Below are 106,554 nucleotides of genomic sequence, written 5' to 3' on the forward strand. Positions count from 1 at the left end.
TTTTGCTAAGAACAAAAGGTAATAAGTTAAATGAATTAGAAGAAACACCAGTTTGGCCAAAATTTTAAATTTTGACACCTCCTCCCCCCCTAACTCAGAGAGTTCTTGACCTATCTTGTTAGAAAATTGTGTCTGAATTACTATCTAATAGAACTTGGTACAAATTTCATCCCGATCGGAAGACATCGATTTCAAACATGAAATCCCCCATATTTATTATAATCTGTGAAGAAATTTGAGATTTTTTTATTATTTAAATAGTTTAAGGACGTCAAAATAACCATGCTGTCATTTGTTGCATATCTGTAAGTCTGCTTTTACACACAGCAAGTTTACTTGAAGCAAGTCTCTTCGATTCCCTTTTAAACTTGCTCGACTGTTTACACACAGCAAGTCTGTGTTCAATTTTGTATGTCAAAACCTAATAGACGCCATAGTAAAAATGAGAAAACAAAAGAGAATTGAAGAGACTTGCCAGTACAAGCAAGTTTGTACCCCTCTTCTTTCTTCTTGCCTCTCTCTCCTATAAACTCTAGACTTGCGCAAGAAAACTTGCCCTGTGTAAAAGCAGACTAATCAATTTTTTTAAATTTCTTTAAAAATCTTGAAAAAATTAAGCTACACATTTCAAAACTTTGAATTTGATTATTTTTCACGACATGTCGGCTTGAGAATTAGGAAAATAGTTTTTACATATTAGTTTGCAGTTTATTAGATATAAAATAATGTTATTAGAAACTAATTTTGACGAATATTACGAATGATATTGGCCAAAAACAAAATAAATTCAAGGTAAAAATTAAAAATTTCAAAATTGAAACTAAAACATCTTTTAAAGTCCAATAACTTAGAGGCCTCCTGTACGATTTCTTTATACATAATTTTGCAATCGGACCAGTAGTTTAGAAGAGACTTATTTATTATCAATTTTCTTTCGGGCCGTATTGGAACAGACTTATCAAGTTGAACTTTCGTGAAGGAGACAAATGAAAATATATTCATAAAAACATAACTCTGTTCATTTTATCTGTTATTTATTCTCATTTAATTATTGAACATTATTGTGTAAACAACAAAGTTTTTTTGCCAACGAATCGTCTTATGCGAGACGTTTTGCTTTACTTTTATAATTTGAAAAATATCGCCACTGGAGCACACCATAGCTTATGGTGAATGTGTTGCATCGATTTCAACGTGTGAGAGATGGTCTGTGCGGTTCAGGTAATTTTGACACGGAAGACAAAAATCGCCCAGGCCAGCCAAAAAGGAGTTACTCCATGAAGATTTTTCATAAACTCAACAAGAGCTTGCAAAATCATTGGGAGCTACTCAAGCAGCAATTGAATTGAAGCCGAAAGACTTTGAAAGACGATTTTGCATGTCCAAAATGATGCATGAACGCTTATAAAAGAAAATCATTTTTGCACCGAATAATTACTTGCGATGAAAAATGGATCCTATACAATAACCCGAAGCGTAAGAGAAAGTATGTGAAGCTCGTCGAACCAGTCGAATCGACAGCAAAGTCAAATATCCATGGCGCTAAGGTAATTCTCTGTATTTGGTGATAGCAAAAGGGTCCTATCTATTATGAGCTGCTGAAATCTGACCAGACCATCACAGGGAACCTGTATCGAATGCAACTGCTTCGTTTGAAGCGAGCATTGGCCGAAAAATGCCCTGAATATGGGGCCAGAAATGTAACCGTAATATTCCATTATGACAACGCTCGGCCATATGTTGCAATACCTTTTAAAACCAATTTAAAATGAAGTGGTTGCGAAGTCTTGCCTCCCCCGCTTTATAGTTCAAACCGTGCACCGTCCGACTACTATTTTTTTCGATCGAAGCAGAACGCACTTTTTGCTATACACTTCACTTTGGAACAAAGTGTTCGAAATTGGCTTGATTCCTTCTTTGCTTCAAAAGATGTGCTGTTCTTTTGGCTGGGAATCCATATGTTGCCAGACAGATGGGAAAATGCAATACCTAACAATGGCCAATCCTTTGAATAAATTTATATTGTACAAATGTTTCCAAATAAAGGCTACAAATTTCAAAACATCCCTCATTTTTAAGTCATACTCCCAATTTCTATATTCATGAACATTTTGGTATTAAAATTTAGCAATATTGGTTCATGCAAAGTTGAGATACAAAAAACAAGATTACCCAGAAAAAACTGGTTATTTTGAAGGAAACCTATTTAATAAATTCTAGTGATTTGATAAGTAAGTGCAGGATCAAATGGGCAAATAAAAAAATGGACAAATTTTACATAGAACTTTTTTCTTCGTATAGCGACGATATTTTTCACACGCGTTAACGACATCCAACAACTCCAATTTTTTGCAGAACATGTATTTCCAGGAATAGAAATAATTATAGATTCTATCATATGCCAACATCAAACAACTCCAATTTCATTTGAACTGAAAATATTGTGAAGATTTCCTCTTTATTTTGCATAGTCGTCGAATAATACAGTCTTAATGATCAAATTTTGAGGTTTGTGTAACAAAAATTGTTTGCTACAACCGAATCAAAAAATCTAAAAGAAAGCTATTACCAATAAATTGGTTGCCAAAAGCTTTAATTTGCTATAAATGTTTATAATAAATAGCTAAAAATAGCGTTACAAAATCACTGACCAAAGGGTTAGCCATCGAATAAATCCATTGAGTGCTGAACTATTATATTAAGAACATTCAGAAGAAAATTTTTAGAATTTTCCCAAAATTTTAAAGCATTAAAAAGAAAATCATTCCCAATATTTTATAAATAAATTTTACTATAGTTTTTTTAAAACTTTTACATTTTTTATATTGTATTAAAATGAGTCATGTTCTTTGTTGTTTGAAATGTTGACACTAATTGTTCACACTATACATTTAATTGTAAAAATGTGTAAATAAGTTTAGAACGTTTTTTTAAATATTTCCATGAATATTTTATTAATTTCTATGGTGTTGGAAATATTTATAAATTTTGGCTTTCAATTAATTGCACAATTTTTATTATTTTTCTTTATTTTTTTTATATTAAAATCATTCTTTTGGAAAATCTTACTTCATTATACATATATTCATATTTAAACATGTTTTATAAAAACGTTTTTATTTATTTTCAAAAATCTTTATGTTAATACGATTTTTCATTATTTTTTTTTTTTTGTTGTTCAGTTTTAAATTTTTTTACAATTTGAATACTAAATTTCGAAATCGCAGTGGTTTTGGGTGGTATGACGACGACGACAACATGTAGTAATAATCAGAGAAAAAAACGCGTTTAAGATTGCGGAACGTCTTGCAAAGACTAATGAACGTATCTGGTGCTTAAAATCAAGGGCTCTGCAATTTACATGCCTTTGTTGCAAGACACCACCACCGTTCGTTCGTTTGTTCATACAACAACACTATTGTATCTATACTCTTGGGAAAGTACACATACAGCAATACAATTCAAACGTATGTATACGAATACAATATTATTATAAGTATTTCTATAAGATACAATACAATACAACGCAACACTTAAGTTTTATTTTTTGTTTAATTTTTTTTTTTTGCTTTTAAGTTTCTTAAAAAGATTGTTTTTAGAGGCGAAACGAAAACTTGCACTTTATTTACAGTCAAAGCAATCAAGCTAAAAATCAAACGACCGCACAGGCGAACCAACGAACGAACGTACAAACGACACAACGTGTATTTAAACTAACAAGCGAGCGTTCTAAAATAATCTACAACCGTACGACCACACCGTCAGCGTTAAACAGAGAAGAGTGAATTTGGTTTTAGCCTGGCTTATAAAACAAACTGAAACTAAACTTATTCATATTATAAACATTTTCATGAGACTGAGGTCGATCGACCTGAGCGACCGTAGCCAGTATGTGTTGCATGCATCTCAATGTTGTTAGCCAGTCAACTCTTTACCCCCAACACCACTCACTACCACCATCGCAACAAGAACAACAACAACAGCAACTTTCAGATACTCTCATTTGTGAAACGAACTTATTTTCCCACACATTTGGTGTTGCCACATAGAGGCAAGATTTGTTTAATTTGTTTAGGGATCATAGAAGCCAAAAACTCCTCGACGAAAGGTATTTATTATATTGTGTACACAGAGAAAAGAGATTCGTGATAGCAACCGAATTTGTTGCCAATCGAATGATTCTGTCTTAGTGACCGAATTTTACAGTTGTGGCTACAATATTTTGGAAGGGGCAACTAAAGTTTGGTTGCCTCAACTGAAATTCTTCTTTATCAACTGACTTTCTGTTGTTAGAACTGAGAAATTCTATGTGTGCAACCGAATCATTCGGTTGCTATCACGAATCTGTTTTCTCTGTGTATAAAAAAATGTAAGAAAGCTATGTATGTATGTCTGTGCCGAATGTTCTATGCGCTTCAGCAAATTGTTTTCAATCTTTATCTTAAAGTAATAAAGATTGAAAACAATTTTGTTATACACCAAAAATGAGCTATTTTCTCAAATTTTTAGCTTTTATTTTGAAACATTTCAACAATATTATTTTTTTAAAAGTATTGGTCATTATTAGCTATGACCTATTCCCATCTTTCTGACAACATATGGATTCCGAGCCAAAAGGACTGATCATCTTTTGAGGCCATGAACGTATCAAGCCAATATCGGATACTCCATTCCAAAGTGAAGTGTATCCCAGAGAGATCATTCTGGATCGATCGAAACAAATAGTAGTAGGACGAGGGACGTTCTGGACTATAAAGCCGGTGTGGCAAAACTTCCGAAATACATCATTCTAAATACGTTTTAACAGGTATTGCAAAATATAGCCGAGCGTTGTCATGATGGAATATTACGGATACATGTCTGGCCCCATATTCGGGACGTTTTTTGGCCAATGCTCGCTTCAAACGACACAGGTTCCCTGTTATCGTCTGATCAGATTTCCGGTGCTTATAATAAATAGGATCATTCTGCTCCCACCAAATATAGAGCATTACCTTAGCGACATGGTAATTTGGCTTTTGCATCGATTCGGACTTCACATACGATTTCTTACATTCGAGTTATCCATTTTTCATCGCAAGTAATGATTCGGTGCTAAATCGTCTTTCAAGGTCTCTCGGCTTCAATTCGTATGGTACCCAATTTCCCTGCTTTTGAATTAATACTGCTGCTCGCAAACGTTTTGAAATAACTGATTAGTAACTCCCAATGATTTTGCAAGCTCTTGTTGAGTTTTACAAACAATCTTCATGGAGTAATGCCTCCAATTCTTAGTCTTCAAACTTTTTTGGCTGACCTGGGTTATCATTGTCTTCCGTGTCAATATCACCACTTGTGAAGCACACAAATCATCTGTAGCACATTGAAACCGATGAAACACATACGCCATAAGCTTCTTTTTTCCAATTAAATAAGTAAAGCAAAACTTCATATGACTCTTTGGAAAATGGTAACTTAGTTCATAAGTTCTTAGTATACTTCTATTGTGAATTACTCCAACGATAACAATTTTATAGCCAACCATATAAAAACGAAAGATCCACCACTTACATGAGGTTATTCATTCTACATACTATTAAGACACTTTATCTCCCTGATAAAGCAGAATATATCCTGCAAACATCAATATCTGACAATACAATATGCATTACAGTTTCTAGATCCTCTTCTTTGTGGTCTCATCTTCTAGTCCTGAGCAGGATTTTCTCCACAATAACTCTGAGGTGATATATGATATACTTATTTGTGATATATTGTTTGTTAACACAGTCACCATTCTTCTGGCAACTCTAATTTACTTGATCATTAAAGCTCTCTGTTTGAAACTTAACTCTAAATTGCTCTCTCTCCCACGTTCTCTATTACTGAGTTGAAACAACCTTTTTCAAAAAAATTAAGATCAACAAGAGTTTTGGGAACCCTCTTGTGATCATTAAAGCGTGACTGACAACAGTACCAGTACTTTTTCCTGTTAGTTGCTACTATTTTTCTAAAAGGGAAATCCGCTGTAAGTTTCAAAAAGTAAAAAACAAAAAAACTAAAACAAACACATTAATGCGTATGTACATTCATTGAAACAATCTCAACATTTTAGCGGGCGAAAAAAAAACACAAACAGCAATGCATTGCATTAGAATCAATTAAAAATATTTATTAATGACAGCAAATTTATTAGACTTTTTAAATTTGTTTTACTATATCGTCACTTAAGTTTTGCAAATTAACGTAACATCATTTTAAAAATCTTACGAGGTGAAAGACAATAAACCATTTCACAGATATATGTAAATTTAGTTTCTACTATGGTTTCTCCTATTAATTATAAGAAGCCTATTTATATGTAAATTTGGTACTTTTCTGAAGTATTTTCCTAATTACTTAATTTTGGTGTTATTTTATTTTGCATATGAGGTGACGAATAGGCATATCTTAATAACCAAATAGGTTAACTTCAAAAAACATAAAATTGAAAATGAAATCAAGATTGGCTAATGAATCAAAATGGCAATGGTATGATCATTAGTATTATTTCGTTAATAAGCTTATTTTGGCAACGATATTTCATTGATAACCATGTTCAAAATTGTTAATAAAATTTAAAAAATTAAAAAGAAAGGTGGCATTTTATTGGATGTATGACTTAAAAATGAGGGATTTCCAATATCTTTCGCGTATCTTTTGAACGTGGTATTTGTTTTTAATTATTAATACGTAATTTTTAAGAATAAATATCTGTCATTTATTCTCATTTATTTATTGAAAAGTTTACAAAACAGTTCCAACGTGCGAGAGTTGGTTTGTTGGTTCAGAAGTGGTGATTTTGAGACAAAGATCGCCCAGGCCATCCAAAAAAGTTTGAAGACCAAGAATTGGAGGCATTACTCCATGAAGATTGTTGTAAAATTCAACAAGAGCTTGCCAAATCATTTGAAGCTACTCAAGCAACAATTTCAAAATGTTTGCTGGCACCAGGATTCATCCAAAAGCAGGGAAATTGGCGAAATTATGTTTGAACGCTATAAAAGAAAATTAATTTTGCACCGATGAAAAATGGATCCATTATAATAACCCGAAGCGTAAGAGATCATATATAAAGGCCGACCAACCAGCCGAATCGATACCAAAGCCAAATATCCATGACGCTAAGGTAATTCTTTGTATTTGGTGGGAGCAAAAGGGTCCTATCTGTTACGAGCTGGTGAAATCTAACCAGACCATCACAGGGAACTTGTACCGAATACAACTGATTCATTTGAAGTGAGCATTGGCCGAAAAAAACCCAGAGTATGCGCCCAGATATGAAACTGTAATATTCCAATACCTGTTAAAAACTATTTATAATGAAGTGGATGTTAGATTTAGACCCGTCTGGCTACTATTTCTTTCGATCGATGCAGAACTCTCTCTGGGAAACGCTTTACTTCAGAACAGAGTATCCGGATTCGTTCTTGGCATCAAAAGATGAGCAGTTCTTTTGGCTCGGAATCCATATGTTGTCAGAAAGATGGGAAAAGATCACAAATAACAATGGCCAATACTTTGAACAAAAATTTATTTTACAAATGTTTCAAAATAAAATTTCAAAACTTGAAAAAATCTCGCATTTTTAAGTCATACACTTAATATTTATATAGATAATTAGTAGACAATCGAGATAATTTTGGAAAATTAATTTAAAAAAAGTTTTTCAAATAAAATTATGGTTAACGATATCTCGTAAACGATGTGTTTTTGAGTAGTTTTGTATTTACATGTGTTCGTAGTTGAATGGGGTTTAGTAGCTGGCCCGCCAAAGTTTATAAAAAATATAAAAAATTCCGTCCTATACCTTTTCAGCTCGACTAACGTTACTTCTAAGCAACTGTTACCGAAATAACTGCAAATGCCGTTTCCGATATAATCGTAAATACATACCGCTTTCGCTATTCTATACACAATTTTAAGTTATGAAAATAATTGAGTTTAATGTAATTTACAAAATGCCTTGCCTTATTATTAATTTCTGTAAACTTTATTAATCATTTAAGTCTGACCGAAATTAACGTTCTCATTAAAATACCGTTACCGCTAAATTATCGTCACCGATTTTTATATGAAAAACCTACAATCCTAAAATCGGCTGTAGATCCTTAAATAGTAAAAATAACGAAAATCTGTGATCAACTCTATTTTCCACCAAAAATCGATTTTTATATTAAAAACCTAAAATCGGCCGTAGATCCGTAAATAGTGGCCCAATCGTAAAAATAATGATAGTCTGTGATCACCTCTATTTTCCACCAAAAATCGGTTTTTATATGAAAGATCTAAAATCGGCTGTAAATCAAAACGGTTAAATGGTAACGGTAACGCCAATTTGAGATATTTTCATATTGGCGTTAACCATTTAACCATTTTGAATAGGTAGCCAACCTTGGAGTTAATCACTTTGGCAAATGAGGGATCCATACGAAAATATTGTGTAGTGAGAAAGCTTAAAGCTGACTACACAATATTCAACCATATTTACATAGGCTGACAGACAGACAGAAAGACCGACTGACTCACTCTCTTTTATATAAATTTCCATACGTGCAAAGTTAAATTTCATTAGTCATAGTCGTTCAATAAACTTGAAATTGTTTATTTATTTGTTTATATTTATTGTTTTTGTTTTTATATGAGTATGTAGTTGCAAAATTATGTTTATCACTTCTGTTTTCATACATAAATCATTACATACATACAGTTTTATGTACAAAAACATTTGAAATAATAAATAACACACATCCATATGTACGTATTGATATTTATTTTTTTCTTTCCACTTATATACAACAATTCTTAACTAAAAATAAAAAAAAAAACAAACAAACAAGTTTGAACAAATGAACAGAATAATAAAGAACGCCTCGTATTTACACATTGAAAACCGTTCTCCAATTGGTGGAGCTGCTCTAAACAAACAACAACAATAACATACAAAAGGTGTCCATGTGTGTGTTCAGTGCGTTTGATTGTATTTGTTTATTATATTGAATATTCATATTCAGGTTTTACGTGGATGAGAGTGTGCTCCACAAACCACCCAAACGAATTAAAGCAGAGAGAAGTAGTAAATGGTCAAGATGAAGATTAATAAAAAGTGTGTATGTAATAATGTACTCTCTAAAACCAAAGAAAACGAACGCACTTTTGATGGCGAAGAAATTTGAGAACCAAATATTAAGTGCTCCAAAAAAAAATATTTTAGAATTTTTAGCGTAACTCCCAACGAGATCGTTATTTTCATAGTTAAATCACATTCTGATTATAATAAAAATTATCCGATAATATTAAACAGGATCTTATGTGTCACAGACCAAAAAATACCCTTTCTACATACTACCGTTACTTGTAAATGACCGCGATACCGGAAAAATGGAAAAATAATGGTAGATAATAGAGGTGATCACAGATTATCATTATTTTTACGATTGGGCCACTATTTAAGGATCTACAGCCGATTTTAGGTTTTTCATATAAAAATCGATTATCATCACTATCTACAGCGGAGTTTTGGTGGAAAATATAGGTGATCACAGATTATCATTATTTTTACAATTGGGCCACTATTTAAGGATCTACAGCCGATTTTAGGTTTTTCATATACAAATCGATTACTATTTAAGGATCTACAGCGGAGTTTTGGTGGAAAATAGAGGTGATCACATATTATCATTATTTTCTGGATTGGGCCACTATTTAAGGATCTACAGCCGATTTTATGTTTTTCAATAATCGATTATCATCACTATCTACAGCGGAGTTTTGGTGGAAAAAAGAGGTGATCACAGATTTTTATTATTTTTACGATTGGGCCACTATTTAAGGATCTACAGCCGATTTTAGGTTTTTCATATAAAAATCAATTATCATCACTATTTAAGGATCTACAGCGGAGTTTTGGTGGAAAATAGAGTTGCTCACAGATTTTCATTATTTTTACGATTGGGCCACTATTTAAGGATCTACTGCCAATTTTTGGTGGAAAATATAGGTGATCACAGATTATCATTATTTTTACGATTGGGCCACTATTTAAGGATCTACAGCCGATTTTAGGTTTTTCATATAAAAAATCAATTTTTGGTGGAAAACATAGGTGATCACAGATTATCATTATTTTTACGATTGGGCCACTATTTAAGGATCTACAGCCAGTTTTAGGTTTTTCATATAAAAATCAATTTTTGGTTGAAAATATAGGTGATCACAGATTATCATTATTATCTCGATTGGACCACTATTTAAGGATCTACAGCCGATTTTAGGTTTTTCATACAAAAATCGATTTTTATTGAAAAAAATAGTTGATCACAGATTTTCATTATTTTTACGATTGGGCCACTATTTAAGGATCTACTGCCAATTTTTGGTGGAAAATATAGGTGATCACAGATTATCATTATTTTTACCATTGGGCCACTATTTAAGGATCTACAGCCGATTTTAGGTTTTTCAAATAAATTGTTGGTGGAAAATATAGGTGATCACAGATTATCATTATTTTCTCGATTTACAGATCTACAGCCGATTTTAGGTTTTTCATACAAAAATCTATTTTTGGTGAAAAATATAGGTGATCACAGATTTTCATTATTTTTACGATTGGGCCACTATTTAAGGATCTACTGCCAATTTTTGGTGGAAAATATAGGTGATCACAGATTTTCATTATTTTTACGATTGGGCCACTATTTAAGGATCTACTGCCAATTTTTGGTGGAAAATATAGGTGATCACAGATTATCATTATTTTTACGATTGGGCCACTATTTAAGGATCTACAGCCGATTTTAGGTTTTTCATATAAAAATCAATTTCATCACTATTTAAGGAGTTTTGGTGGAAAATATAGGTGATCACAGATTATCATTATTTTTACGATTGGGCCACTATTTAAGGATCTACAGCCGATTTTAGGTTTTTCATATAGAAATCGATTTTTGGTGGAAAATACAGGTGATCACAGATTTTTATTATTTTTATTTTATTTAAGGATCTACAGCCGATTTTAGGTTTTTCATACAATAGATTTTTGGTGGAAAATAGAGGTGATCACAGATTTTTATTATTTTTAGGATTGGGCCACTATTTAAGGATCTACAGACGATTTTAGGTTTTTCATATAAAAATCAATTTTTCGATATGTATATTTTCGTTATTTTTACTATTTGAAATATAAGTGATCACAGATTGAGCATATTTTCCCTAAAAGCGCGATTAAATGACGATTTAAGATATTTGAGTTTACTAAAAGATGATTTTTAATATAATTCATACTTGAATTCCTAATAAAATGTACTTTTCCGTTTTAATCCGATTTTTGTACTTTGTAGTCTCTATAGAGACCATATATATATATATTGAAATGGTATTGAAATCACATCTGTTTTTACAAAAAAGAAAACTTTGACGATTAAATTCAATTAATTTTTGGAATATAAATTAAAGAAGCGTAACTAAAAAACCATGCAGTAATTTCTTAAAACAAAGGTAATGATAGGATTTGTTTCCAAGAAATATTAGTTGAATCAGAAATCCCCAAAAAGATACTTTTTGATTTTTAGAAATGTTATTATTAATGTTATGTTTAGTTTGTAAACATTCATTTTAGTTAAGACCAAGCTAATTATGATTTACAACAAATCATAAAATGTTGGTAATCATTACCAATCCTTAAATCAGTTAACAGTGTTTGTCTTTAATATAAACAAAATGAAACATACATACTTACATGTGTATATCCACATTTTGGGTATTCCCAAATGAAAACAATCCACACAATCATAATTAAGCGTCATCAGATAAAAAATATTGGCCGCCACTTTGTTTATGAATGTTTAAAAACATACTCCAACATCTGAACGTGGAACCAGCCAACGGATAACAAATTGAACTAAGAGAATTTTGTTTATACATATTCGTATTTCTAACTTGAGCCAAGTTTTAAGCAGCATTAAGACAATTTGTTGTATTTATTAAACGTTCACCATGCAAATGAACGAATAACGTTAAAATAAAGTAAATTTTATCGTATCGTATGGAAAAAAGCCTTGTGGCTTTAAAATCAACAAAAAGGAAACAGTCATATTCCAACGATTGAACTCCAAATGCTTAAAAACTGCCAGCCAACCAGCCAAACTTACTCACAATTATACCCCCAACAACTAAACAATTCATATTGCTCATGTGTGTGGATTTATTCTTATAAATATTTTGGATTTGGATTAAGATTGAAAACTTTAAGAGCTGGTACAAATTTGAATGTCTGAATGTGTAAAATCTGCTGTTGGTCTTTTTTTATTATGTATTTTGTAGTGTAATTTAAGTTGGTTATGAGCATACTTAGAAGCTTAAATGTACGAAATACATAAATGATCTTGCCAGTCAATTGCAATCGTATTAACTTCAAATAAAAATCTTGGCGCACGCGGCTAACAACAAACATTTAGCAAACATTTTGCTTTTTTTTGTTGGTATTTTTGCGCTTGCCAATCCCGTAGGAAGAAGAAAAGCTGTAAATATTTTGTTAGAGGTCAGTTAATCCATGTATGTTTGTAGCCGAATATCATACATAAATACGTACATATATAGGAAGAGGTTGGTCCCTGGCGTCATATCAATGGGTATCGAACGCTCTAAAAAAAAATTGATGGGCGTGTGACATTGCTGCCTCTATCTTTGAGCTTTTGAGGATGTTTAAACAAATTATTATTGATAAGAATTTGTTTTTCTTCATTTATTCTTTCTTTCTTTTTAGTTCGCTGAAGGTCTTCAAGCGACAAATGATACACTGGAAATAAATAAAAATAATTCAGGTTTCATTTGGAGCTTCAGAAGATTTCTTTTAAGATTAGAACAATCTAAATAAATCTACTGTGCAACAGAAAATTTCTGACTCAATGATTCCAAGGATTTTACAAATTTATTTCGTATTTTATTTTTATGTGCTATTTAAGTTCTATATAAGTCCATTTTTCCAAAAAAAAATTACTATAAGTGTAATAAGGACTATTTGCATATTTTTTGAAATTTATGTATAACTAGCCATTCTGTAGATTGGAATGGCTAGTGGTGTTTTTTTTTTGAATTCTCAAAATTGATGGCAAGGATACGTAACCAAAACACCAGGGTATCAAACACGATTTAAGTACGTCCCTAGTCGACCTATATCTTCATATAGGAAGCTGGAACGCTTAAAAGACTTAACGATAGGAGTTTTAATTGATACTCCACCAGTAACGAAGAGTTTTAATGGTCTCCACCAGGTTGTTGCAAACGACGTAAAACAGGAACCGTTATACGAAGCCACGTGTCAGAGTGAGACGCAAAATTGTCGAAGGCAAAAAAACTAAAACGGGCCTGATTGCACTTAAGAAATAATTGCAATGACGCGCGAGTTGTTAATCAACCCAGACCTACTTTACGACAGTAATAGTGCTGTCTTATTAAATCTCATGTTATTTTGACACTGACAGGTTTATTCTATTCAAAATAAGTCGCTTTACATTTGAACAACGTTGGAAACTATTTTCAAAGTGAGTACTGTATTGCCCAAACTGTGCTTTTGTTGAAAAGAAGTTTTAACCGAAATGAAGATCCCACCGTGAATACTGTACGTAAGTTTCGTATTCGTGAGACTAACTTACCAGTCGTATTCGTGACTGATTTTCGGAAGTGGGCCTTATACGGTAGCTATTACTAATTATGGGCCGATCATCATGAAATTAGGTCGTGTAATTTGTGTCTATATGAAAGTTATTTATGATGAATTTTTAAGAAATTTATGCACTTTAAAGAGATTTTCGGAAGCGTGCCTTATATGGGTGCTATGACTAATTATGGACCGATCATAATAAAATTTGGTGACTCAGAAAGTGATTCTAAGCCGATCGGTATACTTTAAGGTGGGTATTAGACTAATATTTTTGGGCGTTACAAACACCTGCACAAACGCATTATACCCTCCCCACTATGGTGGTGTAGGGTATAAAAATTGTGATCAATCACGAAATTGGAATTGTTAATCCATTATATATGCATATCGCATCAGAAGACTTTAATATTGGGTGTATGAATTAAAAATGCGTGAATTTTTCAAATTCTTAGCTTTTATTTTGAAACATGTTGATTTTTTCGAATTTTTTTTTATTGTTGCTAAATTAAACCGTTTTTTTTGCTTTTCTGAAAACTTTGTTAAAACCCACATAGTACTAATATTCAAAACAGGGACGATTTGTACAATATAAATTTATTCAAAGTGTTGGCCATTGTTAGCTATGACCTTTTCATAGCTTTCTGGCAACACATGGATTTCGCGCCAAAAGAACTACAAATAGTAGTCGGACGGGGCACGGTCTGGACTATAAAGCGGTTGAGGGAAAACTTTACAACCACTTAATTTTAAATACTTTTTAACAGATATTGCAACATGTGGCCTAGCGTTGTCATGATGCAATATTACGGTTTCATATCTGGTCGTTTTTCGGCCAATGCTCGCTTCAAACGAATCAGCTGCGTTCGGTACAGTTTCCCTGTGATGGTCTGGTCCGGCTAGTTGGCCGGGCTTCACATAAGATCTCTTACGCTACGGTTTATCGTAATGGATCCATTTTTTTCTTTTATAGCGTTCAAGCTTCATTTCGGACATGCGAAATCGTCTTACAAGGTCTCTCCGCTTCAATTCATATGGTACCCAAATTGCTGCTTGAGTAGATCCCAATGATTTTGCAAGCTCTTGTTGAGTTTGAGAACCATCTTCATGGAGTAATGCCTCCAATTTTTGGTCTTCAAACTTTTGTGGCTGGCCTGGGCAATCTTTGTCTTACATGTCAAAATCACCACTTCTGAACCGCACTAACCATATCTCGTACGTTGAATTCGATGGAAAACATTCACCATAAGCATCGGTGAGCAATCGATGTGCTTCAGCGGCACTTTTAAAGCAAAACTTCCCGCATATGATGCTTTGATGTCATAAAATTTGACATTTTCGAAGCAAAAAAAGCTTTTGTTTCAACATAATATACAATAACTAAAATTCTCTCAGTGTATATCAATAAATCTTATTGCAAAAGGTGCAGTCGGTTAAGTCTTATCAAAGATGAAGCTGGATGGCTGGTTTGGATCTGCCTCTTGTTCGCTGTATGTGTGAGTGAAGAATACTCGCTTATAGGAACCACAACCAAAAATAAATAAAAAATCAAAAAGAATGAGTGGAGTGGAGTTCATAGCACAAAGTCAGTCATCATACAAATCTGTAGAATATCCCTATTATGTAAGTTCTAAGACACATGGTTGGTATGTCTGTTATGTATGTATTGTATGAATGTATCTCTTCAATTTTTTTGTTGGAATTTTTGCAGTTGTTCTTGTTGATTTGTAAGATTGTTTTGGACATCTTCATGATTTGTTTCGTTGTTATTTGTTGTTGGTTTCTCGTACTGCGGTAGGTTGATAACAATTCTAAAATTTGTTTGTACAAATTGTTTGTTCGAGATACATGCATTAGCAGGCTGGAGTGGGAGTACGATTGGGATTTGATTTTATCCGAAAGGTGTTAGTCAGTATAAAAATGCAACAACCGTTATTAGTACAATGAAAAATAATGGCTTTTCTGCGATTAAAATCTGCGATTCCAACGTTGTTGATAAACCAAACCTTTTTATTTTTTTATTTTTTCTAGAAATATGTACATTTTTATCTTACATAATTGCCCGAAGCAAAGGATCTCGCTCTCTGATCGAAATTAATAGTTCTGACTTCGCTAAGTATTGAAGTACAAGGGTGAATTTTTTACTTGAAGATCAAAGTCCAATTAATTATCTAAATCTAAAAAAAAAATCTTATCTTACGTTAACTCAATTGGATGGTATTAGGTACTATTTTAAACTTCGTAGTATTACTCAAACAGTGAGTAATTGAAAGATTAATCCAACAATATTGGGCGGTTAAACTAGAAAATAAAACAAACTAATCGAGAACTCAAAAACAAGATTCAAAGATTAATTTAATTACTGATCTTCAAGTCAAAACCCTAAGTAAGACATTTAGAGACGAGACGCTTTAACATAATCTTTCATTTACACATACGGAAACAAGTAATAAAGTATAGTCGGTCAAGACCGACAATATAATGCCCTAAACCGAGAAGATGATTATATGGAAGCTATGAAGGTGTCATGTCTTCTGTATATATGAAACTTATTTGTGTTGAATTTTATTAGAATACCAAAATTTTTAAGAAATCTATACTCGTTAAAATAATTTTCGGAAGTGGGCCTTATCGATCGCCGCAAACTTTGGTGGTGCGAGTTTGGCTTATATAAAACTAATTTGTGCTGAATATCTAAATAACTAAGATACATATTTATGAGAGCTTAACTATTTTCAGATAGGGCAATCGTATGGTGGCTAGTAGAAATAGCCACCAAATCCAAATTCAATAGACTTTGTCATTGGGGCAATAAAAAAGCTTGTACCAAATTTCATCGAATTACCATTAATATTGCGACCTGTATTTTGATTACAAGGCTTACATGGATGGACGTACGGAAAAAAATTTACTTTTTATCAATTTTTATTTTTAAGGTTTTTTTATTGCCTACTATAAAAACCATAAAAATAAAAGTCAATTTTATGACTCTTTCTGAAATTTGAGCACTTCAAAAATGTTTTTTTTTTTAAATGTCGCAGTGGATTTTTTTTCCTCATTCCAAATCGATGGCACAATATCGATAAATTTTTGTCCATACATCATTATTAATGCATTAAACACATTCAAGACAACAGGCTACACGACTACACGAACACAAATTCTGCTGGTTACAGTTGTAGTCGTGTGGCAGCTACTGAATTATTTTAAAGACGACAGCTACAAAGTAAACAGCTGATTAATAATACAGTGGTGCCACTTTAATAAAAAATAACCGTACAAAATTCCAAAGTAATTAAGACTGAAACAATTATTTTGAGTAGAAATATATATATGGTTATAATTAATTATGTACCTGTTATTAATTTATTTCAATATGGTTATCAGAAACTTCTCTTAATTAAGTAAAAAAATATATTTTTTTAAGCACTAATTTGATTTACATTTTTTTATTATATTAGCAACACTATTTCTGTTTTGTAGTTGACAAAAATAGAAATTAGCCTAGTTCGGCTACATCGGCATGAGTAGTCGTGTGGCCGTGTAGCTCTGCTGTCGTTAAAATAATCGTCTCCATATAAACGTGTGCATTTTATTTTTGACAGATTGAAGTTGGTAGCCTGCTGTCTTGAATGTGTTTAATGCATAAGTTGTTCGAAAAGTAATTTATGTTTCGGTGAACAATATTCATATTTATAATTGCGATGAAAATATAAACGTTGAAATTATATTAAAACACAAATTATATGTTTACGACAACAATTTATTGTTACAAAGAATATAGTATAGTTGTCGTAACCATGTCGAACCATGTTCTTTCTCTGCGTGTGCATACATTTTTCATGTTACCATGTAAAAAATCTATAAAAATGTGTTTTTTGACGAAAATTAGTTTTTTGTTTAAAACGCTTTTTTATGAAAATCTTGTTTTTAATTTTTACGAAAGGCTATGCGCTAAAAAAATTGTTGGTGTTCGTAAAAAAATTTTTTGGTGAAAAATAATTTTTTTTTATATTTGTGAAATAAAATTTGGCGAAAAAAATTAAATTGACTTAAAAAATGATTTTTCCCGAAATTGCTGAATTTCCAAAGTATTATATACGTCAATAAAAAGGTCTTTAAAATGCCGTGGTATTTTGCTTACACATACATATTTGCATTATCGCACACCCAGTTAATAGTGACACAACTTAAAATTTTAATATTTCAAAAATCTCAAAAAATTTTATAGCAATTGAAACATAATAACTGTTTTTTTAACAACAGTATACAAAATACACTGATATTTTTTTATAGGTATCGACAAATCGACAATTTAACCGATTTTCTCTCAGAATCATCTGGTAGCTTTGGGTTGCATAAGCAAACTAATGAAATGCGGCCACATCGATAACAATATCCAGAGTCTTTTAAAAAAACGTTGTACAACACTATTTTTATATGGATTCGCAACAACCCGTTTTCATGTTTTCTTACCCTATGTCTATACCAGATATATTTTTTTATCTTGATAAAATTAAGAGCAAATTATCGTATATAGTACCCATTTATTCGTATTATTGTTTTGTAGAATTACAAACACAAATTTGTTCAAGTTCTTTTGTGTGGGAAATACTTGTGTATGTCTTCACAGTTTTTTTGTAATTTTTAAAATTGGTGGTCATATTATGATGTCAGACAATGTGTCGATGTTCATGTGCGTTGTTCTCTATGTAATTTTTTAAAATGGCAGTATTTTCTTTGAAAATTACATTTTATGTCAGTCATCGACATGAGTTGTCCACTCCAGACAAATTGATGTCTTGTCAATATTGTCAATGAACTTGACAGTAACAACACACTAAAGCTGGCCACACACGGTTGATTTGTGAGTAGCTCTTTGAAATATTTATTATTAGATATCCATATTGTCCGAAACCGGGCTTTTAATTAAATTTTTGAATTTGGCGGGTTTTCGGTACTCTAGATTAAAGGCTTTAAAATTTATTCACCATTAATAGCGCTTCTGATTCTAAAATTAATGGTTCAGAGTTATTACAGTAATAAAAGTCGTAAACGCAAAAATATCATGCAAAACAACTTTTCTGAAAAATATAGAAATCGACTTTTTAGTCGGAAAAATATTGAAAAGGGTCGAGTAAAAACATTGTTTTTATTTTTAATGTTAGTTGTAAATATTTTACAAATTGCGTTTTTCTCAATAATAGCTCTAGTAACCATATATTTTTCCCAAATAGCAAAGTTGAATATTTAAAAATGTTAAAATATCGATAATACGAAATTTCGATTCCTTATTTAGAAAAATTATACAAATGTCAGGACTTACAAGAATTACAAATACATATTAAAATATCACATCAGCATTGAATTGGTAATAAGTGAAAAAAATTACGTGTTTCGAAAAACACCACTGTTTCAAATGACAGTAGAATTGTGTAAACCCAGCGATTTCCATCATAGTCTTGGCAACCCTGTTGCTACCAATATACAACTCTGTAACGCGTTTCTTTTCTTTGTAACATTATAGTTTGCAAAAAAAAGTTATTTCGTGTAGTCGCACTTTCTAAAGAACGCAGATATAAAGCCGCATTATTCGCAATTAAAAGCAATAAATAAAGAAAATAATAAACTAAATTCATTCCATTCGTAGTTTTTGTGAAAATATTTTGTGTGTATCGACAGTAAAAATGGATCTTGGCGGTCCGCAAGTATTAACAAACATTTTATCCCCTGAAGAATTGGTGCAGACACCACAAGGGGTGCAAGATAAATTGAAAAAATATTTAGACGAATTTTTTGATGAATATTATAAAGATAAAGCAGCGGCTAATCGACTACGTAAGTAATTTATTAACGAAAACTATTAATATTTATAGTTACGGCATAGAATTGTAAATTTATTACCGGTTAAATGAAAAGATGAGACAGCTTTGCTGTGTTAACCTGTATTATATTTTTCTTTCTTTTAATGGCGGCGTCTGTCAATCGTTTGTTTGGCAGCGCAGCATTGAAAACAAAAAACAACAACAAAATTGTATTTTTGTTTGAGAAAAAAATGTTGTAGACATTTTTATGTCAAACAAAAAATGTGCGCCAAAAGAAATGGACAAATATTACAAATGATGAAATTAAAAAAAATAAACTACTAAATAATAATAAAGGTATTTACAGACGACAATACTGAGTATTAACATTTGTAAAAAAACTTCTGTATCATAATACAATTTCATCTTCCAAGTCACAGAGAAATATTCATAGAGACGATACACTCCGTCTTGTCGTACAAAAACAAATCATTTGTCTGAAACAAAATACATGCATTGTCTAACATGCGTTTTGTTGTTGCAAGTTAGGTTTTTGACAATTACCTCGCGTCTCTAAGGTCCAAGGCATAGATAAACTATAACTCTCGCAAGAACAAATTACAGGTTAGTCAAAGTATTTTGATGTATCATACATGATTTGTGTTATTTTTGTTTTGCAAAACGGAGTGTTTCGTCTCTGTTTTCATTAATTTTTTATATATGGAGTTTGACATTCGAAACCAGTCTTTCATTGTAGAGAATGTAAAATTCGCCACCGACTCCACCTGATATATAAATTCGACTTGGTCCAAGGTGTATTCATTAACCCTCATATTCATAATCAGTGTTAAAAACTGATTATGAATTTATGTATAATTCAAAAATATGTACGATCGGTATTGATCAGCTTTTTAAAACAATACAAAAACTTATATGTATCGGCAAATAGAAGAAAATATAAAAAATAAGCCGAATTTGCAGTAAAACATCAATAAACAACAAAAAAAATAAAAAAATTTGAATACTAACATGTAAAACAAGAAATGTAATTTTTAAAAATGACTTGACAAACTGGATGGATTCAATATTTTAAATTTGAAAAGTAATAATACACCGTATTGTCGTCTGTAAATAACTTAAAAGTATAAATAATACCTTAACTTATGATTTTCTTTCTTTAAATTACTGTAGATGATTATGAGCTTAAAGCCGACGAGTTACAAGCTCAAATACAGGACTATGAATTAAAGTTACAAAACTACAACCAAAATGTTACTGAACTTCGTAGCCAGTTGGATACGGTGTCCAATGAACGCAAACAATTACTGGAAACAACTAGTTCCTATGAAAGAGAATTGTCCTCCTTGCGCAATGAAAAGAAGGCCATAGCAGATGATCGTGACCACTTGTTGAAAGTGATCGAAAGACAAAATAGCGAATTGGAACGCTTGCAACAGGATCTGAAAGCCTATCAACAACAGCTCAAAGCGGCCATTACTGCCAAATGTGAAGCTTTAGCTCGAGTAGATGAAATCGAGAGCAAAGAGGTGTCATTGGATTTCAAAGAACGACGCATGGAACAGGAACGCGATATGTTGCACAAACAAATTCAAACACTGTCACAGGATCTTAATCGCAATATTTCCGAATTGCAGAACATCAGACGGGAGAATACCATGAACACTATGCAGTTGGAAGCACGTTTGACCGAGAAGACCGAAGAAGTCAAGATCATACAAGTTCAGTGCAATCAATACAAGGAGACTATCGAGCGCTTATCACAAAATATCCAAGAACTGTCCACTAAAATGCTGGGTCAAAGTGAAGAGGCTCAAAAAATGATGGATTTCTATAAGAAGGAATTAGATGCCAAAACCAAGTTATCCGATCTATACAAGAGCAATTGCGAGGACACCGATGTCGAACGTAACGAATTGTCAGCTGCTCTAGCAGATCTCAAGAGAATGTTGGCCGAAGCCAGTGACCAATATGGTGAACTGGAGACCACATTCAAGGCCACCCAACTGAAACACGAGCAAGATTTGGAAGAAAGAAACAAAGTTATAGAATCGCTTAAAGATGAAGTAAAACATGCCAATGAATTGCTAAAGGAACTACAAGATGAAAGCGTAGAAAGTGCTATATCTAAATTAGCACCCACCGCTGCAGTTGCTTCACGCTTGATACGCTCCGACATGTCTCTTACCGAACTCTACTCGTTGTATGTTAAAGCCACCGAAGAATCGGAAATGCAGAAACGTGAATTGGCCAGATTAAACCTTCAGTTGAAAACAATTCTAAGTGAGCTCAATGAAAATGCCCCCATGGTTAAGAAACAGGAGTTGGAATACGAAAAACTCTTGGAAACCAACAATATACTGGCCCATCAACGTGACGAATTGTTGTCTAAGAAATCCGATATGGAAGAGTTGTTAGTGGACGCCCACGCAAAAATGAGCCACGTGGAAAGAGAAAACAAGAAGCTCAAACATTCACAAACTGATCTCAGCCGCCAAGTATGTTACTTGCTCAAAGAAATAGAACAATTGCGCATAGGCTTATCCACCGACGGAGCCAATTGTAGTTCTTCACAATGGGGTAACATTACCACCACAGACGAGGTCATATCTAAGAAACTGGTAACGTTCAATAACATTACAGAACTGCAAGAAAACAATCAAAAACTGTTACTGCTCGTTAGAGATCTCAGTACGAAACTTGAAGAAGCAGAGGCTCTCAAGCAAGAAATCGACGAGGCTTCTTATCAAGAGAAGCTAGAGAACTACGCCAGTAAATTCCAAAGTATGCAAGACACTCTGAATCAACAAAACAACACGGTAGCCACTTTGGTTTCCAAATGCGAACGTTACAAGAAATTGTACTTTGAGTTGCAAAAGAAACTCAACAAACAATCCTCGCCAGACGAACTAAGCGACATGGAAGATGACACCATGGGTGGCGATGAAAACGAAACTATAAACATGACTGCTCAATCACCGGCCGCCAAGAATGCCAAATCCAAAGAATATGAAAAGCGTATACGTGACTTGGAACAGCAATTACAAGATGTCAGAGATAACTACAAGACCCTCAAAGAGCAGTATGAATATTATTCGCATGAAAAGAAGAACAATGAAAAGATCCTCAACGAGCAGTTCGATTCAATGCGCACCGAGGTCAGAGAACTCACTTCCACCAATTGCAAGTTGGTGTCCACTCTGGAATACACCAAAGAACAAATCAAGTTGCAACAAAAGAATATACAGACTTATAAACAGCAGATACAGGCTCTAGAAGATCGCAATAAGAACTACGAGAATACCATTGTTAAACATGAACAATCAGTTCTCTATCTTAAAGACGAAATCATGAAGTCACAACGTAACCAATCTGCCGCCGAATCAGAATCCAATCGTTTAAGACATGAAAATCGCATACTCAAGGACACTGTTGGACGTTTGCAATCAGAAAAGGAAGCCTTTAATCGTGAACAACAGAGTCAGTCGTTATTGCTCAATAACTTGGAACTGATCAAATCCAATTTGGAGAGATCTGAAATGGAAGGCAAGGCCAGACTTGAACAGCGTTTGGATGAAACTGTGCGTGAGTTGTCAGCTCAAAGAAGAAGATTCCAGGAGGAAGAAGATCGTTTCCGTGAAACCACCAATGACTTGAAGCGACAAGCAGATTCGGCCAAAAAACTAATGGAAGATGAAAAGACTCAAGCGGACAAACTGCGTCTAGAACTGATCAGTATGCGCGAGGAAATTCAAACCAAGGCTCTACAAATAGATGAACTCAGCAAGAAACTTCAAGAAAGTCTTACACCTTCCAAGAACGACAACCCCATTGTGTTGGCGAACAAAAAAGCTAGAGAATTTGAAGTCAAATATGAGGAAGCGAAAATCGAAATTGAATCCCTCATGGCAAATTTGGCCAAGGCAAAAGAGCACGCCGATCAATACTACAAAATGTCTCAAAGTGCCGAAACAGAAATTAAAAATCTGGATGAAGTTCACACAGCGTTTGTAGAAAAAGCTGAAGCCGAATTGAAGGAACTGCGCACTTCGGAAATGAACCTTAAAAATCGCATTTCCGAACTGGAAGCCGATCTGCAATTGGCCACGGTAATAGAAGCACCCGTTGCCAATAATGCCCCGGCCGAACAAATTAGAAAGCTGCAAGAAGAACTTAAGGATGCTCTGCAAAAAGTCAGCGAATGTAATCGCAATTTACGCACTCTAAGAGCCGAAAATATCACGCTATCAGAAAACTTGAATAGTGTCGAGTCTAAATATGCCAATGAAATGATTTTCCACTCAGCTGATATACAGGAATTGGGCAAGGTTAAGCAAGAGTTGGTCAAGGTAAACAAATCCACACAAATACAAAGTTTTTAAATAATTAAATATTTTGTATTCTCCCCAATTTTTTTTAGATACAAAGCCAAATTAACGAACTTACCATGGACCGAGATAGTGCCAGGTCGGCTTTAGAAGAAGTCAAGCGCTCACAAGAAGAAAATATCGCCCTGTTGCGCAAAGAAAAGGAAGAGTTCGAGAAACGCGTTGAAGATCTCAACTCTTTGAATTCCAACCTCCATGATCAAATAGAGGCTCTTTCCTCCAAACTGACCACCATGAGCCAATCAGTTACCCCAGCTGCAAATCCCAATGATTCTGCAATGGACACTTCAAGTACCGATTTAAGCCGCACCATGTTGGACGCCGAAGCTGAAAATAAAAGCAATGGACAACTATTACAAATCATAAAGTTCTTGCGTAAAGAAAAAGATTTAACGGTGGCTAAAATGGACATACTGAAGGCAGAAACCACAAGACTCTCATCCGAGTTCACAATCTTACAGAAGAAAAACGAGGAGTTACAAGACTTCCTTAATCGCGAGCGTTCGAAGACCGATACTAATCTTATATCAGCCTCAAAACATGAGGAAATTTTACGTAAAATCGAAACGCTAAATGCAGTCACCGACAGCAATCGCGTTTTACGTGAAGAACGCAATGCGCTTACCCAACGTGTTAAGGACTTGAATGATCGCATTAGCGCCCTAGAGGATGAACTATTCCCATTACAAACGCAAAATCGTGATCTCAACACCAAGATAGACGAACTTAACTCTGAAAATAATTCATTGCGTACTGAGGCCATGAGATGGCGTCAAAGAGCAAATGTCTTAGTGGAGAAGAGTAACAAGAATCCCGAGGAATTCAAGCGTTTGCAAACAGAACGTGAGAACTTGGCCAAAATGCTGACGGCCGAGAAAGAACAAATGAAGTCGCTTAACGAAGAACTACAGGGTGTTAAGGGTGAAAAGTCACGCCTGGAAGCTGAACTGGCGTCATTGGAGAGACAGGTACATGTAATGACAGAAGATAAGAAGAGTTTGAACGCCGATATCGCTACTATGAAGCAAACCAATTCACGTCTTATGCAAGAGGTCATGGAGTTGAAGAACAAGCTGTTGGCCAAGGAAGAAGCCGTACAAAAGATCACCGAAGACCTGGAGTCTAAGGAACAGTTGCTGCAAGATTCCAAAAATAAGGAGATTCAAATACGCAAGATCGCCAAGCGTTACAAGGATTCTTATTTGGAGCTATTGAACAAAACACCAGCTTCTACGGCGGGCGGCGGTGATGCTGCTAACAACACAGCCGGCCAAGATGGCATCGAATTGGGTGGGGCGGCCACTAACAATCCTGAAGCAACCACAAAGGCCGAGTTGGAGCAACAACGTAGCACAATTGAAAGTCTAAACGGCGTAATACGCACCATGCAAGAGGAAAATGAAAAGGTACGCAAAGACTACGAAGGTCTCAAAGCTTCGGTGGAAATCGATGAACGCACTAAGACTCTTTTGCGTGAGGCTAAAACCCACATTGTCAGCTTGACCGAGTCACGCAACATTGTCAGCAGTGAATTGGCGTCCACAAAGAATAAATTGCTGCAAAATTCTGAAGCTCATGAAACGGCCATAAATGAAATAAAATCACAATATGATGACACTTTGGCCCGCCTGGAACGTGAACTGCTGGAGCAAAACAATCGTAACAAGGAAGATGTACAACGTTTGACCAGAGAAAACGAATCACTTATAATGCGCATCAATCAGTTGAACCGCCAATTGGGTTTGCAACAGTCTGCCAAACCCTCAACTTCATCAGTGGCCTCTGAAAAGGGTTCCATATCGGATTCTTCGCCACGAACTGCAAATGTTAAACCCATGTCGGGTACAGCTTCAGTCCAACAATCGGCCACTGTTACACCCTGGCGTGGTGGAGAAACACCTTTGGCCAGCATTAGGCCAATATCGGTGCAAAATGCTCGCACCGCCGCCATTCTCCCCACCAGCCAACAAAGTTCTTCGACTGGCAGTAATGTAGTGGCTGGGACATCGACATCTTCCTCATCCACTTCGTCCACTTCAACGCCATCGAGCACTCCCTCTTCAGCAGCGGGCAGCAGCAATACTGCATTAGTACCACCACAACAACAGGTACACACCACTGGCAGTGCTTCATTAGAAACCATGTCTTCATCGCCTACATCATCTCACACTGACTATATGCCATCGACAAGCAGTTCAGCTTCTGTAGCTGTTGCCGCCGTACCACCCATGGGTTCGGCTTCAGCTGCTGAAAGTTCCCAAGAGGCCGAAAGTATTCAGCAACCACAACAAAATGAACCACAGGCCCATGTTAGCGGTGGTAGTGGCAATCAGGCACAGGTAGTGGCTTTGGTTTCGCCCAGAGTTGAAGGTTCTGCACAGTCGGCACCCTCCGTCAATGTGCAACTAATACAGGATCCCAATAATCCTCAGCCCAGCACTTCGGGATCCACTGGTTGCTCATCTCACATTGCAGTCAGCAGTCACAATCGACACACACCATCCAGCAGCAATGTTACAACCACCCAAGCCGGTTCATCGGCTGGACACAAACGTCCCAGAGAATTGGAGGGAGACTCCTCTACGACTGCGGATGATTCGGATAAATCATCCACTAAACACCCCAAACGTATGAGAGCTCCCATGCATAGCGCTGAAGCAGCTGTAATGACTGCTGGTGTTTCCGACTCGGGCATTGACGTAGACCAAGTACCAACCTCATCTCAACGCGATCAAGAAGATGATGTTGTCGTCTTAGACTCCGAAGATGATGGCATGGCAGAAGCCGAGGCCGACGAAGGTGGTCCAACCGATGGAGATGGTGAACACGAAGTTTACGAAGACTACGATCAGGATCAGGACATGGATGAAAATGAATGCCCCGAAGTGAATGAGAGCAACTTGCGCCACGAAGTTGGAGAAGCCGACAACAATGAAGTAGATGTCGATGAAGATTTAGAAAATCACGGACAATGCTCGTCAGCCGGAGCGGCTGGTCAAGCAGATAATGATCCTTATGCGACTGGTGCCAGTACTAGTGCTGCAGCGGCTGCTGCTATGGCCAAGGCTCACAGTCAACAGGACAACAATCAACAAAGTCAGGCCATCAGCAGTGGCAGCGGAGAATCTCCGCAAAGAAAACAGGCCAACTCTTTGACCAGACAGCAGAAGGCAACTCTAATGAAATTGCAGCAGGGTGCAGATGTAACAGAGACTTCCGAAATGAGTGGAGCTCGCCGATCAGACAGGTTTGTTAAATTTTATTTTATAAAACCTAAAATGCAGTTAAAATGTTTTTAAATTTTTAACCAACAGCACGGAAATCGTTAGTTCACCCCAAGACTCTAAATTTGTTTATGGCACTGATAGTGCATCCTCAAATACGGCACAACAATCCGGTGAACCATCTGCCGAGGATGGACAAGAAAATCAGGATTCTAATGCTGATGAAGGAGGAGAAGCAGCCGCAGGCGGTGAATTTATGTCAGAAGATTACGAAAAAAAGAAAACTGCTGAAGCGACATCGGAGGATAATCAAAAGGACAACATTGAAGAAGCAGTAGAGGGCGATGATGATTTTAATGAAGAAGATGCTGGTGATTCAGTAGAAGCTTCCGAGAATATTGACAGTGAAAGTAAGTTAAATGGAATGAATATAATACAATGAAATATTTTATTAACACAATCCCTTTTCCTGCATAGGCCACCACAGTAGTGGAGCAACACAATCAGAAATACAAGATGAACAACAAAATCAAATTGAAGCCACATCCGAAGACAACGAGGGTGCCGACGGCGTTTCTTCAGAGGGAGAAAAGCAAGCTGTCGAAGAAGTAGAGGTAAATTTGTTATAATCTTTGATTTTTTAGTTGATACCATATATTAATTATTTTTTCTGAAATTCCTTTAGGAGGAGGGCCGTGAAGCAGAGGCCTCAACTTCACCATCTATAACCACCCGTTCTAAGGCAACAAAAGGTACACCCTCAAATAGAAGGCAAAATAGAGGTGGTTTCCAGCGTGGCAGCAATCGTCCCACTCCCATAGTCTGGCAAGGTGAGAAGAAGCTAGAATTTAAATTTTAGAAAAATGTTTAACAAATATTTTATTTTTTATTCACTAGACTCTCCCGGCAATTCACGTAATTCTAACAACCAACCGGGTAGCCCAGCTCGTGGTTTTGGAAATCATAGAGGTCAACGTGCTAGGCGCATGCGACGACCAGGCGGTGGCAATTTTTCCAATAGAATTTAATTTTTTTCAAACTTAATTTAAACATTGGTTTTCTTTAATTATTTTTTTTTCTACATTTTATCGTCAAATATTTTTTGTAAATTGTTTGAAGTGATTTATTTTTTTGCTCTAGTTTAGTTATTATTTGTAAGCGACCCAACATTCATAAATATCCTGGCCCACCCTTTTTTTTGTTTGTAACAAAAGGGTTTTCTTTCTTTCATCTTTTGACCTGATAATATTTTTTCCATTGATCTTTTAACATTTGCATTGATATAATCGATCGCTTGTTTTAACTACTTTTTGTCGTGCGTATCCGTATCCATATTGAATACATACTTAAATTGAACTAACACACACATACTATACCGTCACTTAAGATTCATTTCATTTTTATAATTATAGTATATAATTAGTTTTACTCTTCATATAATAAACTATATACATAATTAATTATAAATAAATAATAAAAAAAAATACATCAAAATATTCACCTAAAAATACATACAATATTTCAAAATACATACATACTTATTGCAGTGTTTTATTTTAAAGTGGTTTGAAAATAAATATAGATCAAGTTATGATGCCGTTGTTGAAGTTTTTTACTGTCGCCAATAATGCCGAATACTATTGACAATCCTTAGGTCTGATTATAAAACAATCCAAGGTTTAATTTGAGGTGGGTTAACTCTAATGTAAACATTTTCTTATTATAAAATTTAAACGATTCCTATAATTTGCGGAGATCTATAAAGTTCAAAAACATAAGTATCGATATTGAGCAAATATAAAAGGAATAACCAAATTTGCATTTTAAAAAATTTGGTTTTTCTCTTGGTTGTTTGTGAAAAACATGGTTAAAAACTGTATATTTTCCTTTACCACGTGTAGTAAGCGTATGTATAAGCTAGTCATTTCGTTTGTAATTTCTAGAATAACCATTTGCTATTCTGTGATTTCGTAACTTTTGAAAGCCCCAGATATCTGAAAGATAGTGGTAGTGAAAATCAGAAAAAACGATCGAGTTTAAAAAAAAAAATATTTTTTGCCTAACAAAATTTATTAATTCCACCCACGACTACATAGTTCTAGAACGCGTACTAAAGACAGTACTCCGAATAGATTCTACTGAAGCATTATTGAGCCATCCTCATAACAGTTCTAGAATCTATGATTTTTACGTGCAAAATACCAAACAAATCTTTAGAACGGCACATGGGTTCGTTTTGTTATAACCTTAATTTGAGGTTCTAAGAAGACATATTATGTTAGCTTAGTTTGTAAACGTGCTAAATCCTTTTTTATAAATTTTACAGGAGACACAAAAACTTTCTAAAGTGAGTGGTATAAAAATATCATTCCGTTTCTAATTTCCATTTTTCATTTCATTCATAAAGTATACAATATCGCACTCGTTCAACAATACTGTATTAACTAAACTTTTTCAAATTTCACTTTTTTGTAAGAAATCAACTAACACCATTAATATCTATCTACTGTAAAAATTTCAACGTATTCCGATTATTCTTTCATCTCGAAAGAATAATTCGTAATAGTGTAGTGAGTATGTTTATATCAACAAAAAGGTATTATTTTGAGTTAAACAAAAGTGGTTGGGAATACAAAGTACGTCGTATATTTTCATAAAAAATTTATTATGTGCGTATTTTGAATAATCAAATTGTTTTATTTAAAATTGGTTGTATTTGAGTTGATACTGTTTTGTTGATAAAATAATAGAAAACAAAATATCGAGAAGTTTTAGAAAAATTGATTTATTTTGCAATAGGTAATTGCAAAAATTTTAAAGAAAAACAATGTAAATACATATATTTTCAAATGCAATTTGCTTACTATCATGTATTCGGAATTTCAAATTCTCTTAAAATGTAGCCACAAACAGTTTTTTGTATCTCCTGAACACTTAAAAGTTTTTGAGTTAATTCAGTATTGTTGAACGAGTGCGATATATAGTTACCTTAATATAGAAAGGTCCTAACTCTGTTTTTTGTTTGTAAGCCCAGATTTTCGTTTATTTCGATAAATGGTCATATTTACCCAAAAAATCGCGATTTAAAAAAAATTAGTTAGGGCCTTTCTATATTAAGGTAACAATATATCTTTTATAAATAATTAGTAATTTACATTACATAATGGTTTTAAGTTTAATTAAGCATTTCTGGATTTTTACTGGTTCAAATTATTCTAGGCAGAATAGTATTCCTGGGGTATTAAGTTTCTCAAATCTTGAAAACTGTTCAATTTATTTGGTATTGAATATGAACAAGGATATGATTTAGTTCAAATAAAAAAAGACGAAATATATTTTATACATTTGCCAAAATTTGCAAGATATAAAAGTGAACTTTGGATTCTTCTTAATCTGAGGTTTATATTTAGAGGTATTTAGTAGAGAAAAAAGTCAATAAAATTGCAAAAAAATATTTTTTTTATTTCTGAAATTTATATTACACTAGGAAATTTACTACTTTTTTGGCCAAAATTCAAAATTAAAGTTTTTCTTTAATATAACAAATTAAACAAATGTTAAGAATTTAACATTTATTTAGATTTAATAAATCTGGAAAATTAAAGTGAAAACTAATTATATCATTTGCAGGACATAATACCATAACAGTTCTCTGTATCAATCTATTATCTTCCGAAACTAATTTATTTCAGCTGCATACATTTCCTTTTTTCTAAAAGCAAAACCATTTATTTATTTATTCACAGTAATAAAATAAAAGCCATTTTTTCCATCTTCCAAATTCAGATTTTTTTACTATATGGCGAGAGAAACATACCGAAGCGTCACCTGAAATCCAAAAGTGCGTAACAATCAAGGCACACGTCTGCACAAATTTTTAGAAATAACAATTTTAGTGAAGAAAGAAAATCATATTTGTAACCACAATACTTTAAATTTTATTATGTTTTTTGTCTCTCCTACAAAATTTAAAAAAGTGTTGATATGCCCTTTTGCATTTTAGGTGACGATATATAAGTTTGTCATTCCATTTGTAATTTCTACATTTTCGTTATAGATAGCGACTTTCGTAGCCCTCAAATAACTTGCATACATGATTCAAACATCAATATATCCGCTATGTCCCGGTTCGGCCCACAAATGGCTGATATATAAACAAAAAACTGACTACGTCTATTTTTCACCTACAATTTTTTTTACCAACATTTTGTTTTTCTAATTTCTTTTATACCAAAAATTGTTTCACCAAATCATCAAAGTAGTTTTTAATATTTATCTTAAAAAGTCCAATTATGAAAAAATCCCCCGAGAGTATTTTTCCCTTTTCCTATTCAATGTTAAAAAAAGGGAAAAAACTCCGGGGGAATTTTTTTCATAATTGCTTTGAAAACTTTTTGAAACGAACAAAATATGTGACAGACCTGAATATTTAGAGGTGTACTAACGAATATTTTGATCATTTCATTCGAGTTGTAGGCTGAAGGCTTTTGAAATCCGGCCTCCTGTTTGGCTTAAAGGCAATACTATTAAAACGTGGAACGTCGATTCCTTTACTAAATTAAAACCTGAGAGGTTGCAATTAACATTTTGCCAAAAATCTGAATAAACTAAAAAAAAAAAAATTGTCATCAGTGGAGTTCTGGTTTGCTGAATATTCTGCTATCAAAGATAAATGGTATTGAATATCGAATATTTATTCGATATATGAAAAATATTTCTTTGTTAAAATATTATTGAACAAATCAAGATCAGCTTGAATTTGATTATGATTTGGCGCATCTTTTGTGGTAATTTTTCTTCATTTCATTTCTCCTTTTTATAATCAATGGGACCGTATAAGTATATTCGTTATAACCGTGTTCGACTGTACATATATTACAAAATCAAAATGGGAGCCCGCGAAGCCAAAAAGATTATCTCGTGTAGGATCGTTTTTTTTTAATTTTAAGAGGCCATTTTAAGTCCCAATTTTTTAAAAACATTTGTAACAAGTCAAATGCCGATCTAATAATTGTTTGTATTACATATTTCCGAACTCCTTTGCAAACAAATGCTTGTGGTGCACGGACCTGCAAATTTCTTGAAAACTAAGCCAGTAAAAGCCTATCAACAATAAAGTCCCATCTACTGATATTCCTCCTTAAAAATAATTAAACAAAATTTAATTTTAAATTTTTTTTAGTTTTTTTTAAAGGATTTTTTTGTATTTGTTTAAAGATTAAAGAATGTGTAAAAACAAATTAAAAACTTTGTTTTATCATAAATGGGTTTTAAAACTAAAACACAAACATCTTAAGATCTTGGACGTTCCTTCTTTTCCTTGTACAAAGCCAACAATGAAACGTTAGCGACCTTGACAACCTTGAAACGTACACCGGGAATATCACCGACGGCGTGACCCTTACGACCGAAACCAGCAACCAAAACTTCATCGTTTTCTTCAATGTAGTTCAAGCTACCATCCCGAGGTACGAAAGCGGTGATCTTCTTGCCGTTCTTGATCAGTTGTACTCTCACGCACTTACGGATAGCAGAGTTAGGCTGTTTGGCTTCAACACCACTGCAAATAAACAAAACAGATACAAAATTAATTAAAACCCTTACTCGTTTATGACAATTGTTATAAAAAAAAAAAAAAAATCAAGTTTTTTTCACTAGAGTTTTGATGAATTGCGCTGCTTGTTAACTCACAGTATACTCCTGTGATTTGATTTTCGAAAGAAATAAAACAAAAACACAAAAATATACTGCGAGTCACAACCAAGAGCTCAGCCCGGCTTTTTAGTTTACACTTTACACACACACTTTTTGGTTCTATTCCATAAACGGTAAATAACAACAAAAACAGAGATACTTACACTTTCTCAAGTACGATACCCTTGGCATGGGAAGCACCACCGAAGGGATTGGCCTTCCATCTTGTACCCAAATGAGCCTTCTTGTAGTCTTTGTCAGCCCAACGTTGATCACGACGGTGGTTGACGTGCTTTCTGGCAGTGCGAAGACCTCTTGGTTTACCTATAAAATAAAACAACAGACGTGACGACACAATTAGAAAAAAAACATGACAACAAACAATTAACAACAAATACACAGAAAAATTACTTAAGCATCTTACAATATGTCACTTAAATACTCCTCCATTATTCCAAGCATTTACACTACATGCACTTAATAATTTCAAAATACAAAATATTTAATTCAAACTAATCCATTTTTAACATAAATTTCACATTTATCTGACTGATGTCTTAGATATTTAATGCTTTTTACTCTACACATTTTACTCACGAAACTAGAATGCGGCTTTTTTTCATCCCATACGAGACATTCATAGACAGTCGTCGTACGAAGGGCAAAGTTTTCAGCATACATTTTACAGATAGAAATTTAACAAATTTCTTTAATTATATTTAATTCACATAGTTTAAACACTGTTTACAACATTTTCACTTATTGTTTGATGCATTTTTGTAATTTTCCCGTAAAAATTAAATAATTTTCGTAACTCACCCATAATTTCCAAACTTTCTCAAGCAATGGCGGAAATAAAAGAACGAGATAGAGCCAGCATTATAGCCATCTCTGTCGCAGCGTAGTATAAAAGACGTAAATTTTACAACTGTGCAATACAGGGTTGTATTTTCTGGTTGGGAATTTATGTAAAGGGACATTTTTATGCATGAAATGTTGCCACATAGTTGGTCATTATGTATGCTTATTGTGAATGTTTTTTAAATTTAGTAATACATAAAAAAAAATTATTTGCTTTAATATTAAATTCTATAGCAAATTACTTTACTTTAAAAAATATTTATATTTTATACGATAAATGAAGGGTTTTACAAAATAAAAACATACAAATATCTCTTATAATAATTATCCAATCACAGAGATGTAGATATAATTTAAAATAATGAGCATTAGAAAATTATTAATGAATATCGTCTATACATTTTATGTATATCAGTTTTTTAAGGAAGTATATATATTATATATACATAATACATGTTTTGGCATTATAGTAAAAAAATGTTTAGGAATTAGGAACTTCAATTAATATTCATTATTAGACTGTGAATAGCCAATACATTTATGAAGCTTATTTTGCTAGTTTTTTACTATCACATTCTTACCACATAGGATTTTGACAACTCAGTTAGGTCTTTGAGAGGAGAGTTTCCGATCTATGTATATTTATCTATTGAGAAATGGCCAGAGGCGCCTTTTTTACATATAGTAAAACACTAACTAAAATTGTAGGAAGACGACCGAGAGGAAGAAAAGAAATAACATGTTTGAAAAACATTCAAGAATGGGCAAGTCACCAAGACGAAAGAAGTCTTCTGAGGAAAGCCAAAAACAGACAACTCTCTATAAATGAATAATAAAAAACAAAAATATTAAACAAAAAATTTTACTTTATAATAATTGGCAAATAATGATGAAGAGAGAAATTGAAAATTTTATATTTTTGATTTGAAATCGATTAGTTTTGTATTATGCAAACAAATATTTTTAAATTAAAAATAAATAAAATGTTTAGTAATACACAAATCCATGAATATGGCAGCACAATTTCCTACTAACAACCATATTAAAGTTACACTGAGAAAAAAACTACCAGTATAATTTTAAATTGTATTTTTGATAAGAGTTAATTAAGTTATAAAATCTTTGAAAGCTTTGTTGTTCTTCCAGAACATGAGTTGAGTATGAAAAACATTGTCATATCACAAGAAAATTAATATTTAATAACTTTAAATACACAAATTTTATTATTTGTGCCCGTAGTTGCTGACAGAAATTTACTTTAAAGAGATTAGTGTTTATCAACAGAACATAAGTACGTACATAAACGTTAGTTTTGAAAAACAAAAATTCAGCAGCAGAACAAATGATAATGAACAAAAACCACTTCACTACAAGTTTGCCAAGATTTGTGAAAATGTGTACTTAAGATTTATTAATTTTTTTTTATAACAAACTTTAAGATTATACAGAAAAGACAAAATATATTATAAAATCTTTTGTTTTAAATCTGTAAATGGTAAAATATGAACTTGTCACATGTTACAGCATAATAATATGAAACAATAAACTAATTGCAAAGGTTTTTTTATGCAAAAATTACTAGTTACGTGTAACGACTATAATAACTCATTGATTGCAAGGACTTACAGGAGCCGTTATCAATGGAATGTAACGGAATGTTAGTTTAGTTATTACTTTACGAAAAGGAATCTGGTGACGACTGGTTTTGTAAATTTCTCACTGTCGAATTTTAAAAAAAAAATTATTTTATTATTAGAATTCGTTATTTTTATTAATTAATTCAGTATAATATTATTTGTGAAATATGCATTCTTTATTATTTTGAACCAGTTTTCGTAGCCCCAATATGCTGAATTTTGGCTCGAAATTATGTTCGGAAGTTTTTGAAAGCTGTTAATTTCTAAGTCATGAGGATTCTTAAAAAAAAATATTTTAATTTGAGTCCAATTTTTACATTTTGCAAATTCGAACTTAAAAATTTTGAAAAAATAAGAATTTTCTTGAATTTTTTAGTATTTTCAATGCAGTTTCAGAATATATGCTTTTAAAGATATGTTCGAAAATTGGATTTTAAATTCGAAATATTCCAGACACTTTAAAAAGAAGAAAAAAATCTATATAAAACATGCTAAGTCCAGCAAAAAAATTGAATATGCTATTTAAATCTTCTTTTTCAATACTATTTGCTATAATACTTTGAAGATTAACATTTTTCGATGTAATTACTATAGTATGGTTACACAATTCACTGTAAAATAAAAAAAAAAAATAAAATTTTGAAGACATAATAATAAAAAACAAATTTAGAGTTATTTTGAGTTATTTTCCTTTACAGCAATGAAATAAGACTGTTTTTTTGTTATGTATTTAAATAATATAAAATAATAAAACAAATTTGTAAAATAATAAAACGAGATGTTAAAATTTATTATAAGAAAATGTGCTAAGTCTAGCCAAAAAACACAAAATCATAAATATGAAAAGAGCTAAGTCCCTAAAAATGGCTTCAGTTTCTAAAGTCATTTCAATTATTTTATTTTTTCAACTGATACTTAAAGCCAAGAGATCATAGGAGAGAACTGCGTTTACAGATCTAAAGAATATTGAAAGCAAAAAAGGATAGAACGTTTTTTGTCTCTCCTATAAAATTCAAAAAATGGGACTTGTCACGTTTGCGTACTAAGCTAACGATATGACTTTACTGACTTTACTGGGTGACTGATTGATTCAACAACGAACAGCCCAAACGATTTTTGGAAATTCGAACGTTTAGGAGGTAAATTTACTAACCTTATATCTTCTAAATTAATATATTCTAAATTAATATATATACATACATACATATATAGATACAAACAAAAATTTTATCAACATAAAAAATCGCAAAATTAAAATGAAAATGTCCAAATGACTCAAAAGCTATGTGTTTGCATGTGATGGTTGATAGAATTCATGATATACATATTTTATTAAATTATTCGAATAATATTTTTTACTCGTTATGAGTGCGAATAATAGAGAAAATTGTAAAAATGAATCAATCACTCAAATACATAATTATATTATAATAGAAAATAATGACCTTTTATTTTAAGAAATTTTAATTTGGAAATATAAAATCTGATACATATAACAGAGATTTAAATGCTTTTGAATTGATTTTAAACAAGGTTGACTACCGTTACCGGAATAACTGTAATTACCGTTACCGCTAAAATACCGCTACCTCTAAATACCCTTTTTACCGCTTTTCTTTAAATAATTTTAAATTATGAAAATACAAATTTTTCATTTAAATAATTGAGTTTATTGAATATGTATATGGAACTCTCAAACCGAAAAAAATTGGTAAAAACAAAAAATCTGATTTTTTTTTAAGTTAAAATGGAATTTTTCACACAAAAAAAATTTAAATTTACAACAAAGCTAATCCCAAAAAAAAAAAAATAATTTCATGAAACATCAAAAAAAGATTTCAAAAAACACATTATTTGGAAATAAAAATAATATTTAGAAATAGTACAATAAATGTATGTACATAAATTAATAACTATGTATTTATTTGTGAGATCATACATAAAAAAGGGGCCCATCCCCAGGGTTCCCAGATTTTGTTAGTGTCTGATCGCATATTGGGATTGTTTTGAGAAAATCTGAAAACACTGCCTTTCTTACAGTTCAAGGCGGGCAAATAAAGATCGAGTATTTACATTTTCTAAAGAAATGTAAAGAAGTTACATACAAAATTTGTAAATCTTATTAACTTTTACTGTAAATACAACGAATTATTAGGCCAAGATGCTTTCAGCCAATATGTATTAAGTAGGGTGGTCAATTATTCGAGTTTTAATTTAATCGAATAAAAGTTTATAATATTTTTCGATGATTTTTTTTTTAAATTTGCTCGATTATTTCAATAAATAACGTTTAGAAATTATTATTCGAATAATTTAATAAAATATATTTAAAACCAGAACAATTTCAATAATAAAGGAAAATATGCACACAAATAAGCAGAAAAATCGAAATTAAAAATTAATATTTAAGAAAAAATAAATGTTATTTAAAAAATTGTTTGGCAAAAAATAATTTTGCCCTCAACAGATAGACAATGGCTTCAAATGTAATATTTCCTTTAAATATACATATGTATGCAAAGTTCAGTAAAAATTTATTTTTAAGCAAAAACATAATCACAAGCTTTTAGTTTTTAAGTTAATTTTCATAATGTTCTGATCTTGGTGTGTTAACCCAAAGAAAGCCATTTCTAATAAAATTTCCAAAGCAACCAACTTGGAATAACATTATAAACCGTTAGTTATAGATATTTTTCTCCAAATTTTTGTTTATGTAAACAATTTTTATACCCTTCACCTTCGTGAGAAGGGTTTGTCATTCCGTTTGTAATTTCCACAATATAATTTTCCGAACCTATAAAGTATATATATATATTCTGGATCCTTATAGATAGCGGAGTCGATTAAGCCATGTCCGTATGTATGTCTGTTGAAATCAACTTTCCGAAGCCCCCAAATAACTTACATACACGATTCATACATCAAATATCCGGAATTCTTCCGGACCGGTTTTTAAAATCGAGAAAATCGGTCCACAAATGGCTATAAATGGATATATGGAAAAAACCAGGACAACCTCGATTTTTGACCTACAGTGAGCCTCAAAAGTGAGTATACACCAAAAATTATTTTATTTTTTTTAAGATAATGAAAATTCTAAAATTTATCCATCGATTAAAATTTTAATCTTTAATTGTTGGAGATTGCTTTGAAAATAGATTCGGTTGCGAAAAAAATGATCTTAAAAAATTCACTGGTGGCTGTGTGTATATCTGGATTACAAAGACAATTAATATGGATATCTAATGATAGATATTTGGTCCTACAATGGGTCAAAAACGGAAAAATATTTTGAACCCTAATTTTTTTTTCACCAACATTTTTTTCGCTAAATATTAAAAAAAATTCAAAAAACAAAAATTTTTTTTTCAAATTTAAAAAAAAAATTAAAAAAATAGTTTTTTCCAAAAAATGAAAAAACAACTGGAAAAAAATAAATTTTGTTTACCTAAAACTTTTTATTTTGAAGTATAATTTTGTGAAGGGTATATAAGATTCGGCTGTTTGTTTTTTTTTTAATTTTAACTAGAAAATAAATTTATTCGTGTAGTCGATTATTCGACAATTACTGATTGAATAATTTTGTACTCTGAAATGAAAATTGTTATTCATTCTAATAAAAAATACATACAACCTTAGTACTAAGAGAGATTTAAAAAAAATTCCAAGTTTTTGATTCATAAAAATTTTACCAAAACGGAAGAAACAACATTTAACACCAAAATAATTAATAAATAAACACACAGACATAATAAAAAAAGAAGACTAAGATGAGAAATGAAATAAACAAAAATAAAAAAGTCAAGAGAATTTACTGCTAGAAAATCTACCAGCAACAAAAAGTAACACAAACTGAATAAAATACAAATACTACAAGTACATCATAGTATGTATTTCTAGAGAAATGAACAAACACAGTACGAATTAATCTTGTGAATACAACAAAAACAACTAAATACCAAAAAAAGAATGAAGAAACAAACTAACCCGACCGACCAACCAACACGACGTATGTGGAAAATTTTTCGCTCAACATTTGCATGTGGCTTATACGCACACAGTCAGCAAATACTGCGAGCGAGCAAGCGAATCTACCAACCAACCAACCAACCAGCCCATCCATCCGTCCGTCTATCCGTCTACAATTAAGTCAAACACTTTGGACAGAGAATAAGCTAAATACACAAGACTCTCGCATAGCTAAATAGCTCTACTAATGAGTCATACAATAGAAAGAAGCAAATGAAAAGAGAAAATACATATTTTTACACACGACTCCCCAATATGTAATGAATTGTAATGGAGTTGTATGTAACTGAGCTTTAAAATTGGACGCATTGTGACCCTTTTTACAAGCCAAAGAGCACTGAATGATGTCTTAGTTAAAACGCATGTGTGCCTGTTTTACTTATGTTTCTGAAATACAATAATTTTGTAATGTACCAGAGAAAACAAGCAAAAGAAATGACATCTAAAAAATAAATACAAATCCATACGTACTCACAATGTATGTATTGTTGTCCTCCACATACGATAATTATAATCACACTTTGGCGCCCATTATCTCGTGGGTAATCATCGCATTATAAATACTCGTACTCGTACTATATTGAGAGGCCCTTTGAATTATTTGCCATTCATTGACTTTTCTTCGCCACAATTCAGTTTTGTCTGTTTGTCCGTCCGTCCGTCCGTCCGTCTGTCTTTATGATTCTTTGTTTTTGTGTTTTCTGTATTTACTCGTATTCCATACATCAAGTCATCGATATAGTTCTTTTTTTTTGTTTAAATGAATACATGTGTCTACATGTGTAGCCTTTAACGCACAGTGTTTTAGAGACAAAAAATTTTAAGAAAACTGATATGTTTGTTAACATTTCATTATTAAGTAACAGTATGTTAAAAAAAATTAAAAGAATTAATTTAACTTTTAACTGTTATTATGGTTAAAATGGTCACCGAAAAAAAAGTACGTAAAAAAAATATAAATATTGTCTCAAAAAAATAGCAAAAGATCTGAAAGTTCATCGTCACACTGTTTCCAAAGCCATTAAACAGTATAAGGAAGTCTTCAACATTGAAAGGAAACCTGGATCAGGAAGAAAAAAAGGTCTAACAGATATTGGTAAGGCAAAAGAAGGCGAACAATCTTTCGAAGAGCACAGAACACTTTTATCAGAAAAGCAGCTCGTAAAGTTAAATGCTCTGATTCTTTTGTGCGCAGAGCCAAAGTTAATGCTGGATTGAAGTCGTATAAGGTTCAGAAAGTTTCAGATCACAATGCGGTAAAGAAATTAGAAGCAAAAGAATGAACGAAAACATTGAGTTAAAATTTTATATAAAAATACACTTGTGTGATGGATTATGACACTTATGGACTAACTTATTTTCACAACATTCGGGTCAAGATTTTTATGTGTCAGATTCAAGAATAATACCTGACAAAAAAACAAACAAAATTCCCCAAGAAGTTTCTTGTGTGACAAGCCAGTTGCAGTTGTGGCAAAGGAAGCCAATCATTTGTGACACCAGGCATGATAAACACAGAAATATACATATATTAAGGAGTGTTTCCAAAAACGGCTTTTACATTTCATAAAACAGCACAGAGAGCCTTCATACTTCTGGACCGATTTGGCATCATGCCACTATTTTCTGAATTTTCTGAAATATAATTGGAATATTCTGAAATTCAATTAGAAAATTCTGAAATTCAATTTGAATTTTCTGAAGAAAAAAATGAGAAATTTCTGAAATCCAATTGGAAATGGTGTAGTGTTATTGATTATTATTGTTATTGATCTTAAATTTGATTTTAAATTGAAAAATAGTATTTTTTCGAATAAAAAATATATTTTTTCCTCGATTATTCGAATGGCCACCCTTTTCAACACATTTGCTGTCTCCAAACCCACTGTAATTAACGTAAAATTAACGCTGTTTCAATATAAAGTGTTTGTGCGTTTTAGAATTGTTTCCATTTTCTGGTGCGCTGGGTTGCATACGCGTACAATATTGTCGTTGTTGTAGTATTTCTGATTGTTTTTGTATTCGTTGCGACTTTTACTGTTCGCATTTTATGCTGTTCAAAATTGTTGCTTCTGTGAGTTCGCTCATTGCTCTTTTCACAATTTCCGCCGCTAGAATCTGCTAAACCGGCCCGATTGTCAGTTAGTCATCTGGCCTATAAGTTACACTGACTGTCTCTCTGTTTTTTAGTCATGCAGTCATTAAGTCGGTCGGTCCGCTAGTCATTCGGTCGGAAAACGTAAAAACCTTCTTAACAGCAAACAACCAATATAGCCAGTCAGCCAGCCAAACAACCAACAATCTACATCTACTTAGCTAGTATCTGCTAGTTAGCAAGCAAGCAGCAGCACCAACACTCTTCAGTCATTTTTAGGCAGTCACAAGGAACGGTTGGTTGTTGGGATTGTTTTTCAAATTTAAATCCACAGTTTGTAAATCAACTTGAGGCCGTAAACAACATCGGTCGGTATATTTATTATCAAGCACTTTTGCTTGCTTGCTCTCACTCTCTCTCCCTCTATACGTTTAACGAAAAAGAAATATCTACATATATACAATATTTATATTTATGTATATAAAAATAAAAAAAAAGAAACTAAATATTAAAAAAAAAAATAAATAAAAAACGCGGTCTATAATCGCTTTAGCTGGTATCGCATGCTCGATTTAAAGTTATGGTGTTGTTGTTGTTGTTTACAGACATACGATATAAACTAAAGATTTTTATAATTCTTTCGAAAGATTAAACAAATAATTTATGGTCGGGCTTTGAGATAACTCTATAACTGTTAAATATATGAGATTAAAAAAAAAAAACGGCGACAACTTTCGCTTTTCAATTTCGCTGCCACTTCTTTAATGAAATTTGTTTTTTTTTAATTTTCCTAATTTTACACCATTTCTCTAATGGAATTTGAAATAGAAAATTTTGAATGGATTCTTCTCGAATATTTATTTTGTTTTAAAATTTGAAAACAAACATGAATGACCTCGAAACTTTGTTAAAACCACAAACATGTTTTCTGTTTTTTTGTTATGTTTTTGTTTAACAAATATTGAAGTTTAAAATAAATTTAAAATTTATTTGAAAGAGAAGTTTTAATAGTTCTATAATTTCTTACTTATTAAAAAAAGAGAGAAATGGTGTAGTGGTATTTAAATATATATATTTTTTTGGTATTTTGTGTGTGAGTTTTTTTGTTGTTCTCATTAGAAGTGGAGTACGTCGAGGCGTTAGGCGCTTTTGGAATTAAATCTCACGCGTTTTTTTCCTGTCGTTTCGTATGTGTTTTCAATGCGGTTGATGTCAACGTTTGGGTCGTACAAAAAATGCGTTGCGTTAAAACGGGGGAAAAATAGTTGATAAAAATAAAACAGATAAATTATAAAAATAAAGAAAATAAAATAAAAAAATATATATAAAATATATATATACGTGTATATGTTTAATATTGAATAAAACACAAACAAAAAAAAATAAAATCTACATAAATACATATAAAAGTGAACAAGATTCAAATTTAAATAAAAAAAAGACTTATTTTTTATGCATAGATTATCTATTTTTTTTATATAATTCTTTCTTTTTTTTTTGTTGTATGTATTTGTTTTAAGAACAAATTTAAAAACAATACTTGTTTAGCACACATTAATATAAAAAAATACATATTAAACATATTTGTTTTCTAATTTACTTATACATTAATAAATTATTAAAAATCATTTCTTTAAGAATCCACAAAACTTAAAAATAAATAAACAAATACTCGTACATATAGAAAAAAGAAAGAACTACTAGCTAACAAATAAACTGAAAAACTTTTTTAAAAGATTCTAACCGAAAGTAAGAGGATTTTCTACCGTCCACGAAACTCACAGTTTAAGCGCCAGAGTTTCAAAATATTTCATTCAAAATTACGCTCAAATAAAGGTAAGTCGTGTTTAAGTTATAAAGAAATACAATATAAGGAGTGCCCATGAAAAAAATGGTACTTTTAGGTTTATCGTAATAAAACTGAAACTATAAAGTGTTTTATATTTATTCTATTATAAACAACAGTTATGTTCTATTAACTTCAAAGCTCTTAATAAATCTCTAAAATTTTGAAAGATGGGAGGTATATTGATTTTGTTTTTCTGTTTGTAACACATCAACATATTTGTCGCAGACTCACATTACTATATAAAGAGTGAGCCAAAATACTTGTAATAAGTTAAATAAAACTTAAGCCGTTAAATATAAAAATTCTCAAAAATACGTAAATTTATTCAAATATTACTCGGTATTTATATCTTTATCCACTTTTTCCGGAAATCCTTCCATTATAGTTACCATTTTGGAAGCGTTGGTCCACTAACGCTTAAAATTTGACATGTTCTGGGATACCTTTCCTGTGTTCTTTAATTATTTTTTTTACAACAACCTTTCCACAGGCCGAAGTTCTGGACAGTTGGGTGGATTTTTTGAATATCACTCAAGGGCCATTTTTCCATAGTGGCATGATGCCAAATCGGGCCAAAAATATGAAGGCACTCTATGCTGTTTTAAGAAATGTTTTTGTAGACACTCTCTAATATATATTTCAGTGTTTATCGTGCCTGATGCCACAAATGATTGGTTTCTTTTGCCATTTACTAGCTGCTTTTCTGATAGAAGTGTTCGGTGTTCTTCGAAAGAGTTGTTCGACTTATTTTTCCTTACCAATATCTGTTAGATATTTTTTTCTTCCTGATGCAGGGTTCTTTCAATGTTCAAATCAACCAATAAATCACTCTATCAGTTTTGATCATAAATGATTCAAGTCCCCATAGAAGGCACATCCGAATATAACACTTTTATTTGTTTTTATATATTTTTTTTTAGCAAAATCAGAATTGCAAACATTGTTTCGATCTCCTACACAATTTCAACTGACACTTAAGTTCTTTTCAGATGTTTCCGTTCATGCAATCACAACCCACTTAATAACTTGTTAACCGAATAGAAAGTGACGTTATTGGCCCAGATACAATTATTATTTCAGACTATTAAAATTCTAAAAATCTTCTTTATAGGTCTCTTGATAACCAGTTTGGAAATATTCTGGACCCGATCAAAAAGAAATATGGGTTTAAAAAAGATTACATCTCCACTTCTTCAACTTTCTTAGGTTTCAAAATATACATACTTTCTATAACTCCAAGGTGTTCTGCTCACTAAATCTCATTACATTTTCCAACTCCAAGAAAAAAGAAAGAAACAATATATTCGGACACACCCTGCTTGTCATCTAAAATTATCAAAACTATATTTTAAGCTTTTTACCAATTTTCGAAAAACTAAGCATTCAATTAGAATAAGATTTAGTAGCATTACCTTTCTGACAGTAGTGTTTCTGTCACTTGTGTGTAAACAATGTTATAAACCTAAATGTATGCACCATTTTTTTCCTGTGCACTCCTTATTTTTATACATAAAATATAATAAACTTTTCATTTCTGCCTGTTGTCTAATTCTAGTGAGTTAACTTCTTTTGTTTTTATTATTTTTGCCTCTTTCTTGTTTGGCTTTTTACTGTGCTGTTTAAGTGGTAAAACCGGCGATACTTGAACTCAGTCAGATGCTTTAAAAGCAACAAAAAAAAAAGAACAACAACAACAAAACATTGTAATTATAAAGGGTGTAAACTATGTTTACACTGTTTCCGTAATGTTTAAAGAGTTGCGGGGACGGTGGGGGGAGTAGACATTTAAATTAGCTTAACCCTTTTTGGCATATTTGCAAACATGCTTGCTTGGTCATACGGGTATTAGGTTTCCTCATAAAATCAATGAAAAATAAACATAATTTTGTCTATGTTTTCTCTAAAACATACCAGCAAGCAAACTTGGAATGCCTTTAAGTTTGTAACTATTTAAAAGTTTAAATCCATTAAGTGATTTCTGTCATTTGTTTTTTTTTATTGATAACACTGTGTAACGGGAAACATTCACGGCTACGTGACTAAATTTAGGCGGTAGGCCTGATTGAAAACATTAGCACACTATCTAATTTATTTATTTTTATATTTATTTATATTACACATGATATTCTAACTTAAATAATTTACTGAGCAGAGTAACGAAGACTTTAAGCCCTTTGTAGTGAAACAGACCAGAGAATCGAACCCGCAACCCTCAAACTGATAGGCTAGGACAATACCAACAAGCCTACCGAAGCACAAACTATCTAATTATTAAGTAATAAATTTAAATAAATTTTATAATTATGTTAAAAAACAGAGATTCGAATAAATTAATTCAAGATAAAAAACACGGAAATCATGATTTTTTACCAATATCTCGATTCCTAACTCATTTACATAGATAATATGGATATCAAATGAAAGACTTTCAAAGACTTATCTAACGATATATAGGTATAACGCTATAAAATACGACTGTAGTACAGACTATGGATCAATTGCGGTTTCATGTCTGGCCGAATATTCTGCTCGCTTCAAACGTATCAGTTGCGTTCGGTACAGGTTCTCTGTGATGGTCTGGTCACATTTCACAATAGGTTCACAATTATGGTTGAGACCAACCATATTATGGTTGAGACCAACCATATTATGGTTGAGACCAACCATATTATGGTTGAGACAACCATATTATAGTTGAAACGAACCATATTATGGTTAGGACCAACCATATTATGGTTGGTCCTAACCATAATATGGTTGGTCCTAACCATAATATGGTTGGTCCTAACCATAATATGGTTGGTCCTAACCATAATATGGTTGGTCTCAACTATAATATGGTTGGTCTCAACTATAATATGGTTGGTCTCAACTATAATATGGTTGGTCTCAACTATAATATGGTTGGTCTCAACCATAATTGTGAACCTATTGTGAAATCTGACCATATTATGATTGAGACTTAATTTAATTTAAGTTTTCTCTTTGCTGTTTTATTTAGGAGGTTTCAGAATATACAAACAAAAAATAATAATATCAATGGTAATTTGAATTCAATGGTTTTTGGGAAAACTCAATTTGGGACAATAATTAGGTTCTGTTATTCTCTGTGATGAAAAAATTCATACATATTTCGAAAATCAAACCTATGTGAGATAACATTAACTCTGCTTAAATATAATTTAATTCAATTCTTTGTTTTTGATGTTGCCAGCATTGCTTTACAGTATTTTATATGTGGCAATGTTGTACGAAATGCATATTTATGCCAACTCAATATTACAAAACAGTCAAACATTATTGAATTGAACTTGCAAATATGTTAATTTCGCTAACAAATATTATTAAAGTAATTATGTTTTAAGTGAAATTAATAATAAAAACATTATTTAATAATTAAAATTGGTTATTGGCAGTTTTTTTATGATAAAGTTATTTTAATTATAGCATGCACTCTACTTTTTGAAAGTAGATTGAAAATGTTTTTTTTAGTAACAAAATTATGAATAAACTAAAGTCAACTGGCGCCAAAAAGTAATAGTTTTTGCTTGTGGAAAATTAACAAATAACATTAATATTTATTAGTAGTTTAGCATTAAATTCTATTTTAAAAACAAAAAATTAAATTGTTTAAAACCCCCAATAAAAAAAAAACTTCTGATTAAACTCTAATCAAATGTGATAAAACCAAAACTCATTTACTCATGTTGCTAAGAAAAAAACCCAACAGCTAATTTCAAAACATGTAATCTATTTCTTTTTATAGATGGAGTGTTAACATTATCTTAACAGAAATTTAAGCTTTTAAAACTTAAGTTTCATAAAATTTTCTAAAGATTTATGACAGGCCACGAAAAATTATTTTATAAATCAGATTTAAGTTAAACAAAATTGGTTTATAACTACAATTGGTGGATAGATAAACTAAACTATTTTAAATAGCGTATTAGATAAAATTTCAACAAAAAACATATTTGTCTTTTCATTATCTAGATTCTAGAACATAAACTGCCAAAAAAAAATATGAAATAAAAAACTTAATTATTTTATTAGGTACTACTTGTCAGTTTGTTTGTTTAATAAACAATGAACAAATATTCATGGTTATTTTTAATAATGTTTAAATATTTTTATATTTTATTTTATTTCATAAAAATTGTTTCAAGTTGTCAACTTAGTATCTGAGAGTAACTTTTGGGGTTAGCACGTTTTTTTTCCAGTTGTCTTCAATTTAATACTTTATTGTATTTTATACTGGTAAGAGTTTTTATCATCATTATTAATCGTATTAGAATTTTAAGAAAACAATTTATATTAAGTAATACTTGTTGAATTTTTACTATAAACACTTGGAGAACAAAACAATATAATGCAATATTTATTTAGAATTAAATGTTTTGTTTAATATTCATAAAAATGCTAATGATAAGACATTTCCCTAGCAATTTAAATTTATTTAATATTTAATCTCACAAACTGTATTAATGTGGGCCAAGGGAGTCACGTCAATATTATAAAAAAAAATGTTAAACTAATAATTTGAATTAAATGTAATTCAAATATTTAATACTTAAAACTTAATTAATTGCTTAATGTCTTGCCTATAATTAAAAACCTATGAAAATATTTTGGCAAACACTTGAACTTCTAAATTAAACACTACTATTGTGAATCATAATTTCATTTCAAATCCATTGTTTTAGTAAAAAAAAAAAGAAAATAAACCCCCTGACCTTGTGAAACTAATTTAATAAATCTGAGAAAATGTTTAAAATATTAACTACATAATGTTAAAAGAGTTTAAAAGTTTAAAGGTGGCCAAGTAGAAAAAACTTAAATTATTTTTTAAAATCTAAACATATTTACATACCTACCTATGTAGGTACTTAAGTAGTTTGTAAAAAACACGTTTAACACAAAAAAAGTCGCCTAAACAATAAGAGGTATTGAAGAAGTATTTCATTCATTGAGGCGCATGAATAAACTTTTTTTTTAGCTTTTAAATGCATAAGTATCTCTATCTATCTATACATAGCGTAGATGTTTTTGCTGTTTTATGGCTGACATTCAATACACACTTGATGCTTTTATTCTGGTTTGTAGTAAGTATCCCATACATAACTTACTAAAAACAACAACAACAAAAACAGCGGCTAAAATGTTTAAACTCACACCTCATGCATTAAACACATTGAAGACAGCAGGCTTCACGACTTCACGAACACAAATGCTGCTGGCTGAAGTTGCAGCCGTGCGGCAGCCGGTGAATTCTTTTAAAGACGACAGCTTCAAAGTAAACAGCTGATTTATAATTCAGTGATGTCACTTTAATTTTTTATTTTAATAAAAAATAACCGTACAAAATTCCAAAGTAATTAAACGTTAAACAATTATTTTGAGTAAATATATATATGTGGTAATAATTTATGTACCTGTTATTAATTCATTTCAATATGGTTATCAGAAACTTCTCTTAATTAAGTAAAAAAAAATATATTTTTTTAAGCACTAATTTGATTTACATTTTTTATTATATTAGCAACACTATTTCTGTTTTGAAGTTGACAAAAATAGAAATTAGCCTAATTGGGCAGCAGCAGCAAACGAAGTCGTGTCGTCGTGAAGTTGTGCTGTCGTCAAAAGAATCGTCTTCATATAAACGTGTGTATTCTATTTTTGACAGATTGAAGTCGGAAGCCTGCTGTCTTCAATGTGTTTAATGCATCAAGATCAATGAAAAAGATCTTCCAGACTTTTATGCAACAGCAGAGCTGGTTACTCTTGTGCTCTTAAATCCAAAACCTTAATACTCATAAGTTGAAATAAATTAAAGCCGGTTATATTTATTTGAAATTGACTACAACAACTACAGCAATAACAGTCGTACAAGTGAAACCCGGCCAAACATTATTACCAAATACCAACCAACCACATTTGATCATGGTAAGAAATAATCATTACTGATTATTAAGAATCATGTGAAAAAGCCTACCACATTTACTATATTTATGCAGGTTTAGAGTATTTTAGTTTAAGAGTAAAGAACTAATGCTCTTAAAAAAACAACTTTTTAGCTCATATAAAGAGAAATACAGCTTAACTTGAAAACTATTTAATAAATATTTACGATTTTCCTTAAAAAAACCGGCAGCTCTGACTGCAGTATACTGCTGCAAATACGAGGGATAAAACACAGGTTTTTGGATACAAAATTATTTTATATCTCCTTTGAGCACTATGCACTTTGTCCAACGATTCTCAAATTTGTTTATCTCTTCCAAAAAATAAGATTTGTTACGGTCATCAAAATAGGTATTTTTTGTGAGATGATTTTATTGTTGGAGTGAAATCTCTTTAAGCCGAAACATTTCTTCATGTGTGGAAACAAGAAATAGTCACTCAAGGCTAAATCCGGAGAATAGGGCGGAAGAGGGACAACATCTCGTAGCTTAATTCATGGATTTTTGCCATGGAAACTGCACTTGTGTACACCATTGCATTGTCCTGGTAAAAAAGATATTTTTTCTTGGTCAACTCCTACAAAATTGAAAACACTGAGCCATGTGAGATGCCTATCTTTCGCACTTTCAATCTCCGATTGGCCAACAAAATGTCGTGAATTTTTTAATTGTTTCGGGAGTAGAGACCACAACGAAATTCAGTAAACCACTGTTTTAACATTGAAATTGATGGTGCAGCGTTCCAATAGTATTTATTAGGCTTAGTCTTTATTTGAGTGATTCACGAAATTCACTTTTTTCCAATTTCTCCTCAAGTCACGAGGTAGTCCTTTTTTACAGGAGTCAACTGACAAATGCCTGTTGACAGGAGCAGTGTTGCCCTTTCAGTTAAGAGCCGGGAAATTTAAAAAGTCGCGGACTTTTTGACTTACTCTTGTATGTATAAAATAAATACATTTTATTGGGTGTATGACTAAAATATTCAAAGTATTGGCCATTGTTAGCTATGATCTTCTCCCATCTTTCTGGCAACAAATGGATTCCGAGCCAAAAAAAAAACAACTCATCTTTTGAGGCCAAGAACGAATCAAGCCCATATCGGATACTCTGTTCCAAAGTGAAGCATATCCCAGAGAGAGCGTTCTGAATCGATCGAAAGAAATAGTAGTGAGACAAAAATTTCATGTTTGGCCGCATATTCTGGTCGTTTTTCGGCAAATACTCGCTTCAAACGATTCAATAACGTTCGGTGCAGGTTCCCTGTGATGGTCTGGCCAGATTTCTGCAGCTCATAATATATAGGATCCTTTTGCTCCCACCAAATACAGAGAATTACCTTAACACCATGGATATTTGGCTTTGTTGTCGATTCGGCTGGTTGTCCGGGCTTCACATAAGATCTCTTACGCTTCGGGTTATTGTAATGGAAACATTTTTCATCGCAATAAATAATTCGATTCAAAAATGATTTTCTATTGAAGCGTTCAAGCATAATTTCGGACATGAAAAATAGTCCAAATTCCCTACTTTTGGATGAATCCTGCTGCTCGCAAATGTATTGAAATTGCTGGTTCATGGAGTAATCCATGTTCCAATCCATGTTCTTCAAAACTTTTATCATCCAATGAATTTAAGGCTTTTGGACTTTTTTATATAGAAGAGAGTTGGTTGGTTGAATAGTCTGTTTTAATAAATTACGATTCTGATTTTTATCAAAAAATTGCTTGGTAAAAACTAATTTTTCCTTTTAAAAAAAGTATTCGCTAATTTAAAAGCGATTCGTCAGGGGTTAACGATATTTAATCATCTTAATTTTTGGTAGAATGTGATGAAACAGAAATGGATAGTAGACCAATATCAAATGATTCAGAGGTAGATGACAGTGTTTAAAAAAAATTCAGTTAATTGTATGAATTTGTTCTTTTTCATTTTATTTATCATTTCTTAATAGGAAATGTTCAGTTCACAATTGCTCCCACATACAAATCCATATATGCAATAAAAACTTTTATATTTTTTTATTAATTCAATTAGAAAATTTGTTAAAAAAAAAAATAGTAAGAAGAGTTGTCAAATACATGTCCAATATTTTATTACCCATGTTTGCTCAAAATACCCAATATTTTATGGTTTTTAAAATTTATTATAGAAAAGTAAAACTTACTCTTTAATAGTACTGAAGATTAGGTCTATTTTAAGTATTTGTTTTTTATTTATGTGCTGAAAGTCTGGTTAGTAGTAGTTATGTATTGGACAGAAATATACAATAAAAAAAAACAGATCTGAAAAAGAAGATATCAGACAGACGGACAGACAGATCAGGAGGTAGTTAAACAACATGCGCATTTTATAAAGTCATTGCTAACAATGATTTTATGGGTTTTCTTGTGCCAGTAGGAATTGTTGTGCTGTAGTTTTCTTTTCGATTTGCACTGTGGTTTAAAACAAAGAAAATTATACAAATTAACATTCACATTCAAGTGGTAAGAAACATTATTGAGGAATTCCACAGGTTTTTTTAAATTTATTTTATATTTTTATAAGAAATTGTTATTTTTTCTTTTTATTTTTATATTTTGCTTGACCACTGTAGCATGTTGTTGTTTAATAGAGTTAAAAATGTTTGGAATTTTTCTTATTTTTTTTCTGTTGTTGTTTAAGTTAAGACGATGAACCATACTGCAGAACTGTTTAATCATTCAATTCACATGTACATCCATGTCTTTATTTCTTTTTTTTTCATATTTATTTCTTTAGACTGGAGGGAATGGGTTGCTTTTTAAACATGGTCGTAGTACAACAAGTCAGATAAATCACAATCACAAAGCCAAAAATTGAAACAAAGTATAAAGCTGAATTTTAAAATAAAACAAAAAATAAAATATTTTTGAAATAAATTTGAATTTTTTTTTTTTCAAAAATTAAACAATATTTTATCTTAATAAACTGAGGCTTATTATCAATAAAAAGTTAACTTAAAGTTAGCACTAACTATAATATTTAAACTGAAATATGTCACATTTTGCTAGGAATAAGTTGTAGTTGAAATATTTATTTTGGTTAAAGTTATAACCAAAAGTTAGTGCTAACATTCATTAAAGTTTTTGTTATTAATGGGGATTACAATGCTGTTAAAAAATAGTTATACCAGTAGAATTTAATAACTGATTTGCTACATTGTTTATAATTCCAAAAACAAATGCCAAAGTTTATAAATTTTAACAATTTATTTGACCTTTGACCTTCAACCTCTTACAGATATTTTTAGATGATTTTAGGGTTTCTAATTTCCCGGACATTTCCATAATAAAAAAATCTGTCCATTCCAGGAAATCCCCGCAAACTTTTTTATACTAAATTAGACCAAACACAAGTAAAATATATAAAATAATAGGTTAAAATTTAATAAAACTCAAAACAGTAAACGCTATATTTTTTTATTATTTAAAACCTTTATAAAATAGTGCATTGTATTATTATAAAAAACGAGCGATTTTTTTACATTGAATAGATTCGCTTACTGAAACGAGTAAATCTTGTGGATTCGATCTACAGAATACCAAATTCTTTGAATTCGTTTTAAAAACGAAATCGTTACTCGGAATCGGCTTATAGAACCGGGGGTATATCTACAGGAGTTTAAAATATCAATGTTCTCACTTTTTGTACCTTTTATTTGAGTTTGATGGTCTTATTTCTCTCAGTTTTTTATTAAAAATAAACGACAAACTCTTTTCTAGTTTATTGAGTTCAAAACCTCCTAAATTCGTGTTAATTTAAAAATATTGGGAAATTTTTTTTTACTTAAGAAATGCCTGGAATTTAAGGGGTGGATGCTGCAAACTTTAATTTTTAAAAAATAAAATCTGGTGTTTCTTTTCATGAAATTATTCACTTCTCACTTTCACTTTATCATAACAATTATTGACGTTTGTTGTCAAGACAAAGTTGTCTGAGCAAAAGCACTAACAATTTTGTTACAACGAAGCAATAAATGGAGACTATAGCTGATATTTTTTTTATCTATACATCGATTTTTATGTTTATCATTATAAAAATTTAGTTAGAATTGACAAATCGATTTTTAAAAACTGCAAATTTACAATTTACAGCAGGTTGATTAAGCCATACAATTTTGTTGGAAAACCTTTTATGCTCCTCTTTTTATATCGTATCTATAATAGGTTTATTTCCTTTAAAACAAATCCAATTCTCTTTCTTTCATTGTCACCTAAGGTAAAATATAACAAATAGTTCCCGGTGAAAATTTAAAAAAATTATAGAATTTAAACTTTAAATTAAACAGCGATTCTGTTACTTTGTTTCAACCACAATTATATATTTCATATTTATGGTGGCATTCTTGTTTATTTAAGACTTCTTTGCAGACAATATTTATTTAAGTATTTATGTATTGTATTATTAAGTGACAAAAAAAACAGAGAAAGAAAAGAAAATTGAGAAAAAACAATTGCATTCATTTCACGCATTTTGAAAATGAAAGAAAACATAATAAAACAACATCACATACAAATTACGCCCTACAATAAAAAAAAATAATAATAAATAAATAACAGCAACAACAACAATTACAAGAAGTATTCGATATACCGTTAAGTGTCACTAAACGATTAAATGCAACACTACACTACACAGCCACTCTCATACAACAAGTTGAAATGTAACGTTAAAACATTTACGATGAACACATGAGAACCAATTACATACATATAGATACACACACTCGTACATTCACAAACAATTCTACTGCGATATACAATTGCTGAAGTACATACAACCCAGCAGTTCTGCTGCATTGACTATGTATGTGCACTTTGTAATGCAAAAAGAAGTCAATTGGTTACCTTATACCTGCCAGCTAATCTAGCAACTCCAGCAGTTCTGCATTTACTATACAAGACTCTTTGAATGACTCCAATTTGGGTAATTTGACATGTATGTGCTCTTTGTAATGTAGAGAGGAGTCAATTGATTACTTTATACATCCCAGGTAAACTAGCGTGAAGTCAAACGCCACTTTAGTGTCTCTAAGTAATCTAGAATTTACTAAACTTCAGAAAGTAATTATTTAACACACCAGACGTTTTATATTGCAGAGTAAATTGTCGCTAAGTGTGTATTTGTAAAGAGGAATTTGCTTTTTGTAATTTATCCTGGCACAATTTTGACATAACCAATTCTGTAACCAGTGATATCTGCAATCATGGGTAAAATCACTAGTTCGGGACACTTATCTAAAACTGCTGGGACAAACTATTTCACACACGCATTCATCAATACATTCAGCGATACAAGAAAAAAAAGATCAATAGACTTTTTATTTGATTGGAATTAAATTAGACAACTATTTAAAAGAATGTCAAAAAAAAAAGAAACAATCACACACACCACCAAACAAACGAATTTTTGAGAAAAAATATTTGAGTGAAGTGAACATTTATTTTTTATTATATTAACCTTATAATTAATTCACGCGTTTTTTTGTTGTTGTTATTGTTGTGGAAGTTTGAACTGAACTCTTAATAAATTAAAAAAAAAACAAACGATTTGAAGGTTTGAAGGTAATAAGATCAATAGTTTACCTTTTTCATTTAAATATTGAACATTTAAGAAAAAATGCCGCAAATAAATAATTATATACAACAAGTACGTATCTATGTGTATTACACGTGTATGCTTTCAAACATGTAAAACAACAAATGATGTTAAGTAATATTGTAAAAATAGTAGCATCTAATTATGAAAATTATTTTTAATTAAGAAGTTTATCATTTGAGATAAAAGCTGCAAAAATGTAAGGGCACTGCTACACGTTCAATATATATATTGTGATATTTGGATCGTGATCTAGATTTCAGAATATTAGGTTATTCTGCGATCCATCAATACTGCATGATACACGTTCAATAAATATCGCGATACTGGATCACGGTGAATATGTGTATATTGAACGTGTATCAGTAGCCTAAGAATAAATGTCGATAGTAATAAATGTCGATAGAATTTCGAGAAGTGTGCTTGGGACTAGATTTGCCAGGGATTTCTCTGACTTTTTCCATTCCCGAGAAATAATCAAAGAATCTGTTCAATCCCGGCAATTCAGCCTCACTTTTTACCAAATTGAAGAAGTAAAGCAAAACTTCCCGCGAACGTTGGCACAAAATTCGACATTTTAGAAGCAAAAAAACTTTGTAGTTTACATTACACCATTTCCATTTACAATATTTCAGAATATTTCAATTATATTTTAGAAATTTCTATTGTATTTCAAAAATTTCCATTTGTTTTTCAGAAAATTCTAATAGGAATACCAATGGAAATTAGAATCTTTTTAAGTATAAATTAAAACTTCTGAAATACAAATGGAAATTTATGAAATACAATTGGAAAATTCTGAAATACAATTAAAAATTTCTGAAATACAATGGAAACTTCTAAAATATAATTGAAATATACTGAAATACAATTAGAAACTTCTGAAATACAATTGGAAATGGTGTGTAATGTTCAATAACTAAGTGAGAATAAATGACACCTTTAAAATTATACGCCATATATTGTAAAACCCGCATTTTTAAGTCATATACCCAATAAAACTAATCTAACGTTAATCCACTTTGATAATTTTTGGTTCTAGTTTAAATTTCGTAGTATTGCCATTCACATAATTTTTGGTTCTAGTTTAAATTTCGTAGTATTGCCATTCACAACTTCAGAAAATGTCACATTTTGTTATCAAGACGGTGAGTAATTTATGGATAAGAAGAAGAAATTTGTAGCTGGAAAAATCAAATTAAAACAAAAAATTTAATCACAAAATATATTTTCAAGTTTCTTAAATCTTCCTTAGCTCCGAAATGGCTCATTTTTATGTTAGTTTATGCGGCCAATGTTGGCAAATAAAACAAACAACATTCGTAGATTAAATTAAATTTAACCTTCAAGTCAAAAACCCGCCCTTAAAGGTGGAAGGCTTAACTTCATGTGTGTAAACGTGAAAAGGGGTTTCGCAGCAATTTTAAAAGAAAATGGAAATAAAATTTCTGCGATTAATCCCAAATGTAAATTGGCTCTTAATTTATTGTCCAAGTAATTGCCTAGAAATTTTTCCAAAATCCATAGAATTCAAATCGCAACTATAATCAAAATTTTTTGCGAGATATTGACTTTACTTTTGTCACATTCTATTGTGTAATATAGAATATTTTTTTTTTAATATTTTTATTTTCGAAAACTATTGCTATGAAGAATCAATGTGTTCAAGGTACGTAAGTCTACACATAGCGATAAAGGGTGGAAAATAAAATTCAATTAGCTTGTTGATTAAATACTATATGATGTAGTAATAATACATGTTGTTTGTACTTAGTTTAGTTTTAGTTTAGTTCATAATCATATGTACAAGTATTTACGAGTAAATAAGTAATAAGACTAGTAAAAGATGATAACCTTATTCCTTATACCGCGTGTACTCTGTAAAAACTATTTAATAATAAAAAGAACAATAACATCAACAAGACACAGCCGATCGTAAATATTATCACAAGCCAATAGTTTTTATTGCTACAGTGTGGACAATACAAACAAAAACTATTCAAAAAAGTAAATGTTCACTTTTCTAGTTTATAGATTAAAAACGCGCACCGTGACAACGTCAATGACATCTACTTAAAGTTGTTATTTTTTTTCTTACATTTCTTTTTGATTGATCTTTAAACATCTATTGTTGTTGTCGTTATTATTTGTTTTAAAATAGTTTTTAAATATAAAAATCTTTGATTTTGTTCTCTTTTTTTAATAAATATTTATTTGTTGTTAATTTCAATGTAGTATTTGGGGTTGGGGTACTTAGACTGTAGAAAGAGATTATTGACTTTAAAAACTGTTCCAAATTGAATTGCTTTGTTTGATTTCGAAAATAGATTTCAGTAAATATAATTTTGAAAGTAATTCAAGTAAATATTATTTGTGTGTATGTATGTACTTCAGTAATTATTATTATTTATACATATAATTTTTAAATGTGCCACAGTTTATTGTTGCGATTGTTCAGTTTATAATTTATAAGACACAAACACAAAAACCTCAAAATCAATATGTATTAAAATAATAAACTAGTATTTTTAAATATCATTTAAAACTAGCTTAGACATATTTACATAAACTACAACTAAATAGTATGTATTTATTAAAATAACCTCATAAATATTTGTTTCACAATTTAGTATATAAACATTTTAATTTACTTTATAGTTTGTTTCTTCATTTTCAAGATTTTTAAAGAAAATGTTTGTCTGCAAATTTCGGGAATATCATTATAATTTTTCTTTTTAAAATTACAGTATTATTTCTGCACATACAAAATAGATTCATTATGATCTGGTGCCAATGAAATAAAACCAATTATATCTATAGGCTTTTGGATATTAGCAATAGCAAATCAGTTGACAGAAGAAAAATTCAGCCACAAAAGAAAAAAAATTATCATTTAGACTGAATCATTTGATTAGCAATAAGTTGATTTAGTACATCCTAAATTATTTTCTCTGTGGGACAAAAACAGACAAATATTTATTTAAACCAAGAAAATTAATATTAATATTCCATCATGACAACGATCGGTCACATGTTGCAATACCTGTTAGAAAGTATTTAGAATGATGTGGTTAGGAAGTTTTGCTCATCCGCTTTATAGTCCAGACCGTGCCCCGTCCGATGGTATACGCTTCAGTTTGGAACAGAACGTTCTTGCCATCAAAAGATGAAAAGTTCTTTTGGCTCGGAATCCATATGTTGCCAGAAAGATGGGAAAAGGTCATAGCTAACAATGGCCAATACTGAGAATAAATTTATATTGTACAAATATTTCAAAATAAAAGCTAAAAATTTAAAAAGTCATACTCCAAATATTTTTAGATCAGACTAATCTGATTATTAATTGGCATTTGATCTACAAGTAAAACCCCAAACTTAATAATAATTTTTTACAACTTTCAACAATTGAAAAGCAAAACATGAAAAATTCTCTAGAATCGCAAAAGCTATGCGATTCGAAAAGTTGTCAATGTAATCGATGTTACTGAAAGTTTAAAATTTAATTATGTAATTTGACTGAAGGTGAATTTATACAAGATGGAAACAGTGGCGAATTCATTATTTTTTATGTATGGAGTTTGACATTCAAAACAAATCTGTCATTAATGAATTCTGCACCAATTCCACCTTGATTTGGCTTTGGACTCTGACATTAAAAGGTAAAAGTGACTGATTATGTTAAAAATACAACACAAATAAAAGGTTAAAAAAAGTGTTTTTAAAGTAAAAAACAATTGCAATACTATTATTTAAGCAAGATCTCTCTGTATTTATAAACAAATGTATAAAAAACTATTAAGCTTAGGTTAAGGACACCAAATAAATCAACCATGGTTTTTAAAATTAAAGCTTTCTAAAAATATGTATGTATGTATGTATATGTGTGTCTAATATAATGTAGCCTACTGTAATAATAACAAAAAGTTTAAATATTTTTTGTTTTAATTATTTCGCTAATTATATCAAAAGCCTTGCACGATTTTGTTGTATGAGTGTAAGAGTATTTTATGGATTATGGAATAATTTTAGCCACTCAATGCACTATGAATATCACATGTCTGTTAGTAGAAAACCAGTTAAAAAATCGATTAAGTTGGTAAAAATACAACGAAAATATTTCATATATAGCTGAATTATAATGCAATAATTTTTAATTGTTTCAAACAATGCAATTCAAATAAGTAAATTAAATTAGTTTTACAATAATTCTAAATTTTTGGGTAGATCTTCTAAAGATCACAATTTCATTCAATATAATAATATAAAAAAAGCCCAAAAAAGTGAAAGTACATAGTAGTACATATTCTTTAAACGCTAAATGAAGATAAAAATGTATGATGAAATAACAAAATAAATGCCATCAATAATACTTATGTAGAGTAATTATTGTTTGAAAATTTGAATTAAATTTTATATTATCAACTTTGATTTTTTTAACCAAATATGTATCATGACAAGTCATTTTTATTTTTAACAGTTTATTGATAATATCTTTTACAAATAATAGACACAACTAACTCAAAGAGGAGCTATAGATTTTATTTTTTTGGAATAACGTAGACGACATGTTTATTTAGTACACTTCTACTATCTCATGAGAAATGTTAATACAATTAAATATATATGTATGTATGTAACTACAACAACAATTATTATGTAAACAACAACTACAACAATAGAGGAAATTAAAAAAAAAACAAAATATTACAAAAGTCAAACACTTTCAGTGTTACCAAAGTTGACATATGGTTTTAAACAATTACCGCCATATTTAAAAACTATTAGTTTAGTTAATTAATAAGGTTTATTAAGCTATTTTTAAAACAAAACTCCTGTTGTAAACCTTTATAATTACATCAATCACTCCTAGAAATCATCATTGATTTAACATTTGTATATATTCTTTGATTGCAAAATTGCCCCAATGATATTTTTTGTAATTCATAGGATACAATATACATATGTAGTTTAGTGTGTGTTTGTGTTTTAACAAAATCTGGCGATTTCTATCATATCCCAACAGTTCTAGGAGACTGTCGCGAACTAGTTCATAACTAGCTACATGACTAGTTATTTTAACAAGTGCATGTACTAAGTAGTGGATCAATTGAACCTTTTGGATTACAATGAGACTGACTGTCTGATAGCTGGTCCAAAGTAGTCAATACTATCTTTTATTCAATGATATTTCAGTATTCAATTTTTTTTAATGTTTTTTTTTGGATAAAATACGAAATGCGCAAGATAGGATTTAATTTTAGATCTATGGTTTCTTGGCGAAAATTTCTTAGAATTTTCCGTAGAATGCGTTTCTGCAATGCGATTTTTTACGTTTTGATCGTCCATACAAATCGACCCTTCCTAATGAAACAGTAATGTTTCTGAGTGATTGATTCAACATCGCCCAGTCCAAACGCCAAACATGAAAGAGACATGAAATTTGGACCATATTTTCCACTCTACCTAAGTAAATTCACTAAGAAGGTATTTTTAGAAATTCGAAAGTTTAGGGGGTAGTAACGGATAAATTCGGTAATCTTATATCTTCTAAACTAATATATGTAGAAACAAACAAAATTTAAAATGCATTTTTATCTACTTAAAATATGAGCAGACAGGTATTTGGTACTTTTTGGAAATACGAACCTTTTAGGGGAGAAAACTTGTAAAAAACCGTATTTTGGTATTTTTTTTCTAGAAATAAATTTCAAATCCTATTCTTTACTTCTTAAAATACAACAAACATAAGTTTGGTACTTTTTGGAAATTCGAACAATTAAGGGGAAAAAATTGTATATATTTTTGGTACTTTTTTCATAAACTAATGATTTTCTGTAAATAGGAATATGACATATGAATATTTTATTATGACCTCCAACTACAATATTGAAATTTATTTAAATAAAATTTTAATCATTTCAATGGGTACACAAAAGTTCCAAAAAAGGGTAAAAACGGGAAAAAACGTTTCATTTGAAAGTATCATGTCAATTTTGATAAAATCTTAAACATTAGTTTCTGCATTCATACAAAAACTAACAGGGTGCTATTTGGAACTTGAGTATGAATGTAGATTGGGACAAATTCAGGTAAACAGTTTGGTACTTTTTTAAAATATGAATACAAATTTGAATTGTTTGAACCATATCTGTATCACAAAAAATTTCCGCAAAATTGAGTATTTTGAAAATTAAAACTTGACGGGTGTTCAAGAGTGAATAGCGAAATTGGTACTTTTCCTTCTAAAGATACTTTTTTTAATATTATAAATGATTAAACATATTGACATAAAAATTAGCCGATGTGCATTAGAGTGAAGTTAAAATTAGACATAGGGAGAACTAATGGTACTTCTTCGTTCATCTAATGTTACTTTTTGATTTTTTTTATAATAATGTATACTTAAGTTAATTTTAACGTATGTGAAATTTAATTTACTAAATCGGTTATTGTATTACATTTAAAATTTGGTATTGATGATACCAGCCAAAGCAAAGAAATTTAATAATAAAGCTCTCCTGTAAAATTTGGTTTTTGTAAATTATCGTATTTCGCGAAAATGGGTCGATATACTTCCAATTAACATTTTTTTTATATGAGAACTGTCAGTTTTTCGTCACGATAAAAAAATAACCAGAGATTGAGAAAATGGAGGTCAGAGTTTCACTATGATTAGAGTAGCGAACAGAACCGGGTTGGCTTGTTAAAATATATTTGCACAAGAAAAACGTTTAATTGTCAACATCAATGTTTATATTTTGGTTCTTCTTCTTGTGTGAATAGTGTTGCCGATTTGTTGTTGACTTTCAGCTTATTTTAAATTTGAACAGATAGTGAAGTATAACATATATTATATATATATATGTACCTATATATAGTAGAGTGGTGTGTTCATACGTATACAGTATGTTAAGTTATTTTTAACCGTGTGGGGGCTTGACGTTGTATGGATACGTTTATTTGAACGCATTGTATTTTCATACATGTGTTTGTTACTCTATAAAACTAAATGAACAACAATCCAAAATACATACATATATTTTTGTATCTGTATTTTGAATGTGTGTATTTTATAAAGGTATTGCAGGTGTTTACAATAAATCAAAGCTTTTGTAACATTAATATCATGCATTGAATGCTGAATTTATACAGATTATTGTTTCTAGTTCTCCAGACATTTTCCATTTCAAATAATAAAAAAAAAATTCCCGAGAATTCTCATGAAGTTTTTAATACTAAATTAAACCAAAAACCAGTCAAATTTTTCAAATAACCGGTCAAAATTCAGTAATGTATATACTAGGGTTATCATTTGAATACAAATTATTCGATCAATATTTGTCGATTAATCGAATAAACTTATTTTCAAATTTCCCAATCGGTAGCCAATCTTGCAAACAACAATAAAGTATATGTAGTTGGCTTCCGTTATCCATCCTTTCAGCACTACTAACGTTACCGAAATAACTACTATTACCGTTACCTCTAAAATACCGTTATTGAAGTAATCAAAATACCGTTACCAATATTCTACAAACAATTTAATATTATGAAAATACAAATTTTGATTTTCCATACGTTGTCAGTAAAAACACGTGTTGAAAACATTGTGAAGGGTATTCAAAATTCGACCAGTAGTAGGTTATGTATTCATATGCAATACTAAAGTATGTATAGATGTACGAGAAATGTATTTATGTGTGCATGTATGACAAGATTTTATATGAAATGACTTAAATAAAAAACAAAAACATATTTAATGATAAAAAAATAACAAAATATTGCCAACAACAACTAAGGAATTTTGAAACATACACATTTAACACATAAAAAATAAAAAAAAACATCCGGTATTTTTTAACATTTTCTTATATTCCTACACTCTATTGTTAACAGATCGCCTGGCATAACGAGTACAATCCTTAAACTCTTCTTAAAAATGTTCATTCTTATTCCACTTAGTTGCCACTTAAGTGTTTTTCAATATATTTTTGAAATGATTTTGGAATTGCATAATATTAGGTTTTGTCATACATACACAATATCATTATTTATACATTAGGTACATATGTACTTATGTATATATATTTGTACTTGAAATAATATGTTTTAAAATTTAATTTATTTTCTTTTTAAAATATATATTAACTTGTTATTGTGATGTTAAAAAGAGATTACGAGTATTAAATAAGTATGTATACAAAAAATTGTTTATTTTTTAAAATATATTTTAGTTGACTGTATAACACATACATATTTCAAAAATAAATAAATAGTAATTTAAATACTTAAAAACAATATGTTATGTGACAGATTTTTATTTTGTATGAAAGTGAAAATCAAAATGTATTTAGATTCTCTAGAAAATAGTAATTTTTCACTGTAAACTAATAGTTATAATTTAAGTTAATTTTGTAACATTGACATAGCAATAAATAATGTTGTTTTATTAATTTCGCTTAGAAATACTTAAATGTTTTTAATTTAAAAGAAAACAAGCAGCTTCGCCAAAAAAATCTTTGGTTTCTTCTTGTTTATTAAGTTGCCATATACAAATGTTTATGGTATTGCCAAACATAAAAAAGCATTGTTTACATTTTATGTTTTTGTCATACATACATATGTACATGTGTATGTGGGGTAAATATTTTTATGTTTAAAGTTTTAATTTATTGGTTCACTGTTGTTAATGCTTCTTCTTTGTTATGCTCTGTTTAGACTACGTGTTTTGTGACATGTATGATATTTCCATATAAAATAATGAGGTACTAGGATCGACCGGTGATCGAAATTCAACCACTTGATGAAACAATTTTTGATATTGTGCATATCTAGAGAAAAGAACCTTTTAAACAATATTATAGGCTTCATCAATATTGGTGGACAATAACATACTTAAAAGTGTATCACAAAAACAAAGTGTGGCCTTTTTATGTACTATATAAAAGATAATTATTTTAAAACTTTCCTTGTGGAAAATAAATACGATTATAAAAGTCTTTGTAAATGGAGTTAAGTACAATGAAGTTGGAATATTTCTTTAATTATATACATAATAATGATATAAATCCAGCGACATGGCTGAATATTTAGTAATCTAATCATAATAAAATAATCTGCTCGAATCAGATGGGATATATTTTGCACCATTTCACTTACTTGAAATTTGTATCTCTTTAAAGGTATCGGATTTCTCTTATGATTCTTATACAGCTTTCTTCTAACATCTGCACACTAGAATACTAATCAACCCTCCTAAATGTATACTATTTTGTGAGATAAATTATATCCAAATATGTTTATAATAACTCAGATATTAGGGTTTTTTAGACCTTCAGATAAGATAAGTTTTTTAAACTCTCCTACATTTTATTGTTCCTTAAATCAATTACTAAATCATAGTCTAGGAAAATTTTGTAGTCCAAATAAACCATTAATTTTTAGAATATTTGAATTATATAAACGTATAGAGAATTTTGAAAAATCCAAAGTAGTTCCAGGGATAGATAAATACATATACATAGATCGAACGGGGCAAGGTCTGAACAAGGCGGGTTGCGTTCGGTGCAGCAGCTCATAATAGATAGGACCTTTTGGTCCTGCTTGGTCGGGCTTCACATACGATCTCTTAAGCTTCGGGTTATCGTAATGGATCATTTTTTCACAGCAAGTAATGTTTTGGGGCAAAAGCAGCATTTCGGACATTGTTGGCACAAAATTAGATATATTCGAAGCAGAAAAACTTTGTTGTTTACACTATAATGTTCAATAACTAAGTGAGAATAAATGACATCTATGTATGTACCCTTCAAAATGACAAAAACTACGTTCAAAAGCTACGTCATCTGTTGTGAATCACGCATTTTAAACCAAATTAATTTATTAAATTTTGACACTAAATTATTTATAGTCACATAATTTCACCTACTAAACTTTCATTTTAGTTAAGAACATCGGCACCTTATTTTTCCAGGGACCACCTTAATAAACATACTTTTAAATAAGAATGCAATTAGTACTTAGTCCCAGAAAGGGAAACGCGATTGTAAATCCACGATATTATTAACCCTAGTTCAAATTAAAATCTTTAATAAGAAAAACCCCAGTCATTTCCTTGTAAAATTTCCCTTATGATGCAATAAATAAAAAATCGAAATAATATTAATATAGATTTAGTATGTGATTATTTGACGGTTTGGTAATGATTAGATTGTCACGTGAAATATTTGTTTGTTTGTTTTTTTAAATTCCCTGAAGGTATAATCTATAAAAGTTTAAATTATATAAAAATGTAGGTATGCAGCTGTATCATTTTTTTTTACTTGTCAATTACTTATTTCTTTTTATTTATTTTTTTGTTAACTTGAGTAAAGAGTTCAACAACTTAAATAAATAAACAAAATCTTAATTTCTTATCGTTATTATCGTCATCTGAATTTTAACTTTTGATAAGATGGTTGACATATTAAAAAAAAATCAACAATTTTTTATTATTATTTTTTTTTTTAATTTCTTAGTTAACAACCATAATCTGTCGTTTGCTGTCTATATCTGCCGTTCCAATTTGTTACTAAGTTGGAGCAATAAACAACTCATATAAAGTTTTATATTATATTGTACATACTTACTATATGTGTATTAAATGTTCATAATTCTAAAACATGTTGCTGGTTACTTTAAGCAATTACGATAGATATAGTAGTTCATACTAGCTCTAAATTAGTACGAGTATCAATATAATACAATACTATATATAATCAAAATATATAAATAATACATAGGTATATATTTTGAAAATAAAAATTAGAAAATTGAAGGTTTTATTGAAAATTATGACATAATTTATGTTAGATTATTTCAAAACGCAACACGGCACGAGTACAAGTACTAAAAGTATGTACATATTAGTGACTGACAATTTCTCAGACAAACAATTTCACATGCAGTTAGTTAGTTGATTGGTAGGAATATAAACTCATTATTGTAGTTAATAAATCCAACAATTTGGCTGATAAGATATCAAATATATTTAATACGAAATTCTCTTCCTACACTCGAGAGTATTTGATTAAAATTAACCCTTGATTAAATCAATGTTGTTGGTTTATCTGTAATATACGAGACAGACGTATGAATGCTTGTGAGGTATTTTATTTGTAGTACGAATAGATACAATTCAAATTTCAAGATTTCTCTTAACAACTCATACTATGCAGTTCTTGTTTATACTCAATTTTAGTATAGGTTATATCAAACTACAAAGATATATATGGGGCATTTCATGTCAAGTGAACCAACTTTTGAAATCGATGTCTTCCGATCGGGATGAAATTTGCACCAAGGTTAGCTCTATTGGATAGTAACTCAGACACAATTTTTCAACAACATCGATCGAGAACTCTCTGAGTTATAGGGGGTAAAATTTTGACAATTTGGTCAAACAGGGGTTTTTTCTTATCCATGTAACTTATTACCTATTGTTCTTAGCAAAATGTGTCCCAAATAGTATAGATAGCTATTTCTTCGATCTTTCGAAAAAAAATATTTAAAAAAAAAAATAAAAAATTTTTAATATTTTTTTTCCGAAATCAAAAACTTTTTTGACTTTTTTTTAAAATTTTTTCTCTTTTTTTTTTTTTTTTTTTTTTCTTAAAATAAAGTTTAGATATTTTCCTTGAACACCTACTTGGTCGCTTAGTGGGATGCGAGTGGGATATCTATCAAAATAAATATTTTGTAACTCAAAACATAAAATTTTTGACTTTTTTTGCAAAATCAAAAACTTTGTTGACTTTTTTTTTCAAAATGGACCCTTTTTTAATCTTTTTTTTTAGGTCAAACAAAAGCTTAGATATTATCCTTGAAGACCCTTTTGGTCGCTTAGTGGGATGCGAGTGGGATATCTATCAAAATAAATATTTTTTAACTCAAGACTTACAATTTTTGACTTTTTTTTTTGCAAATACGATTTTTTTTCCAAATGGGCCCTTTTTTTAAAATTTTGTTTGTAGTCAAAAGAAAGCTTAGGTCCATTCCTTTAAGATATTTTTAGTCCCTTAGTGGGATGCGAGTGGGATATCTATCAAAATAAATATTTTGTAACGCAAGACATACATTTTTTTAATTTTTTTTTGCAAAATCAAAATTTTTTTCCAATATGGGCCCTTTTTTAATTTTTTTTTTGCTCAAAAGAAAGCCTAGGTCCATTCCTTTAAGATATTTTTAGTCCCTTAGTGGGATGCGAGTGGGATATCTATCAATATAAATGTTTTAACACAAAAATTGTATGTCTTGAGTTACAAAACATTTATTTTCGATCAAAACCATCTTAAAGGAATAGGCCTAAGCTTTCTTTATAGCAAAAAAAAAATTACAAAAAGGGCCCATTTTAAAAAAAAGTCAAAAAAGTTTTTGATTTTGCCAAAAAATCAAAAATTGTATATCTTGAGTTACAAAATATTTATTTTGATAGATATCCCACTCGTATCCCACTAAGGGACCTAAAATATCTTAAAGGAATGGACCTAAGCTTTCTTTTGACTAAAAAAAAAATTTTAAAAAAGGGCCCATTTTGAAAAAAAATTCGAATTTGCAAAAAAAAAGTCAATAATTGAATGTCTTGAGTTACAACATTTTTATTTTAATAGATATCCTACTCACATCTTCCTAAGTGACAAAATAGGTCTTAAAGGAAAAGACCTAAGCTTTCTTTTGAGCAAAAAAAAATGTTTAAAAAAAAGTCCCATATTGGAAAAAAATTTCGATTTTGCAAAAAAAAATTAAAAAATTGTTACAAAATATTTATTTTGATAGATATCCCACTCGCATCCCACTAAGGGACTAAAAATATCTTAAAGGAATGGACCTAGGCTTTCTTTTGAGCAAAAAAAAAAATTAAAAAAGGGCCCATATTGGAAAAAAAATTTGATTTTGCAAAAAAAAATTAAAAAATTGTATGTCTTGCGTTACAAAATATTTATTTTGATAGATAGCCCATTTGGAAAAAAATCGTATTTGCAAAAAAAAAAGTCAACAATTGTAAGTCTTGAGTTAAAAAATATTTATTTTGATAGATATCCCACTCGCATCCCACTAAGCGACCAAAAGGGTCTTCAAGGATAATATCTAAGCTTTTGTTTGACCTAAAAAAATATTAAAAAAGGGTCCATTTTGAAAAAAAAAAGTCAACAAAGTTTTTGATTTTGCAAAAAAAGTCAAAAATTTTATGTTTTGAGTTACAAAATATTTATTTTGATAGATATCCCACTCGCATCCCACTAAGCGACCAAGTAGGTGTTCAAGGAAAATATCTAAACTTTATTTTAAGAAAAAAAAAAAAAAACAAAAAAAAAAAAAAGGACGTATTTTAAAAAAAAGTCAAAAAAGTTTTTGATTTCGGAAAAAAAATATTAAAAATTTTTTATTTTTTTTTTTAAATATTTTTTTTCGAAAGATCGAAGAAATAGCTATCTATACTATTTGGGACACATTTTGCTAAGAACAATAGGTAATAAGTTACATGGATAAGAAAAAACCCCTGTTTGACCAAATTGTCAAAATTTTACCCCCTATAACTCAGAGAGTTCTCGACCGATGTTGTTGAAAAATTGTGTCTGAGTTACTATCCAATAGAGCTAACCTTGGTGCAAATTTCATCCCGATCGGAAGACATCGATTTCAAAAGTTGGTTCACTTGACATGAAATGCCCCATATGTATATAATTTCTGTTTATTAGTGATTGGTAATCGTTGCAGAAAAATAATGCGATATGAATTTCAAAAGAAAGCCCCAGAACCAAATAATCAATATGTAGTGGGCAGATTTATTGCTGTTTTTTTTTTTGTTATTATTATTGCTGTTGTTATTGTGTTGGGTTTTTGCATGTGCAGTAAATATTCGTTAATCGATAACACGTTTTCAAAAGGAAATGAAATGAAAGGCTGTCTTGAACTGAATTCAAAACTGTGCGATCAATGCCCCTTATTCGAAAGTATACTTATTTTAATTTTGTTATTATTATTGGTGCCTTGTGACATCAAATCAATAGCACATGCGTGATCATGTTATTACAAACCTAATTATTCAAATTCAAAATCACATTTAAAAAGTTTCTGAAATACAATTAGAAATTTCTGAAATATAATTGGAAATTTCTGAAATTCAATTGGAATTTTCTGAAATATAATAAGAATTTTCTGAAATACAATTAGAAACTTCTGAAATACAATTGGAAATGGTGTAGTTAAAAAATCATACTTGAAATCGACACTCTTTCAAATCGATCGCATACATTTCCGAAATCATTGCTCAAATCAATATTTTCCAGTTTTATTTGCTTCTTTGTATGCGATGATCCGCCTATTTATTTTCATATTGTTCGATTTTGAAAACAAAACTATAAAATAGGTTCACTTTTATTGCTCACTGTACACTCAGATTTAATTTAGCAACTCTGCTTGAAATAGCGGTACTCCATGTTATTGTGACGCGCACAAACACTCAAACACTACACAAAACAATAACAAAATGTAAACAATTAATGCACTCACACTTACCTTTTCTATGTTGTTTTTGTATTATAAATCAACGTACGAACATGCAAACAAACATGTGTAATAAATAGTAATGACGACAATTTCATTCATTATTATTTTCATTCAAAAACAAAACAAATTCTTTTACTATGTTATTTAATTACTAGACAATAGATAACGCACAGGATAAACGAACTTTAAATAACTTCACACACACAAAACAAACCGAACAAAGAAATAAAGCCTTGACTTTCAATGATAAATTTAGCACACAACTTCTACTGCCTATAACTTTATGATATTATTACTTTTTGTTGTTATTAGCTATTAACTAATTAATTCGATTTCTATATACAACAAACATTTAAACATTATTTTACAATAGTACACACAAGTTGCTACAAAATATATTGTAGAAAACAATTATCACTTTGTAAATGTGAATTAAAAATTACGCGATAGTTATTAATTAAGCCGGCGTTAACGAAACAATACAAATTGGAACTAAACAATAAACAACAATAGAGTTGCCATGCATGTACATATGTATGGAAGGAAGTAGTTTGTGAAGTGGGCATTTTGTATTAGTGGCCAATTAGTACAAATGGCTACACTCAAAAATTCAAAGTGTTGAAATACAATACATACAATTCAAATGAAGTGGCATTTATTTGTTTGGCATTTTGAAGATAGATATGTAATTGAAATTTTAACAATTAATTACTTTTTTCTTGAATTACATATTTTATTTTAAAGATGTATAGATTATGATTTATTGGTATGTATGTATATTGAATTTGATTTTTAAAGTGTGTCTCGTTCGGGATCGTAGTGTATATTTTTAAAAATGTTTGATATTTAGTTTTCCATATAAAACTATTACTTGGCGCAGAGATTTAGACAATTCATTAGAAAAAAAATAATTTTGAAATATAATTTTACTCACTTTGGTTTATATACTTATGTATTGTGATTTCTAATATTATAACATTAGTCCAACAGCAGCTAGTATTTTAGTACTTTTTTGTACTAAAAAGGTAAAAAGCATAAAAAGGTTAAAATATTTTTCTGCTCTGTCTTAGTTTAGGAGTTATAGGTTTTTAAAGTCATTATATATATGTAATAGTAAATAATATTTTATAGATAAAAAATTATACAGTAGTGGTTTATGAAATTTTTACTTGAATTTATTTGAATAATTGGCATTACAAACATAACAACTCTCACATTATATCATTTTAATATAAAAAATTCTTGAATAAATTATGTTCTAATTCGCAAATTTTTGCATTTTTCTAAAATTATATTTTTGTCACGATCGGGATACCATGTTTATTGCTAAAGACAAACCCTATCTTTTGTACTAAAAATTGTTTTACAAATATGCTATATAAAATGTAAATAAGAAAAAAAATCTTCTTTTTCACTTCAAAGGCGTACAACTGTCACGTTCGGGACCGTGGAAATGACCATATGTAATTGAAAATAAAGGAAATTACTATATTCTTTTAATTATTTATATGTACATACATATATTATTTTAAAGATTTATTGACTAAGATTTATATTGAAATATACATATATGGACATTTTTTTATTTTAATACACATTCAAGGTGAAAAACAATTCGTTTTTAAAGGGAATTGTTGGCTGTAGGCCACAAAATTTAAAATATGTTTTTGTTATATGGATATATTAATGATGCTGCTTTTTTACGTTTTTAATTTAAAAATATAACATGTCATTTAATATATTTATGTAGGTACAATGTACATATATTTATATATGTATATAAATCTTTTGTTAAATACTTTTTTGAGAATGATACAAATGTATATTTTTTGTTTGTTTTTTAAGATAACAAAAACAATAATTTACTGAGTGACAAATATTAAAAAGATCATTAACATTTTATAATTAAAATAAAATCATATCACAATGATTGTTTTAAATTATTTTAATAAGTAGAATTTGAAAATAAAAAATTTATTTCTCAGTGTATTTATTTGTTAAAATGCCTTATTAATGAATAATTAAATTTACAATTTTTGTGTGATTAATATTCGCCGCACATCCATAAATACTATTCATTTTTGAATATAGAATATAATCAAAATAACATATGTATGCATAAATATGCACATATGTATGTCCATTGTACATATGTATATCCAAATATGTTTATTATTATGTTTGTCCAATAAAATCAACAACAACAACTAATACATATTATCGATATCCAAAAATAACTTGGAAACAATCATAACAACAATTATGTATAGGGCTTCCTTTCGTCACATTGGGTATTGACTTTTCAAGCACAATAATTTTTCATGCTTATTGTTAATATTTTCGTCTTTAAGCCCATTTTGCTGACAAAAACAGAAAGAATAAAATGCAACAACAACCACAACGCCCAACTACATCAATGTCATTTAAAAAGGGCAGAAGAAATTGTATTGTAGGCCTACGATATTTCAAATCATTATGATTGTTTACATTTAAAATAAGTTACTTGTAGAAGACTCTTCTTCGTTATCCCACATTATTTTAATTAAATCAGTGATTCCCAACCTTTTTATACCCACCTCCACAAAGATATTGACATTCAGCCCAATCTATATATGTAACAATGAAATGGTCCATGTATGCAATGTCATCACGTGAGAACGGCTGGAGTGATTTGGCTGATTTTTTTTTATTCGATTCGAAATTTTCAGGAGATAGTTTGTAAAGAAAAATAAATTAAAAAATTACTACTAAAACCGGCTTTTTGAGTCCAGTCAACTGTAATAAAAAAGCCCCTAAAGTATGCAGTAGAAATTTAGATATTTTATTTGCAAATAAATAAGAACAGGCAGGGTTGGAGAAACTTGACGAACTAACATTTACCTACCGGGAGAGGCCGGGGCGGTCAACTAGTTATGAATAAAAATTCCCCGGGAGTTTTTTCCCATTGAATAGGAAAAATGAGAAAAGGGAAAAAACTCCCGGGGAATTTTTATTCATAATTGGGCTGATTGTCATTCCGTTTGTAACATATCGAAATATCGGTCTATTGGAACCATGTCTGAAAGCGTTAAAAAGATTTTACATCAAAATATGTAGTATATGAAAAACTTTGTTTGGACTTAGTGTTAAGTTAATTTGAATATAGTTCCTAAATCTTAGAAAACAATATTAAAACATTATTCTTTTCTTCTCAATTCCAGAATAAATGGCCACAACAAATCAAAATCATCGAAAACCGACAACCGACGAACCGGCTGCCTCTGAATCTTTGGTAAACAAAGTTATAAATGAATCAGATGAAGTCGATGAGGTCGATAATTCAACAGCAGCTGTTGTCATACCACCCGATAGTGGCTGGGCTTGGGTGGTTATGGTAGCTTCGTTCCTTTGCTGCACAGTCATTGATGGTATCGTCTTTAGTTCCGGCCTCATACAGGGAGCTCTGATCGCTGATTTTCACGTGTCCAAAGGTTATGTGGCGTTTGTGTCATCATTGCTCAGTGGTTGCTATTGTATGGCTGGTCCATTTGTAAGTGCTTTGGCCAATCGTTTTGGTTTCCGGCCAGTAACTATTGCTGGTGCTCTTTTTGCAGCTGTCTGCTTTGTCGTGTCCAGTTATGCTACCAGCGTGGAAATGCTCTTCATAACGTACGGCATTTTGGGAGGCATTGGCTTCTGTATGGTCTATATACCGGCTGTGGTAATTATTGGTTTCTATTTTGAGAAATGGAGGGCTTTGGCTACTGGTATAGCCATGTGTGGTTCCGGTGTCGGTACATTTGTGTTCGCCCCCTTGACCAACTACATGTTGACTGAATTTGGTTGGCGTCAAACTATGATGTATCAGGGTTTCATTATCATATCATGTGCCGTATTTGGTTTGGCTTTCAGACCCATTCAACCACTTACATTGGCCGTGGTCGAAGCTGAAGACGAGAAGAACAAATTGAATGGTCACGGAAATGCTGTGGCACCAAAACCACAATTTGCCACCACTGCATTCAGCAAGCCATTACCCGAAGGACGTTTTGCCTATTCCATGCCTAATTCAGCTCACAATACCTACATGGGAGCTTCGCCAAAACACCACTACCCTACTGCTGCTGAAGTGTTCAAGGGTGTAAATATGGAACGCAGACTATCGGGCGTATCTGGCAAGGGCACAGAAATGAAGAACTTGCGTAAATCTCAACCAACTACACCCAATGGCGATACTCAACAAATGCCATTCAATCTCAATAAGGAACTGACCACAGTGGGCGAAAATGAGGAAGAAACCGAAAATGAAAACTTGTTGGAGACTGAGGCTAAGCCCACCATCGTACAAGGCCGCCGTCACACCGTTTCCGGCAGACGTCCACCAAATATTGGCAGTCGCAGCAATGTTGGCTCTCAAGACGCCGTCAACACAAGCGTCAGTAGACCCATGTATCGTGATGATATTTTCTTCAGCGGCTCCCTTACACGCATACCACAATACCAGTCACAATCTTCTTTGGCCTATCACATGTCCGTCACCCGTTTACCCACCAAACAAGAAGAGTTGGAAGTCCGTTCTAAGGGCTGCCATCTATGTCCCGAAGCTGTACGCCGTACATTGTCCACCATGTTGGATGTCACTCTATTAAAATCACCCTCATTTATGTTGTTGGCCTTCTCCGGTTTCTTAACAATGATGGGTTTCTTTGTTCCCTTCACATTCTTGGTGCCCAGAGCTGAAATGGCAGGCATGGACACAAGCTCGGCATTGGGCGTTGTATCCGGTATTGGTTTGATCAATACAATTGCTAGGATATTGTGTGGTTTCGTCTCATCCTTCCCCAGTGTCAAACCGTTGTGGTTGAACAACATTGCCATTACGGCTGGTGGTATTGCCACGATTTTCAGTGGCATCGTCATCACCACTGCCAGTCAGTGGACGTTTGCTGTACTTTTCGGTTTATGTATTGCCTGCTTCTCAGCGTTGAGATCTCTTATTGCTGTCGAAATGATTGGTTTGGACAAATTAACGAATGCTTATGGCTTCCTGATGTTGTTCCAGGGTATAGCTGCCACCGTTGGCAGTCCTATTGCCGGTAAGTCATAAATTTAAATTATACCTGAATTCTTTATAGATATTTTGGCAATAGGGCTCTGTAGTAGTGTTGAAAGTACTCTGTTGGTAGAGATTCTAACGTAATTCTCAATTTGGAATTCATTACGAATTAATTCATTGGCATAATTGCTTTGTACTTCAAATATATTGAATTCATTCTCTTGAGAATTCATTCTTTATGGAATTAATTCCTTATTAAATCATTCAAATTCAAATACAGTATTGAATGATTTAAATTTGCATCAATTCAAATCTATTACAAAAAGGCTTAAGTAAAACAAAAACAAAACGGAATGAAGAAAAAATAAAAAAGTCAATTTGTATTAGATTTGAATTTGAAATAAAAATTTAACCCCCTCTCTATATCTGATAAATTTTTATCATGATAAACGGCAAAATCGTTGTCATGATAAAAAATTATCCAGTATAGTCTCCATTTATTAGTATTATTGCTTCGTTATGACAAAATTGTTAGTGCGTTTGCACAGACAACTTTGTCTTGACAACAAACGTCATTAATTGTTATAATAAATATTTGTCAAGTATAGACAGGGGGTAATCGTTCTGTTATGAATTAATTCAACGATAAATGAAATTCTCTTTAAATAAAAAGCATTAAAAATTTTAATTCCGAATTAAAAATTTTGTGAATTAAGCTCAAACTGAATTAATTAATTCGAAGCTCTGACAGTACCATATTCACTGTACTTTGAAACCTGTGCGCATAAATTATACAGATATGAATCAGCTGGTTTCAATATAAAAATAAGAAATGAAAATGTTAATTGTATTGAAAATTGTATTTTTTTCTCTCGCTCTCCAAATCACAACCATTGAAAACTTTTTTGACAACTGTCATTTGTTGCATATCTGTAATAATCTGTGCCTGTACGCATAGGGGAACACAGATACGTGACTTCATTTCTGTTGTCAAAAATATAACTCTTGCAACAATTAAATACACGCTAGTCAATGTATTTTGTTGTTGTATCAGACATATTTTTGTTTGACAAATCGGAGTGTCTCGTCTCTATGTATAATTCTCTATGAGTGTACGTTTTACATTAATTTTATTTCATATGTACATATCCATTAATATTTGGTGTTTTTTTTTAATTTCAGGTGTTTTATATGACATGACTAAGAGCTATGATGTTTCGTTTTACTTTGCTGGTGGCCTAATATTGGTGTCGGCCTTTTTGTGTTATCCTCTGAACTGGGTGGCCAATTGGGAGAGGAAGAAGAATGAAAAGGCAGCACAATCATTACCTCATGCCTAAATATACATGCATATGTATATGAAATAACATAATTACTGAATTCCTAGACTTAAAGCATACATAAAACAAACCGAAACATAATTATAAACAAATTAAAGGAGTAAAAAACATAAAACACAGTTTATTTAGTAACTATAAATATTTAATTTAATGAAACAGCCTTTTCTCATACTAAACTTTTGATTTGAGATACAATTTGATTTTTTTATTGTTACACATCTTTTAATTTTTTGTTACCCGTATTAACATTTCTATAGCTTTTCAGTTATGACCCAAATAAAATACTATTTTGCATTAAGTTATTATTAAATAAGCAGAATACATTTTAAATATATAAAGATACATCAGAGGTTTTTTTTATTTGGAAAATTTTCAAACTATTTGAACCTTTGTGTGTGTAATAGATTAAACTTGCCTAATAATATTGTTTTATAAAGAAAAAAGGGTGATCAAATAAGACTGATACAACAGGTTTTATGATTTTTATTTCAGATATTTTTTTTTTATAAATATTTTTAATTAAATGAATATTAAATAAAACTATACATATGTAAACTATAAAGAAAATAATAAAAAGAAAAATTAATTAAAAATAATACTTTAAGATCCCTTTTAACATTAAAATTTAAAGAAATTTTGAAATTAATGTTTCAAATTCTAAAATAACATGTTGCGAAATAGAGTCACATCACATACATACATATAAATACAACTTTTATTTTTTTAAATGTAACAATATACAAGTTTATATTATTTTGTAAGAAGTCTTCGTATACTATTTGATCCCTTTTACAGATGGAAACAAACAAACAAAACAAAAAATATAAGTAACAAAAACAAAAAAGTAGTTATTTTTTAGACAAGCTGTTGATCAGCATTTAGAATAAAACTGAAACAAGAAAAATCAATTAAATATGTAGTATTTATATAGAAAGTCGGTATTAATCGACCATTTAATAATCTACAGCATATAGGAGTTCAGTTCAAATCTCTCTCTGCCTCACAAATATTCAAAAATTGAACTTTGACCCGGCGGTGTAATCGTAAATGTAATAATGCATGTCAAAATAATATGATGCGTTGATTGCAAACATTTGAGATTGAGACATCACTGCCTAACATTTGCATTAATGAAATTTTTGTTTATGTTGCAGTGTGCTGTAATATTGCATTTAGGAACCTCCAAGTAGTCTGATATTGTCCGAATATTTAAACATTTTGAATGTCTTAACAATAAACAATAGCTTCCTGAAATCAAACAAAAACTAGCCAATGCTTTAGATTATTAACCCCAGAAAACTGAAAGAAACTTTGTGTCAAATAAATCATCATCAAAAACTAAGTGCCTTCCAATAAATGTTGTTAAATATTATAATTAAAATCATCTACATATATTTAAATTTATGAATAAAATACACTTAAAAGCTTGTACTTCATATTGTTGCTTTTTTTACTATTTAAATAATAATTTATATTTAATCTGCTGCAATAATAGTTTTTCATTTTGGAAATAGAAAAAATAATTAATTTCAAGGGACTTACTTTAACCAATAAAAAAAATGAGTTAGAAAATGCGTAATTTTATTGTTTTTATTTTTATTAAATAAATACTATGTAGTAAGTTTATTTTACTGTTTAATATGATTTAATTTAAACAAGTTACATTTTTAGTTTGTTTTTAATATAAAAATTCAAATTACACTAAACTAAACAATGTTGTTGAATAATGTAACAGCAGCAGCAGCAACAGCAAAAACAGTAAACACAGCAAAATGTTGTAATATAATTTAAATAATTTTGTAATGAGTTTTTAAGAAGAGAAAAAAAATGTATCCAATAAAAAGTCTAAACAAACAACTATTCAAGAGTTTTATTTATTTATTTACTTATGTATTTCATTATTTAAAACAACACAAATCGTTTACGCTAGATACAAATAAATAAATATGTCTGTAAGTATCATATGCATATGTGTGTCTGTACTGTGTATCAAAATAAGTAAGTAAACTGTATTAAATTATACATTTTTTTATATAATTTTAAAGTTTGTTCAATCTTTATTCTAACGAGTTCAAAAGCTGGTTTTGATTTTCTAGCAAACAAACAAAATAAAATAAAACCAACAGGTGGTTTTGAAAAACAAACTAAAAGTAAACATAAATGAATTAATGCAATAGAAAATAAAATTGTTTTGCAAAACCAAAATATAGAATAGCAGTAAAGTAAATCTAATGAAGGACTAGAGTTATAAAATTAATGTCTTAATAGTATAAACAAGAAAAATATCTTTGTAGTGTTTTAAGCTTTAGTATGGATGATGTTTTTTTTTACTTTTCCTGATTCAGACTATTAATGAACTCTTCAAGTTTCTCTTGGATTTGCCTCACTTTAACTGTAAAGAAAAGAACACACAAGAAATTATATAAATTGAAAAATGTGGGAAATATATGTATATGCAATATTAAAAACCTACTTAATTCTTCTGCTAATGTTACTCTCTTGCCCGTTAGCAAATGGGCCTTCTTTTCATCATCTTCGCTAAATTCGTCCAACACTTCTTTTATTTCTCTATCCAGTCGTCTAGCTTCACGGTTTATAACCTGTTGTCGCAAAGCATTTGCTGTCACACGTATCACTTGTTGTATGCGCCAAAACAGTACCACATCACTGCAATTGATCTGTCATCAAAGATTTAATAATATAATAATTTAATAGTGTATTTCGTGTTTTGTTTAATTATTAACTTAAATTACCTCACATTCAGCTCCCTGTTGGCTGTATAAATAGTAAGCCTTGCGGCAGTCATTAGCTCTTTGTAAGGCTTGCTTAAGGAAATGTCTGCAAAATTAAATTATGTTAAATTATTATTTGCGTTAGCAAAAATATGTATGAGGATGATTTTTTGTTAATTATCGAATTTTATTTTTTATTAAAATAAACAATAGTTGACTTACCTTCTATAAACTGGGAACCATGTTTGTCTAATATAATCTGTATCAACATCTACACTTTCTCTTTGGAGATTTTTACGTACTGTGGTTAATTCATCATAGGTTAATGTGGGCAAATGTTTCTGAAAGAACAAAAATATGATGAAACTTTTGAATTGTATTTTAGTGTAATCTACCAAACTATTGTTACGAAGTTGCACTAACAATATGAATTTAACGGTATGTTTATAACGATTTCCAGTGCTCGAAATTTCTACTTATCAACAATGTTGATGACACGCAGTTATTAACATTGTCTATTATTAATTATAATATTATTAATTATAACAACATTAACTGTTAAAGCTGCTATCCGTTAGATAGATAATTCATGAAACTACTATAAGATGACATTGTGTATATAAATAGTAACAGCATGTTGCAGTCAGTCAGTTTATTGTAGGCGCTGTTAGACTTAATAGCAACTGCATTACCAGTGTGTAATATAAATATGTGTATTAAAAGAGTTGTAACATTTTAAACTACTAAACGGCTTTTATTTGCAATTAAAAGCATACAGTTTATTTAAAGGAAATAATACCGTTTTTAAAATGTAAAAACGTAACAACATATACACTGCGGACTTTTTAAAATGTGATAAGCTCTTTCTGCATTAGTTTTTCAGGCCTGTCACACATTTTGTTCGGAATGGTTTCAATTCCGATCGATTTCTGTTTAGGTTCTTCAGATTAAGTGTAATTTATTAATTCCAAAAATATTTAATAAATCTGTATTTCTGATTTTAATTTGACAGCATTTTTTATATTAAAACAAAAGTGAAGTTTTTGGTATAGAATTTGATTAAAAATTTTAGAAAAACAAATAATTATAAAGAAATAGCAATTCCACTTTGAAAACTGAAAGTAGAAAGAAATTTTCGTTTTACTTTTTGTGAAGAAGCAAATTACGGATTTAATTACACTTTCGATGGGAATGGAATTCTGTGACAGGCCTGATAGCATCATATTTTAAGATTTTAGTCAATTACATCTAAACCTTGTTTTAAAACTAAAAGGATATTTAGCTCCCAATGTGGAGAGTACTATAAGACCATATTCTTCTCAGAAAATTCGAATAGAAAGTGAAAACCTGGGTAAAATTCAACTCATGCATTATTGAAGTACTTTTAATATTATTGCATAGCGAAAAACGGAAATTTGCAATTTCCTTTAAGAAAATCGAAATAAACACAGAGAGCTTTAGAACCAAAACATTATAATCATTATTACTTAGGACCGGTAATGTGGACCGGATTCAGTTAGTTTAAAACTTACATCATCATTTTTCAATATTTTATCCAATTCATTCTTAACGTGTCTGCGTTTTTTTTGATCCTCCGTTAGATATTTCCAATGTGTTATACGTGTAAATTGTCCAGGGCCAAACATTTCACTTAAGGTTTCATCAGTTAGGGCCAATTTAGATTTAACTGAGCATTCTAAGAACTTAACCGCCTGATCCCATTCAGATTTGTCGTGCACGAAACGATCTTCCAAAGTATTCAATTGAATGACACGTAACATATCGATGGCTTTGTCTTCCCACGAATGTCTTCTGATGGCCTCATCGACAACTGCTGATTTCAGATTGTCGAATATATCATCATGATCTGGAGATTTCTTAGCCTTATCCATTAGAGTGATAAATTCTTTTTGCAGTGTTTCCCAACCTTTGAGAATAATGTATATATGTTTGTTTTATATACAATATTTTTTACATTTGCATTTCATTGTTACTTACCCGCTTCTACGGACTTGGCTGGTAAAGCTTGTTCGGCCCATTGTCGTAATTTAATGTCGACCATTGTATTAAAGGAATCTTGGGATTTTTTGAAAATTGTAAATTGTTAATTTTGTTGTAAAGTTTTGTTTAAATTTAATACAATAAATAAAATGAGTTGATAAAATGATAATTTTATTTAAAGAACGCACCAAAATCACCGAATTTTAAAAGAGTTAGATTTAAAGAAATGAAATTTAAAACCAAAAAGGGTTAAATAATTTTGTAATTAAGAAATATTATGTATTGTATGTGTGTTTTTGGTTTTTTTTAATAAACTGTGTAATTATTTTGGTTATTAATAAATATTTATGATTTCATATTAAATCAACAATATCCGATTTATTCTGCAAAGCTGCTCTATTTTCATTTCGCGTTAAAGTTTAGTATTAAATTGTATGAAAAGCTAGTAATCGATTTTCGGCTATTAAATTAACCATTATTGTCATTCTGATTTCTAAAGTCGATTAAACGTAAAAAAAAAATCTCAAATTTTATAAAAATAAAACGAATTTCACAAAAAACTGAAATTTTCGAATGCAGATAATTATACATAGAGACGAGACACTCCGATTTGTCAAACAAAAATACAACAAAAAATATTTCTGATACAACAACAAAATACGTTGTCTAGCATGTATTTTGTTGTTGCAAGAGATAGGTTTTTGACAACAGACTTATGTGCTGTTTTTTTATAGCGAACGAGTAATTTGAGTGGAAATTTAACATGTGTTTTGTTATTGTAACAAAAACAAAATACATGTAAAACGTCCACTCAAAGCACTCGTTCGCTATAGAAAAACAGCACATTAGGTTTTTGACAATTCCGTCTCGTCTCTATGTTACCCTATGATTATACTTTCAAAAAATATTTTTTTTAAATTTAAAAATTATCGACAATTTTCATTAAAAAAATGTTTTTTTTTAATTTAATTTTTTTTTTTAAATTTATAAGTGAAAAAAATTTATGAGAAAAATTTTGTTTGGTGAAAAAAAATCGAGTTAAAAATTATTTTTCCCGATTTTGACCCATTGTAGGTCGAACTTACCGTATCTTATATGGGGCATTTCATGTCAAGTGAACCAACTTTTGAAATCGATGTCTTCCGATCGGGATGAAATTTGCACCAAGGTTAGCTCTATTGGATAGTAACTCAGACACAATTTTTCAACAACATCGGTCGAGAACTCTCTGAGTTATAGGGGGTAAAATTTTGACAATTTGGTCAAACAGGGGTTTTTTCTTATCCATGTAACTTATTACCTATTGTTCTTAGCAAAATGTGTCCCAAATAGTATAGATAGCTATTTCTTCGATCTTTCGAAAAAAAATATTTAAAAAAAAAAATAAAAAATTTTTAATATTTTTTTTCCGAAATCAAAAACTTTTTTGACTTTTTTTTAAAATGGGTCCTTTTTTTTTTTTTTTTTTTCTTAAAATAAAGTTTAGATATTTTCCTTGAACACCTACTTGGTCGCTTAGTGGGATGCGAGTGGGATATCTATCAAAATAAATATTTTGTAACTCAAAACATAAAATTTTTGACTTTTTTTGCAAAATCAAAAACTTTGTTTAATTTTTTTTTTCAAAATGGACCCTTTTTTAATCTTTTTTTTTAGGTCAAACAAAAGCTTAGATATTATCCTTGAAGACCCTTTTGGTCGCTTAGTGGGATGCGAGTGGGATATCTACCAAAATAAATATTTTTTAACTCAAGACTTACAATTTTTGACTTTTTTTTTTGCAAATACGATTTTTTTTCCAAATGGGCCCTTTTTTTAAATTTTTTTTTGTAGTCAAAAGAAAGCTTAGGTCCATTCCTTTAAGATATTTTTAGTCCCTTAGTGGGATGCGAGTGGGATATCTATCAAAATAAATATTTTGTAACGCAAGACATACAATTTTTTAATTTTTTTTTGCAAAATCAAAATTTTTTTCCAATATGGGCCCTTTTTTAATTTTTTTTTTTGCTCAAAAGAAAGCCTAGGTCCATTCCTTTAAGATATTTTTAGTCCCTTAGTGGGATGCGAGTGGGATAAAAAAGGGTCCATTTTGAAAAAAAAAAGTCAACAAAGTTTTTGATTTTGCAAAAAAAGTCAAAAATTTTATGTTTTGAGTTACAAAATATTTATTTTGATAGATATCCCACTCGCATCCCACTAAGCGACCAAGTAGGTGTTCAAGGAAAATATCTAAACTTTATTTTAAGAAAAAAAAAAAAAAAAAAAAAAAAGGACCCATTTTAAAAAAAAGTCAAAAAAGTTTTTGATTTCGGAAAAAAAATATTAAAAATTTTTTATTTTTTTTTTAAATATTTTTTTTCGAAAGATCGAAGAAATAGCTATCTATACTATTTGGGACACATTTTGCTAAGAACAATAGGTAATAAGTTACATGGATAAGAAAAAACCCCTGTTTGACCAAATTGTCAAAATTTTACCCCCTATAACTCAGAGAGTTCTCGACCGATGTTGTTGAAAAATTGTGTCTGAGTTACTATCCAATAGAGCTAACCTTGGTGCAAATTTCATCCCGATCGGAAGACATCGATTTCAAAAGTTGGTTCACTTGACATGAAATGCCCCATATACATCGTTGAAATGGACTTCGAAATATCCATCATTAGATATTCATACTGTCTATATTAATGATCAAAAATAGGTCAAAAATCGAGGTTGTCCTGATTTTTTCCTTATATCTTAGCCATTTGTGGGCGGATTTTAAATAGCAACCGAACCGGGTCTATGGAGAATATATTGATGTATGAATCAAGCATGTTATTTGAAGGCTACGGAAAGCTGATTTCAACATACAGACGGTCAGATGGACATGGCAATATCGACTCCGTTATCTATAACGATCCAGAATATATGTACTTTGTGGGGTCGCAAATGAAAAATGTAGAAATTACAAACTTATATACTAACTTGCCACTCATGGTAAAGGGTATAAAAAGAAACGTTACAAAAACTGAAATAAAAAACTGAACTAAAATTTTGAAGAGAAGCATTTTAAAAAATTCAAATCTCTTTTCATAAAAGATTAATAAAATTGTTTCAGACATGTTGATTTAAATTGAAATCATATCAAAATATACATAGATACAAATTAAAAATGAAAATCAATATTTAGTAAACATGCCAATAAATAAATATAATGAAATTAATGCACAAATATATTGAAAAATAGGTCGCTCATTTGCTGCAACAACGTCATAATTCAAAAAACCCAAATTTCGAGTTAATAGGACCATTGCATAGTAAATAAGTTATTTCAATAACTAACAAAGTCTAAAATTACACACGCAGGATCGCCATAGACGCATTTTGTCCTAATTTCATAACCTATTACTTGCAATAACGTATTATTTTAGTTGTGCTTTGCCGTTTGTGTGTTCAACATCATTAAGTTATTTAGAAAAGTGAAAAAATATACATCGGTTAAAAAAACTAAAAATCCGTCTCCTGAAAAATTAAATTTTTTGAGTTATGACGATATTGCAGCAAATGAGCGATATATGAAAAATTATTTACAAAGTTGCTCTAAAAAAACAACTCAAAATACACCAGGTTAACAAACTCCTGTTTATGTAAAGAATCCAAGATTAAACTTGTGTGTTTCACTTCAAAAATACATCATTCACACAACAGCAAAACATTGAATTTGATATTGGAACAAAAAAAACGGTTTGATTTTGCGTCAAGTAAGTGAAGACTTGGATATGGTTGTGTTTTGTTCTTGAAATGGTCCTAAAATATAAACTTAAAATATAATAATATTACTTTGAGAACCTGACTGAGCAGCGGGTAGATAAACGTTTTCAAATACATAATTTGAAAGTTTATTCCAAAGTTTCTCATTTAAGGCTTCTTCCCATTTCTTGGCGGAAAGTTGTGAGAGGGTGACAACTTCATCCAATATTTCGCCCTTGGCTTTATCGAACAGCTCATCACGACCCGATTCACGCAATCTATAAAAAATTGTTGAAAGAATATACATACATATACAAATGAATTGAAATTAAGAAACAAAAAACTCACCTGGGGAAATTATTTTTCCATTCTGTTTCTAAATTGAAGCGTGTAGCTTTAAAAGCATCCGCTTGTTGTTCAATGGTTTCTCTAACCATTTTCCAAAAACGATCGGACACGGCTAAACTGAGATTACGGCTAGTTACTTGATGAGGCATGATAACACCACGACGCCTAAGAAATTATTGAGAATAAAAAAAACTAGTATATTTTTAATTTTTTAAATTAAATTTCATACTTACTGGAACAATTTAGAATTCTTAAAGAAATTTTCCTCATATTGTCTAATGGCCTCTATGCTATCATCTTTACGTCCTCTGCCGGTTACAACAGCATAATACCCTAAGGCTTTCATGGGGAATAATTTGCCTGATAGAATTTTTCTAATCTATTTGTAAGCAATTAATAATTCATTATTAAATAGTTCAACATTTAAGTAAAATCATGTTTGTACTTACCCTGTCAGGATCTGCCAGTTCTTCGGCTAAATCCACTTTTGTGAGTACGAAAATTGTGCGACGTCCCAAGGGATCACATTGCATTACCAATTCAGTAACATTACTGCGTTCGGCATCCACAGAGCCGTCTTGTATGCATAAAATTATGGCATTAGGATTACTCATATAGTGTTTTGTCATTTGGTGTATAGAATCTTTGGTATCGGAGGCCATGTCAACAGTCATTGTCTGAAATGTTACGGAATTTAAACGGTTATAAATATTTTTCATTCGTTAAGAAAAAATAAATGGGATATTTTATAAAAAAATATTTTCACAATTTTTATTTACTCACCGAAATAATACCAGGCAAATCGACCAACACCATACGTTGCAAGCCAGGACCTTTAACAGACATCGAAATAACTTCATTGCTAACCGTTTTACCACCACGCACGGAAGCTCTCATGCGGAATTCCACTTCACGTCTTAAATCAGCCAAATCAGATTCTTTATTCAAATCATACTCTCTATCGGAATCACGAAACTGGGCCACATGATAGGGACCTTCGGCTAAAGTCACTTTTACTGGAGCTCGTGTCATCATTTCACCACTACCGCGTGGAAAAATACGAGCCTTAGCTATGGATTCTAAAACCGAAGTTTTACCACTACTCTGATCGCCAACAACGACAACGCGTGGCAAGTGATCGGCCATTGAATAGCTGGTATCATAACCCGATAGTTCATCCAACACTTCCGAATACATATCGATGAGAGATTTCTTAATACGCTTGGTGGTGGTCTTTTTATTTTGTTTCAATAGCAAGTACTGTTGGCGCAATTCACGATTTTCCTTTTCCATTTTCTCCAATTCCTTTTGATATTTGATTTGAACATTCATTATTTCCGTTTGTAAAGTCTCAACTTGCGATTGTAATGTATCTATAACACGAAAATGTATTTGTTTTAAAATATAATAAAAAAAAAATGTATTATTGATTTATTAAGGAAAATCTTACCATATTTTTTACGACTCTCATCACCAGAAAGTGTAAGGGCAGCTACAGTTGTTTTGGATTTAATTTCATCTTTAGCTAAAATATTGAAAGTAGAAAAAAAGTTTTAAAATTAGATTATAACAAAATGTTAATTACTTTTATTAAAGACATAAATAAAAATCTCTCACTTTAAAAGCTTAACTAGGAGGGTATTTACATACTTAATAGAGTGTGTATAACCTACATTCAATTATATTTGTTCCTTGATAATCGGCTGCCTCTATAGCATCGTCCAAACGGCTATCGAACCATTGTCTCCATTCGCCCAATTTTTCCTCCCCAAGTCGTTTTAGTCTGGGATCTAAATGTGTGAAAACATAAACCCACATTTTTATAGTTAAAGTTAAGATTCGCAAATTTATTTAAAAAAAACACAATTTAAAAAAATATATATTTTTGAAGCATTATTTCTGCATTTTTTATTTACATACCTTTAAAGTAAATGATTTATGGTTTGTGAATGTGAATTTAAAACCACTAAAAGGGCTATACAAATTCATTTGTTTATTTGCGGTTACTAATTAAAAACCGCTACTACTCATTTTACAATATACATAAAGATATCAGAATTTATATTTAAGAAAGGCATTCAGATTACAGTAAACAATAAAAAGTTAAACAAAATTCATTTTAGAATTATTTGGAATAATTACACACTGCTACAAAAAATGTCCTGTGTCTATTTCTATAGAAAATCGTGTATTTTAAATTGAAAAAATATTTGAATATTAATTTGATACCGATACCGAACAAAAATGTAATAGTCCATCCCTGATTCAGATAAAGCCGATTTCCGATTTCTCAAAAAAGAAATACAATTTTTCCAATAAAATATAGGCCATAGAAAAACTCAAAACGTATCACATAGTAAATCTCTTAGGTTTTTGAGAACTGAGTTAGGATTTTGACAACATAGTTTCCGATGTATGTGTATTTATCAATGATCAATGTAGTCTTTGTATTATACAAAAATAAAGTAATAAGAAAGAGAACTATATTCGGCTGTGTGGAATCTTATATACCCTTCATAAAATTATACTTTAAAATAAAATATTTAAAAATATTTTTAGGTTAACAAAATTTAAAAAAAAAATATTTTTTTTTTAAATTTAATAGAGAAAATAAATGTTATAGCAAAAAATTTGTTTAAAATTTTTTTGGTGAAAAAATTCGGTTAAAGAATACTTTTCCCCTTGTAGGTCCGACTTACTATGGCGTTGTTGTTGGTGTTATATACGTCGTTGCAAAGGTCTTTGACATGTATAAACAGCAAAAAATATAATTTTGAATTACTAAAAAGACTATATACTAAAACTAAGCCATATTTCTTAAACATTGTGTGAAAATCAATTCTGAAAATGATATTTAAAGATAATTAGAGTTGCCAAAGCTGTTAGGCCCAATTTTTGGGTGTTAAAACTTAATCAGCCCAATTATGAAAAAAATTCCCCGGGAGTTTTTCCCTTTTCCTTTTTTATCATAGAATTTAATAGGAAAATTTAGAAAATTTGAATTTTTTTTCATAATTGGGCTAAATATAAATTTTAATATTTTTTAATAAATTCCACAAAAAACTCATATAAAATATGTATAACCCTTTAATGATTGTTAGTTACATACGCATAGAATGATGTAAATTAGAAATGCAATAATTATCATTAATTAAAAAAAAAATAGAAAATTTGGCAGCATTTAAAGTGAGAGATAGATTTGAATTTGAAATGTTTTACACTCAATACATACCAATTTCAATAACATCTTTAACAGCACCTCCAACTTCTATTAAAGTTTTTGAAAACTGACTCCACTTCTCGCCCTGTGGCAAAGCTTCTTCTAGCCATTTGAGATCGGGTAGACCATCTTTCCAATCTTCGTATTTCTGAAATTGACCATTCCCATTAATTCTATTATATAAGTCAGCTACCAATAAAAACTTACTTTATTCAAAGTCATGCCACCACCGATAGCACCACCCAATAATAAATAACGTAATTTAAGGGCTCCACGTATAATACGTACTACCACCATGCCATAGCTGCGATTTGGTGGTATAGTCCAACCGCGAGGTCCTAAAGGTACTAGGAAATCATTGCCCCGATGGTGACGATAGTTGCTGCCACTGCCTTTGTTTTGCTGATGTTGATATTGATTGCCACCTAATCTTTGATTTAGGGTGGAATAATTTGTTGCATGACATGACACCGCTATCTTACTGCACAAATATTTCACACGTTTGGTGGTATCGCTGCATTCATTGTGTTCAATTAGACAAATAAACAAAAGAATGAGTACATTACTATATTTGCAAACTATTACTTAAGCGAGCAAAAATAAAAATGAGCATATAAACATGAACAATGTGTTTATTTCACTGTTTTTTTCAACATTTTCATTGTTCTGGCCAACGCCAATTTCATAATGCGTCCTTCAAACACTTCTCGCTTAACATAATAAACAACTTACCGGTAGGCAATATTTCTGGTCGCTCGTAACATTCTTTAGTGTTTGATGACTCCTTTTATTTTCAATTGTTTAATAAAAAGTTCCTGATTCACCAAGAATCTTTTGTTGGAAAAATAAAAGTGAATTTTTCTTTTTACTCCTTCTTCAGCGGCAGCAAATTTCTGATGATGACATGAGATCGAATTTGTTCTTGTTCTTTTCTTACTAATTTGACATTTCAGATGTCACACCTCTCTCTTTGGTGGGGTATGTTTAATCGAATGTAAATTTCGATGTTATGATGCCACCCTGTTCGTTTTGATTATGTTAAATATGCAGAGTATGTAATACCTAACATATGAAAATAACTGTAATTTGTCTTAATAGCAGTGTCAATAAATAAATTTAAATTGGTAATTTCAAAAAAAATAATGCTATCATCAAGAACTTCATATTTACTTGAAAAAAACGTAGGCTACAATTTTATACCATGGGCAAGGTTAATCTATAGTTTGTGGGCGCCACTCCATATCTATACAAAATTTTTACTAGATATTCAGCGTTTTATGCTGAACTAGTATATTTATTTATACATATAACTTTTTAAACCAAAAGTTATATGTATAAATAAATTATACAGAAGTGTCAATTTTAACATTGACCCAAACAACTTACACACATATTTAATATATAACATAGACAACATGGATATCTAAAGATTTCAAACGACATTTTTAACGTCATAGAAATTCAGGCAGATACAAAAATCGGGAAAATTATTTTTGAACCCAAATTTTTTTCGCCTAAAATTTTGTTCAATATAAAATTGTTGAAAAAAAAAATCCCAACAAAAAATGAGCTCTCTTATTTGTTTTCATTTACCGCTTAGTTACTGATTGATCTTCAAATTTATTGCAAATTAAATTTAGTCGATATTTTTATATGATTTACTTTGGGTAGCTATTAGTATTAAACATTCTAAGGATGACGTTGACATACACCAGAATTAAAAACAAAGGTTTTTTCAGGAAATAATACAACAGGTTCAAGATCATCTATTATTTTATTATTACTTTTTTAAGAATTGTTTTGTTGTTGTAGTTTTATTTTTATTTTTAATAGTTATTACACAAATATTTATTTTTATAGTATGTATGTATTGTATGTGTTGATTTTCTATCATTATCAATTGATCAACAAATAAATATTGAATTGAATGTATGGTTTGTTGTTATTTGAAGATGGTGATTGATGATGAAGAGGGATGGATGGAGAGAGTATGGGAGAATGTTGACATGCATGTATTTTTGCGTTTTGATAAGTAATAGTTTTATGGATTTAGGTAAGGTAGTAAGTAATAATTTGTATGGATGAAGAATACAGTAAGTAATGTATAGAGTAATAGATTACACTTAATTTTAATATTAAATTAAAAATAAACTATGCAAATATAGAAATATATAAGTTTGTATGTATGTATAATAATATTATTTGATTTTTTGTGTGTTTAATATGTATTTCTGGATTTTTTTTCTTCTGAATTTATTTTCATGTTTTGTATTTTGTAATTTACTAGTCTCTAATAAACAGGCGATATATTGTATGTATTTATGTAACTCTAAAGATACGACGATGATAGTACGACAAGTACGACACATATTGAATATGAATGCAAAGGTTTTTTACCACAATTATTTTTAAGGGTTTCTTTATATAAATATTGTTAATGTAAACTGAACAACATTATCTGTGTGTTTGTGTTTTTTAACCAAATACTGCGTCTTGTTGGTTGGCGTCTTTCAATAAGTTTAAGTTTGTATGTGTTGATTTTGACCACATTCCTTTGAATCGAATCGATCGATTGTTTGATTTAATTGTTATTTTAGAACTTGGATTTATTACGAAAAATTTACTACCGGAAAATACTTGCCTAATTTACGTATTTTTCGTATAGTTACAAAACACTTTGAGCTAGTGGCCTGTATGGTTTTAGTTAAGCTCTTCTCTTTGAGAATCAAATCGATTTCTTCTATGGAATTTAATTTGTAAATGCTGCTTGCAGAGCTATGGGTATGGGAGGATTTTAAACTACTTGTATTCGAATTTGTTGTACTCTCTTCACCGCCACTCCCAACGCTACTACACACTCCGCCGCCACCACTACCGCCACAATGAATTTTAAGGGTATTTAATGAATTTCTTAATTGCTCTGCTTGATTGGCAAAATCTGAATTGTTTTCACCTCCACCGCAATTACTGCTGGCATCGTTATCGTCACATTCTTCTTCCTTTGCCTCAGGAAATGTATGCAAATTGAATAGAGAGTTACGTTGCTCATAAGTGTAGCGTTCTGTTTCCGAGTATGACAGACGATGATGATAATGATGATTGTGTTGATGCCTCATCTCATACTCTTGAGCCTCTGTGATGCGATCTAGCGATTGACTTTCACGTATTCGTCTTCGTCGCACATTTTGATTTAATGACGCCAATTGTTTTTTCTCCACCAACGAATTGTGCTTCTCCAGACTATCTTTGGGTTGTTTATTTTTATGCTTGTGTGAATGCTGATGTGAATGAGTATGAGAAGATTTATTGCGCGTATCTGATTCAGATTTATTCTGCTGAAAATAAATTTAAGCAAGCAAATAAATATTACAAATATTCAAATAATAAGATGAAAGCATTAAACAACTCGCGTTTTATAACTGCATAACTAATTAAAAATATATTAATCTGCTAGTCGAAAATTTATTAAAAAAGCTATTGTATCTAATATGCAAGAAGGTTGGCTACCGATTCGAAACGTTTAAAATTTAATGGTATGGGTATTTGTCTCTCGTACAACATATTTTGTGTGCAGGTGTAGCATCGATGCATAAGTGTTGAATGCTCTGCACAAACTGGATTGTTACAGGAATGGCAATAGGCCCAAAAAGTAACTAAAATTCAAAAACAAAGGTTTGTGATGTGTTCAAACAATAAAACAAATCTCAATATAAACTAAGCTATTGGTCGGATCGCCTCGGGTTGGGTATACTTCCCATGGACCATCAAGGAGTAATTTCAGTTTGAAAATGAAACTGAAATCACCCATCGCAGGGTTAATATAATGCTTGTCAACAATACAATGTTTGAAATCCCTTTAGCCTAAACGCCTCTAAATGAAAACCAATTACATTTAAATGTTTGTATGATCATTTTAGATAACTTTAAAATTAATTTTACAAAAAATAAATTTAACATAAAACAAGAAAATTTTAAGTAGAAATTTATAACCAACCGGTTATGGCCAATAGGCCAGGTTGGTGAAAATAAATAAAATAAACTTTAAAATCTCAATTTAACTTAAAAAAAGGATTCGGGAAAAAAATATTCTGCATAAAAACAAGTAAGAGTATCGATTAACCGAATAATTTATATTTTCATTTCAAATTGAAATACAACAACGAATTTTGTATACAAAAACATAAAAAATGGCAAATAAGGTATTTGAGATCATTTTTGTAAACATATCGCCTATTTGCTGCAACAACGTCATTACTCAAAATTCGTGTTTATTGAACTGAATAATACAAAATATGCGCTGTTCTATAATCTTTCATATAGTTTTATCAGTTCTCAAAAAAAAAAAATATTTTTTGTGTGAGGGTGTTTTTTTGTTGTAAACATTGTAAAAATTCATGTTTTCTCGTATATTTGATATGTAAAAATTTGGGTTAAATACAGGTTAGAAAGATATTAAAATCTCCTATTTAAATTTCTGAAATCGCATGACTTGTTGAAAATTAAGAAATAGTAAAATGTCATAAAATATTCAAAGATGTTTTTCGCGAAACGACTTTTTTTGAGTTATGACTTTGTTTCAGCAAATGAGCGATGTGTGAGTTTTTATAGTTTTAGGGAGATCTTCTGAAATAATCTTTTATAAAAAGAATAAAATTTAAACGATTTTTTTTCTTTAGATTTTATAAAACTTTTCTTGGAAAAAACTCTCTCGCTGATTGTATATTTTGGAGAAATCAAGAATATTCCTTTTTGGATATTGATTAATTTAATAGTTTCGTTCAGTTATGATAAAAGACTCATTTCAAAAAACATGTTTATTGGATGTTCAAAAAATATCTAATTTTAATTTGAAATTTGTATTTGAATTGAAATGGAAAAATAAATACAAAAAAAAATTTAAAGTGCAAAAAAAAGGAATTTCGGTTAATCGGTTAATCGACACAAATTAATCGGTTTATTTGTTATTTGAAAATCGGCAATTTCAAATTATTCGAACAGTTAACCGTCCAAAATTAATCGGTTAACCGATTAACGGTTGATCGATTGAATACCCTAATATACACCCTTCAACAATTATACTTTAAAATAAAAATTTTAGGTAACAAAATGTTTTTAAAATTTTTTTTTTCTTAATTTAAAATTTTTTTTTTTTAATTTTTAAGTAAAAAAAATTGTTGGTCAAAATTTTTTAAAAAAATTTTTTTATAACTTTTAAAAAAAATTTCTATTTTTAAATTTAAAAAAATATATTTTTTTTTAATTTATTAGTGAAACATTGTAGGTCGACTTACTATATTTTCCATATATCTTAGCAACCTTAGCAACAGAACCATGTCTATGAATCTGATTCATAGATAGATCCAGAATATATATACTTTGTGGGGTCTCAAATAAAAAATGTAGAAATTACAAACGGAATGACAAACTTATAATATACCCCTCTGGTGGAGGGTATAAACAATTTGGTGCAAAAATAGTTGGTCCGAAGTTCTATGGCGTTATATACGACATTGGAATGCTCTGAAATGCCTATCATATATTGTCTATGTTAATAACATGGTAATACAGATATAGATAAAAATAGAGGTAGTCGTGGTTTTTTGATTATATCTTTGACATATGTGAGCCAAACCGAGACTGTAACGGATATATAGGTATATCAATCATGTAAGTTATACGAGAAATTCAAAAACATGTTACGATTTTTGGTCCAAAAAAAACCCTTACCACTCATGCTGAAGGTTAATAAAAAAAATAAAATTACAATTAAATAATAAGGCAATATACAAATAATAAAAAATAGCTATTTGCACAAAAAAGTAGATGATTTCACATAAAGTAAACAACGATTTCATTATAATCTATTAGAAAAAATCCACCAAAATTTAGTTTTTAAATGATTCCTTTTATTACATAAAAGGTGAAAGGTACATAGTATTCGGCACTCTTTATTGATTTTATATGTATACGAATTAATTTAATTTCTCGAAATCGGGCACATATTTTAAAATACGATTACAAGTGTAAGTAAGTATGCACTCGCATAACGTTTACTAGCTTTGTACCCGGGATTTGTGGCAAAGAAGTTTCCAATTCGTGCATAGTGTTTTTATGGCATTTACGAGTCTTTTGAGAGAACATGTGAAGTGCTTCTACAATTTCAAAGAATCAGTGTAAATTTTAAGAATGAACTAGACATTTGATTATATCATAACAAACACCATGAGAAATGCTTACCTGATTTTGTCCCTCTTTTTTGTTGCTTGCATTGGAGGTTGCAATCAAATCATGACCACCATGCTGTCCAGCTGTGGGGAAACCCTGGTCCTGGGAATCACTAGAATCATCATGTGAATCGCGACGATGCATACGAAATCGTGTTGGCGTATCACCCACCAGTTTGTGCATCTTCTTTTTACTGCGACTTTTTGTGTCGTCATCAGAAGCTTCTGAACTGCTACATGAAGGCGTGCGTATTTTATTCAATTTTGTGTGACGTCTGTGTGTTAATACAGGATTTTTACCGGGCAGATGTTTCAATTTTCCTATTTCCAATTCTTTTAGGCCCCGCAAAGTATCCTGCATTTCAAGAGACTTGTCCAATGATTCACTTGGCTGTTGTGCTGAGTCTCCATCCTCATTGGTTGTACCCTTTTCAATTTGTTTAAGTTTCTGCGCCAGCGCAGCATCAACAGATACAACCATTTTGGTTTGTGTGTCCATCTCAGTGTCTGCATCAATATCACAGCCACCCTTGTTGCCAGACCCAACAACGGCCACAACGTTTGAACACTTTTCCTGTACTGAACGATTTAAACGCCCATCCGATATGGATTCCCGTCTAGTAGTGGCAACTTTTAATTCATTACCTTCACAGGATAATTCATTTGATGACTCCTCCTCGTCCTCTTCGCGCACAATACTACATTTTCTTGTGCGTTTGTCCTATTCGTTTAGTAGAGGAAATAAAATTAACCGAATAATTAGTTTTTCCGTTTCAATTCAATTAAGTGTTAGCAAGAAGTCAAAGTGTTTTTAAATAAGAAAATAAATTGTAGTAAGTAAAGTAAGAAAATGGAAACAAACCGTTTTAATTTCATTTTGTATTGGCTCTGGTGCACATACAATATTAATGGGCACCACCATTTGTTTGCCACCCTCTAAAGGTTTAGCTTTTTTATCCGGCACCTGAGCACGCCCCACACCACCAATAACATTTCTTTTTGTAATAGGTCAACATATGAAAAATGTAGGAATTTGTTTTAGTTATGAATGTGTTTTTTTTTTAAAGAAAACAAACAAAAAATAGATTTTCACAAAACAAAAATTTATATAACACAACTTACTTTTTCCCTAGAGCCAAATGAGGATTTTGTTTCAAATGTTGTTCTTCTCTACGTTTGCGTAAACGCATTTCAGCCAATAGAAAATATGTGGCTGTTATATGATTATATTTATCCTTATCTAAGGCTCTAAAAATATAGCACAATATAAATGTTATAGCATGCAGAGCACAGTAGTAATTGTTAATTTATGGTGTAAAATAGATACTTACTGTAAGATATCCTCTTTGGGTGCTATTTTGCCTTGTATCATCTTTTGTATGATGAAGGCATGATCTTCTTCGCTCAATTGCTCCCGACTTATTAGAGGCAAATAGTCGGCGTTATCACCTTCGGGATTTTCTTTAACCCAATCGTCTGACGCTATTTGCTCTAGTGTTGCACGTTTTTTAGGATCTCTAACTAGCATAGAGGCGATTAATTTTCGGCATGTAGCTGATATATGGGGTGGAACGGAATATTTACAATCCATAATCATTGTTAAAGTTTCGGAATCATTTGCCTTTTCAAAGGGTGGCTGACCACAAACTAACATGTATAAAATAACCCCTAAAGACCAAATATCTGTAAAAGAAATTAATAAGTTATTTATATTGCTTAGAGAGAACAAAAACCAGTCTCAGTCAATTATTCTTGTTTAATTTTGATTGAATTTTTATATAATTCGAGTGATTGATAAATTTTTATAAATTTCCTCGATTATTCGAACGCATAACGAATTGAAAATATTATTCGATTGAAAATATAACAATGAAGAAAAATACAAAATAAAACAATTAATAAAATACAGCGGATATGACCGACTATATTGATTTAATTTTATATACAGACCAATTATGAATAAAAATTTCCCGGGAGATTTTTAACATTGAATTTGAATAGGAAAAATGCGAAAAAACTCCACGGAATTTTTATTCATAATTGGGCAAATATATATATCTGTAATCTAAGCTAAATTTGTAATTCATCCTCATATAATTTGATCAAGTAATATCTTTTTATATAAAACTTATTTATACGTGTTGTATTTTGTCTTGATACTTATTTCGGGTATGGACAAATTTTAATAATATTTAATTTATTATAAGATAAAGACAAAAAATGTGTGCCGAATTTTATCATGATTCTATGTCAGTTTCAATTTATAATTTTTTTTCAATTTCAGTTTGTTACCAATTATTTGAGACTTCGACAATTTTTGATCAAATAATTTTTATTATAATCTGAAAAATGTTATTCTATCGAATAAAAATTATTATTTTCCTCGATTATTCGAATAATTTGATTTTATTCGTTGAATAATATAATCGCGTTTCATTAAGAGCCGTTAAAAAAGCAGATTCTTTCACAAAAATACTATAAAGATTATTTTTTTATGCAAAATCTTCGATTTAAAAAAAAAACTTTACATCAGCTTAAAATCAAATCACAATGATAAAATGTTGAATCATTTCGTATATGACTTCATAGAGCTAAAAAATAATATACCCATGCAAAAAATACTCCAATAATATATTATTAAAGCAAATATTTAAGTAAATTATACCAAATAGCCCTATCTTAGTATAACATAACGCTGCAATAAATTGCTTCGTAATATAGGGGTCAAATAAAATAACCCTTGTTTATTAGAGATAATTTTAATGTAGCAACAATTTACTCAGGAAAATCTGCGTAAAACATTTGTTTTATTTTTACTCACCAACAGCCGGAGCATCATAAGAATCGCCTAATAAAATTTCAGGTGCTGAATAGGCCAAACTGCCACAAAAGGTTTCTAATTTTTGACCAGGCGAAAATTTATTACTAAAACCAAAATCTGTCAGCTTAACAACACCCAACTTTTCAAAAAATACCACATTTTCAGGCTTGAGATCTCTGCAAGATGAAGAATGTTTAGAAAAAAACACAAGGTCTCTCAATTTGGGTACAGAAGGGTATGTAACCAACCACATACCTGTGAACAACATGTAATTGATGACAGTATGTGATGGCACGTAATATTTGTCGAAAATATTTACGTGCCAACTGTTCATTAAGACCACCGTCATGTTTCATAATGTAATCGTAAAGATCACCACCATCACCCAGTTCCAAAACTAAATATAATTTAGTTTGTGTATCAATGACTTCATACAAACGTACAACATGGGGATGTTGAACCAATTTCATGCATCTATTAATAAAGAGATGAATGATGATATTTAATTATGCCAGAGAAAACAACAAACCAACATAATTAGCACGACCAAGGAAATATTCACTTACCTCACTTCCTGGAATAAATGAGCCTTGGATACTTCGTCTAGCTTTGTCTTGTCCACTACCTTAACGGCAACTTTGGCACCCGTAAAAACATGCCGTGCCAATTTGACCACTGCAAAATGGCCAGATCCCAGTGTCTCCTCCAGATCATAGAGGCCTGCAATTTTACCATCATACGAAGCACCTCCAGATGTATGAGCAGCAGCCGAAGCTTCCAATGTGCGTGGATGCTGATGTTGCATATCACGAAACTGGGCTTTATGTCAATTACTCTTGATACGGTTCAAACGATTTATTATTTGTACTACTTTTTATTTATTATTTTCTTCTTTTCACATTAAAATAAGAATGTGTATGTTGCGCAAGTTTTGTCTTTTTTCTTGCTTTTTTTGGCGATCGCACGTACACACAAACACAATCACTCAACACAATGCTTCTTCTTGTTCAAAACAATTGACACTTGAAAAACGTAAAAAAAACTCCAAATTGTAATTTTTTAAACTTTTGTTGTTTTTTCCTTTGTAATTAATTTTCTATTTTAATGTACAACTTTATTTAGTTTAAGGCTACAATATTTAAAAAAAAAGACACATAGGTTTGTTGGAAAGGCCCTGTAGCAAAAAATTTCTGGCACAATTCTATGTATCCATGCTTCAAGTGAAAATCGATTCCGGGGGCCACGCACTACATATAATACAGCAGCAACAAAAGGAAAAACCAAAATTAATTTTTAGAACAATAACATCTATAAACAATTATTTAACTTTAGTCTTTCAAATTTCTTTAATAGTAATTTACACTTTCTGATATTTTTTTGCACAATTTGTTTTCTATTATTTTTACACAATTTAATAGTAAAAATGCACAATTTGTTTTCTTGTTTTCTATTATTGAAAAATTCCTCTACAAGAGGAAAATTTTCTCCTTCTTTTCTCTCGCTTTTCTTTTTGTTGAATAAAAACCTCAAAGTGCTGTCAATAGAAAATAATAAAAAAGAAAATTGTTCAATTTAATCAATCTGGCACCTTTATATTCCGGCTGACATCAGCCGCTCACATGCTCATGCCTGTGTATTTTATGGGATTTTTTAGCTGATAGACCCCCCAAATCTAAATCGTAAAAACTTCATATAAAAAAAATGGTTTGGCTGACGTCAGCCGCGGTGTTGCCACTACAAGTTGTACAAACCGCTCATATCAGCCGCGGTGTTGCCACTTACAACTTGTACAAGCCGCGGTGTTGCCACACACCTTTCGCAGCAGCGAAGTTCTGCTTTCGAACTTTAACTGAGACACACATGTACATTTAAAAATGGTGTGAAGCTGATTTCAAACCCCGGCCACAACTTCGTCAAACCAATATAAGAGTTTGAACCTCAACATTGAGTCAACAACTCTGTGTATGAAGGTATGAAAAAACTTTTAAAAGGTTCGCTGCAGGTTGCAAGATAGAGTGTTACTAATTTAGCGATTTTCTTGAAGATTCTAGTGATTTCTTCAACTAAAGGCGGATATACAGTGACGGACAATAGAATCACTACATATGAATTCGATTAAAGCGGTAAAACTACAAAATTTGATTTCAAAATTTAAAATTTGTTCATTATATATTAATTCTCATAACGTAAACAATAAATAGAAAAAAATAAAATAAAATAATAAAATATGCGACATTCAAATAGAATCAATCAGTCTTAAAATGATTAAAAATAAAAATCATCATAAGAATTCGTTGTTTTCTTAATATTTTGTTGCATATCAATTATTTCTAATAACAGCATCAAATCTTTTGGGGATTGAATTTAACAAACTTTCGCATGTAGATCGGGAAATTGCATACCATATTTCCTGAATTTTCTGCCAAAGTTCTTCCTTTTTTTTCAATATTTAATGGGGGAGGGGGGCTTCACTTTTTTGTATAACACAATGTCAAACACGATTTAATTGACGGCGGCGGGTGTCGTTTGGTTCGATGGAACATTGGAGTTGCCGGAGCTTTAATATTTGCATGGTGCCATTGGTATTTTTACATACTTATGTGTATTTATATATGTTTAAAATAAAAGTAACTGCAAATAATAAATAAGTCATTAGTAGTAAAATATCACTAAAATAAACAGATGTATTTATAAAATATCATTCATTATTAAAACACTTCAAAATAATGCATACTACATATATTCCGATATATTCATCTGGTACCTTTGTTGTGTATGATTTGTTTTTGTATGTCAGTCAAAGTACAACACTGTCATTAATTGTTAAAAAAAAAATAATGCTCATTGTTAAATATTTTAGGAATTTTCTTGTAATTTAATAAAAGTTTTTCTAAAAACAAAAATACAAGAAAGTTTAATGAAAACTAGAAAGAAACCTCAAAACGAGCGGTGTTATTTTGATAAAGGAAGTTACCGACAATGAACAAGATTCCGCAACCTTGTTCCCACTTTTCCAATGAACATTCCTCTTTATTGGATGTCAAGCAAATTGATGGGGTAAATAAAAGAATTGGGATATTTGTATGAAACAGTATTGAAACGAAGTCAGTTTTGTTTTTTTTTTAATTTTTCGCAGAATAATACATGTGCCAACTGCCCATATAATGGACCTAATCTGTGGATCTGTTTATATCACAAGTGCATGCAAATTGGTTGTTCTGAACAGGCCAATGACCACAGCACGGACCACTTTCAACGAAGCAAGGACAAACATTTGCATTGTGTACACATGAATTTGTCATCTCAGAGGGCCTGGTGTTATCTCTGCGAACGTGAGGTGTCCATTGGTGGGGTAGACAGACATGTACACGTAACTGCTGACCCACTCTTAAGGAATATACCGTATTCTGATGATGAGAATGATTCAGATTCTGGTACTAGTGGTGCGAGTACTGGCTTGGTAGGCCTGCAAAATATAGCAAATACTTGTTATATGAATTCAGCCCTGCAGGCCTTAAGTAATGTTGTACCTATGACACATTATTTTCTGCATTGCAGTGATTTGGTGGATTATACATTGGAGCAGGGTGCACATAGATGTAAGGCTGGTTTAGCAAAGAGCTATCAACGTTTAATGCGGGATATGTGGCGCAAAAGAGGAGAAGGCAAAGCATTTTTAGCTCCCCGTAGTATATTATATGGCATCCGTTCAGTTCATCCCATGTTCAGAGGATTTCAGCAACACGATACACAAGAGTTTCTACGCTGTTTTATGGATCAATTACACGAAGAACTAAAGGAACAAACCGGCCATGTTGAGTCCAGAACGACAGGCTCTTTCTCTAACCAGTCTACAAAGGATGATGGCTATGAGTGTGAAGATACACCCTCAGAAATGAGCTCAACATGTAGTTCAAATTCCTTTGGTTCAGATTACCTGACATGCGAAAGTTCTGCTTCTGAACAATCTAGTCTCTGTGAAGAACCCATCAATGCCAAGCCCATTGGCATGATGGCCAACTCTTCATGCTCTGTATCTACGAGTGGATCAAACAATATGACAAATTCTACAGCGTCTACTTCTACTTCGGCCGTACGTTCAATTGTTAGCGACATTTTTGATGGCAAATTGTTATCATCGGTTCAATGTCTAACCTGCGATCGCATATCGACTCGAGAAGAAACGTTTCAGGATCTTTCTTTGCCCATTCCCCATCGTGATTTCTTGACAGTCCTTCATCAAACCAATAGCATAAGTGTACAAAGCTTGAACAGCATAGATTCAACAACATCGGCCAGGACAAATGATAGTTGGTTGTCATGGATTTGGAATATGGTGCGTTCGTGGCTGTGGGGCCCATCGGTGAACTTGCACGACTGTATGGCTAGTTTCTTTAGTGCGGACGAACTAAAGGGCGACAATATGTACAGTTGCGAAAAGTGTAACAAACTACGTACGGGAATGAAATATTCACGTATTCTAGACTTACCCGAAGTTCTGTGCATACATTTGAAACGGTTTCGCCACGATTTGTCATACAGTTCGAAAATTTCGTCGCATGTTGAATTTCCGTTGGAAAATTTAGATATGCGATCTTATATACACAAGGATTGCAAGTCACAAGTACCACATTACAACCTCTCTTCGGTGATATGTCATCATGGCACTGTGGGCGGTGGTCATTACACCTGCTTTGCCCGCAACGCTCTCACCGATCGCTGGTACGAATTTGATGATCATCACGTTAATGAAGTTCAGCCAGAGACGGTTCAAAACTGCCAAGCGTATGTTTTATTCTATCACAAAAACAATCCCCAAATGGAGGATATACGTTTCGAGGCAAACGAATTGGCTGCTTCATATCCAGTATCACAGTCCGACATAACATTTTACATATCTCGGGAATGGTTGGCACGTTTTAATACATTCTCCGAGCCTGGGCCTATTAGCAACTGGTCTATGCTGTGTCCGCATGGTGGTGTTTTGCACGCAAAAATATCGGTGATTTCACAGCTGGCAGTACCAATAGCTCAACAATTGTGGGAGTTTCTATACCGCAAATTCGGTGGTGGTCCTGCCATAAATATGCTGTTTGAATGTGAGGCTTGCAAGCGGTCTGCTGAGGCTCTAGCCCATCGACAACATTACGAACATTCCGTTTTTCAACGCTACAATGACTTGGAGCTGGATTCGGCGGCCATTTATGCTGTTTCTATGAGTTGGTTACGTAAATGGCAGCAATTTGCCAGAGGTCTGACACACAAGGAACCTGGTGCCATCAATAATGCGAGTATTGTTCCATCATCAAAAGATGCAGGTCAAAAGAGTTCTCCCGTTCGAAATGTGCGCGTGGGTTCTGATTATGTACAATTAAATGCCCCATCTTGGCGTTTTTTGCATGATATTTATGGCGGTGGTCCAGAAGTTCTATTGAGGCCCTCCCTAACGGAAGAGGTAAGTTTTTTTTATACCCTACGTCATTTTTCATTAAAAATATAAATAAATATGTTTCTTATTTTGCTCTTTAGATCATTATTATCGATCAAGATGAGTTGGATGAAAGTGAGGATGGTCAAACTGGAAATATTTCCGATACTGAAAGTAACATGGGTGGTCACAATTACATTTTCCCCGAATCAACAAATGTTAATACTACAACAGAAAGTGCACTTAACGACGAACCAGATGAATGTGAGGATGAACTTTCTTCATCGAATGCCAACAAAAAGAGACAAAATCATAAAGAAAGATCATCGGTTAAGAAATACACAAAAACCTCACATGTATCCAAAAAAGTAACAATAACCAAAGGAGCTAAAAATAAAGGAAACCAAGAATTATTTGGCCTTCAAGGTAAATTAAATGTTAAAATGTAAAAAAAATCAAATTATATTATTTATTATTTATTAAAGGCAAATACATTACAAAAGATAATGAATCACATTCCCAAGACGAAGACGAGGAGCAACTGCAGCAGCAACAAAATAGCCATAACGATAAGCAACAAGAAGCATTTATTACTATGGGTAATAAATCCAAAAAAGCATTCCGCAACGAAAAACGCCAAAAACAGCAACAGCAGCAACGTAAATCTAATGTCGCTGCCAACGCTAATTCATCAAATACTAGTGAAGTATTGGAAAAACGATCTTCGCACACTAAACGTGGAAAAAAATCTAAGAATTCTGTTGTTTTAAAGAACATTCAACAATTACATGACACAGCTGCCAGTGATTCTAATGAAACTGATATATAGAGTGTGACTATAAAAAAAAACAACAACATGCCTTATTTCTTTTCTTTAGTTCGTTGCATACAACGAAAAACTTGTAATAATTTTTATTTTCGTTTCTCTCTTTTAGAAATATAATTTATTTTTATTAGTTTTTATTATTAAATAAAAAAGAAAGCAAACTCTGCTTAATGAGTTTATTGTGGGTAGAGGCTTTATAACTTAAAGATGAAAGAAACATGTAACTATATAAATAAAAAAAAACAAAAATCAATTGTAAAAAATATAACTCAAGTGAGTTCAATTATGAATAGGAGTAAAAGAGCTGGTGTATTTTAAATTATAAAAATAAATAAAAAAAAATCAGAAAACAATAACATCTTGTGATAATCTCAAGAGATATATGATCGATATTTATAAAAGAAATAAACTGACTTATCGAAAATAAATGAAACCAAAGAAATTATTGATTTTATTTAATGTTAAGAAAGTAGCTACTCTAGTTTCTGTTATCATTTTAAATCACATAAAATTTAAAATATACTTAAATTTTAAATTTAATGTTGTCATTTTAATAAAAGAAATATTTGCAAAAACTATTTTATAGTTTTTTTTTAAATGCGCATTTCCATGGTCCCGAACGCGACATTCATCCGTCTTCGAAGTGAAAAAATAAAGAAATCTGGGCCTGAATTACCGCATTCGATATCGAGTAAAATTTATCGTAATTTTCCTATTCGAGAATATGGCATTGGAAATCGAATAAGAAATTTAGTACATTTTATACGATAGCTTCGATCACGAATGTGCTAATTTAGTCACTGACCAATATTTTTCTTAAATTTGTCGATAGCATATTTGTAGCACTGTCTCTAGAAAAATGAAAAAATCAAAATGTTAATTCTTTTTTCTTTATCTTATATATAAATAGGCCACACGTTTTTTTGTGGTACACTTTTAAGTATTTTATTGTCCACCAGTACTGATGAAACATATATGGTTTAAAAGGTTATTTTCTCTAGATGTGCACAATATAATTTTTTTTTAAAAATTCTTTCCATAAAGCGTTTTAAATTTGCTTGAAAAACAACAACATGTTTATGCACACCTAAATACACGTGTATTTGTACACAAATATTTTTGCGTATACTCAAAAGTAACTGTACAATTTCGTTATTAGTGGTCGAATTTTGACCACCAGGCGATCCTAGTATATATAATTCTTCTGTACGTGTGTTAGTAACTGAACTCCTCCTTCTTCAATCTTCTTCTTCTCCCTTTTTCACTTATATCTGTCCCTCTTTCTTCTGCTTTCTTCTACTTTCAGGTAACACAAAAGGACCATTGCTGGACCCATGTGAGCTGCTCTTCTCTCTTCCTCATTTCGTGGCTGCCTGGAGAACCTAACCTAACCTAACTCCTCCTTAACGGCTGGGCCGATTTCGATGAAATTTTATACCCTCAAACATATTTTTATACCCTTTGCCATGAGTGGCAAGGGTATATAATTTCTGCTATTTAAAATCGGCCCATAAATGGCTGAGATATAAGGAAAAAACGGGACAACCTCAAAAATTTTTTTTTGTCTAAATTCTTTTTCCACAAAAAAATGTTAAAAATAAAATTTGGAAAAAACTTTTTTAAAAAAAATTTGGAAAAAAAAATTAATTTTGTTTAAATAAAAATATATTTAAATAAAAATGGCCAAGAATGGCTTTTTATATTACTATGAATGAAATAAATAAAAAAAAAAATAAAATATTTAAAAAAATATTTTAAAGTATAATTTGGTGAATGATATGTAAGATTCCGCATAGCCGAATATAGCTCTCTTACTTGTTTTAGCTTAATTTGTTTTTCAAACGCAAAACATTTTTAGTGAGTTTTCTGCAATTCTGTAATACAATTTCTGTCTTCTTAACTGTTTTTGCCAATGTTTGCTTGCAGGTATAACCCTCAAATTTATTTTATTCTCTATCTTATTTTGTCTTTCTATTGCAATACTTTTTCTGCGATCGCGAACGAGACAAAAAATAAAATGTTTAGTGTGATTATTACATGCAGTAACTGATTTGTTAGTTCAAGCTATAGTAAATTTTGATTTGAATTAAAATGTTGAGCCACATTATTATAACGATCCCGTAGTACTGATTACAAACGATGTTTTAGGAACCGGATTGCGGAATTGGAACATGAACAAAATCAAATAAAAAATTTACCGTTAATCGAGCTTTGTTCGGCCTATTTTAATTTTGTTGTAATAATTTGTTGTTGATAGAAAGATTTTATAAAGGCACTGCTAAAAGTTATACTTGGTCGATTCAAAAGGCATCCTATCATGTCATATTGTCTTAATGTTCTAACATTTCACAATGGTTTGAAAATGTTGTTATTGCCTTATGAATGGACCAATTGTGATATTTGGATCACGATCCATGCTGTGCGGGTCAGTCGTTGATATTTATCGCGTGATCCGCGATCTCTATTTCAGAATATTTGGCGACATGGATCGGAATCCATCAATACTGAATGCTACAGCGCTGGAACGCGGTCAATATATATTGAACGTATAGCTGTGCCCTAAGATTAGTGCAGTCATGATATAAATATGTAAACAACAAAAATATGTATATTTTTTTAGTTTTCACTCCAATTGTCTCATGATAACTCACGATTTCCTAAAAATACATTATATTAAGTATACAAATTTTGATATTTTCTTTAATATAATAACGGTGGACCTTTCTGTGGAAATGCCCATATTATATTTTCTAAAAATCCTTTGGAGGTTTTTGCATTTTTGAATGTCTGATTTCCCATTTAGGAAGTAATTGTTAACCCATAATGTGTGTCACAATGTATTCCTAACAAAAAGAAAAAACAAATGCTGACTAACAAGTTTAATACATTTCCTTGGGGGAATTTAAATACAAACACTCGTTATAAAGGAAAAATACACATAGAACGGAAACTATAAAAAAAAACTCAAACAAAAAAATTACTCAAAATAATCACACATACGAGTGTTGTTTTTGTTTTCACATTTTTTTTACTAATTCATTCTCAGCACTTAGGTTTTTGACAACTGAGTTAGGTATTTTACAGGAGAGTTTCCGATCTATGTGTTGTGTTTGTCTATGGCTGTAAATACATTCAAATTTAGTCAGAAATTAAAAAAAGTTCCTAATGAAAGTACAAAATAAAATCGATGTAATTGTTTAAAAACTTAGTAAGTAATTTCACTTGAGAATCCTTTAAAAAATTATAAATTATTTCAAGAAAAAGTGATGTGTTAACAAAAATTAACCTTTATAAATGAAAAATAAGAAAATAAACTTTAACATATGGACACTTACAAGTTTATATTCATAAATTAAACATTTATGAATTAACTGGCCTTAAAAAGAAATCATTTCTTTGAAAATCTGTAAAATTGCAGTTTTCCTTTGTTTAATCATTTCAATCAAAATA

The 106,554-nt window shown here is 30.8% G+C and overlaps 6 protein-coding genes across 12 annotated transcripts; 3 read left to right on the forward strand and 3 right to left on the reverse strand.

Annotated features, from left to right (window-relative positions):
- The first annotated feature begins 19,216 nt into the window (after window positions 1-19,216).
- Window positions 19,217-28,649, forward strand: Mgtor (Megator). Its single transcript, XM_065513564.1, has 7 exons — window positions 19,217-19,516; window positions 20,674-23,849; window positions 23,921-27,135; window positions 27,203-27,522; window positions 27,590-27,726; window positions 27,798-27,942; window positions 28,010-28,649. Exons 1-7 carry the CDS (start codon window positions 19,366-19,368, stop codon window positions 28,138-28,140), a joined length of 7,275 nt encoding a protein of 2,424 aa, XP_065369636.1. The 5' UTR covers window positions 19,217-19,365; the 3' UTR covers window positions 28,141-28,649.
- Window positions 28,650-32,272: 3,623 nt separating this feature from the next.
- Window positions 32,273-33,706, reverse strand: RpS23 (ribosomal protein S23). Its single transcript, XM_065512373.1, has 3 exons — window positions 33,626-33,706; window positions 32,971-33,130; window positions 32,273-32,672 (listed from the first exon to the last, which is right to left on the reverse strand). The coding sequence occupies exons 1-3, from the start codon at window positions 33,627-33,629 to the stop codon at window positions 32,405-32,407; spliced, it is 432 nt and encodes a 143-aa protein (XP_065368445.1). The 5' UTR covers window positions 33,630-33,706; the 3' UTR covers window positions 32,273-32,404.
- Window positions 33,707-41,601: 7,895 nt separating this feature from the next.
- On the forward strand, window positions 41,602-77,632 carry LOC135960759 (monocarboxylate transporter 10). Of its 3 annotated transcripts, none has more exons than XM_065512139.1 (4): window positions 41,603-41,796; window positions 43,067-43,264; window positions 72,601-74,475; window positions 75,618-77,632. In XM_065512139.1, the coding sequence occupies exons 3-4, from the start codon at window positions 72,606-72,608 to the stop codon at window positions 75,773-75,775; spliced, it is 2,028 nt and encodes a 675-aa protein (XP_065368211.1). In that variant the 5' UTR covers window positions 41,603-41,796; window positions 43,067-43,264; window positions 72,601-72,605; the 3' UTR covers window positions 75,776-77,632. The 3 variants fall into 3 exon arrangements, with proteins under 3 accessions (XP_065368213.1, XP_065368211.1, XP_065368212.1); XM_065512140.1 differs by lacking the exon at window positions 41,603-41,796 and adding an exon at window positions 41,866-42,094; XM_065512141.1 differs by lacking the exon at window positions 43,067-43,264 and having other exon boundaries at window positions 41,602-41,796.
- Window positions 77,633-78,093: 461 nt separating this feature from the next.
- Window positions 78,094-88,739, reverse strand: Opa1 (Opa1 mitochondrial dynamin like GTPase). Of its 4 annotated transcripts, none has more exons than XM_065512136.1 (16): window positions 88,538-88,739; window positions 88,013-88,319; window positions 87,818-87,953; window positions 86,259-86,375; window positions 86,036-86,110; window positions 85,369-85,958; window positions 85,035-85,262; window positions 84,819-84,964; window positions 84,586-84,750; window positions 84,337-84,515; window positions 80,506-80,583; window positions 80,040-80,434; window positions 78,730-78,848; window positions 78,529-78,613; window positions 78,249-78,453; window positions 78,094-78,167 (listed from the first exon to the last, which is right to left on the reverse strand). In XM_065512136.1, the coding sequence occupies exons 1-16, from the start codon at window positions 88,567-88,569 to the stop codon at window positions 78,103-78,105; spliced, it is 2,922 nt and encodes a 973-aa protein (XP_065368208.1). In that variant the 5' UTR covers window positions 88,570-88,739; the 3' UTR covers window positions 78,094-78,102. The 4 variants fall into 4 exon arrangements, with proteins under 4 accessions (XP_065368208.1, XP_065368207.1, XP_065368210.1 ...); XM_065512135.1 differs by having other exon boundaries at window positions 84,328-84,515; XM_065512138.1 differs by lacking the exon at window positions 86,259-86,375 and having other exon boundaries at window positions 88,538-88,738.
- An 821-nt stretch (window positions 88,740-89,560) lies between these two features.
- On the reverse strand, window positions 89,561-98,331 carry Snrk (SNF related kinase). 2 transcript variants are annotated; one of them, XM_065511290.1, is made up of 9 exons: window positions 98,212-98,331; window positions 97,417-98,097; window positions 97,106-97,324; window positions 96,851-97,026; window positions 95,361-95,712; window positions 95,152-95,277; window positions 94,892-95,024; window positions 94,043-94,750; window positions 89,561-91,140 (listed from the first exon to the last, which is right to left on the reverse strand). In XM_065511290.1, the coding sequence occupies exons 2-9, from the start codon at window positions 97,653-97,655 to the stop codon at window positions 90,415-90,417; spliced, it is 2,679 nt and encodes an 892-aa protein (XP_065367362.1). In that variant the 5' UTR covers window positions 97,656-98,097; window positions 98,212-98,331; the 3' UTR covers window positions 89,561-90,414. The 2 variants fall into 2 exon arrangements, with proteins under 2 accessions (XP_065367362.1, XP_065367363.1); XM_065511291.1 differs by lacking the exon at window positions 98,212-98,331 and having other exon boundaries at window positions 89,561-91,137; window positions 97,417-98,193.
- A 1,321-nt stretch (window positions 98,332-99,652) lies between these two features.
- Usp20-33 (Ubiquitin specific protease 20/33) lies at window positions 99,653-103,682 on the forward strand. Its single transcript, XM_065511643.1, has 4 exons — window positions 99,653-99,907; window positions 99,987-102,305; window positions 102,380-102,704; window positions 102,764-103,682. The coding sequence occupies exons 1-4, from the start codon at window positions 99,830-99,832 to the stop codon at window positions 103,105-103,107; spliced, it is 3,066 nt and encodes a 1,021-aa protein (XP_065367715.1). The 5' UTR covers window positions 99,653-99,829; the 3' UTR covers window positions 103,108-103,682.
- The last annotated feature ends 2,872 nt before the right edge of the window (window positions 103,683-106,554 follow it).

Source organism: Calliphora vicina, chromosome 5 (genome assembly GCF_958450345.1).
Source record: "Calliphora vicina chromosome 5, idCalVici1.1, whole genome shotgun sequence".
NCBI lineage: Eukaryota > Metazoa > Arthropoda > Insecta > Diptera > Calliphoridae > Calliphora > Calliphora vicina.

Excerpts from the sequence above, each read along its gene's own strand:
- Mgtor (XM_065513564.1), top strand. The coding sequence starts at position 19,366 with ATGGATCTTGGCGGTCCGCAAGTATTAACAAACATTTTATCCCCTGAA. Across the intron at positions 19,517-20,673 it reads AGCAGCGGCTAATCGACTAC|ATGATTATGAGCTTAAAGCC; the intron begins GTAAGTAATTTA and ends AAATTACTGTAG. Across the intron at positions 27,943-28,009 it reads CACTCCCATAGTCTGGCAAG|ACTCTCCCGGCAATTCACGT; the intron begins GTGAGAAGAAGC and ends TTTATTCACTAG.
- RpS23 (XM_065512373.1), bottom strand. Across the intron at positions 32,673-32,970 it reads GGTATCGTACTTGAGAAAGT|TGGTGTTGAAGCCAAACAGC; the intron begins GTAAGTATCTCT and ends GTTTATTTGCAG.
- LOC135960759 (XM_065512141.1), top strand. The coding sequence starts at position 72,606 with ATGGCCACAACAAATCAAAATCATCGAAAACCGACAACCGACGAACCG. Across the intron at positions 74,476-75,617 it reads CGTTGGCAGTCCTATTGCCG|GTGTTTTATATGACATGACT; the intron begins GTAAGTCATAAA and ends TTTTAATTTCAG.
- Opa1 (XM_065512135.1), bottom strand. The coding sequence starts at position 88,569 with ATGTTACGAGCGACCAGAAATATTGCCTACCG. Across the intron at positions 86,376-87,817 it reads TAAAGATGTTATTGAAATTG|ATCCCAGACTAAAACGACTT; the intron begins GTATGTATTGAG and ends TCACACATTTAG. Across the intron at positions 78,168-78,248 it reads AACATTAGCAGAAGAATTAA|TTAAAGTGAGGCAAATCCAA; the intron begins GTAGGTTTTTAA and ends TTTTCTTTACAG.
- Snrk (XM_065511290.1), bottom strand. The coding sequence starts at position 97,655 with ATGCAACATCAGCATCCACGCACATTGGAAGCTTCGGCTGCTGCTCAT. Across the intron at positions 97,325-97,416 it reads CATTTATTCCAGGAAGTGAG|ATGCATGAAATTGGTTCAAC; the intron begins GTAAGTGAATAT and ends CTTTATTAATAG. Across the intron at positions 95,278-95,360 it reads CCCAAAGAGGATATCTTACA|AGCCTTAGATAAGGATAAAT; the intron begins GTAAGTATCTAT and ends CTATATTTTTAG.
- Usp20-33 (XM_065511643.1), top strand. The coding sequence starts at position 99,830 with ATGAACAAGATTCCGCAACCTTGTTCCCACTTTTCCAATGAACATTCC. Across the intron at positions 99,908-99,986 it reads ATGTCAAGCAAATTGATGGG|AATAATACATGTGCCAACTG; the intron begins GTAAATAAAAGA and ends AATTTTTCGCAG. Across the intron at positions 102,705-102,763 it reads AGAATTATTTGGCCTTCAAG|GCAAATACATTACAAAAGAT; the intron begins GTAAATTAAATG and ends TATTTATTAAAG.